The following is a 144179-nucleotide window of genomic DNA, read 5'->3' as shown; positions in this document are numbered from 1 at the left end:
GGCAGCTGCACAGCATTGCTTCTGCCATGCAGGCCTGGTCCTGACCCCACCAGTGCCCCTGTGACCCTCTCCAGGCCTTGGTTTCCCTGTCTGTAACATGGGAATAAGGCCACTTACCTCCTAGAGGTAACGAATGAATGAAGTAATTTGTAAAAAGCACGTAGCACAATGCCTGGGCCACAGTAAATGTTTGCTATTATTCCTGGAAGAAATGATTGTCCAAGAGGGGCTTTGAAGAATGAGCAGAAATGAAATGGGTAAAGCCATGTTTATTGCACAGCACAAGCAAAGACGGAAGGGAGAACCAGAGCTATCATTTGGTGGAGCCCAAACTGCAAAAAGACAAGGAGCCCTGGGAGAGGATGCCAGAGAATTTGGCCAGACTAGTTGTGAAGGGACAAGGATGTCAGGGTGACAGGGAGCCATGGAAGAGTTATGAGCTGGGGAGGGAGGGACAGATCTGACTCCTTCACCACAAAGAGCACTCAGGGCGGGGAGGGGAGCTGGGTCAAGTCTGCAGTCAGGATTAGCTTCCTGGGGCTGCCATAACATGGCACCACAGACCGGGTGGCTTAACACAACAGATACTTATTCTCACAGTTCTGGAGGCTGGAAGTCCAAAATCAAGGCATTGGCAGAGCCGTACTCCCTCTGAAGGTTCCAGGGGAGAGGCTTTCCTCCCCTCCTTCTAGCTTCTGGTGGTAGCCACAAATCCTGTGCCTTCCCTGGCTTACAGCTGTATCATTCCAATCTCTACTTCTGTCACATGGTGTTCTTCCCTGTGTCTGTGTGCCTTTCTTCTTCTAAGGCTCACATAATCCAGTGTGACCTCAACTTAACTAATTATAGCTGCAAAGACCCTATTTCCAAATAAGGTCTCATTCACAGGTACCTGGGGTTAGGACTTCAACACAATTCAACCCACAATAGGCCCCATACTCCCTCTGTCCTCAGTCACCAAGGAGCCCAGGGGCTCTGGATCCCAGGACCCATTCAATGAGGAATGTTCTCTGCTGTCGGTGGAAGCAGTGTGGGGAATCATGGTATTTGGGAGACAGAGCAAACCCCAGAGAATAAGGGCAGGGTGAATCTGTGACCAGGAAGGGAGGAGAGGACCCACAGTGCAGATGTGAGGCCGGAGCCTGGGCAGACCCCGGGCATGGAGAAGAGAGGTGACTTTGAAGCTCTTGGAGAGGGACGATCTCCTAGTCAGTCCCTGTGGATCAGCAGAGCCAGAGGTGGGGGAGTGAAGGCTGCCCACCCGAGAGCTTAGGCAAGCGGCAGACGCAGAATGAGTGAAAAGACAGCAGCTTTTTACCAGTTGGCCTGGCTACCAAGGGTCACAGAAATAGAAGGGGCTCTTTGGAAGGCTCGCCAACTCCTTTCTTCAGCCTTAAAAGCATAATCATTTGGAACTGACTTTTATCTGTGCCATAGCAGAGTCCCAGAGAGGACAGAGACTTCCCCAAGGTCGCACAGTGGGTTCACAGCAGAGAGGGGGGCTGGAGCCTGTGCCTCCTGCTCCGAACCCAATGGCTGTCCTGCTACCCCAGCTGTGCAGGTGGTCCCTGCCCTGGGTGTGCCCTGAGGCTGCCCATCTGGGACACAGGACAGGAAAGTGGTGACATCAGTGGGGAGGAAGTATGGGAGGACTGGCCAGTGCGGGAAGCCCCATGCATCAGAGGTGAGGACATAAAAATCCTGTGGAATTAGAAGAAGTCCTCCAACCCCAGGCCGGGCAGGTATCCTGTAAAACCAAGAATTTCAAGGGGTGATAGGATCTGGGGCTGGGAGTGGGAGGTGACAGAGTTGGGAGCACCGTGGAAGGGTGAGTAGCACCAGATCGGGTAGGAAAGAGTAAATTTGGGTGTCAGGCTAAGGACAGTGGGAACAGGTGTGAGTGTGTAGGGACGGGGGCACCAAGGGAAGGAGGAGGGTTTTATTTGTGGGGAGGACTGATCATGTCTCTCTGGAAAGGGGAGGTCACAGTAACTGGACAGAGATAAGGGTTGGCTGCGGCAGTGAATTCGGAGAGGAGGTCCAGCGTGATTCAGTGCTTCTTCCAGGTTTAAGTTGCAATCAACTGGCTGTTCTAAGACTCTCAGGTGAGCTTAGGCCAAAACAGTCATTCACCTTAAGAACACTGTGTGTTCCATGGAACCCTTGGACAGAGTGAGGGCCAGCCTCAGTATTTTGGGAGCTAGAAAAGCAGCCAGAAGCTGAGGTGGGCAGGGCCAGGGTGCATCTGATCACCGCCCTTCTCTGAAGCTGGCTTCTTAGACTCACAGGGGGTGACAGATGCCCCAGAGTCCTCCCTTCATCTGTCCCTCAATATCAGCTGCATCTGGAAACTTTCTGCAGGCCAGGGCAGACTCTGAACTCCAAATCCCAAATGCAGGAAGAGAACATGTGATCGGACCAGCCCAGGTCATGTGCCCACACTGACCCATCCAGGAATCAGGATCACAGGTGAGCAAACAGATGCCAGGCCCCTTCTCCTCAGTGTGGCAGGTGAGGACGGGTTCTGGGGGCTAAGCTCACCCAGAGGATATCTTCGTACCAGTAAACATCAAAGATCAATCAAATTAAAAGGGGAAAACAAGTTCACAATAACACAAAAGGAGGCACAGAGGGAATACAAACTAAAATAAAGAAAAAGCGACAGACACATTCCAGCCCCACCACAGGGGCCCTGAGGCCCACCACTAATGCCTCCCCAGGGCTGGCATTCACACTTACAGCCAACGGGACAGGAGCAGAGAGCTGAAGGCTCCCCTCATCCCCCTGCCCCCGGGTGTGACCCCTGCCTGCCACACCTGCTGTGCCTCTGGCAATCTGAGCCCCTGCCCCAGCCTCCATGTCCTCATCTGTCAAATGGGGATGCTAATCGGCCTCACCTCTCAGGGAGTGGTTAGCACTAAATGGGGGACACATTCTAATACGGGGCTGGCCCAGGATCTCACCAACAACAGGCACTCAGCATTTGCCAGTTCTCTCCATTTCCTCCTACACCAGGGTCCCACAGACTTTAAAGGACCTGTCCCTTGGCAAAGATTGACCCTAGGTGCATCTTGGCTCCCTCATCAATGTCAGGGCCTGGTTTGCCTTAAGCTGCTATTGCCCTTGGAAGCCAGAAGCACATCCAAATGTGAGCAGAGACCTGGCCAAGGGTCCGCAGCTGAGCATTACGTTGGCCTAAACCAGCGCCCTAGGAGGTGCTTAGGGCCCTGCTAACAACAGTTGGATGTGCCCACACCATTCATGCTGCTAGTCTAGAAGCGATGGTGCTGGCCCTGTCTCCTACCTGCCGTGCTCAGCCACAGGACAACAGCAAGCTCTGTGTGGATGTTTGTCTGACAGATGTAGACACAGGCCTGGAGCTGCTCTCCCCCAATGGCTGTTTGCTGGCTCTCAGGATAGAAATTCCATCCGCCTGGGTCTGCCAGAGAGGGCCACTCAGCATAGGCCTGGGAACCGCACCCCCCCTGGGGATCTAGGAGCCCTGAGTTCATTGTTTGACCCTCCCTGTCCCAGCCTAGCCTGGGGCTGCTTGGGACACCCAGTTCCTCCTGGAATCTCTATCTGGGTTTGGTTTGGGGTTGGAGTTTGTTTCCATTCAGGGCAACTTGATCCCAACCCAGCCTCTGCACCCCGCCCACCGTCCCGGCATCCCTGCCCCTCTGTAGGGGGCTTGACTTTGCTCAGAAGCTGACAGGGCAGGCTCCTCCAGACCTCCCACCAAGGGCACGGGGAGGTTCAATTGGCTTTGACGTCCTGAAAGGAGGCCCCCCAGCCTCAATCCCCTCTCCCTCAATACGTAAATAAGTCAGAGACTGTGAAGACCAAATGCTGCCCTGTGGAGTAAAACAGAAAGAAAAATAGGCTTAGGGAGACAGGGTAGCTGGGGTCTAGACACCTCCTGACCAATTTCTTACTATGTGACTAGAAGAAGACGCCCAACCTCTCGGGGAGGTGGCTGAATGGCAGCATTAATAGCTGTCCCGTGAAGAGGCACACATGACAGATGGACCAGGTGACCGCTATGGTCCCTTCCAACACGCAGTTGGAATGCACGTGGACCATTTGTATTCTTTGTTTTACAGTTTTTATTTTTAATGTGTATTGTGTGCCTCTGGCCCACACTGTGCTGTGGATACATTTTACCCCTACCCTCCGGGAAGCTGTAGGCCTGGGGACTAAACCCTGGATGAGTAAACTAAGCCTCAGAGGAAAAAGACGTGCCCAGGAGCTGGTGAGGCTGTATGCTGAACCAAGAGTGTTGCTCTGTACACTGTACAGATGGGGAAACTGAGGCTCTAGCAATTATATGAACACCCCAGATTCACTGTCAGGGAGGGCTTGAGGGTGGAGGTGGATCCCTGAGAAAGTCTTCTGGATGAACCAGAAGACTCATCTGTGCCTTTCCTGGTGGGCTGAGATCAGTGTCTTCAGCCCCAGCTTTGTCCTCAGACACCTGCTTTTCCTGCCGGCCACCTCTGAGTCCCCCCAGGCCACCAAAGCTTTTCAGAGAGCCTAGCACTGTTCAAGACTCTGCATGCCTCTTATCAGGAGGCAAGATAAAAACACTTGAACACAGACAAGATACAAGCTAACAGTTCACTGATCACCTAAACTTATTATGCCCTTGCTGTGAAGAACTGGAGGCCAGAGGGGGTAAGTGGTTTGTCCAGTATTGTACACTGAGGGATCAGCGAAGCTGGGATCAGACTCAGTCTGTCCATCACCAGAGCCTTCCTCCCAGAACTGAGGTAGGCAGGCTCTTGTGCAGGGTGGGAGCCCTGGCTGGGAGGGCCACAGCAGTCCCTGACTCTCACGTGCTATGTGACCCTGGACAGAGGGATTTCACAGGAGGGGGACTCTTGGGTGCAACCTGACATTTTTGGCACACACACACTGGGGATTCTAGGATTCCACATGCAAAGATTCCATGTTGTACATGGAATCTCTTGTTTTAACATAATATAATACTAAGATATCTTTATCGTGGCTTTCTATAATTCAATAATTGTAAGATTCTAGGATTACATGAGTCTAAGTTTCCATTATCCTGTGATTCCAAGATCTAGAATTCTAGGTTTCCCTGAGAGCTTGGGCTGTGAGGAATAGGAAAATCCAGCTGGGGTGGTAAGAAGGCAGCTCTTCCATCCTACAGACGTTTCTAACAAAGACAGAAGAATGTGTTGTTTGATTTTCATTGTGTACAAAGGAAAGCACCAGGCCTGGCCAAGCCACATCAGAGTGTGAGTTCAACCCCGGGCAGAACAGCCCACAGGGGTGGCGGAGGAGGGGAGGAGAGGAGAAAGAGAAGAAAAGGAGAGGAGGAGAGCAGCATGTGGGACCAAGAGGGGCAGACAGGTGTCCAGGGTAGGGGGACCATGAGGGGCTGGAAGGAGCGAGGCAGCGAGCAGAAAAGACCAGTGTGTGGCAGGGGTGGGTGTGACCAAGGGCTGGCATGAGAGTGATGTTGGTGGTGGTGCAATAGCTCTGCATCATGACTGCAGTGGTGGGTAGGTGATTAAATTAATCTACACAGTGATTAAATGTCACGGGACTATACACACACATCACACCAATGTCTATATCCTGGGTTCGACTTTGTACTGTAATCATCTAAGATGGAACTGCTGGTGGGAATTGGATGAGGGCTGCACAGGACCTATCTCTACTATCTTTACAACTTCCTGTGAATCCATAATTATTTCAAAGTAAAGAGTTTTTTAAAAGGATCAAATGGCCGTATTTGTGAGAGTCTCTTTGTAGACTCTCTGTTTGGTTCTGTCGAACTGTATGTCAGCCTCCTTCAGTAACGTGCAGCCTTGGTTACTGCAGCTGTACAAGAGAGTCTTCCGGTCAGGGAGTGCACCGGTCATTCCTATATAGGATCTGAACCGGCGGTGGGAGTGTCGCCGCGCTGCTAGCGCAGCACGCTACCGAGTGCGCCACGGGCTCAGCCCCTTCCCACCTTATTCTTTTTCAGAACAGTTTCACTCTAGCTTCTTTACCTTTCCATATAAATTTTAGAATAATCTTGCCTATACCTACAAAAAAATCTTGCTAAGATTTTGATGGGAATTGAATGGAACCTATAGATCGACTTCTGTGAATTTATAATTATTTAAAAATAAAGTTAAAAAATTTTTTTGAAAGACCCAGGGAGAACCTTGGGGTGGAGGCTAGAGGGAGCAGAAAGGCGGGAAATGTGGATGCTCACTCTGCGGCGCTCGGTCTGGATCAATAGACACGCAGGGCAGGGGGAAAGCGGGCATGTGAAGAACTGGTTTTGTACCATTTTTGAGATTGCAGTGTGTGGAGGTTCAATCATCTAATACTCAATATGTTTCCTGGTAACGTGGCCCTGGACGCTCAGTCCTACTCTCCCATTCTTTGGGGTAACATTAAAGAGTCCTGCCTTCGTACAGAGGTTGCAGGGCTGCTGGTGCAAGCTGGGTCAGAGATGCTTCAATGTGCGGCCACCTCGGCCTGCAGAGCCCTTCCCAGAGGCTGGTCCACCCTGGCCTTCCCAGGATGCAGTACGGAAAGCAGTTCCTGGAACAAACTGAGAGGTAGGTAGCAACTTCGACTGGCCGTCCTCCTGTGCTTGCTGCCTTGCTGCTCCAGCTGTCCCTGCCTCCCACCATTGTCCTCGCCTGTCTGGACACCTGGCTGCCCCTCAGTGTCTCACCCATGTTGCCAGATTTCTTCCCTCCCACCTGACTACTGACTGGGCTGTCTTGGAAAGAGAGGCTGTCATAGACCCTGAGCTTGTATCCTTACATACCCAGCTGCTCAATATGCTTTGGGTTATGGAAACAGCACCCCATAAGCTTAGCAAGGCTACCGAGGCTTCTCTAAGACAGGATGGAGCCAAACCTGAGCCCTCTGGCATACTGCGCCTTCAGGAAGGAGTGGCTGCCCCAGCCCTCAGTCCCTTGCCAAATGCCATGGCGCTGGAGGAGGTCATCCTTCCCCCAGACCCCTGGGATACCCAGGAAGTCCCGTGGGATTAGCTGAGGGCACAGCACTGGGAGTGTGTGGCACTGCTGACCATCATGGGTGATGGAGCTCAATGGGATGCTGCTGCTTCTCATCCCATAGCCAGGATGTGCCTAATAAAGGACAGGACCCAAGAAACATCACACTTGGCCAAACTTCAGACAGCTGTCTTGGCACTGGATGCCCTGCTCCCTTCTCCACATTTATAATAACCTATTGGGCCATTGCCTGAAATTTGCCCCCTTCAAGATAAAGAATGCTGGGAATCTCTTGCCTCACAGACACCAAAAATATAAATCAGAATCACACATGTCTCTACATATAGTAAGGCCACAGTACAAGGCCTTATTCGCTTCAGAGTTACAGACACTACTGGCAATAAGCAAGACATATATTTCACCTCTCAAGGTACACAATGCTGGGCTTTGGAAAAGGCATTCAACAGAACTTCACGTCCCTGATAGGTCCCAGATAACCAGTTTAATTGAGAGCCATCATGGTCTTCTCAAACTACTCCTTTTTAAATTCCAGTCTGGCAAATAAACCCCTAAGATGAGTCTCTATCTTGTCCCAGGCTTTAACCTATCTTTATAAATTTTCCATTTTATCCCCATCCCACGAGGGCCGGAGGCTGGATGGAGGGTGCACACTCTCCTGGGACCCATTAACCACAGATTGTCCCACAGGCCAGGCAGCTGCTCATCTGATATGGAACCCATATGAACCGAAACTTCCACCAAAAACACAAACAAAAACTTGTCGAGTGCAGCTGCACACCTCTCTGGTCACTCGTCTTATTACCACTGGTTTGGGCGCTTTTATTGATTTATAATCTGGAGGCCCAAACTCTCCAAGTGAGCCATTGTTTCAACCAAAGGTAGCCAGGCTGAAGCCCACATCAACCCGAGTGTGTACATACTTAGAAAGGATACCCCAGTCTCATATCCCAGATGACACTGCCCTGGCCCAGAAGCTCACTCCTGGAGAGGACATCGCCTCAGACAACATCACCCCAACCCAAGACCTCATCACTGGAGATGACCTCACCCCCTGCACCAAAGATAACTTCACCCCAGACACTCAGTCTCCTCTATAGACTAAAACTTCTCTGGTAATAATCGAGACATCTTGCCACCCCTATTCTGCTTCTAACTCCACTCTGCCTGTCTATCCTGGGTTGATCCGCGTTGGCTTCTGATCTCTGTACTGGCTACACCCACTCTGGGCAGCTTCTGGACACCCCAGTGGGGCTCTCAGTCTTCTCCAAATGCCTCCTGTCCATCTAGATTCCACATAGTTGAGCCTCCCAGAGCCCACCTCTCTGGCTCCCAGACCTGGGTCACCAGACCTGTTGGGGTCCAAAGCAGTTGTGGCTGTAGAATCTTTTAGCCAGTTCACCCCCCGTGGGAGGTGGTGTATGTGCCTATAAGAAGACAGAGTTGAGCTTATCAGACAGTATTAACCCAGGTCTAGAGGAAATGCTCATCTGTCCCAGACCAGCTGCCTTCCTGGAAATGACTCAATCCAACCATGTAATGATGCTGTAAAGGCACTAGTCTCAGAGGATGATGGGTAATCCTGGCCTAACCATGTCACTCTTCTAGGCAACTTACTGGGGACAAAGTCTGACCCAGAGGGAGCGGCTCTAATGATGGAATTTTAGGCACTGGAGCAGGCTGGAGGAGGTGATACTTTTAGGCTAAGGAGTCACCAATACCTCTGAAATCACATAATAGAAAAATGTCAGTCATGGGCAAAACTTCAAAGCACATCTTCATCCATGATCTCATTGAAATCTACCAACACTTTTTAACAAGAGAAGGAATGAATTCTCTCATTTCATGGAGACCAAGGCCTGGGGAGGTGTTGTGACTTGTGCAAAGTCCTGCAACAAATATGGATCCGCACTAGTGACAGTGAAAAACCATGGGCTGTGTGGACAGACCCAGGTCAAAATCATAGTCCTGTGTGACTTTGAACTAGTCACTTCACCTCTCTGAGCCTCAAAGATTATCTGTAAAATGAGACTAAGAATCCCCATGTCACAGGACTGTTTGGGGAATCAAATCAGCAAATGTCTGTAAAATACCTGGCTCGTTTCCTGGTGGCTTTGGGACTGCTGTCATTTTGAGAACCTAGCTCCCTTCACAGCATCCACACTTGCTACTCAGGTAGCTGAGTGGGTGGGGACTGGGAAACCTCTATGTCTTCCAGTTATGCCAGTGGGATCCCTTGACAGCCTCGTGACCAGTGATTTCACGATGGAGGTGGCCAAACACCCTTCTCCCAGACTCAGAGTGGCTGGGCCCCAAGCCTTGGCCGTGTGCCCAGGGTGCAGCATTCTCCTTTGTGGGGTGTTTCAGTCTCTCCATGATTGCACTTAAGATTCCTGCTCCAGCTGACGCCATACTCTTGTATAAAGTACCCTCAGAATGTGGCTCATCAGCCACTGGGTATGGATCCTGGATTTATTGCGGAATCCTGGACAAGTTTTTAAAACTCTCTGAGTCTCAGTTACTTTATCATTAAAACACGACATATAAAACCTAACTTTAAGGTTGTTGCAAGATTTTAAATAAGAAAATGCATGGAGGGTGACTTAGCTCAGTACGTGGAAAACGGTAAGCACTGAAATGTTAGCTTTGATGATTGGGCACTCAGCACAGTTTTGATGAATGAATGAGCATATATCTATGCCCATTTTACAGAAGAGAAAAACTGAGGCCCTGGCAAGGACAATGACTGACCCACACTAGTGGCTAGGATCTTGGGTGCTCAGAAGTCAAAGATTTGGCCACATCCTCACTAGTCTTTATTCCTTCCAAGGAGGCCCTTTCTTATTGGATTTTGGGAAAACCTCTGGTCTTTCTGGCCACTTCCCAAATTCCAGATAGTGTCTGGATCCACCCACACAGCTGTGAATGGATAGGCCTGGGACAGGGGAGAGGAGACATAAGTCCTGGTCTCTCTCCAGCTCGTCCCCAATTCTGGACATTCTGGAAGCCACACCCTGTCCCCAAGCCTCTCTGGAAGGCTTGGCAGCCTTATTTGCAAAGGGGAGGGAAGGGGTCTGGGGTCAGCCAGGGAATGTCAGAGGGAGGAGGAAAGCAGGTCAGAGGATGGAGAACACCCAAGTGACCCCAGCCATGGCTCGCAAGCCCTTGCTGTCCTCTGCAACTGTAGACAGCCAGCAAGAACTGGCTTCAAGCCCTGACTCTGTCCTGAACCTGCTGGGTGACCTTGGGTAAACTGTTTCTCCTTCCTGGGACTTGGTTTTTCTGCCTATGAAATGGGGAGGTGTCCTTGAGCAGGGATCCCCAGTCCAGCAGTAGGAAGCAGGGTTTCCAGAACAAGGCCCATAACCTCCCTGCCCTCCCATCACTCGTGCCCAAGAATTTGGCCATGGAATTGCATTTATCACCGTTGTGGCTCACAGGTACCATGGCCGGCAGGCTGATTACTCAACAGGCTTATTACACTCCTTGGTGAGTAATAGATCCTTTTTCTGTTTGTGTTTTAGAGCCATAGCAATAACATTGGCTCTCAATAACTCCACTGAAATCACCATTATTCAGCCTGACCCTACCTACATGATAAGCACACCAGCAGAAACATCCCGCCTTAGAAAAAGAGGGCCTCTGCTTCTCTTATGGTGGGACCAGTTTCTTTGATTATGAAGCTGGTGTGTGTCGGGGGGTGGGGTAGATTTATTAACTGTTGTGAATCATAGGATTAGGTCATTTCTCTGGTCCCTTCCAGCTCTGACCGACACACTGGACCTCATCAAAGGGAGGGGTTGACCAGATACCATCTTCCCTTTGAAAGTTTAAGTGTGGGGTTAAGAGCCTGCTGGGAATCAGGCAACCTGGCTTTTGGTCCTGACTCTACCACTTGCTGGCTGGGTGACCTTGGGCAAGTCCTGTCCTCTCTCTGAGCTTGTCTTCTTATCTGAAAAATGGGGAAAATAAGATGACTTCCCACAGAGGGGGAACAGAAGGAGGTAATGCATGAGGAGCACCTGGCACACTGTAGGGGCTCAAAAGTTCAGGTGAGATAGACGTCCTGGGCAGGCCGGGGTTCAACAGGACGGAGAAGGTGAGGACTGACCCCAAGCGGGAGTGCCCAGGAGGGCCAGCCAAGGGCTGCTCACGGACACAGCCGCCTGGCCTCTCTGCCTTTCTGACCAGCTTTATCTGTCAAAACTGCAAGGAACAAAATAGCCCAGCACAACCCAGCAGCACCAGTATCTACCATGCCAAATTGCTAATTACTAAATTCTTCAGAGGAGGGATCAAAGGCAGCCTCTGGTACAGCTCTCACCTCCCCAGGGAGGGGCGCAGGGGCAGGGGCAGAACAGAACCTTCTCTGGTTATTTGACTGCCCCCGTGAGGGTCCCCTGTCAATTCAAGGCTCCCTTAACTTCTTTAGGAGCCCACGTCTCCTTGTCTCACCCGTCACAGGCAGGAGGCCCTTGCTGCCTACTGTCTGCAGGCTCATTTCCCCCTCCATGCTTCTCCACCCAACTCTGCTGAAACAATCTTCATAGATAATACGGCTCACCTCCACACACAGTGAAAAAAGACAGTGCAGCCAGTGGTGAGCTGGTAGATGTTTAACAATTGTCTCTCTGAAGGAAAAAAACCCTTGATTTACCATTTCCGTGGTGTGAATGCTTCCATCATGGCTGATTTCCAACTACCAACTGATGATGCTGAATACAGAGCTGAGAAGAAATGCACACAATCTGCTCTCATGGGACTTGGCTCCAGCACACCACTGAATAAAAGTGCAATGAAACAAATGGAAAGTAACTTGTAATAAAAATACATATTTCACTATCTTCCTGCTAAGGGCCAACTACCCTAGAAGACATAACGGCAGGGTCTGTGCGCAGGCTCACAGTGATTGCACTGCTGTGCCAGCAGACCAGCCCGGCCATGCCACATTGGTCCTCGAGCATCACTAGACATATTGCTGTTGGTGACATAATTTTTGTAAAATGGTGAACCAGCCTCAATAATGCTCTGAACAAAGGACAATCTTCCCTCAATTTACAAGGTAAAATTAAGGGCATATCAGAATTATGCAAAAGATAATTGGTGCTTATATGTAAAACAGAGTTAGGTTCAAGCCACAGGTACGGTAATATCAACAGGCTTTCCATTCATCCAACAGTCCTATAGGACTTTCAAATGTTCCCACTTGCAAAATGCCAGTGGAGACCCCATTAGTGACATCTGAAACTCACTCACTCAAATTTCTGGTATAGCTCTTTGGTTTGGTACTTGGCACTTGTTGAGACCTACTGCCCCAAGTGCACACCCCTTCACCCCAGGCAGGCCCCTCTTCAAGACCCACCACACTATGAGCTTTGTTAACTCACTCATGCAGTTTCTTCTGCCTGGAATTCTATCTTTCAAATTCTGACCTAGTGTTTAGCCACCCATCTATCCTCCCATCCATCCATCCATCCATCCATCCATCCATCCATCCATCCATCCACCTTCCTTTCTTCCATCTCTTTTGTGCCAGGCCCAGCACTGGGACCTAAGGACCCAGGATGAAGCTACTCTGACTCCTACCCTCAGGGAGCTCCCAGGTAAGTGATCAGTCGGACCTACAGATAGACATCACAGACAGTGACAATGCAGGGTGGCAGGTTAGATGACAGAGGTGAGTGTGTTCGACCAGTGCAGCTTACAGGTAGAAGCACCAGCTTTGGTCTTGTACACCTGAGTTTGATCCCCACCTGGGCAGGTACTCACTGTGTGATCTCAGCAGAGCAGCCTCAATCTCTAGGCTTCAGTTTTCTCCACTATAAAATCAGAGGAGGTAAAAAAAAACCCAACCTTCCAGGGCTGCTGTGCCCATAGATTGGGATAAAGATCATGGTGGGCCCATGTGCCCTGGTGGGGGTCTCAGAGAATCAGAAATGGCCAGTCACAGGCTCCTTCCTGGTGGACCTGTGTAGCCAGCTGTTTACTCCTGATGGTAAAGAGGCTGCTCTGTGACAGCAAGATTGGGCAGATTTCTGCTGATGGGATGATTCATAGATTGTCCTGAGCCTCCCAGACCAACAGTCACAGTTAACTGAACTTCCAGAGCTGGCCTAGTGTCCTCCCTGTGTCCTAGACTGGCCGGAGTGATCCCACGCTGGGTGGGGGCTGGCTGGGCAAGGGCAAGTCATAGCCACCAGAGGCCCTTCTGGGGCCACTACTCAAGCTGAGCCTCTGCTCTGGGCCAGCCCTGGGTGTCGGATGACACTGGGGGATATCAAGATGGGCAGCCAGTCCTTGATCCCAGGGAGTTCCCAGTCTGGTGGAGGACATCATTGTCCTCCCCACCTTTTCTACTTGTCTGTATCACTCACCAGTGACTTCCATATTACTAGATGGCCAAAGGCCACGCTTCGGTCCCCATTGTCCACCACCTCTCGCTGCCTCTGTTTGCTGACCTCCTTCCTCCTCGGCCCCATGGCAGACCCCACACTCTCCCTCAGAGGAAGCCTCCTGATGCTGGCTCTAGTGCTGCTTGCTGCATTACACCACTGCAGGGAGGAGGAAATTGCCCACTCTCCCATCTTTCCCAGCCCCAGTATGCTCCCGGCCCCATGGCCCACAAAATAGCAAACAGCTGCTGCGACCATGGGCTGCCCAGACCCCAGGGGCCTGCGGGGAAGCGGGCCAAGGGGAACTTGGAGAAAGAGCTCTTAATAACATACCTTCCCCAAGCTGCTTCCAAAGAAACTTCTTCTCACAAATCATTCCATAAACACTTAGCAGGCTCTCAGGAAAGCGTGCACGGCTCTCACCCAGCTATTAAGAGGCTCCTCACAAGTAAATTGAGACCAGGCAGCAAGAGGCCTGTGCCAAATCCCCTTTCCTGCCCTCTTCCCATACGGTGTCCTCCTCCCCAATCCTGGGCCCGTTAGCTCCAAGGGCCAGGGTCCCCTCCCCTGCTCCTCTGAGCCCTTCCTCAGGCTGTGGCCATCTCTCCCTGCCAGGCTCAGGGTGCTGTTTCCCTGGAAACCGGCTCCCTCCCCAACACTGCGCTGGGCTTCCAGGGGGCTCTCCTGGGCAGCTGTGTAGACCTGAATCCTACTGAGACTTCTAAAGGCCACACCACCAGGCCGGGCACGGACAGACTGGGTTGGCCCACACCCCCACTCCCTCCCAGCCACCCCTCAACCTAGGCTGTTGGTGCCTCTCAGGCTGGGGCTGCTCAATAGGGAAATAATTCCAGGTTCATCCAAGTCACGAGCTGGAAAATCCCTCCCATCCAACAATCCCCCTCCAGGGAGAGCATTGTGCAACTCACTCAGCTGGCTAATATCCAGCCCTTGGCTAATATCCAACAAGGATCGGGGAATTACTCGATTGTTCATAAGTTGACACATTTGCTTAGAGCTTAGCAGCTTGCTCATGTAATGACTTTGATTAGGGTCTTTGAGAACAATAGTAGGGGCTGACACCCCAATATAGTTCTCCGTCATGACTGACTTTGGAAAACACTTCAAGAATAACCTCCCCTTTTCCTACGTTTGCCCAATATCATTTGGAAGAATAAAAAGTTCTATTGTAAATAGAAATCATTGGTGAAATAAGTAAAACATTCAGATGAAAATAAACATGCAGATTTGTGGGCACTGAAATTAGCAGTAGATGGGCTTTGAGAGACAGGCCTTGGGCACAGACAGATCTTGGCACAACTCACTGGAAGGCTGATCACTCACTGAGCAAGCCACTGTAAACCTCGGTTTCTTCAACTCTAAAATGGGGGTAAATCCTATCCATCTGAGACAGCTGCCAGGAAAAGTTCCTCTGGTCCTGCCACCCCTTCACATGTGGTCGTGGAGGCCTCTCAGGGAATTCAGAGGCTGGAGGCCTTGCCCATGGCACCAGGTGCTGCTGTCTGTGCACTCCAGGAGTTCAATCACAGGTCGCTCATTCAGTCTTTCTTTCAGCAAACATTTGGGGAGTCTCTCCTATACTCCAGGCACTAAGCAAGATGCTGGCCAAGACAGACACAGGCCTGCCCCATGAAGAGCAAACAGAGAAGCAGGGCAAGCATGAAAGGATAAGCAATAAATTATAGTTGTGGTAAGAGTTACAATGGCCCTGAGTCAAAGGACTGAATATTTCCTTCCACAGGGCAGTGATCAGACTCCAGGCTCAAGGCTGCAGGGAAACAAAAATCCAGGCCCAAAGGCACCAGTGAGAAGAATCAGGCTTCCAGTGTGTTGGCTGCAGTGGGAGAAAGAGTGGAAGGAGGAGTGTGTCCAGACGTGAGCCCACTATGATGATGTTGATGATGATGGCAGTGTTGGTGATGGTGATGATGGCAATGGTGATGGTGATAATGATGATGATGATGATGGTGGTGATGGTGATGATGGTGGTGATGGTGACGGTGATGATGGTTGCACAGGCACCTACTCAGTGCCAAGTGCTGTGCTTTACTTTCATTATTGAGAATCCTCATTACAACTCTGTAACTTACAGATGGGACCCTGAGGTGCAGAAGGTGAAGTGAGTTACCCAAGGTCACACATCAGGGGAGCAGAGGGCCAGAATGGAAGCCTAGGACTATCCGACTTTAAGACACATGACAGCAGACCCCTTCCCCAGACCCGAAGCGGAGAAGTTACCTCTAGAAACTGAGCTTGCAGCAGCTTCCTAAGCCTGTCTTCTCAGATGTCAGGGGCCTGAATCACCACCACTGGCGCCCTGCCCCCTGCACGCAGCATTGTTCTCTTCAGACATCTCAGTCCCCTATACATCCCTGGGGGCCAGGGCGCTTTCAAGTAGAAATTCCTCAACTTGACACATAAGGCTGTGGCAGCCTGTCCACCTACGTGCTTGTCCCCACATCGTAGCGCTCAGTGCCCCAGACCACCCATCGCCCTCCCTCACGCCCACACAGCCCCACCTCCTGCCTTTTGCTCATGCTGTTTCTTCCTGCTAAAAAAGCCCTTCTTGCCTTCCTCTGCTGGAATTCTCCCCATCTTCAACGCCCAGCTCAAACTCCACTTCTTCCCAGATCTTTTTCCTGATTCCTTACCTTTTGGAAAGGTGACATGAAAGGGGAGAGAAAGCACAAGTTCTTGCCTTAGAATACCTGGCCCTGGCACTTCCCTAAAGTGCAGCCATGAAAGAGTCACATTACCTCTGTCAGGCTCAGCTTTCTTATCTAAAAAATAGAGTTAATAATTCTTCTTTCATGAGCTTAGTGTGATGATTAAGCAAAGTAAATAACAGAATGCTATAAGGATATTATTTATAATCAACAATCCCTTTGCCATACAAAGTGACAAAAATTGGCTTAAGCAAAAAAAGAAAAGTATTGACTCATGTAACTGAAAAGTTCAAGGGTGCGAGAATTTCAGGCATGGCTGTATCCAGGGGCTCAAATTCTGTCTCCAGGATCCATTTGCCCCATCTCTAGGTTCCCTTGGTTTCCGTACTGGCTTCATTCTTAGCTCCACGTGGTGGAAAGATAACTGAAGTTATCTTCCAGGTTCAGGTCCAGCCAAAAAAAAAAAAAGAGGGGAGGGGTATCTCTTTCTCAGTAGTCCCAGAAAGTATTCAAGTATTTAACCTTATTGCTTCTGATGGGTCACGTGTCCACTCTTGAACAGATCCCTGTGGCCAGGAAGATATGATGCTCTGACTGGCTGGCCCTATGTCTCACCACCAGCTCTAGAGTTGGGGGACGGGGACAACACTATCTGAAAAATATGAACCAACATGTGGGGAAGAGTGGGTGAGAGGAATGATTACCCTAGGGCAAAATCAGAGTGCTGCTGCTACCAGAATAAAAGGGGAAAGGACATCCATGGCAAAAACAATAACTGCCCTACACAGTCCACCCCTTTGATAGACTAACAACCACACATATGCTATTTGCATACAAAATAATACCTTCTCATCTCCTCCCCTCAGATGGAAGACAAATCAAAGACTTGTGTAATTACTGAGTTCTGAATGGGTGACTGGGTGACTTTTTTTTTTTTTCCTTCAGAGTTAGGTGTGTTCTTGAGGTCCTGCAATCTGTGGCTGAATGACACATGCCACCACAATGGCAGAAAGAGAGAACAGGTTGATTACAATAACAATTCCTATTTGAAAGAGGGAAGAAAGGAAAATACCACACAGGGCTACCAGTCCATAGCATTGACCAGTTCCTGATGAATAGGGATATCAAAGTCTCCCAGTCTCCATGGAAGTCACTTGGATGGAATGGTAGGGAGAGTATACCCACCCACCCCCCTTACCCCTGCCCCAAAGATGTCCACATTTAAATCCCTGGAACCTGTGGATATGTTATGTTACATGGCAAAGGGATATTAAGATCATAGATGGAATTAGGATTGCTGATCAGCTGACCTTCAAATAGAGAGATAATCCTGGATTACCTGGACAAGCCCACTGTAACCACAAGGGTCCTTGAAAGTGGAAGAGGGAGGCAGAAGAGTCAATGTCAGAGTGAAGGGATGCAGGACAAACTCCATCGGCCATTGTTGGCTTTGGATAGGGAAGGGGCCATGAGCCAAGGACTGCAGGCAGCCTGTAGAAGCTGGAAAAGGCAAAGGAATAGATTCTCCCCAGATCCTCCAGAAGGAAATGCAGCCCTGCTGACACTTTGATTTCAGCCCATTGAGACCCATTTTGGACTTCTGGCCTACAGAACTGTAAGAATAAATTTGGGCTGTTTTAGCCACTAAGTTTGTGGTAATTTGTTACAGCAACCACAGAAAATTAAACAGCAAAGCAACAAATCCCACTACCACAGTACTCCTTTGGAAGCTATTTTATGCTTCTGGCTGGGTATTGAACAGATACTGCCACTTTTGATCCCCATAATAATCTTGGGAGATGGGAGTGATCATCCTTAGGTTACCAGTGAGGAAACTGCCAACTCCAAAGTCAACCAGCTAGTAGAAGAGAGAGCCACAACTATAGCTGCCCATCCTTCCCCCAGGCTCCTGCATTGCAGCCACACTGGCCTTGAACGTGCCCTACCTGCTGCCTTTGGCCTCAACCTCTGCAAGCCCTTCCCTTTGCTACAGACGGCGGCTGGAATTGCCCAGTGGGCAATAAATCCAGGACCCAGTGGCCTTGATAGCAGGGTTGAGGCTGAGCTTCCCCCACGCTCGGGGGAGCAGTTTCTTTTTATCAAAATTGGATTTCTGCTCCCCTCTCCTGTCTTCAGTCTCCTCACTCCAGTCAGCTGAACTGAGGAGGTATTGGAATGCGTGGCTTTGTATTAAATGGAGCAAATGTGGACCTTTGTTTTTCAGGATTTATTCTTCTCTCTGTTGTCACCTCCACTCTCTCTGATCCAGGAATGTCCCAGGAGTAGTTGAGGTGAGGAAGGGCAACTCTGGCTCCTCCAGTTTCTTCCTGACAAATGTGAAATGGACCAGGGGCCGCAGGGGAGGTAAACGGATCTCTGCCTTATATGGAATTTGGGGCTGAGACTAAGTTCACATAGAGATAGGGTTCTGCGGGTGCACTCCCAGGGCCTCTGGCCAGCTGATAGCCAAAAACAGCCCCCTCTCTCCTCCCCAACACACGCATCCCACAAAGAGGCCCAGGCCCACACCCCTTAACAGGGTGGGAACAGCCAAGGGTCCCAAAGCACAGACCACAGAACCTAAACACAGACTCCAGAGGTCAAATGAGGCCCAGGAAAACATCTAATCTGACCTTTTCATTGGCTGAGAGAAGGCAGGTGATTTTCCTAAGGTCACACAGCAAAACCAGGACTACTGCCTCATTACGCCTCAGTTTCCCAGGGGTGAAATGTGGGCCTGTTGAGAAGCTCAAATGAGGCAGAAATTGTTAAGTGCATGTGAAAGGGGAATAATAACAGCACACACTGTGTGCCAGGTGCTGTGCTACCTGCTTGACAAGCCGCATCTCGTTTCATCTCCACAACACTCTGTGAAGCTATTGTTTCCCCCATTTTACAGATGAAAAAACTGAGGCTCAACAAGGAAACTTTTTAGGGGGATAAAAATCTATATCTTAATGAGGGTAATGGTTGTGCAGGTCTGTACTCACGGAGAAAGTAATTGGGTTGTACACGTAAGATCAGGGTACTGTACTCTCTGTTGATTACACTTTTTTGTTTTAATGTTATGAAACTGAGTTTCAGAGAGATTACTTTTTGAAGATCACACAGCTGGCGAGTGGTAAAGCTGGGTCTTGAACTGGCTCTGTCTGACTGCACAGCCCACAGCCATTACCCCTCGCCACATTGTTGTGTCTCATGTCAGCATCACAGTGATTCTCCCCATGCCTCAAGTCTGTAGTACTGTTCCAATTTGCCAAACACAGACCCAAGGGAGTGACTGGGAGGCTCTGGAGAGAGGACTGAGTCTGGACAAAGGGCAGACACAGGCTGGACTGCAGCCCCCAAGCCCTCAGTTGGTTGCCTGTGCAGTGCACAACCTGAAAACCTGTAGATGACCTAGCAGGGAGCCTCAAGGTAAGCAGAGGGGAGGTTGCCCACACTGTAGGCTTTGGCCTGGGAGTAGACCTTTTCTAACCCACTGCACTCTCCTACCTGGACATTTCTGATGTCCTCCATCTGTGTGAGGCTTAAGGGGCTTCTTCTTAGGGTGCAGTCCCTGAACAGGGTCCTCAGCTGCAAGGCACCCTCAGTCACTCAGCAAAGTCTTGCAAGGGTCCTTCAGAGGCAGGTCGAGTCCTGGACTCTGGGGACACAGATAATGTCATGGGCTCTGAGGACAGAAAGGATGAGACCCAGTTCTGCCCTGGAGCAGTCCTCAGGCAAGTACAGAAGATACAGGAAGAGATAAATGACAAAAAGCAGAGGAGCTGGTGTCTTTATATATACACAAAAGCAGAAAATCATCTTAATAAGTATACAAATGCCCACTAACAATAATGCCAAGAGTGGCTCCTAGAGTGGTACAGGGCCAACCTGCACAGCCCCACAGCCCTCCTGCAAACCCGATCTCCAGGCCTCCACCTGAGCCGAGGTTTCTGACTGCAAGGCTGTGATCTGATGCGGCTGCACACGCCCACCTCCCTCCCTGCAGCCCCACTCAGGCAGGCAGCAGCCTCCGCCCAGGCTTCCTTGCCCCCATGGCATAGGCGGGGACTGGATGGAGATCCCCAAGGCCCCCGCCTGCCTGGGAAGGTCTGTTCTCTGCATGGGAGCCTGTGCAGACCTGGCCCTTGAACCAGGGCAATGGTCCTTGAAGCACGCGAGAACATTCCTTGTCAATGTGACGTGACCACAAGGGTCACTTGGAAAGGGCAAGAGAAATGGGTCACGGGAGAGAGCGGGAGCAGAGTGGGAGCCCCTCCCATCATCTGCACAACGGTTATCCTGCACAATGCTTATTTCCACGCCTTGGCTCTTTGAACCCACAAAAGAATGGGTGATGCAAGAAAGGCTCAGAAAGCTCAAGTAACTTGCCCAAGATCGCACAGCTACACTGCAGCCTGCTGAGCCTGAACGCCAGCCTGCCTCTCCAACCCAGGCTTTCTTCACCCCCAACAGCCTCTCTCTGGCTCACACAGGTGGGCTCTGAGAGGCAGGGGACTGGGTCCTGGGGCTGGGGCCCGCCAAGTGCACTGAGGCGTTGGAGTTGGCAGTGACGACGGAGCTGCCGTCTGCAGGGAAGAGGTCACGGTCTGCAGATGCCACGGTCTGTTGACTTTGCGAGCGGGATGAACTGGGGAGGCCCACCTGGGCTAGACAGGCCTGAGCCAGGGGCCCTTGCCCTAGGGTTGGGGGGCTCTGAGCAGAGCCAGGGGACAGCAGCACCACCTGGGCCTTCTTGCTCCCCCTTCCTGCTGGAGTGTGGGGGCAAATAGCTCATCAAAGTCTCTTTTGCAGGGCAGGCGGGTAGGTGGCAAGCTGGGTAAGAGGTGGACTGGAGGGGACCAGGGGGGCTTCAGGCCAAGGGTAGCAGCCCCCAGCCCCCTTGGAAGGCCAGCAACTAGCAAGAGCAAAATAGCTAAGCGTGGTTACTCTGGAGCCACACTCCTGGGTTCAAATCCCAGACACTTCTGCATGACCTTGGGCAAACTGCTTTACGTCTCTGTGTCTCAGCTGCCCCATCTCTAAGATGGGGCTAATATCAATGTTTACCTTATAGGATTGCTATGACAATTAAATATTAACCCTCACAACCAGCAAGTCTGGGCCAGGGCTGAGACAAGGATCTAGGTCTCCTTTCAACAAAGGCACAGCGTTTGCATTAGAAAGGCTGCCCTAGAATTGCTTCCAATATCCCTTCTCCTCTCCAGACCTCAGTCTTTCCATCTGCAAGGTGAGGGGATCAGCCTGCTAAGTCTGCAAGTCCCTGAGGGTTGACCACACCATTCCTCGCACCGCCCTCGAGCACTGATGGGGGAAGGAACGGCAGCAGGGTCACATGGTGACTAGCAGGTCCAGGGCCCTGGATGGGTCATGCTCCCCAGAGGGACAAAGGGAAAGATGGTCTCTTTAAGGAGATTGGGAGTGGTGGCAGAAGTGAAGGGGAGGACCTGTGTTACCTGCCCAACTGACTGGGGCCAGGCCCCTTGGGCAGTGCTAACTGCATCAAGATTGGGGTACCCCAAGCTGCTCTCCAAATCAACTTTCTTCTCAAAACCAAAAATATAGCAAAGTCTTTCCCTCTGGTGTGATTGACAAAGATTACAGGGTGGTTTGGGACCGGACAGACGTACATTCATTCCCAGCCGCGTGGAAGAGCTCCCTAACCAGAGTCAGTGCTCAGAAGATGCCGGTTCCTTCCCCACTTTTGGTGATTCAATCCAACCACCCTGATGCTAACTAAAATGGACGTGGCCCTGGTGTGGGCCGGAAACCTACATAGATCAGCCTCAGGACTGCTTTCGATGAGCTCAAGGGCCCCTGGAGAAGCCGACGCTGTGGCCCAAGTGTCGCGATAAGTGAAGGCTTCATGCTGGCGGAGGAGGTGCCTGATGTTTTTTCCTAATTGTCAGCAGTGGATGATCAGTACGTGAGGGTTCATTACACTGTTCTCTACGATTTCGATTTTGTATATGTTTTAAATTTTCCACAATTAAAGTTTTAAAAGTTTCTTATGAATCACCTAAAATCATCTCAAATACTATCATCTCTAGGTAACAGCCTCAACCAGACCTGACAGGACGCATCTGAGGATCTATCCAACCTCGTCTCTTCTGGACAAGTTCCACTTCATCCACAGAGCCTGCAGCAGGCACTGCTCCACAGCGGGACCTCCCCTCCATGGTCCTGGCCCCCCCACCTCTGGTGATGCAGCCAGAGATGATACTGGCATCCTCTGCAGCCCCCCACCGTTGGCTCTCCCCTCCGCTCCTATCCTGGGTGGCCTGCAGGTGGGCTGAACCACACGTGGCAAATATTTGCTGACTGAGGGAATGTATTGTCGCTGAAGACCACTCAGCAGGTGTCTGTGTGCGAGGGAGGTGAAACAAGGGCCAGTGGCCAGGGAAGGGATTGCCTGAAGCTTCACACCTGTGGGGAGGCCCAGACAGTGGGTGACCCAGCCCCAACCCTGATCAAGTTCAAAGGCTGAGTGGGAAAACTGGGGCCAGATTGGATACTTGAACAACAGGGCACAAGAACTGAAGATGTCATCACAGTCTGGGATGACAGGTCAGCCGCTGCATCTGAGCCAGAAAGAGCTGGGCATGAGAAGACAGGGCAGGTCTCCACAACAGAGTGAGGGAAGGGCACCAGCAGCCCTGGGAAAGCCCGTGTATCCAGAGAGACCGCGGCGGGGATGGGGCTGAACATGAGTGGTTGAGGGGAAAGTGGTATAGCAGAGTCTGGCCGGGGAAGGGGTTTGGCTGCGTGCTGTCCTCCCAAGTCTACCTCTGAGTCTGTGCAGGCTCAGCCAGGACACTCCCCCCTCTGAGGCCCCCTCCCATTCCTGCAAGTGGGGATAACAATCCCAAGGTTGAGAAGAGCAGGGTGGTTAGGGGTTGACACACAGGGGGTGCTCAGTAGAGAGGACCTCACCCTGCCTCCAAATCGGGCCCAGCCTTCAGCTCTGGGGCTGCTCCAACGTGAGGCTGGCCCTGTCCACCCCTTGCTTAAAACATTCATAATAACACTAGCTGCATTTTAGTAAGCATCTACTAAGTGCCAGACACTTGCTAAGTGCTTTACAAGCTCTGCTTTATGAAGTAGGTACTACCACTATCCTCCCCTTCCAGAGGAGGATACTGAGGCTGGGGACCTGCCAGACTTCCCAAGCTGCGACTCGAGCATGGGACAGAGGACCCTGGGCCTGCCGGCCACACTGCAGGCTGTTTGTCCTGTGGCCACTCCCTCCCTGCAGCTCACCACCAAGGCCACTCATCTGTCCCAGAACCACCTGCTGCCTTCTGTTGTCCGTGGAACAGTTAACAAGAGGGGGACCTGGGTTTCCCACTGGACCTGGTCACCCTCTCATGGCAGGAAGACACTGGGTGGCTTTGCACCCCTGTGGAAAGGTGAGGGCCTGGGTGAGGGGTCTTCAGAGCAGCCAACAATCCAAAACTCAAGGGGAACTCCCACAGCTTGCCATGCTGGGGCTGGTGAGCACTCGGGCCTCCTGCCCCTGGCTCGGCTCTGCCCAGGCTGTGGAGAAGGGAGGTGTGGGGAGCAGTAGCCAGGTCTTCAGCGAAAGGGCCAAGACATCAGCACCACCCCTGCTCACCGTCTGCGGTGAGGGCAGAAAAAAGGGTGCCAGAGCCCCGAAACCTTGGATCTGTGGGGTGGTCTTGAGCGAGCCCATTGCCCTCTCAGAGCCTAAGTTTCCACCCAGTTGACCCTGTGGTTGGTGGAAGTGTCCAGCAAGACAAAGCGTGTGAACGTCCTTGGTGGCGGGTCCCCCTGCATGACTGAGCTTTCTGCTCCTGTTGTTGATCCGTAACCTCGGGGCACCGGTGTGGCTGTCCTGGCAGGGCTCCAGGTGGCAGGCAGAGGTGTGGTCTGCTCTGATAAGGGGCCCCCTCACTCCCAAACAGGATGGCAGCGGCACCCCCGTGTGATGGTGGGGGCCATCATAACAGGCAGGCAGAGCAGGAAAATACTAATAAGGCAGTCAGCTCCTTCCTGCTGCCAGAGATCACAGACGGGAAAGTGCGGGGTGGTGGGGATGGGCACGTGGCCGGGGGTGCTGGTGAAGGCCACATGCCCTGTGCCTGCCTGCTCTGGGATCTGTGGATATTTACGGGGAAAGCCTGGGCAGGGGACTGGTCTCAGCTAATTATGTCCCCCATAGATGCCCCATAGGGATGGGAGCACCAGTACCCTGGAGGGGGCTTTCCTGGGCTGGACTGGGAAGGTGCCTGTCCCTGCCTCCATGTGGCCTTGGAGGTCCCCATCCTTCTGGACGGTAGGATTCTCATCTGCACATCAGAGGATTTCCTTCCAGCTCTAATATGATTCTGAGAAGGGTTGCGGGCTAACGTCTACAGGGCCCTGTGGCTGAAACAGGCCCAGGGGAGCGCTGGGCCACTCGTTCAGGCAGCTGGCCCCAGCCCCACATCCCCACGGCCTGTTCCTTCTCACCCCTCATCTGGACTGTGCCACATCCTCTCCTGGCGCCCTGCCACCATGTGTATGTCTCAGTTTTCCCAGACAGTGCAGACATCACCCCCACACAAACATACAGGCTCCTAAAGGGCAAATTTCTAGTGAGTGCCTGGCAGAGAGGACGCACTCAGAAAATGTCATTGTGGGGAGGAACTCCAGACAGAGAGAACAGCATGCAAAATGTCCAGGGGGCTGAGCAGATCTGGCCCATTTGGGCACCAGGGTGTCCCTGATGTGGCTCAAGGACTCAGATGGGGTGGGGACACAAGGGACAGGAGATGCAGCTGGAGAGGGCATTTGGGAGCAGATTATGAGGGCCTTGAGTGCTGGGTGAGGCCCATGATGGGGAGGTCACCATATAGGACACAATTGTTCAAGGAAGACACTCTGTCTGAAGCGTGCAGGGCACACAGCGTGGTCAAGAAAGGAGGCAGAGAGACCAGTGCCCTGGAGAGTTCTGCTGGGGGTGGGAGGTGGGAGAGGATTCCAGAGCCTTGCCACAAGTGTCAGGATGGCCCCAACTCTGCATAAGAGCCTTGCTGGGCCCCAGAGTCTCCCACCATAGGGAGGGCCATGGAGGGGCTCTGGCATTCAGTAGCCCCAACGTGTGATGCCCCTTGCAGCCTTGGGATGTGGACAGGGCTTTCCTGAAAGGATCTGGAGTATACAGACTACGACGGTCCACTTGGGTGGGACCTTGGGTAGGGCCAGTCACTGCCAACCCCAAGACAAGCTTGGCCAGAGCGTAGATGGGGAGCCCTCCCTCTCAGCTAACACAGCCTCCCCATCCCCCCCTGCGCTGGTCTGGGGGTTTCTGCCTGACACCCATCCCCTGCCCAGGCTCTCCTCTGACACCCAGTAAACTCCATCCCCTCTTCCCAGAATCCTCCTGCCCTCTGGCCCCTCCGCCTGTGTTCCCAGGACCCATCTCCATGCTTTGAGATTCAGACCAAGGACATCTCTTCCAGGCAGTCTCACTTAAGCCTTCCCCACGCTGGGCTCCCACAGTGCTTGGGCTTCCTAGCTCTGATCACGATGCGCTCTCAGTGTCTGAGTCTGTGCCCTTGGCCCGTGAGCCTGGGGACACCCTAAGGTCTGGGACTCTTGGCTGTGACTCCTCTCTATGTCCAGAGCCCCCAGCACTAGGCCTGGAGCTACTGGATGGTGGATGGACAGATGCGGGAGTGGTACAGAAGCATGTGTGTGTCTCTGTAAACATGCATGCTTGAGGGTGCGTGATAGTATTCGCTATGGTTTGAATGTGTCCCCCTAAAAGTGTGTGTTGGAAAGGAAACACCCATGTGGTGTTGACAAAACACTGAATTAGGGGTGCTTGTCCCTGATGTACTGAGTGACTAGGTAATTCATGCCTCTCTGCGCCTCAGTTTCCCAGTCTGAAATGGTGTGAGCCCACCCCTTGGGCCACTGGGGTCTGCCAAGCTTGTGAGGTGAGAGGGCCTAGGCGTTCAATGCGTCCCACTCTCGGAGGGATGTCCTGACAGCACCCTCCTGGGAGCAGGTGCTATGTATGCTTGGCACCGTGGGGGCAGGTGAGAGAGGAGGCCGCTCCCTGTCTGGTCTGTGGTTTCATCTGAGCCACCTGTGCCCCAGCATCCTGCCCCTCCCTGTCCTGCCCTGTCTGTCCCAGAAGCCCTGGCCCCCCAGGCCCCCATTGTTCTCAGAGCCCTTCCTGGGGATCGCCCTCCCAGCCTGGAGCTCAGGAGACAGCATGCATTCCATTCCAAGGATTCCGCAGCCCCCACCCCTGCCCTCAGCTCCCTTCAAAGAGGCCACTGGGGTTGGGGTCTGTCCTGGCAGCTGGCAAATGTGCCAGGCCACTTGCCCATCCCTTGCTGCTCCTGCCTCTACCAGCTTAGCTGTCCTTGAAATCCTTCCAGCAGCACCAAGGAGGGCCTGTGGCAGAGGCAGCAGCTAGGCGAGGCTTGAACTTGGCTGGGCGGGGCTTGGGACCAGGCTCTTTCTTGGGCACACTGGGCAGCCCCAGTTAAACCATTGCCCTCCTGACCTCAGTTTCCCCCTCTATAAAGTAGGACACAGACAGCAGTGGGTGGTGGTCATGAACACAGGCTTTGGTGTTAAAGCCCCCTGGGCCCCGCTCCCAGCCTTGACCTGAGCAGGCCATCAGGCCTCTCCAAGCCTCAGTTTCCTCTTCGGTCCAATGAGGATGATACCAGCACATACTCACAGGTGGCTGTGGGGTTTAGATGAACTATGTAGGTACCCTTTGTTACAGCCTCCATGTTTACCCCCTGCCCAAATTCATACATTGAAACCCTAACCCCCAATGTGATGTTATTAGGAGGTGGGGCCTTTAGGGGGGATTAGGTCATGAGGATGGGGCCCCATGGTGGGATTAGTGCCCTCATAAGAAGAGACTTGAGAGAACTCACTTCTCCTCTGTTCTTCGCCATGTGAGGACACAGCAAGAAGACGGCCATCTATGCACCAGGAAGCAGCTCTCACCAGACACTGGATCTGCTGGCACCTTGATCTTGGACTTCCAACTTCCAGAACTGTGAGAAGTAAATTTTTGTTGTTTATAATCTGCCCAGTTTATGGTGATTTGTTAGAGCAGTACAAGCAGACTAAGACGTCCACTGAGTTCAGGGCCTGGCTATGGCCAGGCTGAAGGGGTGCAGCCATTTCTAAGGGGACTTGCAAAAACACCGTCCTCAGCACTCTCGGCTTCTGTCACTCACTCTCCATGCCATCCTGCCCCTGCCTTTCCTCATGCTGTCCTTTGCCTAGCATGCTTCTCCTCTTGACCTATCCAATCCTCACTAGCATTTAAAGGCTGATGGCAAGGGCCTCTTCCCCTGAGACTTTCTGGGCCACCCCAGCCACACAGCTCTATCCCATCCCCAACCTCCCCATCCTCTCATTCTCTTTGTTGAGCCTACCATGTACTCCCCCAGGACAGGTTCCACTTTAGCACACCTTGTTCCACTAAGACACTATTTGCTTGACAATTTGGCTCCTGCCCTATGAGCTGCCCTCAGGTGCTCCCAGTCTGCCAGGGATGACATGCATGTGACACTCTGAGACCCAGTGATCTGAGCATGTGGGAGGCCAGGGGCTGCCCAGAGGAGGGGACTTAACTCTGTTGGGGAAGGGGTAGGCCAAAACAAGGAAGGTTTCTCAGAGAGGTCTGGCTGAGCTGAACTTTGAATGATGACATTCTTCAGACAGAATAGGGGGTTTGGGGCCCTGCCTCAGTGTGAAAACACACACAGCCCTAAAGACTGAAGCCGCTAGGACTGATGACACAACTCACAGCTCAGTGGGAGTACAGGGTGGAGGGGCTGGCAGAAGGGTGCAGGATCATATGGCGGGTCAGGGGGCTCAAGCACCGAGAGTCACTGGAGAGATGTGATCAGAGGGCGTTGCAGCAGGACATTCCTGGCTGCTGGCAGGATGGCTTGGAAAGGGCGAGACTGGAGGCCGGGAGGGGTAGGGGCCACAGCCTAAGCCGGACCATGGAGGTAACAAGGGGGCAAATTTGCTGGTGCTTCTCAGGCTCTGGACTGAGCTGCTTCTATGATCTCCTGGTGTTTCTCCTCTGGGGCAATCTTTATCTCTACCTGCTCGCTGACCTTGCCGATCTCAAGTGTGTATCTCGGGCCTCTTTCCAGTGCCACATGGGCCACCTGAAAGCTCTACTTCTGCATCTCACAGGCATGTCTACTTTCCCTGTCCTGCTCGTCACCTCTGGTCCCCCTCCCCACAATCTCCTCCTGCAGAGTGTCCCTTCAGACCAGGTCACTCTGTGCCCCCCTGGTGTCAAGCTGAACACCTAGGAGCCACCTTCAGCATCAACCCACTCCTCACCTGGACCTACAAAAGTTTCCTTACTCATCTCTCCACCACCCAGGAGCCACGGTGAATTGTTTAAAAATTCTTTTCTCCAAACCTCAGTGCCTTAGGGCAGGGCCAGGGCTTGCTCACCCATCACCCCCATGCCCAGCCCAGTCCTGGCATAGAGAACATGCTCGGTCATCTTCTCTGCTTCAGGGATCTCCGACCCTATTAGAATGGCTGCCTCACCTCCTGTCCTCTCCCCAGACTCCTGCGTTCCAGCCACACTGGCCTTGAACGTACCCTGCCTGCTCTCTCTGTCTCAGCCTCACAAGCCCTCCCCTCACTCCTGCTCTCACTAACTCATCTTGCCCTTCAGGTCCCTTTAAAGTCCATCCATCCATTCCCCAGAGCAGCTCTTCCTGACCCTCAGGATAAATTAGCTCCCTTCCATCCCTCCCTGAAGATCCATCTCTATAGTGGCCTTTTGTGAGGTTTAGGACTGTCTCCCCACCAGGCTGTAAGGCCCACGAGGGCAGGGTCCCTAGAGAGATTGCAGAGAATAGTACCTGCTCAGGTCCTGGAGCGAGTCAAGGCAGAGCCAGGAGCTGAGCCTCACAGGCCTATGGCCTTGCGTAGGGCTACAGAGCTCCTCACCACCTCCTGGGCTGACTTGGGCAGGGACCACTCCTAGTGGCCCTTCCATCAAGAATTAGGGGCCAAGGCAGAACTAGAATCCTGGCATGTGCCTCTTCTGCCAGCCCAGGCCTGTACCCCCAGTGCTCTCCTACTCCCTCACTTTGTCCTTAGAGTTCCCTTTGACCCAAGAACCCAGGGGGTTTCCACCCACAGTGCCCAGGAGGCTCAGGCCCCCCCTTCTTCTTTGATGAACTCCTACTCCCATCAAGAGCCAACTTGTATATTACCCTCTCCTGAACCTATTGTTGACCATCAGGCAGGATTGGTCACCTGCCTCAGGGCAGCTGTGTGTCATTAGCTACCTACCAGTCAGCCCCCCACCCCCCACACACATACTAGGTCTGGAGCCCCTTGGAGGCAGGGCCTGAGCCTGCTCCATCTGTGTGTCCCCCACTCTCATCATGGGCCCTCAGCAGGTTTGGTGTTGAACAGATGGAAGGTGGAAGGGAGAACGGATGAATAGCAGGATTGAGGGGCCCTCCAATCTCCAAACAGTCCCAGCCAGTCTCCTGGCCTCTCTGGTACCTCCTGCTCTGGCCTCCCAGGCAGGACAGCAGTGGGCCTTGTCCTCCCCTTGCTGGCTCTGATTTGTGGTGGCCCAAAGGTGGTGAAAGGAGTCTGGGCCCTTTCCCCTTCTTGCTTGGTCACGTGCTCCTCTTGGAGTCTCTGCACCAGAGGACCCCCCTTGGGGGGGAAGCATCTCTCAACAGCGTCAGGGAAGGGACACGGTCAGTTCGTTTGTCAGTTCTGCTGGTCAACACCTGCCTGCCTCACAGTGAGGCGCTGGCTCTGGCCTCCACTCCCGAGTCCTGTTTCCCTTGGAGCCCTTTCCCAGAGCTGTCTGCTCCCCATGAGTAAAACCCGCTCATTTCCTTCTGAAAATACAAACCACTTCCTGGCTTCGGAGAGAACTGCCTGGGTGAAATGGGCCATGGTCTGAGAGTAGTCTGCACCCCCCACCCCTGCCACCACCCAGCTGTCAGAGCTGTGCCCCCCTCTCCGACACACACCATCAGCCCATCCACAGTCTCCAGCAAAGGATTGGGGCAGGCACAGAATTCAACAGACTTCCACATCACGTGGTCTCTGTGCCACGGCCTAGGTTGGCCCCAGGGGTAAGAGGTGAGCATGACCTGCCACCTGCCCTGAGGTATGGAGAAGAGAAGCCAGATGCTGTAACCCCACACCTGAGTTTGTGTCCTGATTCGGCCACTCCCAAGGCCATGTGGTGCTGGGACCTTGCCCCTGAGGGCAGACAGCACAGGGCTGTGAATGGTGCTTCTCACTGTAAAGCCCTGAATAAGCCTCAATTAACGAGCAGGTGAAAGGCCACAAATACTGTGGGCCAGGTGAGCAATTCACTCTAGAAGTGCTGAAGAGCTTCACAAACCATAATACGGATGAGAGCAGGAGCCCAGAGCCCCCCAGGGCTGGAAGCTGGAGGTCCACCTCTCACTACCTCTGCTGGGGTCCCAGAGACCTAGCCTCTCATTGTACAGAAGGGAACACTGAGGTCCAGAGAGGAGCAGGACCTTGTAAGAGGAGGATGAGGCAGGAGGGAGAAGGTGTCGAGAGGGCAGGCACAGGGGTGAAGTCTGGGGCGAGGATGAAGGGGGCACAGGTGAATAGATTTGTAATGCACACTCGCCCTCGGGCGCCCAGACCCACCCCTGCTGCCGACACACAGGGCTAACACCCCTGGACGGCCCTCCAGCCCTGCAGATTCGACGCCCACCCACTCCCAAGCCCACTCTCCTGCTGCGTTCTCTCTCTCTCAGAGATGGCACGCCTGCCCTCCAGAAGCCCAGGCCCCCGGGATGGGCACCCCCCAGTCTCCCGCACCTGCCTCCCTCCCCAGAGTGAATCTGCCCACAACTCGTGGAAATCTCTTGACGGTGAAGATGTGGAGCAGCCGTAGCTCACACACTGCTGGGGGAGTGTGAGCTGGTAAAGACACTTTGGAAAACTGTGTTGCAGTTAAAGCTGAACATACCCTATGAGCCAGCAATCTATTCTTATGGGTATATCCAGTGGTGTACTGGTAAATGTTTAACAACTAGCCTGTAAAAAAAAAGAAAAAAGAAAGAAGTCCTGATTTGCAGCATTTGCCGCTTTCTATGGTGTAAATATTCCCTCCAGGGCCAATTTCAAAATGCCAGTGTGATGTCACTGAATGTAGAGATGCACAAAATGGACTCTTGCAAGCGGCTCCAGCATTCCACCAAATACATCCCATACAGATGTGTGCAGATGTACAGCAACAGACGTGTCCTAGGATATTCATAGCAGCACTATTCCTAATAGCCCCAAACTGAACACTGTCCAAGTGCCCACCAGTAGTAAAAAGGGTACATAAATTGTTGTCTCTTCACACACAGGAATACTACACAGCAATGGGCATGAACAGCCACTGCTGCTGCACGCAGCACCGTGACAAGTCTCACAGGCTAATGAAAAACAAAAGAAGCCAGACACAAATGATATAAATTGAACTAAAAAGCCCAAAAGCTGTGCATGAAAGGTGCAAGGACATTGTTCTGTTTCTGGACCTACTTATTGTTTACGCAGATGTGTTTGCCTGTGATGATTTATTGAGGTGTATATTTATGATTTGTGCACTTTCCTGTATGCATGTTATACTTCAAAATCAGGTTTTCATTAGAAAAAAACAAACCCCACCACCACCCTTCTCAGCTATCTCCTCCTCTCTTCCCGTGGGCCTGGGCCTGGGCCTGGCCAGGCCATCACCACTTCTCCCTGGAGCACTGCCCCAGCTTTCTCAGGAGTCTACCTCCCCACGCCTCCCACCTCCACTCCAAATCAGAGTTGCCAGAGTTGGTAACAAAAGCACCCTAATACCAAAAAAAGTATTCACTGTTTATGTGAAATACAAATTTAACTGGATGTCCTGTATTTGACCTGACAACTCTACTCCTAATACATGTCTAACCCCCGCCTCCTGAGAGGTCTTTCTCAAGGGCAATTCTGGCCACATCCCTAGCCAACCTAAACCCCTTTCTCAGCTCCCCTCTGGCCATACGACACACCCAAACTCTTCAAGACTTTCTCAATTTCCAGTCTCTTCCAGTCCCTATCTCCAAATCTCCCACACTCCAGCTACATCAAACTTCTTAACGTTCATTCATTCAAGAGATATTTATTCAATGCTTACTATGTGGCAGGCCCTGTTCCCCAGCCATCTGGTTCCCTCTAAAGCACTGTCATTTTGCATGTGCTATTCCCTCTGCCTTAGGTGCCTTCCCATTGCTTAGCTGCCCGATTAACTCATCTTCAAAGTTCAGGTCAGGACTCATCTCCCCCTCCCCCAGGGAACTCCCCAACCCTCCTGACTCCAGGCTGTGCTGGGGGCCCATCATAGGGGCTTCCCTTTGTCCCAGCATGAGCACACCAGTTTGTCACTGTCATTGCCTGTGTCCACACCTTTCTCCCCACGAGACTGTGACCTCATCCTGGACAAAGGCCAGGTCTGACTCATCTTAGGGTCCCCAGCCCCGGCTCTGGGCCTGGAGTAGAGCTGGCACTAGGAAAGGTGTGTGGAGTGAGTGGAGAAATCAGTGATAAACAGGAGCAGGGAGCAGAGCCCTGGAGTTTTCAAGTTGTTCCAGTTTCAGTTTCTTTCCAGTTACTCCCGTAAGAAGCCAACTATTATTAGACCACGTGTCTCACCTGCTGGTTTAGAAAGCACCATCCCCACCTCGGGGAGAGGCATGGGGCCTGGGGTGCTGGTGGTACACGGTGGCTGGGTGACCAGAGTCAGAGGTTCTAGCTCTGCCTCTGCCTCAGTGGGCCCCTGCTCCCTCCCTCCCTAAGCCGCAGCCCCAAATCTGTGAATGGACTGGGGAGATTGGAAAGTGTCCGAGGGTCCTTGTCATGTGGCTATTTCGGCCTCGGTTGTCTTCTCCAAGCATTCCCTGGTCCTCATGCTCCAGCGCCTGCGGCTCTGGGAGGTGAGACTGACAGCAGCAGAGGTGAAACCCTGGGTGCATTAGTGGGGCCCGTGTTTACCCAGGCTGAGCCCATAAAATGCCTCAAGCGGAACTGAGCTCTGCTTGGAGATCTCAGGCCTTGTCCGTTCCGGCTGTTGAACTTTGGAATGGACCACCCAGGTGGGCATCTTATTCCCTAGACACTTTGGAAACTCCAGAAGGAAGCTTGGGAATGCCCTGAAGCAGAGGAGTGGACAAGGATGAGTTGCAGGGCTTGGGGACCCGAGAGGTCAACTTGTCCAACCCCCTGCCCCATGTAAGGATCTGCTGCAGGCTGCACTATGGCCTGAGAGGAGAAGAACCTGGACTTTTCCTGCATGTTGCCTCTAAACAGAGCCCTGCACTGCTACCCAGTGGCCCGTTGTCTTTTTTCCCCACACTGTTGCTGAGCTCTGAGGGCGGGGCCCTGGGTCTCCTCATCTCTCTGTCCTCCAGCCTGTCTCTCTTCTGAGTTACACTTCTGTGTCCTGCCCTGTGCTTAGCTCTTGGGACCAGCAAAGCATCAGACTCAGTCCTGCTTTTGGGGAGTTTATGTCTAGTGGGTAAAACAGCTGGGTACTCAATAAATTAGAGGATAAGGCAAGAATCCATCCATCACATCCATCCTTCCATCTATCCATCTCTTGAGAACAGTCCCATCAGCTTCTGGGGAACAGAGTTACCAGTGCAGGTTCTGAGGTCACATTGTTCTGACTTCAAACCTGTCTTTATGCCATGTCTTTTGGCTCCCTCTCCATCTGGACTCAGTTTCTTCATTGATGAAAAACCTTCCTCATAGGGTAGTTATGGAGATTCTGAGATAATGCACCTAAACTGATTAGAACAGTGCCTGGCACTGAAGCAGGATTACCCAGAAGCTAATGATGTCTACATCTCAAGGCCCCCTGCTCGCATTTATCCTTTCTCTGGGAGAGATCCTAGCAATGTGTTCCCATGGTAATATGTTTTGTAAAATTCTGTAAAAAGTAATATATTTTAGCCACAAAGGGTTGACACCACTGTTTCTTTTCACTCTGACTTCCCCTCTGTCTTCTTTTCCTGTTAAGGGGTATTGAGTGGCTGAGGTTTTGGGGGATTTAGCTAAAGGGAAGCTGAGGTGAGGATCCACTTACAGTCATCTGGGATTAGTGGCGTATATTTATATGGTTCGTGGTCACTTATGGGTACAGTTATTACTAGACATCCTGTGTAGGGACAGCTTCCAGAACGCACACCCCTACTGCCCACTGTGCCGACTCATTTGGCGGTGTCACTGTGATGGGCTCTAGAAGTACATGGGTAGTGGATGTATTACTCCATTTTCTATTGCTTATAATAGAATACCTGAAACTGGGTAATTTATGAAGAAATGAAATTTATTTCCGAGGCTGGGAAGTCCAATGTCCAGAAAACATAAGTGGTGAAGGGCTTCTTCTCAAGGTGCCACATGGCAAGAGGGCAGGCTGAGCAAGAGTGAGTTGACCTCCTCATTCGTCCTCCTTATAAAGCCATTGTAACCATGCCCGTTACTCCATGAGTGGATCGATCCACTCACAAGGGCACAGCCCTCACAATCTAACCACCTCTTAAAGGCTCCATCTTTCAAATATCATAATTGGATCTCCCACCCTCTTAACACTGCTACAATGGGGATCAAGTTTCCGATATAGGAAGTTTGGGGGGACACATTTAACCCATATCAGTGGAAGAGAAACAAGGTTTGAAACGTATGGAGCGGGAAGCTAGTCTGTGGAATATTCTTTTAGACTTCAGATGTGCCAAACTGTAGGCAAAGCATTGGGACCTTATTAAAACAGAAATTGTGTTCCGTCAGGAATGCAGCCGATAATGCAGCCTGCCTAATTAAAAATTACAAATACTGGGCTGGCCAGTTTGCTCAGTTGGTAGAGCGTGGTGCTGATAACACCAAGGCCAAGGGTTCAGATCCCAGCACTGGTCAGATGCCAAAAAAAATAAATAAATACTTCCGCTTTCTTCTCAATGAGAATCATGCGAAGTAGATTTTACCAAAAGTTTTGTATTTGTAGAGCACAAACCTATGGCAGTACCACAAATACCAAGCATATTTATGTCTGAAGTTACATTTTTTATGTATCCCGACTATCAATAATAATAAACTAGTTCTAATCAATCATATGAGAGGAAAAGCTGAATTATCTTTTTATTTTTTCTATAGAAAATACTGCAAAAGTTGTTGTAATGTGAGAAGGCAAATAAAGAGTATATAGTCCAAAATTATAAGAAAAAAGTACTATAGAGATATTTCTGGCACTTGAGAAAAAATATAATATTTTTCTGAATTTGGTGATGTTTGTGGTATTCGCTGGCTTTTACAAATTTGCAACTGTGATATTTCTCATTCTAAATAAATATTCACTTTTATACTTAATTTTTTAATTTTTATTTTGTATTTTTTTTAAGAGGGCCCCCAAAATTATAAGCTTTGGGTCCCCCAAAACTAGACCCAACCCTGCCTAGCACATAGTAAGTGCTCAGTAAGTGCTGGAAATTTCTGACTGAATCCTCTTAACCTAGCCAGGACCCCAGTCAAGATCTTCCCCCTCCTCCCACCATGGAATCTGATGTCCCCTCCCCATTTTGCAATTCGTATAAACAGATACATGGAGGCAGATCCAGAGGCAAATACAAGGTCAGTGCTGGATGCTTCAGAGCCCAACTCAGCAAGCCAGCGTCTTGTCTCTCCTATCAGAGATGGAGGCTCCCAGGCTAGGACTATCTGGGTCCCCAGTCCCCATGAGAATCCTGGCGTGGAGTAGGTACACAAACCCACAGAAGGAATCAGGCTCAGTGTCAACAATATCTGAGTTTCTTCTTCACTTTTTATCCAATGGACAAGGAAGAGTGTAGCTTGGTGGTTTTAATCTAAGCCCTCAGGATCCTCAGAGGGGCCCCTGGAGCAGCCAAGACTGTTAAGGGAAGGCTGAGCAGGTGGGATTCTAAGCTCCCTTTACCTCCCTTTAACTAGAGCACCTGTCCTTTTATCTGATATGTGACTTAGTGTTCTGCATAAGAGTTCGCTTGGAAAACGTGATGCAATCCTAAAAACTAGATGGAAAACCACTGCTGTGCTTGTTGCCTTGCACGGGTTCTAGGAAGCTCAGAGCTATGTTGGAGGATAATGTTTGGTGAGTAGAGAGAACCTCCCAGCATGCGTTTTGTGAGCTTACCTCACCCTCTGCATCCTTGTATTTTTTTGTCCTGGTTGTCCCTTCTCTCTTTAAAAATTAGTTGTGCTCTATATATGTCTGTAGGCTGCCTCCCTTTTGGAATGAGGTGAGCTAGAAATAAATTAATCTAAGGGTTTAACAAAAGTTTGTTGAATGAGAGAAAGATTCTCCAAACACACATGCTCTTCCTTAGCCCAGCCCACCCCACAATTCTCTCTCATGTGCTCTCTCACAGAATAGTTACCAGCTCCCAGTCTGTTTTCCCCACCAGAAGATGAGCTCTTCCAGAGCAGGGCCTTACGTATGCAGCACCTCCCCAGATAATGCAAGTTCTTGCTACATGTTTACAGAAGAAGGGGAGAAAGGAAAAGAGGTGGGAGGAAAGAATGTCCTATGCGGTTTCTCATCACTTGTGGTGCAGGTGCAGGAGCACGCGTGGGCTCTGGAATCGCACACACTCAAGTGCAAATCTTGGCTCTGCTGCCTGCCAGCTGCATGACCTTGGGCAAGTCACTTCCCCTCTCTGAGCCTCATCTCTAAATAGGAATGATGATACCTACCTAGAAAATCAGTGAAAAGTCAGTGAGATAACATGTACAAAGCATCCAGCCAGCATGCTCAGGAAAGGGCCGGAGAATGAACTGAATGGGCTGGGAAGGGGAGGGGCCTCTGTGTGCAGAGCCTGTCCCAAGCTGGGGCCTCCTCTCCCCGACAAGTTCCTCAGCCCTGGGGCTCTGAGTCTAGTGGGGTGGAACCTTTTAATTGCGCCAGGCCGAGAGGGTGGGTGGGGGCAATCAAGCTTGCCCTACCTTGGCAGGCGGCCTGGTCCCCTGAGCCCGCCTGTGCCACTGCCAGGCCTCCAACAACAGGGTGTTCCAAGGCCTGTCTGCCACCACCAGCCACACAGCCTGCTCAGTTCCCACCCTGTGGAGTCCTCAAAGCCCGGCCTGTATGGTTAGGTGCCCAGTGTGACTGGCTGGGTGCATGGGTAAACTGAATACAATTACAATCTACGGGCATATTCCCATAGAACGCACAGATACCTCTGTAAAATGCAGAATCCCCTGGCCTTATATGGGCTAAATGAAATAATATAATATGAGCCATTTGCTGAGTGTCCACAATACATAAAACATATTTATATAATTTAACTCTCTCTGAGTATTATCCCCATTTTACAGGTGGGGCAGCTGAGGCTGGGGAGGTTTAAAAACTTGCTCAAAGTCACAGAGAAGGCATGTGCTGTAGTCAGGGTTTAGGCCCCACCCCTTACCCCTGAAGTGTGTGCTCTTGCCCTGCCTGATACCACCCACCTCTCAGTTCAGGCCCATGTTAACAAAGCCCTCCTGGTGCCCAGCCTGGTGTTGGGGCCAGGGTATGGGATAAACCTGCAGGGCTCTTTCAGGGCAGGTTTGACTCACACACAGACAATGCTAAGATGAGGTAGTCATTCCCAAAGAAGGAACTGGAAGAATCTAAGCTGAGGTCAGAGGGCTAGAGGTGGCCTTTCCACAGAGCCTTGAGCAGCAGAGAGAGATGACTCTCAAGAGCACTTGCTTCAAATCCCCAATTATACAAAAGAGAGGTATGCAGGGAGCAGAAGGAGGGACACAGGGAGCAGAAGCAGAGCTGGACCTGTAATGCATATAGGCCCTCATGCCCACCTGGGGCTCTGGCCCTCTATTCCGCCCTCGGCTTCCAGTGGGTCCTTGATAACTGCTCAAAGGGGCAGCCAGGTAGCAAGCAGGTGGGAGCAGGGAAAGAATTGACCATTAACCCCGGGGACAGCCTCAAGAGGACATAGTGGGAGTGCTCACAGCCCAGAGGGGCTGTCTGGGCAGAAAGAATGGCAGACACAGGCTCCATTTACACTGGGCTCACAAATACTCATATTTGGTGAATGAATGAATGAGCAGGTTCCCCGTGATCAAAGTGAGGACCAATAGAAAGAAGGCACAGGAAGCCAGATGTTTGAAACAGTGTCAAAGGGTTTTCTTCCAGGCAGACGGGTCCCCCGTGAAGGTGCTGCCCTGGGAGGAGGGAGCGCCCCATCAAGGGAGGGGTAGAAAACTCATTTTCTGGCAGCACTCAGCCAGGACTGCTCCAGCTAGGATTCTCTCCTGAGGATCTGGTGTCTCTGATTCTTAGATTCTTTCCGCAGAGCCGCCAGGCCCACGGCTGGTTCGCATTAGGGGAGGGAAGTGCTTGCAGGCCACAGATCCAGCCAGCTGAAAGGTGACCCCTCCGATGGCCCAGAGAGGCGGGGGCCTGCTGAGAGCTCCAGGTCAGTCTCCAGCCTCCACATCAGACGACAGCTCCCTCTGCCTCCCGGCTCCCATCAGCCCAGGCCGGCCTGCCACCAGCTAATCCTGTGCCTTTATGTAGGGAAGGTCCCCTCAGTGCCCTCACCTGCCCTGTGTGCAATCAGGGCCATTCTCAGGCAAAAATAATTCCTATTTTCCCCACTTTGCAGCTTAAAAACACGTTACCTTATTCCTTTTATATACAGCGATGCGGGGAGACCTCAGCCTTAGATACAATGTCTGAGGTACAAGAGCTTCCCTCTGTAGTCGGGGATGGGTGTGGTCCCCAGAGCAGCCTGGTCTAGGTCATTTGTTTTCCATCCCTTTTAGCTTCCCAGGGCCACCTCATTCTTCAAGTCCCTTCAGCTCTCTGAGTCTCAGTTTCATCCTCTGCAAAAGAAGAGTATAAGACTATTTTAAAAATCAAAACAAACCAAAAAAGTTATTAAAAAGAGAATGACCCTGGGCCGAGCCCGTGGCGCACTCGGGAGAGTGCAGCGCTGGGAGCGTGGCAATGCTCCCGCCGCGGGTTCGGATCCTATATGGGAATGGCCGGTGCACTCACTGGTTGAGTGCAGGTCACGAAAAAGACAAAAAAAAAAAAAAAAAAAAAAAAAAAAAAGAGAGAATGACCCCACCACTACCAGATTCGGGGGACCATGAGGACTAAGACGCCTGGCCTGAACGGCTCCCAGGATGCCCAGCTCTGCCCCGCGCCGGGCAGGCGTGAGTGTGCGGAGCCACCCCCAAGTGCTGCTGCTCTCAGGTTCTTCGCTCTTCTCACTTTGGCCCCCCGCCTGGGAGACATGGAAACTCTGAGAGCTTCAAACTCAGTGTGTTTTATGGGCCCCACAAACTCAGCAGCCCCATAAAGTCACTTTAGACAGTTAACAGGCCCTGAGACTGCCCGGGATCTCCTGACCCAGGGAACCCTGAGCTTACCAGAGAGACTCGGACCCAAAACCAAAGGACAAGCTGCCAGGCCCATAGGACTGGGCTGCCAAGATAAACCTGCCTGCCTGCCTTGATGCCACTGTAGCCCGAGACACATGGGGAATGGGTCTCATCACAGAGGCCCAGTGAGGGACTTTCTACCTGCAGTGATGGGCAGTGGCTTCCTACTTTCCAGGGACATAATGTGTCATCCCAGCTAGGACCCACCTCTGACCGAGGTGGTGCCGCAAGACGGCCTGCTGGTGCGCTGGGCGAGCTGAAGCAACGGCGTGCCCCAAACTGGGCTGGCCCCGCGTGGTTCTCACAGAGCTGTAGTAGGCAGGGGGCCGGGGAACTGCAGGGTCATCTTGTCCCTCCCTCTGCGTCCCTTCCATGGGACTGTGGCTGAAGGCAGAGGTTTAGAGGCAGCCCCCATTTGAATCTGCTTCTGCCAATTGCCCTGTGACCTTAAGCAAGCCAAGTCTCAATTTTCTCATCTCTACGATGAGAACAAGAGCAATTATTTCTTCCTCATGTGGCTGTTGTGGGGATCGAGCAAGACAAAGATGCCTGACAAATGCTATTATTTTGTCCCTGCTTTGTCCTCCAGGCAAGATGGCCTGGACCACTGACTCAGTGGATGGGCACTTCTTGTCATCACCAAGGTCTGATTCTGTCTGGAACTTGCTCCAACCCAGCTATGTTCCCTCTTGTTCCTGGATTGCCAAGGAACTTCCAACAGAAGCCTCTGCTCCAGTGTCTCCCACCCATACCCAGCAGCCCCCCGTAAGCTCCCTAACCCAATTTTTTTTTTTTTTTTTTTTTTTTCCGTGACCGGCGCTCAGCCAGGGAGTGCACCGGTCAGTCCTATATAGGATCTGAACCCGCGGCGGGAGCGTCGCCGCGCTGCTAGCGCAGCACGCTACCGAGTGCGCCACGGGCTCAGCCCCCTAACCCAATTTTTGATCTGGCCCATGGAGACCTATCACTTCCCTCCAGGTCCTCCAGCCCTGAGGGACCCGATGTGCTTCAGTCTCACAGGTAATACTGCTACAGATAATGGTCACCATAGTTACAACTAGCACTGATGGAGTGCTCGCTCCCCATATGTTCCACGCTACATGTTAATTGAGTCACTTTTACTAACTCAATTCATCCTCGCAACCACCTTATGAGGTAGATACCCAAATTATCCCATGTTATAGACAAAAGGACACTGAGGCACAGAGAGAAGAAACTTCCCCAAAAGTCACACAACTAAGCGATAGCAGGGCTGGGATTCAAACTTGTGAAGTCTGGCTCCAGAGCCTCAAAATGACCATTCTTGGCACAAGCTATGTGTTCATTCATGAGTTATGAATGGGAAATGGCGGGCACAGAGAACATGGGGACAGGAGGGGTGTCCTCTGGTCAGGACATCCACAAAGCCCAGTTGCAAGTGTGCTCCCAAACACCAAGTGCCTGCTGCTGTTCCATTTTCAGATGAGGTGGCTGGGCCCAGAGAGGTGAGGGAGAGGCAAACAGCCTCGGGGCTCCAGACTGAAGGAAAGGCAATCTGTAACTCGGGAATGAGAAAACTGATGGCTGTGAGATTCAATGAAATAATGTATGTGTGACTGTCATATGGAACAGGCTGGACTCAGTGGCATAGAATAAAACAAACAAAAAACCAAAAAACCATTTTTTCACCATTGTCTCACAACTCTGCCCTGTTGGATCTCCCTTCCCACCCCTGAAAGGTGGACCCCAGCTAGGGGCTAGGGTGGGCCTGGCTGTTCTATGTTCAGTATTAAGGGACAGTCTCATTTCCAGGTGATAACAGGTACACCCAATCTGACTCCAGTAGGCTAATGTCACACCCAATTCAAAGTTCCTCTTCCCCCATCCCCAGATTTGGCTGCTGGGAGGGGAAAGGGCTTGGTTGGCTTCCCCTGGCTCCTCACCTCCTCTTTCCATTCCTCTATGCTGCTCTCTGCCTGGAGTCAGGTCTAGGATGGGAGGAGAGGGGACAGCTGGACAACAATAGGGCCTCGCCTGGGGCTGCTGAGTTGGCGTGGGGCCACTCTAGGGTGGCAATGTCTGCAGTCCAGCTTTCTCTCTTTGGGGTGTACTATGGGTGTCTCAGTGACGCCGTCCTTGCTGAGAACCCCCGACCTGCAATTCATTGACATGGGGGTTGCCGCCTCCTCCTGCTGCGATGTCTTCAACTCTCCCCTAACCCCCATGCAGACACTTTATATTGGGGTCACCTAACCCCACAGGCAGCAGACCCTTGGACTGGTCCTGGCTGAATGATTGGAACCTCACTCCATTCCAGAGTGCCCACTTTGACTCACAGGACATTCGTTTCTTTGCCTGCCAGACTCTGGCATGGTAGGGTTCATCCCTGCAGCCCCCTCCTCTCCTGCCAGCCTCATGCCTTCAAATGGTGTGTCGGGCACAAATCGGACACAAACCCCTCTATCCCCAAACTCCAGGACTTGCTGGGGAGGGAACAGTCCTTGTATGCCAGGCCTGTCCTTCCAGTCCCTGCCTCACTTCATACCTGGGCTGGAAGTGGGTCCTAGTACAGAACTGGTTTGGGGCCATCCCTTTTTCTTGTCCTGCAAAAATACCTTAAAACGTGAGGTGCTGGGCATGTGTGCTGTGCAATTTGCGGCCTCAGCACCTAACGCACAGAAGGTGACTATAAATTATTCCAGACCCTTCTCTTCCTAAAACAAGGGGAGGTGGGGATTCAAGAGAGGAAACAAAAGAACAGAAACCAGGGCTTCACAAAGCATCAGGCAGAGCGGGAGCCTCCGCAGGCTCCCGGAGACAGACATAAAACCAGGGATTGGGAGGGATTCGTTTTTAATTAAAAAGCAATCGAGGCCCAGATATAAAGTATCACGACACTCACGGTCCAGGAAATCTGGAACCTTAAATCACAGCAATTTCTCCCAAGAGGGCAGGACTGGGACCCCGGGATTAGATAGGGGCTTGGCGTGTGCCAAGGCAGGAAGTGCTGAAGGTGAGTGCAGAGTCCTCCCTGCTAAAGCATTCAGATAAACAGCGTGGTGAGAGCTCAGAGGCCTCTGAATCCAGTTTGGCATCATCATTTCACGAATGGGGAAATTGAGGCCTAGAGAGGGGTAGGACCTGCCCAGGGTCACACAAATTTCAGGGAAAAAGCCGGAACCAGAACCTGAGCTGGAGGCCCTCTCCCTGTACTGGCCTTATGATCATACCCCAGGATGGAGGCCTTTCCCACAGTCCTCTGTCAGGGTCCTCCTGTGGGGTCTGGGATAGAGAAACTCTACCAGGGTTGCTAAGTCCAGAGATTTGGGTTTCTGCAGGTCTGCTGGGTGGTGCTGGTATATGTGGCTAACCTAGAGACCTTGCAAATAGGGTATACCAGCTGTCCCCCCAGGGCAGAGGCCACCGGCACTCACACAATCCAACACGGTCCTCACCATCTGCCTGCACCACCTTCTACCAGGGACTCTCTGGGTGACTCCAGGAAACTTTGCCAGCCTCTCTCTAGTCCAGCCTTGGTTTCACCATCCGTATGCTGAGAAGGTTGAACTGGACCCTCTGTAGAGGCCCTTCCAGTGCTGACAACCTGTGATCCTATGAGTCTATATCCTGCTGTTCCATCCCCCAAAGTGGTGTATTGTGAAGGCAGAAGGCAACTAGCAGGGTGGGGAGATGATGAATAGGGAGACAGGAAGTATTTTGAGCTCCCAAGGAAAAACTATAACACTACGCCCAGCCTCGAGGATCCCTCTGTGCCCCCTAATTCTCTGGACTTCCCTCCTCAGGGCTGCCCTGAGCCAAAAGTCAGACACTTCATTCATTCATCCCACAAAGATTTATTGCTTCCCTGGAATGCTCTACGTTTCTTCTACAAATCTTAAGATGTCTGAGAGCATCTAGCTGAAGTGGGTGGGTCTTTCTGCTGCAGCTGAGTGAAAGACAGACAGCCTGCCAAACAACCACTGACCTCTTTGACCACAACAATAGAGATACTGTACCCAAATCCAGGGAGGTGATTTCCTCAATCTACTTCATACTGACTAGATTCCTAGAGAGTGGTGACCAGTGTGGCTGCAGAACTTTGAGTGTAGCCAGAGTAGGTGACCAGGGAGGTGGTAGTTATGGAACCCAGAACATGTGGAGAATGTTGAATGTTCTCTCAGGCCAGGTCAGCCTGGAGAGAAGGAAATTCAGGGGACAGGGTGCTAGTTCCAAACCTCTAAGAATGTCTTGGGACGGATGGCCATATGTGCTTGGGGAAATTATAGACATGAGAGCTAGAAGACCTCAGAGATTTCTGGCTCAAGTTCTCCACCCATAGTCCTCCTGACTGATGAACTGCAGTCCAGCTCCCACGTCTCCTGTAACAGGGAGCTTACTCCCACTTGGTAGTTGCTTCCACAGGAAGATTGTGCCTGATAGGAAGTCCTGCTTATTTGTGGTGCCCACACTGGTTACATCTGTGCTGACCCCTTCCTGACACCGGGCTGGGTGCTTTACCAACCTTTTTTTCATTTAATTCTCACAACCCTGAGAAGTTAAAAAAAAATTTTTTTTTAAAAAAAGGTTTTTTTTTTTGAGAGGACTTATATCCATTTTCTACAAATTCTGAGTCTTGGACAAGTCAAGCAACTCCCTCAAAGTCTCACAGCTAATAAGAGCAGAGCTGGGATTCAATTTCGTATCTCTCTGGTTCCAAAGCTGTTTACACCAGAAAGCGTTCGCCTCTTTCCTGTCTCAGCCACACAGAGCTCCTTGTCCTTCTCTGAACCCATGATATTCTTTCATGAGTCACTGCCTCTGCCTGGGAGCTCCTTTTGCCTGGAATGTCCTCCATCTATGTCCAGAAGAGAAAAACTTCTCTTCTCAGGGTCCAGTCTTTCTTCCTCACTGTTTCTCACACACAGTATGTGCCGACTGTATGCTTCCTGACATACAGCAGGCACTCTGTGATTGTCTAATCAACACATGAATGCATCAGTAATGTCAGCCCTCAACTCAACTCTCACCCACTTTGGGAAGTCTTCCCTGCCTGCTGCCCACAGCCCCACTCCCAGCACCGCCGCACCTACCCCACAGCACTCACCAGCCAGCCCCTGGCAGCTCTCCTGACTCCGACACTGGCACGTTAGATCCCCAGTGACACTTAAAGATGAGAAACTGGGGCCCGAAGAGATAGAGCTGAGAAGACAGGACTCCAAGCTGGGAAGATGGGAATCCAAGCTCTAAGTCTCCATCCCATTAGATGTCCTGACCTGAGGAGGCCAACTGGACGAAGAGGAGGCCTGTGGAGGCCCAAGGGCTTGAGCTGGCCCTGGGCTTCCCCATCAAGTCAGCTGTCCCTGCAGTGGAGCTCACAAGACCTGCCTCTGGGGCCCTGGAGGGGTGAGCCAGGGGTCAGGGGGAGTTGCCCAGGCTCCTGCTTCCCCACAGAGGCCTTTTATTTTCCAGGCCAAGGGCCTGCTCCTTGTGCTGGCTGGAGGAAAGGCCCCCGGTGGGTGCTGAGTGTAAGGCTGAGGTTCAAAGGCTGCCTGCAGCAGGCGCCAGCCCTCAGCTTCCGCCATAAATTTACAACCCCCCAAAAGCCCTGCTTCCTTGGGGGAGAGAAAAGGGGGAGGGAGGCGGGTTTTTCCATGGCTGGCCCCACTGCCCTGCAGAGTCAATGACTTGTTGGAAAGTCTGAGTGAGACAAAGTGGTTTATCCATGCTGGGGGAAGGGACTGGCCTGGCCTGGGGACACAGGGCCTGGCACAGGGGCCCCACATTGGGGGCATCTCAGGACTAGTGGCCTACCCAATCTGACCATGCCATTTCCTGCTTAGCATGAGCTTCCTCACCTCTTCAGACGAAGTTCAAGTCCCTTGATCTGGAGTCAAAATACAAGGGTCAGTGAAGTGGGGGTAGAAGGCTGACTCCTTATCCCCGATCCCTGCTGGGCTCTCTGGGCCCAAAGCCATGCAGGCCTCACAGAAGCTCCAGTCCTGCAGATGGCAGCCAGAACCCCAAAGTGGAGTGTCTGAAGCAACGGTGGAGGCGGATCAGAGCACCGTGAACACTTAATCAGTCATGGGACAGGCCCTGGGAGACAACAGCAAGAGGAGCCCAGCCCCAGGGAACATCCCTGCTGCAGTGTGCAGGCTGGGGCCACTCCAGAGGCCCTCCTGACTTCCTCAGCTTCACAGCTCTCAGAAGCTGCCATCAACACGGGCCTCTACTTGGTGGGGCAAGACTTATATTCCAGAAACTGCTGGCATCCTCAAGCACCAGAAGCAAGAGGGGTTATGGGCATCCCTGACACCAAGTCGCATATTTTGCAGAATGGGAAACTGAAACTGAAGGAAAGGAAGTAACTTGTCCCAGGCCAGTAATGAGGTGCCTGGTTCTTCATCCAGTGTAGCCTGTGTAGCCGAGTGATCACCAGGCCTGGGCTAGGGACTGTGGCAGATTCGCAGCCTGAGAGCTGCAGGCAACACTCAAGATTACCTAACCTCTCCTGATGCCACCTCTGTGCCAGACCCTGGGGCCAGAGGATGATCCGATCTGCTCCTGCCCTCCTTCTAGTCATTTCCTGGCTGGACAGACCCTGAGACAGACCACCATGTTCAGAGTGTTAAGTGCGGGAATGGAGAGAGGATCAGGTGCTCTCTAGGCAACGTGGGGCAAAGGAGATCCTGGGTAGATAAAGAGCAGGTGCAAAGGCCCAGAGGGGAAAGAGCAAAACACACTCCTATCTAGAGTGCAGGGTGGGAGTCGGGGGGGATGGAAGGAAAAGAACCAGGAGATGACGCTGCATTCAGGAGGTGGGCTTTATCCTGAGGGTTCAGCTACATCCCTCACACAGCTAGTTGCAGCAGAGCTGAGTCCAGGTGCCCAGTGCTCTCTGGCACTCACCACAAAGAGCTACATGTCCCTTTGCCTGGGATGGTGAGGCACAAAGGTCTGGCCATAGGCCAAGGCCACCCCAAAGAATCTCTTCAAGGTTCCCCCCAGGACCTTGGGAAATCTCATCCTTAGCCAAACCTGCCAGTCCTCACCTTCTCTAACCAGGAATTAGCTTCCTGAAGTCTTTATTTAATTACGGTCATTTTCTTCCAACCTGCACAGCAGACTGAAAACAAAAACAAAACAACAATCCTGGGCTTTCCCTCCTCTGCTCCTGGACTGGTTTTTCCACCAGGGAGGGAGCAGCCCCCACACATATCTTCCTGGGGGCCGGGCCTGGGGGCCAAGTTGCGGTGGGTCAGGCCTGCCCCCCACAGGCTGAGGGAGGGGCCGGAGCATAGCGTCCACATAAATTAATTTAATTGAGTCCTATTATCACTTTGCTCCAAACCTACAAGTCTAATCTAGCGTTGAAGTAATTCATTGGGTGTGAAGTGTCCTGGAGCCAAGACTTCCCTCTGCTCACGGAACAAACTTCTCCATGCTTGGCCCAGGCCCTGGGCCACTGCAGCCTGGCTCGGCAGAGGGGCTGTGTGGGGAGCAGGGCAGGCAGGAGAGGCCTTAAAATAGCTCTTTGCCTTGGCTGCATCCCCTGACTTTCCCAGAATGAGGCCCCAGCCCATGCCTCACCCCTCAATACACATGCTCTCAGCCACATGTCAGGGTGATGCTGGGGCCCTTGCAGACCCAGAAGGTGGCTGAAGAGGCCCCAGGAGACCTCGGTGAACCCCAAATTACTAAGAGATTTTGGACAAGTCTTTTTTCTCTGTTCTGTGCCTCAGTTTTCCTTCCTGAAAAATTTCCTGGCTTCTCACTTTAGTAGCTACATGACCTTAGTTAGGCAAGTTATTAAACTGAGACTCAATTTACTTATCCATGAAACAGAGAATCCAATATTGCCTATCTCATAGTGTTACTGGAAGGATTAAAAGGGTTACTATGTATAAAATGATTAGAACTGTGCCTGGCATACAGTAAGCACCCTATAAATGTTGACTCCTTATTACTCTGAGACTCAGATGGGATGGGGGCAGGGAGCCCTCTGCACAACTGTAATCACTGAGGCCAAGGTACACATTGTAGTTATAATTTCAGAAAAGTAGGAGGGAGCAGGATGGTGTGGTTCCCACGGAAGTTTTGTCCCAGGATTAGAGCACCTGAGAGCTGAGAGAATGCAAGTTGCCCAGCACAGTGTTGTTATGATTAGATTTGCATAATTTGTGGTGCAATTATTCATACCCTGATGTCAAGCATAATTAAGCAATCAGGCACCATGAATCCACTGGTTGAGCCCCAATCTGAAGGGGAAGCCTGGCCTTGGGGGACCTTGGGGCCCTGGGCTGAGGGCAGAAGCAGGACACTCACGTGTGCATGCAAGCATGCACGCCAACACACACAGGGGCCCAGGCACTGCAGGAGACTCCTTGGGAAGAGGTAAGGGCCACAGGCCCTAAAGTGGTTGGGGAGGCTGAGGATTTATTGGTATGCCCAACCCTTCCCTTTCCCATCCCGAAACATCAACCCACCTTTGCAGGGCTCCTCCTGTGTTCCAGGCCCTGGGCCTGTGCTAACCACTGCTCTGTGAGCCGCATGGCATCCTGAAAAGCAGCATTTATTAGCACTACTCCGAGTATTAATACCCATTTAACAGATGGGGCAAGTGAGGGTTGGCAGGTCCAACCAAAATCTCTCCCTTAGAAGCACAAAAGTGAAACCAAAGGCTTCTGCCCACTGATATTTGCTCTCTAATGCAGGAATTGTAGGATATGGGTCTTATCTTTTGGGGAAGTACCTGGAAAAAAATCAAGAGAACCCTGGGCTAGGCATTAGGAAATCTGAGTGAGTCCCTTCGTCTGTCTGGGCCTCAATCTCCCCATCAGGGCAACAGGAGTGACAATCTCTCTCCCATTGGGTCTCTGTACAAACTGGATGAGCCCAGCCACTTACAAACTGCCACATGGGCCTTGACACACACTACGTGCACACAAGATTAAACAGCATCTGAATTCAGCTCCCGAGATGCTAAGCCAGGAGGAGGACTCGAATGGCTTCTTACAAGTCCCAATCTCTGTAAGAAGAGGCTTCTGGATAATAAACCCTGCCTTCTGTGTGAAACCTAGAAGGAGACTCTCCACAGGGGCCGGTGGTAGAAAAATCAGGATCCCAGTCTTGTTACTCAAGATGAACCTTCCTTGTTCTATAGTCAATGGCTGTTCTGGATGGCTAGGAGGTGGCGGATGGCTCTACTCCCCCGTTATTCACTTCCCTCAACACCCAGGGCTCAGTAGAGTACAGGCTGAAAGGCTCAGACAAGATTCACCTAGAGCTCTGTGAACTCCGACCCTCCACCTTGAATTCTTTCCCTCCTGTTTAGGTTCCTGCCATCTACCATCCATTATCCCTGCACAAGTCAAGCCTCAATGTCCTCATCTGTAAATGGGCTAGTATATTGTACCTCCTCACAGAGTTGTGAGAAATACCTGCAGTGTACATAAAGCACACAGTAAAGCACTTGGTAAATAGTGATAGAGGGCTGGGGAGTTGGGTGGTTTGTTGTGTTGTAGTGTTTGGCCTGTCTAACCCACGATCCTGGGAATGGCAGGGCCCTGCTCTGGCTCACCCTTCTTCCCCCTAAAACGTACCACTTACATCACCTGCCAGCTCTCAACCAGTACCCAGCCTGTGCCTCTGAAGGGCATAGGGGCCAGAGATGCCACTAGGGGCCAAGTGAGGACAGTTCTGATGTTGTGAAACACCAGCAGAAGGCCTGAGAGCTCCTCCCACCATGTTATGCCCCTCAGAGGCAGCTCTTGCAATGCCCCTCACAGCACCCGACAGAGGGACCAGCCCCTCCCTGCTTCTCCAGTCCCCTACACGGTGCTCAATTCTTGAATTATCTGGAGTATGCTCAGACTCTCTGGTGCTCAGCTGCCTCCATGGCTCCCCAAGGGTAAAGCAGGTGCCAAAGGAGGAGAGGAAGCTTGGGAGCAGATAGACAAGCTGAGTCACCTAATCACAGGCAATGCTCGTAGCCTCTATGCACCTCAGTTTCCCCACATGTCCTGTATGGGTGATGACACATACCTCACATGTGCTGTGCTAGGCTTTCCAGTCCCTCTTTAAAAACAAAGTGCTGAGAGTGCAGCAGGAAGACAGGCCTCAGCTGTCAACCCATGTGGTGGATTAACTCCCTCTTTTAGGGGCAACCTTCACCCAATGACTGATCAACTTGCAGGGAGAGAAGGCCCAGCCCCCTGGCCCCAGATTGGGACAACTCTGAGAGTTGTTCCAGTTCCAGAGCTCCCCAAGGGACCAGCTGAGGCCTTCATGAGACTGTATCACAGCCTAGTTTCTCCTTTGGCCCAATCCTGCTTCCTCCCCTTCCCTTTCATAGGGATGATTCCAAGAGCACTCTTAATAAACATCTTGCGTGCTAATCTCCATCTCAGAGGTGGCTTCTCAGGGAAGCCAACCTATGACAGATGCTGTGTGAGAAGCGGTAAATGCTTGTCCCAAATCGTAGTTATTTACTTGTTGTTTCTTTGTTTAATATAAGTCTGTCCCATTAGACTCCAAGCTCTATGAGGACAAGGACCATATTTCTCTGTTCATCACTGTATTTCTTTGCCTGGTATAGAGCAGGTACTAAATAAATACAGACAGAAAGGAGAAAGGAAGGAGATGAAGAAGTTAGGATGGTCTTAAGGGAAGGAGGAAGGCAGTCATGGAGTACACAGGAGAACCTAACTGGATTTAGGGTCCGGTGAGACAGCTCAAGGACAGTGATGTTTCAACTGAGAGTTGATGGAAGGCAAAACCTAGCCAGGAGTGTGTGCCAGGAGGCAGGGATGGAGGGGCAGAAAGACATGTTCCTCCAGACAAAGACAAGAGCGCAGGCAAAGGCTCTGAGGTGGGAGTTAGAGGAGCTGAAAGAAGGCTGGACAAAAGCCCAGAGGGGCACAGATGAGGCTAGACAGGTGGGCACAGTTGGACGCTGACCCAGAGAACATGGCCTTAGCCTAATGGCAATGGGGAGCCTGGGAGAGTTTTAAACAGAAAGTGACATGGTTAGGTCTGCATTTTGGAAAGACTTCCACTGCCACGTGGAGGATGGGTGGGAGGAGACCAGCTGGGCAAGAGTCATGATCCAGGTGAGACTGTGGCTTTGATGAGTAGTGATGGTGGAGATGGAGAGAACTGGGAAGGGCAGAAACTTATTTGAAGGTAGCATCCTCAGATTTTACCGCTTGCTTGTCTGGGCGTCATGGGTGAGTGAGGGGAGAGAGGAGTCTGGGAAAATGCCTAAATTTTAGGCTGAGCCCCTGGATGGATGGTGGGGTCATTTATGGACCTGAAGAAATCTGGAAGAGAAGCAGGGGTGGGGGGCAGGGGGCAGATCAAGTGTTCCAGTTTGAGGAGCCTGGGGGACACCCAAGGGATAAAGTCCAGGCATTTGTGAATTATAAGAACGTGGACCTGGGATGAAATGTCCAAGTTGGGGACAGAGACGTGGGGGCAGCTTTGAGATGAATTGTGTGAGTCTCTGAGGGAAGATTCTGTGGGGGTCTGCTCTGCAATCCCACATAGTTGAGGCCTGGACTGAGACCATTCCGAGTGAATGTTTGCTGGCTGGATGGATGGATGGATGGATGGATGGATGGATGGATGGATGGATGGATGGATGGATGGATGGGTGGGTGGGTGGGTGGATGGATGGGCAGACTGACAAATAGATGTGTTCTTTCCTGTACAACCTCAGGCTCCTGGAGGGCCCTCTCTTGATGCCCACATCCCAACTCAGGACTCAAGAGTAGCCAGTACACAGGATGCTACTATAGCCACCACACTCACTGCAAAGATGACAGAGAGTGAGGAGGAAGTGGGGAGAAACTGGGGCTAGTAATGCCCCTCACTTTACAGACAGGGAGCTGAGGCCCAGAAAGAGGAAGAGCCTGGGCCTGGCTCCCAGCCTAGTGCTTTTCCACAGGGCAAGCTGCCCCTTCATCCCCAGAGGCATCTCCAGGAATACTGGAGCAACAGTCATCTCCCTGAAACAGAGAAAGAAACTGAGGCCCACAGGAAATCTCCCACTTGCCCAAATTCACACCTTCAGGCAGCACTAGGCATTAAAATAAATCAGTTTGGAGTTTAAAACCTGATTTTAGACTCGCAGATGGGGCAGTGGTCATTGAGCACTCAGGGCCAGTCCGGCCCTTCTCTCTGTGGGCCCTGCTTTCCTTAGTGACAAATGAAGATGAAGGCCAGGTCCCTGGGGTGTGCGGAGGCTGGGCTGGGGTGGCACAGGCATGGTAACCTGCAGAGCACTGCAGATGCTTTCTGACCCTGTGGGTGGATTGCAGGGCCCTGCCCCCCGCCCCAGCCCCCAGCAAGCCCTGGGTGATGTCAGCGGGTCTGCCGGCCAAGCAGGCTTGCTCAGGGCAGAGAGATCTGAGCTGAGATGGAGTGTTTCTGAGATGAGGCCATGTGAAGCAGCGTGGCGGCTAATGCAATTTGATGGGCCCTTCCTCCACCCTCTACAGTGCCGGAAGGGACAGGGGGCAGGGAGGCCGCTTCACGCTGAGCGTCTGCCAGTGTGCACTAGCCTCGCCCTCATGGAGGGTGGAGGAAGGGCCCATTACCCCAGTGTATCAGAGTGGAGCTGGGCTTTACCCAATGTCACCCAGCCAACTGATGGCAGAACTGAGGCCCAAGGCTTGAGACTGGGAGTATTTGTACTGCCTGTTTCTTTCATTCGTTTATTCATTTGTTCTTTCATTCAACAACCTTCGTTCCTGGCCCTGTCATGGGAGCTGTAGACTCAGAGAGGAATCAGACAAGTGCCTGCCCCCAGGGAACTCCTGGTCCAATGGTGAAGCAACCGCGTAACTAGTCAATGACAACATGGAACTTGTGTGACATCAATTCAAAAGGACTGGGGGAGCCCTAAGCAAGGTCCAATCCAGGCTCGGGTGCAAGGAAGCTTCCCAGAGGAGGTCGAGTCTGCAGGACAAGGGGTCCCAGGGCTCTCTTCCCAGTGTGCAGGGAGCACAGAGGTATGAGAGCCACATGGGAGGGCAAGGCATAACAGCCGACAGAGGGGACACCCCCTGCTAATTCAGCCCCCCACCCAAATACTGGGTTCTCGTCCCCTCCTCACATTTGCCTTGCCTACCTCTCTCAATGGTAAGGGGCGAGAGAGAGGAAATGACAACTCAGCAAGTTGTGAAGGATGAGTGTGGCTCTGCCCTCAGGTTCCCAAGGGGCTCCTTCTCTCTGGCCTCAGCAGCCACCTCTGCATAGACGGTGTGGTTTCTGATAGGGCTGGTCCCAAATTCCAAGAAGGGCCAGCCATCTCATCCAGCCCCCAGTCCCAGAGAACTAGCTCATTCACTCATTCATTAAACAAATTTTTATTAAGCCCCTACTACCTGCTAGTTGCTCCCACCCATTGCAATCATTTTAAGAAAGAACAATGAATGAATGGTCTTTCCCTATACATGATGGGGATGGTCCAGGAAAAGGAGTTAAGTTGGATTCTGAGAGACTTGGTCCTGGTTCCCCCACCTAGTGGTTTGGCAAGTTGAGTCTCAACTGGTCATTGGAGATGATGACACCCACACCACAGACAGTGGCTATGAGGACTGGTGCGGGAGGTACCAAGCAGGGCTCAGTCAATGTGTATCCCCTTTCCTCCTAACTAGCAGGAGAGCACCCTCCACACACCTTCCCTGGGCAGGGAGGGGACGTTTCAGGGAAGAGGCAGGAGGAGAGGCTCTAGGGCACATCAAGACTTGCCTGATTTCCACACTTGGGTGGGATGATGCTTTACCACTCATGTCCCCAGAAGAGCATTAGTGGTACCGTCCCAGGGACTGATCTGACTTTTCTCACCAGGAAACCTGCATGGACCTCTCCCGGCAGCCCACAGCAGGGGACCAATGACGAGAGGCTCCACATCTGGATGGTGGTTGGAAGAGGTGCCCCACTCTGAGATTGATGACCCAGGGAAAAGTCACCTTCCAGAAGGGGCTGGACCCCTTGGCTGAATCAAGGAGCCCTGACCAGGCCACCACGGGAGCCCCTGGGAGGAAGCCTCCCAGAGAAAGGATGACCTCAGCAAGTGGCATGCCACTGGCTGTGGGCAGGTGTGGTGATGGGCAGGCGAGAGTCAGGCTACACTGGGTGTCATCATCAAGCAGACACCCCTCTCCTCCCCAGCAGCTCCCCACAATGCCTTGCCCCAAACACACCCCCAAGTGGGACGGCTGCAGCTAGCGGGAGTGGCAGTGGACTCAAGGACGTTCCCCAGCACTGTCTAGAGTAGGTTTAGACCAGGAAGGCATTCTGAACACTCCCTCCTAGGGGGTAAGAATTAAGTTGCTGCTGCCCAGCCACAGGGCTTGCATCAGTTACCACTAACGGCCCCCTGAAAAGATGTGAGCACTAGTCTTAGAGGAACAGGAGGAGGTACTTCATGTAATCACCAAGTCAGACTGGGAATCAGGAGACCTGGGTTCTGGGCCTGGCTTGCTGTGGGACCCGGGTGGGTGCAGTCCCTCCTCTCTGGGCCTTTTTCTCCTTCATATGATGCAGGGTCTGGGCACAGACAAAGAGGACCTTTCTATCTTCGTAGCTTCGAGACTGGGCATCCAGACACAGAGAGGCCTCTTCAGGGACTCCAGGCTAAAAGTTCTCTTATTGGTCCCTAGAGAGGGGCTGGAACCAGGCCAAAGTCATACAGCAAGAGGAGGACACTCCCATCATTTAGACTGTGACCCAGAAGCCTGAAACCATTCTGCCATCCCCTCATCTTACCCTTCTCCTCCCTGGGTTTCTCTGCAACAAATATTTGTAGCTCCTCACCACGTCCCGTCTTCTGTGACCAGCCCTGCCCCTGCTTACCTCTTGCTTTGTGGCATCCAGCCTGCTGACCACACGGCTCCTTGGAAAGTCTTGGCATTTTGGCCCGGCTTGATCCCAGACCATGAGCTGTCCACCCCGCCAGGCCTTGTGTCTCCCTGGATCACCAGATCAGTCTCTTTGCTGTCCTCCAGCTGCTGGTCTCTGCCTCACAGCTGCCACACGAATGCTTCTGGCATTCAAGTCTGCCTGACTCAGAACAAGTGGGGACTCTCCATTCCCAAGGCAAGGAGAGAACCTCACTTCTTGGAGGCCTCTGCTCCAGACACCCCAAGTGTCCACCCGATCTCCCACACTAGCCTTGCTCAGACCCTCTGGGAGATGTGGCCTCCTTCACTGCCCTGAAGCTCCTTGGAGTGGCCCTACCAAGCTGAGCAATCTCTTCAGTTGTGGTCTGGGGCCTTGCTGTGCCGGGCGGCCTGTTGAGCCTTGCTGTGTGACCTTAGGCAAGTCACCTCTCCTCTCTGTGCTTCATTCTCCTCTTCCGCAAAACAGTAATAATCCAATCTGACCTCTCCAGGCTGTCGTGAGGATTGAGAGGCTGTGCATGAAAGCACCCAGCACAATGTCTACCCCACAGCAGGCATACAGTGAACTGGTAATGATCCTCCCAGAGTGTACCTATCATTAGGTCACTTATGCATGTACTAAGCTCCAACTGGGGGCCAAGCCCTATGCCAGGAGGAGTGATGGTGAGCAAGGGTGCCAGGGACTCTGCCCCGGAGGCACTCCAGGGGATCCAGCAGAGGAGATGGGCACAGGGACCCTTAGTCCCACAGCGGTGGGAGCCCAGGAGGGGCACCTAAACCCCCACACCTTGGAGGCCCCCACTGAGTCATGTAGGAGTCTGATAGTAGGACAGGGCAGGGAGGGTCCACGTGGATAAAGGCATGAGGGCTGGAGTGAGCAGGGGTCCGGGGGTCCCAGAGCAGCACTGCATGGCTGAGGTCCGTTAGAGGAGGGGAGCGGAGGGGAGGTGGGGAGGTGGGAGGAGTCTGTCCAGAGGCACTGGACGGCCAAGCTAAGCAACCCCCTGGGTGATGGGAAGAGGAAAGGGTGATAGCTGCATCTGTGTGAGAGAAAAATCCCTGGGCTGGCTTGGTGGGTGGGTAGGGGGTAAATGGGGCAGGGAGAGGCACAGGCAGCCACGGAAGAGACCCACAGTGCAGGGACCAGTAAGGAGGCTGGGACAATGGTCCTCACCAGGCAGATGGTGAGAACTGAGTGGGGAAAGGGCAGTGGGAATGGCAAGGAGGATGTGACTGGTGAGGGATTTGGGAGGAGGAAGGGACAGGATGACCTCCCACATCTGGCACACTGGAACCACCCCTGAGCTACTAAGCCATTCAGTGACTCAGGCAAGCTCCTCTCTCTCTGGGCCTTGGTTTCCCCACACCTGAAACAGGGGTATGGGGGCCCTAGAGAAGAGCCCTGGAGGCCCTCCCTGCTCACACTTCCTGTGGCTCTGTAAAGCAAGTGGCCTTCCCTGCTTCAGGAGGGGGTGACCAAAGTCCATTCTCACCCCACCCCAGCCCTTCTCCAAGCCTCATCACTGGAGATAGGGCCCAAGTGCCAGGGCCAAGCAGGACAAAGGGTCCTATCGCCCAGGTGAGGGCAGGTAGCCCTGCCCGGGAGGCTGGATGCACAGAACTGCAGCGCCACCTACTGTCTATGTGGGAAGAGGCCACCAGTCCCAGGAGCCTGGCCCTGATCTAACTCCCAGTGGACTGAAACATAGCAAGGGGTTCCTAACGGGGCCCACTGTCCCAGTTCCCCCACCCCCAGGCCTCTCCAGGTGGCTCACTGAACATGGAAAGTTTCCTTCTCTAGTGAATCCTGACGACATCACTCTCAGAAACATTTCAGGGCTACTCACTGCCCTTGGATTCCATGCTTGCTCTTTAGGCTAGCATTCAAGGCCTTTCCCTTTCTGGACTCTGCTGACCTCTGCAACCCCATTTCCTATACAGCAAAATACTCACCAGCTCCCTAAATGCTCCATATTTTCTCCACTCTCATGGCTTTGCATAAGTTCTTGCCTCTGCTTGAAATACCCTTCTCTGTCTTTTTGGCTCTGCCTTCTTGCATGGCCATCAAAGGCCAGTGTAAACGTTACCTCCTCCATGAAGTCTTCCTTAACTTACCTTTCTCCCCAAGTTCATCATCAAGCACTGAGTCGGCTCTGCAGTAAAGGTTCAATCCCACCTTCCTCTGGGTCCCCACAGTCCCTGCAGTCTTTTATTCCTGCATAGGCCAGGAATGTTTCTGAGCCCATCTCTTGCTTTCCCAAGTCCTGAGATTCTCAAGGGAAGAGACTGTGTGTGACCCACTGCTTCTCAGCATAGGGCCTAGTGTTGAATAAAGTAGCATTTATTAAGCATCTACCATGTGCCATCAGACTAGGTGCTTTCTCATGCTTTACCACATTATGGTGACTCAGTTTACATGTGTTGAACATGGGAGTCTTTACTACTTTGTTCCTGCTCTTTCTGTCAGCCAAAATGCCCCGCCATGAACATGTGTCATGGCCATTCATCTGGGCAAAGAGAAGGGTGTAATGACACCATTGTTATGGTTCCTTCATCTGTGACCTTCCCAAACCCCATTGTTCTGCTCACAATGTCTCATCCTGTTGTCCCCAAGATGCCCACCTCCCATGCCCCGATCCCTGCTGCAGCTGCTCCAAGCCAGGGCCTTGCCAGCCTATTATCTTAGATCTGCAGGTCTGGGTTGCCCTTCCAGGTGGCCCTGCCTGCCTTGGAAACCAAAGCCCAATCCCACCAGACTCCAAGCCCTGCTGGAGGACAGGTCCCACGTCTGGTCTCTGGAGGTCTGCAGGAAGGCGATACTCTTGGTCCCTGCTGGGGTGGCCCAGGAGGAAGCCAGACTCACAGGCCAGATGGAAGAAGTCATGACAGGCTGGGAAGGACAATGCTATCCCACAGTGCTCAGGGCTCTCTGAAAGCCATGGAACGCCACCAGAAACTGAATGCCTGAGGAGTGGGGGAGTCCCCAATCAGTGGGGACTCTAGGGGTCATGCTGCCCACCCCCTTGTTGTCCAGGGTGCACAGAGGGGGGCTTGACTTGCCTGAAGTCCACCGCAGGAGCCCAATCCCTGGCCTTAAAGTCTTTCTGTAACTCCACTCTGTTACTTCTATCCAAAAGCCCTAGAGAAGAAATTACAAGACATACTCAAGGGGCCCTTGTTTGGTTTCCAGGCTGACAAACTCTAGTGGAAAAAAAAGGTCATTTCTTGAGCATACACCATATGCTAGGCATATAGAGCCTGCAAGGCAGGGATCATTATTCCATTTTACAGAGGAGGAAGGTGAGGCTCAGAGTGAATGTGTGACTTTCCCAGGTCACAAGTCTTCAGTAGAACTGGGGTTCTCATGTGGTCTTAACCACCATGACGGGCTGCCTTGAAGACTGATGTACACCAATTAATTCTAGAACAAGATAACACAGCAAATAACCAAATACAAGCTTGAAGTTCTGAGACTCACGAGGTAGAAGGGAAGGCTTCCTGGATTCGGTGGGGTGGGGCATTGGGTGAGGCCTTGGAAGAAAGATCCAAGCTGGACAGACAGGTAAGGAGGAGGGTCTTCCAGGCGGGACACACTGTGGGAGGAGGCACCATCCTCCCCCTTGCTTCCTACTCGGAAAGGCCCCACTTCCACCATCGTCCCCTTCCTGACTCCACATCCAGTCTATCTCCAATCCTAACCATTCTACCTCAGAAATTCCCTTTAGTTCATCCCCTTTCTCTCATTCCCACTGCCACTACCTTGGCCCAGGCACCGCGACCTCTGTCCCATGCCCCTGCCACCCCTCTGTTCCTCCTCCCATACTGAGCCAGAGTGGTCTTCCTCAGAAGCAAATAACCAGCAAGTCGTGCGTCCTGCTTAGAATCCTTCAGTGCCCATCCTGACCCCTCCAGAATGATTTTACAAGGCCCTGCTTGGCACTGGCCCTTGCCACTCTCTGCAGCCCCATCAAAGACACTTCCCCTTGAACTTGGTATTTCAGTGACACACAACAGGAACTTCCCTAAATGCCACCCTACCTGAATGCCACCACATTCTCTCATCTTTTAGGGCTTAGCTTAAAGTCTCCAGGAAGCTTTCCCTAAGCGCTGGGTTGAGATGGCTCCGGACCCTCCTCCACATTCCCGCAGGGGGCTGCGCACGCCTCCCCCGCCCCCGCCCCCTCCCCTGGGTGGGGCGTCCAGGATTCTCCCGAGGCTTCTACGCAGGGGTAGGTGGGCCGGGCCAGAGGCGCACTGCAAAGTCACTCTCCGCCCCCACCGGCCCGGGGAATATTTATGGGCCGCTGGAGGAGGAGGAGGGTCACCTGCGGTCGCCGGCGGGGTGTCGGCGCGTGCAGAAAGCTTCCCCGAGCTCCGAACCTCTGGGCCTGTCCGCAGCCTGGAAGCGAAGAGCCCCCAGCTGTGTCCTTCCACCCGGGAGGGGCGGGGGACGACGGAACGCGGGGCAGCTGCAGCGCTCGCCTGTCGACTGTGCCGTCGGGGCTGGTAGCCAGGGGCGCTTCTCTCTCTCTCTGGGTAATTTATAAAGGAAAGAGATTTATTTGGCGTACGATTCTGGAACAGCTGCATCTAGCACGGGCCTCAGGCTGCTTCTACTCGTGGTGGAAAGTGGCATACAGCCGGCGGGTACAAGCAGATCACATGGTGAGACCAAGCAAGAAAGAGAGAGAGGGGAGGTGCCAGGATCTTTTAAGCAACCAGCTCTTGCGGGAACTAATAGAGAGAGAACTCACTCATTGCTCCTCCCACTTAGGGAGAGCATTAATCTATTCGTGAGGGATCTACTCCCGTGACTCAAACTGTCATACCGGGGATCAGAGTTCCACATGAGTTTTTGTGGGGACAACACGTCCAAACTCTGTCAGTACTCCTCCCTGTGCGGGGCTTACTGGTGGAAACAGACCAGAGTTCAAATCTCAGTTCTGTCACTTATTAACCGTGGGATCTTGGTCTATGAATCCACCTCTCTGAGCCCATATAACTGTAAAGCGTAAAGGTTTGGAATAATGTCTGTAAGTTACTGTCATGTCTATCACTCAGTTGGCCCAATGTGAGTAAAACAAGATAAAGCTTGGGAGACTGAGGAAGGCCTCACAAGGGATGGCTTTGACCTGGGCTTTTTGAGCCAGGAAAGGTCTTAACAGGTAAAGAACCCGCAGAGAAGGGCCCCTCTTGGCCCTCCTGCATGTTCTGGTTACACTCTGTTTATGTTGTAGAAATTGGCAGCAGAGAATTCCTGCTCTGAAATGTGTTGTTGCTGTTCATTTAAAAATTGAACTAGGACAAAGATAGCAAGTTGAACTCACACTGTGGTCTTTCCTGAAATCAACTAAAATGACAGTAAAGGGATTTATCAAAATATTGGAAACCAGACACAGCCAACGAAGAATGGTAACTGACTGAATCCTAAATAGACAATAAAAAAGTGGAAAAGCAGCCCAGTTTACACTGTGAAATCCCCAAATGGTTCAGGAATTGCTGTACCAGGTACTTCTGGAAGTTGGGTGGGTGGGAAGGCTAAAAACAGGAAGACTGCTTGGAAATCGACTTAAGAAGCAATCAGACTCCCAGATACCTTCCCCTGGCAGAATATTAATGCTCCAGCAGGAGACTGGAGGAACTTTCCTCTTGACCAGTTCAAGAGACAAGACATGGAATGGCCCAGCCAGATCCCTGCACACAGCCCCAATCATGTTCACAGGGTATCAAATCTGTGTTTTAGTGTCCCATTCTTTTTTTCTTTTTTTTTTTCCAGTGCTGGCCGCCATGAGGATCTGAATCTTTGACCTTGGTGTTATAACACCACACTGTAACAATTCTTAAATATGAGCAGACAGCAAAGGATGTATAAATATTTGAGGAAAATTTCTAAAAGACAGAAGTCAAAACAAAGTACAGGGGGGGAGAAAGGAACTTAGAAGTTAGCAAATATGGAAAAAGCAGAAGACTTAAAAAAGAAAATTATAATTAATGTCCTAAGAAATAAGATATTGCATCTCTAAACAAGAATGAGAGGCTACAAAAAAGAACTCTTGGAAATTAAAAATACAATAGTAGAAGATGAAAAACTCAAAAGAATGGTTGGAAGATAAATGTCAGAAAATAGAGCAAATAGGCAAAGAGATGGAAAACAAGAGAAAAGACAAGCTACTTAGGTGGCTAGTCAAAGGGATTCAACATCTGAATGATAGGAATTCTAGAAAGAGAGATTAGAGAAGGGGCTGCCCAGTTAGCTCAGTTGGTTAGAACATGGTGCTGACAACACCAAGGTTCAGGGTTTGATCCCTGTACTGGCCAGCTGCAAAAAAAAAAAAAAAAAGAGAGGGATTAGAGAAAATGTCCCCAGAACTGAAATACGTGACTTTCAGTGTGAAATGACCCACTGAGCACTCAGCTCAATGCATGAAAATAGATTCACATCAAGACATCAAAATTTCAGGACCATGAGAACACAGAGAGGATCACAAAAGCTTCCAGACAGAAGAAAAAATAAGCAGGCTTCATACAAAGGATTAAGAATCAGAATGTCATCAGTTTCTTAATAACTAGATGGGAACTAGGAGACAATGGAAAAGTGCCTCCAAAATTCTGAGGGGCATTATTTCCATCCAGAATTCTGCAATCAGCTCAATGACTATCAGGGGTGAAGAAAGAATACACTTTCAGTCACGTAAGGTCTCTGCACACTTTCTCAGGAAGCTGCTGGAGGATGTGCCTCAGCAGAAATGAGTGAGTAAATCAAGCAAGAGGAAGACATGGCATCATGGAAGAGAAGATGCAGCAAAGGAGAGCGGAAGAGGAATCCCCAGGCCAATGGTTGTGCAGTAGAAAGCAGCTGTCCTGACTGGGAGAAATTCCTTCAGGAATATGAAATTTGTAGAATATCCAATGCATTGAAACATACTGAGAGGAGATTTACATAACTGTAATTGTTATGCAGGGAAGAAAAGTAATCATAGAATACTACATGGCTCAGTTGTCAACAGCATTTACATGGTCTGATAATATAAGCAGTGAATACTCTTCCAACCAAATTTGTGATGTAATTATGCTAGAAGTAGGTAGGGAGACACAAAATGTACATGTGGGTGTGCAGAGGGCAAGGAAAAAGAGACAGAGAGAGAGAGAGAGAAAGGAACTGAAAAATCAAGAAATAGCAATATAAGCAAATAATTTAGAGTTGAAAGCAGTGGCCTCTGTAAAGCAGGAAATGGGGTGTGTGAGCGTTGAGGGAAAGGTGAGAGGCTGCTGCTTTCCATTACAAGCCTTTTAGACTTTCTAAGCTACATGAATGTACAACTAAATGTTTTTTTTAATTGAGTGACAACAAGCCACTAAGTCAGGGCTACTAGTGGCAGGATGGCAGTCATTTTCAGCAGAAGGCCTAGCCTTCTTCAATGCTGACCACTCTGCAATGCTAGCAGAAGGGGAACGTTCTGGGGTTCTCTGGAGAACCAAGCTCATTAGGTGAACCGAAATTCATCTATTGAGGGCAAATTCAAATGCCACGCCTTCATGAAGCCTTCCATGGTCTCTGCAACCTCATGAGATGCTTCCTTCCCCTCTCCCTTTATTGCACTCTCATTATTGTAATCACTGTCCAGCCTCAACTGCACATATTTCGTCTGGTCTCATCTCTCCCACCAGATGATGAACTGCCCAAGCACAGTGACTCCAGCCTAGTGACTCAGAGAAGCTGCTCAACAAACGTTTGCTGAATGTGTGAATGGTCAGCACCTAGTGAGAGTCAGGAACGTCCTTACTGAACATAAAAATACTTCATACTTATTGAATAGAAAGGATCTTCTTTCTTAGAATCACTTTAACCTATGATTTTGGTACATAGCAAGTCCTTGATAAATGTGCAGTGCCTTGGTTGAGTGGATGTGGCCTCCCAGACTCCCAGCCTGCAGTCTGATTTGAACAAATCTTATAACCTTTCAGAAAGGTGCCAGGATTTCCCCATACATTATCAATGAAGGAAAAAAGGTAGAGAATGGCCTTCTGGATCTGGGAGGCATGACCTGGAAGCTGAGTGGGGGAAGAGGTTGGTGTTGATGGTGCACAAAGTGCATCTGAGGATTCGTAGGTGTCCAGAAGGCCTGCCTTGGGGTGGGCAGGTGGAAGAGAAGCGTAATGGATAATGAAAAGGGGCTGCAGAGAGGCCTGGAAGGGAGGAATGATTCATGCCCCAGTGTCTCCTGCCCAAAGTCACTCCTCCTCACTATACCTTGGCCCTGGTTTCCAGCAGTCAGCCATGCTGAGTGAGTCCTACATCTGGAGGGACGTTTGGGCCAGATTCTCCCTATCCCCTGAGGTTGGGTGGGCAGAGTCCTGGGCCCACGCCTGCATCCCTGTGGTCGGTGTGTCACAGAAGATGCCGGCTCCAAGGGCTCCAGCAGAACTGCAGAGTGCTCACACTGCACAGGACATTAGTAGATCATCTAGCTCGAAGGTCCCCAGATTTTAGATTTTATGGACTGGTAAAATTTAAATAAAGAGGGGGTGACCAACATAAAATTACCAATTTTTTAATCTGCTAAGAAAAGAACATTAAAAAAGAACTATCACGATGTTCTGTTTCTCTATCTGGATGGTGGTTACATGGTATGTTCACTTAATGGAAATGCATCAAGCTATGCAACTTACGAGTGTGATTATTCTGTATATGTGTTAGGCTCTATAAAAAGTTAACTATCATGTACCATCACACCATTATTTCATCTTAAAAAAAGCCAAACAGTTTAATGCCAAAAAATGGGAAAGACATAATCTCAATAAAAGACAGTTGGCTCTTCTAAAAAAGGGCAGTGGTATATTTACAATAGCATACTTCATATGTGTGATAGTAAACAAAGTTCCAGGGAAGAAACAGTCAAAAGTTTTATTTCACAATATTACCCACACATTGGTTTTGTTAATTTAGGGACTCAGGAGTGAAGAGGGGTCCTATATCCAGTTTCTTAAGCTTTATCACAGTTGTGGAGAAAAATCCAGTTTCACTTGGTTATCTTGAAGGAAATGGAAACCACACCCAATGCAGTTTCACTGAGTTTGGAATGCTCTCTGACTGCTGAGACAGACTGAGAGCAGACTGCTGAGACAGACTGCTTGAAGGGCCAGAAGGCCAGGTAGAGGGGACTCACAGATATCAGGCACCCTGATCACCAGCACAGAGAGTAGACAGACCTTTTTCTGGAAGGGATGCTGCAGACCAAAGAGACCCTAGTCAGTCAGTCCATCTGCAAGCATTTGGGGACCATGTGTCAGATTCCCTTATGTGAAAACTGAGGCCTAGAGAAAGGAGGTGATATACTCAAATTCACAAAGCAAGTTAGTGAAGAGCTGGGGCTAGAACCCAGGTCCCTGGCCCATCAACCCCGTATTCTCCTCACCCACCCCAGCTCTGGAGCTCCTGGTGGCCACCCTCTCCTGACCCTGAAAACTGCTCACAGGTCCTGTCATGTTGCTGTAAACTCTTCAGAGCTCCAGCTCTGGTGGCCAGAGCTGGGCTGGTGCTGGGCTGCAGGGAATCAAGTTACCTGCTTGGAGAGGGGCCCTCAGGAGCCAGCTACTCCCCAGCTTGGCAAGAGAACAACTTGGCAAGGCTGGGCAATGGAAGATGCCAGAGCTGCTACAATGGAGGGCTTCAGCCATCCTTCAGGGCTGCTGTCACCAAACCCAAGCTGACACCCTGGCTCTGCACAGAGGATGGTGGGGGCGGGTGGAGGAGGGAGGTTGTTAGGACTCTGCCAGGCAGGGGAGGGGGTTGCAAAAAGCCTCTTTCCCGTCCTGAGGGCTTTGCTCAGTTGTGTCTCCTCCCTGCTCCTCGCTGCTCATAGACATGTCCAGTCTGCACCGATTACACAAAGCCTCTTTGATTAATGATGCTACGAAGCGGTTGCTTCAGGGGAACCAGGGCCTGGTCCACTCTTTGGGACTGTTGCCACCCAATCTGTGAAATGGCTGATTGTGAATATGTTTATATCGTTAAGGTTCCTGTCAGCGCTGACCCTGAGCCTTTCAGCTCAGCACTGTGGTGGTAGGCTCCCAGATGAGGGCATCAGTCCATGGCAGTCCAGGTGGCCCCTTCCTACCCTGAGAAGAGAGGAGTCACCCTTAATTTCTCCAACACATGTCAGAGAGACTCAAAGCAGGAAGAAAATCCGGCCAACCGTATGCTCCAGGTATCTTGAATATCTCAATATTTGTTGAATGGATGAAAGAATAATAAAGTTAAGCTTAAGATTATTTTAAAGAAAGGTGCCACTGCTTAAACAAAATCAAAGACCTCATCCAGCAGCCCTCATCTGACAGAAGAGGAGGGCCTTCTTGCTGAAGGTCACAGGGAACACATGGGTGCCAGGCAGGAGTCCTGAACCCAGCCGTCTGACCATTACTCTTCTGATGGGGAAAGCCCACCTGAGGGGCAGGGCTGCAAATACTCCGTGAGCAGTGGGCTGCAAATCTGCAGCTTCCATGGGCACTCCCAGCTTTCTGTTTCTTAAAAATTCCTGTCATTCCTTGGGCAATCCTCCTCCACACCACCTTTCTTTGATCTTACCCCAACTTTCCTGACCCTCTGCAGCTAGCTGTGTGACCTTGGTCAAATTGCTAAGCTTCTCTGAGCCTGAGCCTCCTCATTATTAAAGTGAGAGGAACATTATTGACCCTCAAGGGTTGCTGTGGGGCTCACAGTTCTAGTGAGAAAATGCATGATGAAGTCAACATTTTATGGAACCCCCAGTCTGTGCTAGACACATGCAAAACACAGGGTTATTTCCTGCACAAAGCAGTGTAGGGGTGAAGTAGAGATTAGATTCACAGAAGGGGTCAACCCAATTTAGAATTCTAGCCCTATCATTGACTTACTACCTGGGAAAGTCACTTAGCTTTTCTAGGACTCTTTTTCTCACCTGTAAAATGAAGATCATAATACCTACTGTGCTGGGTTGCTGGGAGGATAAAATGTGAACCCAACAAATAAAGTGCCCTGTCTGTTGTCCGGCAAATAGCAGGTGCTCAGTGAGGACAGTCTCTGTGCATTTTCTTCTCCTTGAAGTGCCCACTGGACCAATCCTGCAGGTTGTCCAGGGCCTCAGGTGAGCACTGGCCTCTGGTACTTAGTAAGTCCTCAGTTCAAGGCTGTGGAGTCCTGCTTGAGTCTAACTAGGAGCACCAAAGTAAAGAGGAATGAAGAGGCCCTGGGATGGAGAGCTTGAAGTGGGGGTGCTGAGTGGGCAGCAGCCAGCAGGCCTGGCCCTGAGCCCTGGGGCAGCCGCCTTTCTAAATCAGATCCTTCCTTCCAAGCAAGTAAGCAGGCTCTGGAGGAGGCCCTGGCCTAGCACAGCAGACCCTTTGTGAGCTCTTGGCTCTCCCCACAACTCCCCCCCTAATCCTCACCGTCGCCTGGAGGGAGCCCTGGGGTTGGGGCTCCAGGCAGGGGAGCATCTAGCTCCCAGGCTGCTTAGCTCCCACCACCTCCAGAAATCTCTGTCTTAGCCTGGCATTCAAGGCCTGAGGGTCTGGTCTCAGCCACTCTCTCCAGTCACATCTTCCTCCCCTCCCAGGCTGCCCCTTGGTCTTTGCACAAGAAGTTCTCTCTCCCTTTGATTCTCTGGAGAGATGTGAACCGAAGTGGAGGCCAGGGCTGCGGAAGGACAGGGAGAAGCCTTCACTCCAGGAGAAGTCACCATTGTCCTCACATCCTCCACTGCTTCCAGAGCAATGCTTCACCTTTGGTGCACCAGCCAGTCCTAATGCCTCAGACCCCAGTTTAAGTCTCACTGGCAGAGTAGCTTCAGCCCTGAGAGTCACTTTCCTCTTCCATACAAAGAGATGAAACTCTCTACACCTAGCAGGGCAGCTTTCTATCTACCTCAGAGACTTGAGGAGGAGACTTCTTGGATTCCTGTCCTTCCCTCACACCTAGGCATGGCTCTATCAGATGCTTCATCAGCTTAGGCTCCAGGAACCTGAACTCCATTTCTTTGAGGTCTAACCTTGTACTAATACCTGCTCAGAACTCTCTCCCTGCCTCCTGGACCCCTGGGTAGTCCCTCCTCATTCCTCAGGTCTGACTGGGTGCGGTGTCTCTGTGACATTCTCTCTGGACACTGCCCCACTCGTCCATCACTGCCACGATGGCAGAGCCTCTGCCTACCTCGCTCCCCACTGAATCCCCAGTGCTTGGTCCAGTGCCTGGAACAAGGTAGTGGCTCCAGAAACAAGTGCTGCCTGCCTAGCCCAGTTCCCCCACCTTCACTGTCAGCACCTGAACCCACTTTCGGTTCACTGAGAAGTGAACATTTCTGCATGAAACAAACAAACAAACAAAAAACCCCATAAAGTCAGTCAAATAACAAATGGAGACAACATCTGCACAAAAGACAGACAAAATGCTAATTCCCTTAATAATTTTATAAAGCAGTAAGAAAAATACCTTTGCTCATATTCTTTATCCAATTGGGAAAAAATAAAATTTACAGAAAAGAGGAAACTAAACATTTTTGTATCTGCAAAAAGATGCTTAACCTCACTCATAATAAAAGAAAAAGCAGCTAAAATAACAGTGAAGTGTACTTTTTGAGCTATGTCTCTCAGGTTGGCTTAGATCAAATAGGATGGTATTTATGAGAGATCTCCTTGCATGTATTTGTAATAATGGGTAAGAATATTCTTTGCAGCATTGTTTAGAGCAAGCATCACTGGCAGACTTTTTCTGTAAAGAACCAGATAGTAACTATTTTAGGCTTGAGGAATCATACAGTCTCTTCACAGGTACCCAACAACACCGCTGCAGCACAAAAGCAGGCATAGACAAACATAAACAAATGGGCATGGCTATGTTCCAATAAAATCTTATTTTACATTGAAAAATAAGAAACTTTGAAAGAAATTTTATCACTTTTCGTGTATCACAAAATATTATTCTTTTAAAAAATCATTTAAAAACATTTTTCAAAATTCATAGATTGAGGTCCATACAAAAAACAGGTGCCAGGCTAGATTTGGCCAGCAGGCCATAGTTTGCCAACCCTGCTTTAGACTGATGAAAGACTAGACACTATCTTGATGCCCCTCACAGAGGAATGGCTAAATTCATTATGATATATCCTTAGGATGGAATACACCTGTATCCCTCAAAACATCTGCAGTAGAGATGTGTTTATCAGTTGCCTCTGTCTACATTTTGAAAAGAACACATACACATACATTCTTGTGTAGCCTAGAACTCCCCTGGGAGGATAGAAAAGAGACAATGGCTACCTGTGCAGAAGGAAACAGGGAGGCTGAGGGAGTCAAGGGTGGGAGGAAAACTTTTCAAAGCATACCTTATTGCTCTGTTTGAAATGTATTAACGTCATAAGCACGTTAACTTTAAAAAAAAAAAAACAACAATTAATCCCCTACTCCCCTGACACAAAGGGATTTGTGGTAAAATAAATTTGGTATATGCAGGGTTAAGCAAAGTTAAAGTGTCTTTGTTGCAGGATTTGGGGTGGGGTGGCATTTAACATGCTGCTGTGGCTTGTGAGTCCACCGGAGGACTGGTGGTACCCACACTTATTGCTGGGACCATTTTTCCACAGATCATCTCTGGGGACTAGTATTCTGTGGAATAGACGATGGGGATCTCCACCTCCAGGAGCAAGTAGAAATGCCTTCACTCTCACTGTTCTCCACCACACACGCACATACGCACACTCCATACCACGGCATTTCCTGAAGTGCATTCCTCAGGCCACTGGCCTCGTGAGATGAAACACTACTCTGCCACAGTGGATGACAAATTATTGCTCATGCTTCCAGATTTCACTACTTCTTTGACCTTGCGCCCACCATTCCTTCCCTCTGGACCGCTCTTGGTTTTAACCCATTTCTCTCTGCCAAAGTTCTATCTCATCTGTCAAAAGCTTGGATCTCATGCTTTCTGCACCATGACGAAGGCTTCTTGGATCCTAGCAAAATACTAGAGGTGCCTGACAGGTGTCCCCACTCGCTGAAAGAAAGAAATTACTGAGTGCAATAGAGGAATGACTGAAAGGAGGAAAGAGAAAGGGATAGGTGGATGGAAGGGTGGAGGATTAAATTAATGAGAGTGATTGTGATTGGGTTAAGGAGTGCAGACATGCAGCAGTCTGTTATACCTGTGTCCACAGTTCTATTCATTGCAGGCGGTGCAGGCAGAAACTTCAGCTCTGCAGATCTGACTGAGGATCTCAAAGCAGCTTGTTGACCAGCTCTTCGCAGTCCCCAGGGAAAGCTGAAAGGTCCTGCTCTCCTAAGCCTCCCCCTGGGGCTCTCATCAGTCAGAAGCTCCACCAAGAACACTGCCTACCTCTGGATGCGGATCTTGGGGTGCCTTGCCACATTACTCATTCTTGCCCTTTAGACTGTCCCCACAGGCACTCCAGGTGAGGGGGGCACCTCAGTTGGTTTGACCAGAGAACCTGATGGGGCTTTGTGGAAACTGGGCTGCCCTCACTCTCCACCCACACCCTACAGGTCACTGGATACCCCAACACTGTCCCTCCCAGGGGCTGTATGACAGCTGACCTCCACAGGGACCCAAAATGGAAAGAGGCCAATTGATCTGCTTATCCTTATATATAAGCGAGTCTCTTTATAAGCAATTTCCTCTGGAACCTTTGACAAATTGCCTAACCTCTTTGAACCTCATTTTCCCTAACTCTACAATTGGTATCTACCTCATTGACCACTTATGAGTATTAAGTTAAATAAAGTAGATGAAAGTGCCTGGCACACAGTAGGTACTTAGCAGCAGTTGCTTTCCTCCCAGTGCTGATTCTGAGCTGTTAGAGAGACATTATTTCTTAGTTTTCCTTTGTGTGGTGTCAGGACACTGAATGAAGGATACATTGGGATGGATGGGAGAGGGCAGCTGTGGCCCAGTCCATGCCAAATACAGGTATGCAAATTTCAAAAGCAGCCTCACTCCCCCAGGGAAGTTTTCCCTGAGCCTTTCCCCTTCAAGGATTGCTGTTATCATTCTGTCTTGTAACTAGTTGATTTTCTTGTCAGTCTCCTCGACACCTCCACCCACCTCCCATGGCTGTGGACTCCCCTTGATCAAATGCTGGGGATGATTCAGCTCTGTGTCCCTAAGCCCCATCAGGGCTTGGCACAGAGCAGGCTCACTACATAGAATTGTGGGAAATGTTCTCTACAGTTGTCGCTGTAGGTCCCTTAAAGAACAGTTATACTTGCTGCTGAGAGGGTGCCTAGCTCTCAGCAAGAGTGAGCAGGCACCGAGACCCCAGGCAAGGAAAGGGGATGAGGTGGAAAGAGGCAGGGGTGGACAGAGCTCAATGAGGAACAAAGACTTTGTGATTTGCCCTTGGGCATTCACTCATTAAACTCAATTAACAAGTATTAAGTGCCTAGCGTTTGCCAAAATCTTTGCACATTCTGGTTTGAGGTACTGCAGCATGTTGGTTGAGAGTAATGTGTATCTGGCTCTATGCTTTCTTGGGCAAGTTAATTAATATCTTTGAGCCTTGGTGATATCATCAGCAGTATGGCAATAATACCCAATGTTCCAACAAGGTGGTTCTGAGAATTATATGAGTTTACTCATGTGAACTGCTTGACACAATCCCTGCTAGATAACTGTTTGCCAATATAATTGTTAAAGATAATAATAATCCTTACTCAGTCCTGTGTGGTTCGTGTGAGGGCTCTAGTGGGCCTTAAAGTCCAGGTCAGCAATCCAGTTCCTTCATCTGAGAGCTCAGAAAACTGGGGCTCGAGAAGACAGAAGTGGGGCAGGAACAGATCCCTGGCCAAGGATTTCCAGGCCACTCTCTTTCTACTATGCCTTTGTTTTTCCCTGAGTTTAGAAACTGCAGAGGAGGCGTGTATGCTGGCTCGCCAAGCACTCCTTTGGGGAAAGTGGTATGTAAAGCTGGGGCACAGTCTGCACATAACAGTGCAATAAAGGCGACTTCCTGGATTCACAGCTGAGGATGTACTTAAGGAGCAATCCAGTGCTGGGCCTGCTACATGCTGCTCTGAGCACCTCCTCCCTCTGGCTGTCCCTTCTGCTGAGTTACAGCCTGGCCCAGGAGAGTTTATTGCTTCATCCCAGAACATTCTCTTACTGGACGGAGTTTGAGGTAATAATAATGACACAAGGTATTTGTAAGATTTTCCGCTATTTCCATAGGGCTATCATATCTTTGATTTCATTTGATCCCCACTACATTTTTCTTAACAGATGGAGAACCTTTGGCTAAAGGAGATAAGTAATTTGTCTGAGGTCTTGGTACTAGTCACTAGGTTTTTCACTAGGTCCAGTACTCATTCAATACTTGAAATAAAAGGTGACACTTACTAAGTGCCTCCTGGAAGCTAGTCTCTGTTTGAAATGCTCTTCCTGCATCAACTCCTAGTAATCCTCACAACTGCCCTATGTGAAAGACACTGCTATTACTCTTCTGACAGACAAAGACATTGAGGGACAGAAGTCAAGTAACTGGCCCAAGGATATACACAGCTAGTAGATGCCAGAGCTAGGGTGCAAATCCAGGCAGTTGGTTTCCACAGTCTACGTTCTTAACCTCTGTGTCAGAGTTTCTTAATCTTAATAAAATTTTGGTCCAGATGACCCTTTTTAGTGGGGGCCGTCCTGTGCATTGTAGGATGTTTAGTAGCATACCTGGCCTCTAGTCACTAGATGTCAGTAGCACTTCCCCACCAGTTGTGACAACCAAAAATGTCTCTAGACATTGCCAAATGTCACTTGGGGGGGGCAAAACTGCCCCCAGTTGAGAACCACTGCTCTGTGTTATACTATCCTAAATGACAACATATAGTTGTTGTTTTTTTCAATATGGTAAACCCTAATTTTAGCAAAATATGTTCCTGTAGACCTCTTTCCAAAATGAATTAACATTCAGATTCAAAGAACCTTAACTTCTCACTTCCTATGCCCAGGCAATTTATAGGCCATTTTAAAAATGAATTGATGCTTAGAGAAACCAAGTGACTTGCCCAGAATAACAAAGCTAGTATGTGGCAGAACAGGAATGTCAGTCTCAAAGTCCACATGACTAATTTTTTTTTTTCAGTAGTATTTATTCTGAAGTGACATAACTGTATTTTCTCAACTCAAATACACTTTCTCCCCACAATTAAATGGCTTTGAAATTGGGGTGCAACTTAAAACCAGTGTATGTTTATAGTAGAAATATTTTTAATCCCCCTAAAAGCTATTATTTAATTAAAAGTATATCTCTTAATAGCCTGTTAGAATTGAGAATTGAGGGCTAGAGTTGTGAGTATGGAAGATACTGATGGAGTCAGATGGGAAGGAGAGAGACAAAGTAGTAGCCCTCCCTGTTCTAAGAGGATGCCTGCTTGGTCCTCTGCCCCAGTTGTCCACTCCAGCTCTGCATCCTTCCCTGCTGGCCTCCCATCCAGCCTTTGTGACCTAGCTCATACCACACTCCTCCAAGAAGTCTTTCCAGATCCTTTGTTGTGAATCTCGCCCTTTTCTAATTTCATATTGAAGCTTTTTTTACGATCAGAGAATTTTGATAACATGATACAGTAGACAGCTGATTACACACTTTCTCCTTCACCATGGGAGGTTTTAGAATCCTTACTTTACAGATGAGGGGACTGAAGCCCGGAGATAGGTAGCAACTTGCTCAACACCTCTCTCAAGATCGGTGGAAGGGTAGGGAAGAGAAGTGAGTCTCTAGTTTCTTCATGTCTTTACTTCATGCTTGTTCTGGGATAGTTAACCACAACCAGCTAGTTAGCAGTCAGGTTAGCCACACTTTTCCTTGGAGAAAGTGGCATTCCAGGATGTGGTGAGGTTTGCCCATATTCCACAATAAAAACTGTGATATCTGAGCTCAGTGAAGTGAGATGGTTTACCCAAAGCCTCACAGCTCCCAAGCGGCAGCACTCAGATTGGGTCTCCTCACACCAAGCCCCCGCTTTCTCCTGCTCCTTGCTGCTGGTCTGCCCAACCCTGACTCTTCTCTCACTCTGATGCTTCCAGGTCCCAGCCTGCCTGCCTCCACTCTCATCAGCAGGAAAGAGACTGCAGCCTCTTCCAGCCCTCCTCAAGAGAATGAAAACCCACATCTCTGCTTTTCTGATGCCAAAGGGTTTTAATCTTGACTCTCCAGCATATCCTACTAATGCTCTAACTCTTCAAGAGCTGGGCTCAAATCCCTCCATCTAACACAGTGACATGCACAGGACCCTGTGCACCAGACCCAGAATCAGAGAGCCAGAGCTGGAGGAAAGGAGACGTGAAGTCAAGTCCCAGTGGTACTGAATTTAGGCAAGTCACCTGGGGATGACACCACCATCTCACAGGTTGTTAAGAGGACTGAAATGACAAAACATCTGTGAAGAGCCCTGGTGCACTTTCAAGCACTGTGGTAAGGCTGAGGCTGGCTGTATGGTGCAGTGCAAGAGCATGGCCTCTAGCTTTGGAGAGAAGTGGACTGTGTAACTGCAGGCATATCAACCTCATCAAATTGTGTCTTAAATGAGATAATACACATAAAGCATCTAATACAGTACCTGGCATACAGGAGGCACTCAATAAATATTATATTCCTTCCTAAGTTTACACTAAGTCATATGAAGCACAGCAGAAATCAATCCCTTAATTCTATTATTTAAGCACACTGATAAAGGTCATGCTATGGGTAAGGAACTTAACCTCAAATGAGCACTGAGATTGCTAATGATTTTAAAGCTCCAGCAGCCGCCTCTGCATTTAGTCATCTATCTTCCAGGGAGACAGCAAATCTGGAAAAGGAATTGCAGTTCAGAAGAAAACACCATTATGTAATGGGAGTAATTTAAAAGTGCCCATCTCTTCCTCCATACTGTTTCAGTTCTGCTCCCCTTCTCTATAAAAAGCCAGGAGCCAAGACACAAGCAGATTCTAAGGAGAGCAATGAAAATTATATGGGTTGTGGTTTGAGAAGGGAAGGAAGAGAAGGAAAAAACAAGGCAGGAATTATTTGGCTTGGAAAGGAAAGGGTAAGACAGATGATAAATAGGAGGGTATTATATGGCAGGGGAGGGTAGTGAGTCACATGCCAAGGTCATTATTGTGGCAGGGGCCTGTGGGACCAAAGGGATCATGTCTCAAGACTTGGAACACTTTGGAAGTAAGACTATATAAATCACAGACATTATTAATTATCATTAACAGTGACCAATGTGGGATTTGCTTTTTAGTTTGTCTATGTTCTCTCATTATCTAAACATACCCAGAAACTGTGGAATGGATTTTGCCATACACATCTCACCTACAAAGGGCACTGTTTCTATGACCAGTTCACATATGCAGAAGCTCGAGGCTCAGCATGTCTTGGAGCAATACTTAACCAGAGATGGCCAACTCCTGAGCAGGACTTCTAAGGGTTTTCATGGATTGGCCCCTAAATCCCTTTCTATCCTCATCTCTGATTGCTTTCCTCTCCCCCAATCTTCCAACCACTCTGAATTCCTCATTGGTCCTAGAACACATCATTTGTTCATTCATTCAAAAAGTATGGAGCAACTATTACATGACAGGCACTGTTTCACGTGGTGGGGATACAGCCACAGTGAACAAGACAAGGTGCCAGAATTTATAGAACCTACAGACTAGTGTGAGAGGACAAATCATTTCTAGAAAAGGTAGGCTAGTTTTAAAAGGGTAGTCAGAGAAAGTGTGGAGATAATATTTAATCAAAGACCTAAATGATGCAAAAAGTGAGCTAAGAGCTAACTCGATCAATAGCTTTCAAGGCACACCAAGCATAAAGGCCATGAATAAGCTACCCTGAATGAGGTTGGTGAGTGGGAGAAACCAAAAGAAGACCATTAATAGCTAGACAGAGTGAATAAGAATCAGAGACTAGGAGATAAGGCCAGAGGTTGGCATGGAGCCACTCATGTAGGGCTTTAGAGCCACAGTCAGCTTGTATTCCAGTCTAAGTGTGGGAGAACAGCAATGGAAGGGTCTGAGAAGAGGAGGTCCCCATGATCACTCTGCCGGTTGGATGGAAAATAAACTTGGAGGGAAAGAGAAAGTGAGAGACAATGGTGATTTGGACTAAGGTGGTTACAGCAGAGGTGGTGAGAAGTGAGTTGGGCAAGAGATAGAGGTACATTCATGATAGATACTTGAGCTGGGCCTTGAAGAATTAGCAGCCTAACAGTTTGTCACCAGGGTCAATGTCTTATCTTTGTAGCCAAAATACCTAGCATAATGTTGGCATGTTGTGTGTTAAGTGGAACTGGAAAAGCAGTAACAAATATTCTGGAAGAAAAATGTTTTCATATAAGTAATCTTGAATTTTCCATTTCAGAAGGCTATTTACTCCTTTCCAAGATGAGGGAAATATATGTTATAGACAATATGGAAAATATCAATGCTAAAGAAGGAAAATTTATAATTCTTCGTATTCCCACCACCTGGAGACAAACATTTGTATTACGGTATACTTTCCCCCAGTCTTTTCATACTAATTTTTAAAAAGGTAAGTATTTGACCAAAGCCTTACTAATAACATAAGCAGTTGATTAACACATATTTTGTATGTCATATGTATTATATAGTGTATTTTTACAATAAAGTAAGCTAGAGAAAAAAATAAAATAAAAAGGTAGGTATTTCCACTATAAGGAGCAGCCTGGTCTACCAGAAGCAGTTGGTCAGGGTTTGAATCCCACTCCACCGAGTGGCATTGGTCAAGTTACTTGCTCTCTGATCCATAATATGGGAATAGCAACACCTACTGCATCAGGTTATTGTGAGCATAAATGAAATGATTCATACAAAGTACCTAATATAATGCTTGGTACATACTAAGTGCTCAATATGGAGTAGCTGCTATTAATAAAAGGAAGTCCAAATCCCACAAAACACAATTACAAGGAAAGCTTTCAACATCTCATTTTTTAGGAAAAAGGCTTTGCAAATCTGCAATCTAATCACACGTACTCTTCTAAACAAAAATAATCATACCAAGAATAGGAGTTTGCCAAATAAGACATAAGCAATACCAAACATTTTTAAAACCAAAGTTTTATGGTAACACAAAACAGAAATGTGTCAGGAACCTAATAACCCCAGACCCTGGCCTGTTTAATAAATCTCTCTCCTATAAAGCTGACATATTTATGGGATTACTGTTTACATTAATAACAATTTAAAGGGCAGACACTGCTCCCCTATCAAGAAATGATTCTTTCAGGTTTCCATCTTCAGTCATGTCTGTGGTATGACAGAGCGTGTGGCATTGAGTTAGGACACTTCTGTTTGCCCTTGGGCTCTGTTACCAGTGAGTGGTGTGATCCTGAGCAAGCTGTCCTCTCCAGTCCTCTGGAAAGTGAGGGGTTGTGTATGTAATCTCCAAGACTCCTTCCAGCTCTAAAACTCTACCACTATGCAGAATTTACAGTTTAACATATGTAATACTGGTGTGAGGAAGAAGTATTGCATGTTAATCTGGTACCATAAAAACCTAAAATAACGTACCAAGTATCATAATTATCAACCGTCTTTTGGGGGGAAAATAAATTACACATTATAGGATATACTTCTAACACCAAGATAACAGCAGCCACATTTTCACTGAAAAGGAAATGAGATTAATTTTAAAATATTTGGGGTCATGAAGTCCCACAGCACACACCATTTTCAAAGGTCCGCCTACTCTCAGCAAATGCCAATTCAGTGGCTTCAAACCTATTACAACTTGATCTATATTGGCAATGATGGAGGTGAATTTGGCTTAGTTTTATATACCATCATCACTCATTAATTTAATGAGGTAATATATGGGGAAACAAATATTACTGTTTTTTATAGGTTTCTGCAAAGGCTGTTGCCTACCCTTTTGACCTCCTATATTCAATGCTGTCTACTACTCTGAGCTGCAAACTGGGAGACACGTCAAGAACCACAGTTTCTCACAGGGCTTCCATCCAGTGGAAGAGCCAGGTAAACCTGGGAGCACATGTAAGAGCCACTTGACCCAGATTTCAGGGATGTGGACACCCCAGAGGAAGTGACATCTTAGCCAAAGTCTGTGACAGTGATGATATGCTAAACACTCTGCACTCTGGGTTTCCCTAGGGCCTTCTCCTCTGTGCTCCCCTCATACCCCGAGTTCTCCTCTAGCTACAGTGACCATAAGTCCTGGTTTGCTCTGGACAGTCCCAGTTTATCTGCTGTTCTGGCATAACTATTAATAGTGTCCCCTTACACAATTACCCTTCCTTTAGCCCTGCTCCTGGCAGTCCCTGGCTTGCAAGTCTGGCTCCCCCATGTGACTCCGCTCACTGAGGGCTAGAGCTCAATGTTATTCACCTTCGTATCCATAACATGGGCTCTATTTCATTGACCATTGTATCCATGATACTTAGCCTGGTGACTGATGCTAAATAGATGGAGTACCACAGCTGTTCAATACAATATTTGAAATTCGAATGAAAAGTAAATATGAGACAACAAACTAGATTTATGAATCTTACATTGTATTAGATTCCTGGTTCCACTTTCACTAGCTGTGTGACCTTGAGTCTTAGGTTTTCACCTGAAAAATGGGGGTAACAGTACCTTCTCATAGGGTAGAGAAACTTAAATGAGATAGTACAGGTAAAGTGTTTTAGCACATACCTGGCATATATTGAGCATTGTTAGCAGCAGCTGCTACCATAGAAAATAACTAGTCCTCCTGCTGCTGCAACCCTGCTTTGCTGTAAGAAAATTAAACCAACACCTAACAAACATCCAGTAGGGACTCAGTAAGTGTGCACTAAATGAATACTTAATCTCATACTGGGTGCTGGCTGCAGACCAGATTCTTGGATTACAAGATGCATTAATCAAAATTACTATTTAGAAGTCACAAGTTTTGACTCCTCTATGTTCAGTTTTAATAACAAGTTTTAAAAACCTCCACCTCATATACATAAGCACAGAATACACAACACAGCAGCACTACGGCTGTATCATAGATGTGTTAATTAATAGCATTTAAGGCTCACCCTTGTTATAACTATACCCTCTTTTAAAAGTTACTCTTATATAGCATGCCAACTTGGATATTTGGGCCCATCTCTTCTTTTTTTCAACTATCAGCTTCTCAAGTTTTATGTGATTAATGTATATAAAGTAGAAAGGCCTAAGATTGAGTCAACAGTAGTTTTCTTGATCCCCCAATTACAATATCCTCGTTGCAGTATATCCTTGTTGAACATTTGGAATGAATTAAGACTTTAAACTTCCAGATGTTTAAACTACTACTGTAAATTCAAACTCATTAAAAAGGGGCAGATTTACTACCTCTACTTAGTTTTGAAGTCTGTTGTTCACCCTATCCAAATAATTTATGAAACCAAATACAGTGGTAGGTAAGTGTACTCTATTTATACAGTATTCATGGTGAGAAATAAGGGGTATAAAAAAAGGTCTGGAAATTAACTGCCATTTTAGTTAACCTATAGATCACACTTATTGCTGTTTCTAAACTAGTAATTGTTTCCTGAAACTGATCTAGTAGATATTTTATGCTAATCTATACTAAAAATTACTTTGCTTTTTCTGGCCACAGAAAGCTGGCTAGAGGAGCATTTGATTATGGCGAGAATACAGCTGCACCCACTCTTGTGAAGTAAATGGACCTCGATCTACAGTTCTTTGTTGTAGTGTCTTGGCAGGCAAATAAATGTGGCAGCACTTCTACATCCAGTTTGTAAAGTCTCAGAAGTTTCAGCCTCCAATGTGGGTTTTTTTTTTTTTTTTTTTTTTTTGCAAGGAACCCATGTCGACTATAATGAGTGCATTTTAGAGATGTTGTGCTGAAAGTTGGCAGTGAATAAAGCAAGAACATAAAAGGAGCCTATTCCTAAAGCAAATATTTATTTTACAAACCTTAAGAATGAAATGGCTTCACAATCAATTTTAAGATTGAAGGACTGGATTGAAGTACCTGACTCTGGCATTTATTAGGTATATAATTTGGGGCAATTAATTTACCTCTGTGAGCTTGATTCCTCAACTGAAAAATGGGGTTAGTACCTGCCTGAGATTTTCTGAGAACTTGAATAATTCAAGGTGCTTTGTAAGCTCTCAAGTATCATATAAATATTAATAAATACTGGGAGCACAATATTCCTGTGTTTTATGAATTGCTCATTTTAAATAGCACTTAAAAAGTGGCTGCCTCTAATATGAAACAAAAATAAACTAGATCTAACTAAGTTACTGCAGAGGAACTGGCCTCAAGAGGAGGGCTCTTTCAACTCAGCCAACTACTACTTACCTAACAGGAATTATTCTGAGTTAAATGAAAATTACATAAAATTATTAATAAAGCATTTGTTCTCATTTCTAGATAATATCCTACATTAGGCTTCAACTGCATAACTTTTTTCCCCCCAAAATGAAAGTAGATATGTCAAAAGCAAAAATTTCTCTGATTCAATATACTAAATCTTTAATGTATTTCCTAGTACATTTTGCAAACTGTTTAGATATGATACGGAACTTAATTTCTTTAAATAACTGCACAACACTTTCATAGATATATTATTTTCCTTTAATTTCAATAAATCTGATTTAATGAAGTCTATAAAGTTTGTGTGTGTGTGCATAATTATAAATTAGTAGTCCTGTGGGCCGACTCTAAGCTGTAAGCTGAGTCAGAAAGTGCACCTGGTATTGCCAGATTTGTGGAATAAATAGCCATTATACCTACCACTTTCTAATTATTTCATCTGTGAGACTACAATTGTCTCAACTTATTATCAAAGATCATAGTTTGTGAAAATGCCTTTTAACAAATTAGGGTTTTTAAGCTTTCAATAGATTCCCGAATTAGAGAATATACATAGATTATAAAAAATAAAACAAAAAACCAAATGATGGGCACCTTAAAAGCTTAACTAATGCTTGCTGCATGAATGTTTTGAATATATTATTGCAGTAGACTGAAAACCGCACCCAATTTTGCAGCTCCTCCCACCAAGAGGAGTCTATTTCCTCATCTCACAAATCTAGGCTGGCCAAGTGGCTTGCTTTGACCAAAAGAATGTGGTGAAAAGTGGTATTCTGTGAGTTCTTGAGCCCAGGCTTTGAAGATACTGACTTTGTCTTCTTGGTATTCAGACCACCATGCCATAAGCCCAAGATAAAAGACCACAGAGAGAGGACCAGCCATCCCACCCAGCCCCCAGCCAACCTACCGGCTGAATGCAGAGAGGCCAGATGAGACTGGCAAAAGAACCATGAGAAATGATAAATTGTTTCTTCAAGACACTAAATTTTGGGATTTTAAGCAGCAATAGGTCATGGGTGATAAATTATCTAACCTTCATAGCACCACCTCAAGGTAAGTTTTATTGCTGAGGAAGAGACCCAGGTTAAGTAATCTGCCAAGGTCACACCACTCTTAAGTGCCCTCAGAACTGGATGAAGGTACTGAGAGGTCAGCTCTGTCTCCCTCACTGTCTTCCTGCCATCACGAACTTGATCAGTTCTTTCTACCAAGGACAGAGGCATCTCTTAGAGATCTGGATATAAGATAAACTCTTGCTATCTTTTTTATAACCTGCATGGGTAATGTGTCCTGATTTGACACATCTGCTGGCCTTGCCCATAACAGGAAAATGCACTGCTACTGCCAAGACTTGGCACTCTAGCAAATGCACCTCATTCTGCTTTCTGCAGCTCAAATAACACTAACTTGTCCTGACATAAAATTCAGTGACAAATCTGCAATTAAATTAATTCATTTACATTTTAGCCAGCATGATAATACAAACCCTGACAATTTATACAGGGTCCACAGAGTATATAATTAAAAAAAACCATCAATTAGGTAAACCTTACATTTAGTAATTTCTTACTTAAAATGTCTTTCTATACCCCAAGTAGCAAACCACATACAATAAAATATAAGAACTCATCTTAAATTATGTTGATTATCAAATACTTTTGAAGAGAATTTACCATAAGAATGTTTTGACTCAAACTTTAAACAAAATTCACATTTTATTTAGATTGAAATAAACTATATAAAATTGATTTTCCTCACCAAAAATAACAGCAATATTTTCTGTATTATTTCTAGATAAACCACAAAACACTTTAGGCTTTTCAGGTTTTGCTTGTAAATCAAGATGAGGCAGTAGATATAGTCATGGAAAAAGACAGAAGAAAACAGACAAATCAGTTGTCAGTATCCATGGCCTCTGATTCTGTCTTGACCATGAAGCACAAGTGTTCAACATATACCTGCTAAAAAGCATATGGAGATGTAGGCTCAACAAAGGAATGTAAACAGTAACCACCAGATGAGGAACAATGGCAGGCTCTTCCATTCAAACTTTAACTGTAACTTGTTCCTCTAAGTTTATTTGATACAGACAAAATCTACACTGAAATCCTTATTTGGCGAGTTCACAAGTTTCTCTCTCTGTTAATTCCCTTAACTGTCCATTACAGATTTTCAACAACATACTTAAAACTCCCACTAGTCAAAGGTCAATTGTGGGTTTCAATGTAACATTTTATCAAACGTATTCCTTCCTCCCACACCTCCTTAAAATTTATTTCTTCAAAGAATTTATAACTCAATACCCGACAAATGGATCCATGGTGATAATAAATGTTATGTCTAAAATGACTTATCTAAAACAATTCCAGAGTACCACTAGCAGAGATCACACAGAAGTGAAACGTGGCACTTTCAATGCTATCTTCTGGAAGAACAGATAGGTTTTCAAAGCATGAGAGTTCAAACAGGGGCCATTTAAATAGGAAGATTATCAATGGCTAATGTACTCAATAGGAGGCCCACAGGCAAAGATATTCAGTGGTTAAGTGGCCTACATACACCTTACAGATATTCTTCCAAATATCAAACGTAAGAGAAAGCTTATTTTTAAAGTCTCTTAGGTATTTTCAATGGTTTCTGAATTATCTGTAGGAAGTTCTGACTTAGTTGTGTAGAGTTTGATATATGTGTCCACCATTAAATCCAGATCATGTTTTATATCAAAATTTATGTTAAGCAAAGCCAAGTTACTTGACCTTTGGTCTGTCAAAGTGTTCCTCAAGTATGCTTTGAGACGCTTTCGTCCATTTTCATAGCGCTCATTCTCAACCTTCATCACAGGAAGAATACATAGGACCTTCAGCAATGCATACACATTAGGGAAAAACTTGATGTCAGGCAGATGGAGGGCTTCATAAATGGTGGATGGAAGTTCTATATCTTTCCCTCTGTGTTTCCATTTGATTCTCCAACAGTGAAGCTCGGCAGAGAGTGTGTCAGGATTGGGTAAGTCACTTCTGTACATGTCAGCATGGTGTTCTTCTGACGTATTGAATTTCAGCTGTCCCATGACTGAGGGTACCAGAGATAAGCATTTAAGAGCTTTGAGGTGCTGTTCTGAGAATATATCTTTAAGTTCCTGAATAATATGCTCCACTGTTGGAACACTTAGGGTTTCTTTATAGTAACTCTCAGAGGTTAGGTGAGATTCCAAGTTACCTTGCTGAGCTCTGCGGAATTTCCCAGGGAGTTTCATTTGAATATCAAGTTTGGTTGCCAAATTTGTGGCTTCCTCAAACCAAAACTCATGATAAACTTCAATATTTTCCATCACTTCATTGAGTGAATGCAGTACTGCAGTTAAGCTACTGGCTGCAAAAAAGACATCAGAGGTTTGCCCCTGGAGATTTTTCCCAAAGGCTCTTGTAAAAGATAGGACATTTTTAAGAACAACAATGGTAACAACAAAATCAAAATCTGTTATTGCACTACACAGTACAAATGCTCGGCCAGCTATACAATTATTCCATCTAATACTTGTGTCACTATTTATACCATCTAAACATAAAACAAGTGCTTGCAGGAGGTCCACTAAAATTTCAAAAGCATCATGCCTGCCTGTCCACTGAGAATGGCAAATTTCCTTCAGTTCTCTACTCCTTTCTTCACTGTTCTGAAAAAGAACAGAAATCACATTGTCAAGTTCTAAAAGCAGTTGTGGTGATTGATGGAAAAAAGAACAAACTTCCTCAATTGTTCCCAGTGCAACAGATACTCCCATAACAGGGACTGATTTTGCCAACCACATATTTAAGGCACAGGAAGAGCAAAGTGTGTAGATAGCTTGGGGATATTTCTCTAAAAGTCTAGAAGCAACAACTTTCATTTTGGAAGAAAATCCACTGGACACAATGTAAGCTTGGCCACGACAATACTCCATGTTTAGGCCCCACTTCTCAGTTATTGTAGTGTGAAATTTCACAGCCAAAATTTCTGCATCAGCTTCATAAGGCAGGAAGCCCACAAATTCCTCTCTCAGATTATGAGATTCATCGACAAACCTCACCAACACAGGTAGGTGCTCCTCTCCTGCTATGTCCACTACATCATCAGTGATAATAGAAAAGAAATGTGAGTCTCTTACTTCCCTGAGAGTTTCTTCCCGAATACAGCTCTCACAGATCTCCAGCATCTGTTTCTGCTGTGTTTTCGAACAGAACAACGTGTTAACTGCTGTTGTCTCAAAGCGCTTTCTCAGGACCTCTTCACCAGAATTTATCCGGCACTCCAGCAGTGCTTGAAAGTTATCAGGAGTAAAGAGACCTTCTGGGATTTCATCAGCCTCATGTCCATCCAGAGGTATGTTTTGTTTTCCCATAAGAATCAAAATTTCAAACAGAGATTTTAAGTATTCTTTGTTTTCCTTCTCTTCAAGGGTTAGAGGTAAGATATCTTCATCGTGTTCTTCACCCCCTTCTTCTGCACTGGGGTTCTGAGCATTACTGTTGTTGGTTTCTTTATGTTTTTGTTCCTGTTCAGAAGTTTCATCAACTGGAAAACAAAGAATTAATTTTAGATACAGGCTCACAAGAAAATCATACAAAACAAACAAAAAAATACATTTTTGATCAGTTAAATACTTAAAATCCAGAAACTCAATTCATTCAACATTCACAGGGCATCTACTGGACTACAGACTAGGATATAGAGATTAAAATAAGACGCACTCTAGTTGGAGAGACAAACGCTGTAAACAGATATATTTTAATCTTACACATAAATGCTGTTACAAAATAGGAACAATGTTTTATAAACTTAACAACAAGGCATTTCCCATATTATACAGAGTAATGAAAAACATTTCATGCCCTCAAAAAAAGGAAGGGGAAGAGAACTAATATCTACTGAGGCACTGTGCTTGGCATTTTACATGTATCACATTACTCTTTCTTCAGGCAGGTGGTAGCAATCCCATTTGACAATGAGTACAGTAAAAACTGTGCCCAAGATCATGGATACAGTTAGAAGGGTGGAAATGAAATTCAAATCCAAGCTTGTCTGGATCTAAGGTCCATACTAATGCTGTTGCTATCAAACCATTAAGTCACACTTTTATACAGGAGATGAGAAGCAAAACAATATAAAGTAGATTCATTTAATTTTTAGGACTAATATTAGAGTATTAGAAATCTTAGCCTAATCTCTTCATGTTTAGATGGGAAAACTGAGGCCCTACAGGTTAAGTATCCTGCCCAGGAAAAGAGCCAAATCTGAGGAATCACAGAACCTAGTTCTTAGAACATAAGAGTATGAAAGGGCCACCAAGAGTTGTACAGTATCATGGGATAGAGGGGAGAGGGAGAAAAACAGAAAAATTCAGAACAAAGATGATGCACTGATAATGGCAAGGATAAGGAGGATATGAACAGGGAGGGCACTTCAGTTGGCAGGAAGTACTCCAGTAAAAGCACTAAGGTGGAAGAGGGAAGAGGTTGTCCAATTAAAGACGGAGTATCCCTAATCCAAAAATCTGATATCCAAAACCCAAAACTTTTTGAGTACTAACATGATACCACAAGTAGAAAATTCTACACCTGACATCATTTTTTTCGCTGTGTTAATGGAATCTCATATTTTTTACTGTTAAGTATTATTAAGTGTGAACAAGTATAAGAAAATGATTGTTTTCGGTAGCATATAAATTCAGAGTCAGGAATGATGGTGATGCCAAACAACCACAGATTGTTCACATGGGTGGCTGAGATAGTGGATACCTTTGCTTTCTGATGGTTCAATGTACACAAACTTTGTTTCATGCACAAAATTATTTAAAATATTGTATAAAATTACCTTTAGGCTATGTGTATAAGAAACATAAGTGAATCTTGTGTTTAGACTTGGGTCGCATCCCCAAAATATCTATTATGTATATGCAAATATTCCAAAATCCAAAACACTTCTAGTCCCAAGCATTTTGGAAAAGGGATTTTAGCCTATACAAAGTGAAATTTAGTCTGGCTGGAGCCTGTGTAAGTCATGTTTCTAGGCATCCTCAGCCCTTCAGAGCTTTGTCAGGGATCAGCAAGGGCAGGGAACATCCTTCCCTCACCCCTCCTCAACTCAGACGACACTGCTATTCATCATATATTACAGAGCAGTGGTTCTATGCTACATAAGTTTTCCCAAGTCAGAAAGTAAGAGGTCATCCAGATTGTCTGCTTGCCTGCCTCCCTCCCTCCCTCCTCCATTACTTCTCTTTACTTCTAAACAAGTACTAATTCTGTTGCTTGTTTTTTGGGGTTCCCCCCACAAAAATGCTCATAAAGAGCAAAGAGTACAGAATAAAAAGTACATCCCTCTCCTTTTAGGCATCTTTCCATATGCAAGTAATAGGTATCAAGTTTCTTGAGTTACTTGAATCCATTCCCTTTTCTCCACCCTCTCTACCAATGCTTTGAATTCAAGGCCTTTCAACTTTTATTTGGTCTGCTGACAGCCTAACTGGCTTCTCTGCCTCCTGTGTTACCTTTTCTTTTTTTTTTTAAGTTTATTTACTAATATTATTATTATTATTTTTTTTAATTTTAATTTTATTTTTTGTGACCGGTAAGGGGATCTCAACCCTTGGCTTGGTGTCACCCACACTGCGTTCAGCCAGTGAACGCACCGGCCATCCCTATATAGGATCTGAATCCGCGGCGGGAGTGCCGCTGCGCTCCCAGAGGCGCACTCTCCCGAGTGAGCCACGGGGTCGGCCCAATATTATTATTTTTTTACATTCTAAGATGTTGTTGCAAAGCAGTTGGGGGTAGGGGGAGTCAAGGAGAGGGAAGGAAATAGGAGAAGGAAGAAGAGGAGGCATGGTTGAGGCCCATGGCACGCCCCTCATTCCTGCAGTGGAGACAAGGGGGCTTCCAGTGGTGGCTTGGTTGTCGCTGGGCTGGTGGCAGATGTTGGGGCACATGGCTGAGGCCCTTAGCCCCCCACTGCCCTGGCTTGGGAGCCCAGGGCATTTACTGTGGCGGCTCGGTGGTCATCGCTCGGCTGGTTGTAGGTGTCGGGGGACATGGTTGAGACATGTCCCCAGCCCTCCATGCTCCCTGGCTTGGGAGCCTAGGGGCTCCAAGTCCTTTTAAGGTTTTATAGGTATTCTTTGGTGATGTGAGACCTTTACTATTTAATATCAAACTTTGTCTCCAATCTGTGGGTATTGTGTTTTTTCTTTCAGCTCCATGTTGGATTATTTGCTGTTCCCACCACTTAAACTCTGCACTGGAACTAATTTGTTGTCCTTTGGTTACTTCTAAAATGGAGAAACTTCCTGTGGGGACAAGCACTTGAGCCCTGTAGTTGAGCTAAATTGCTGCTTTGCCGCTGATTCCCTGGGAAAGGCTTTTTGTGCAGCTCAGGTTTTAATAGTTGACCTTGTATGTACTTCTGGGTCTTGTGAGTTCCAGAACACCTAGGCTGTGTGGAAACTCTTGTGTGGGCCTGAGACTTTTCAGCAGACTGCACTCCCTGCAGATCTGTATTCCTGACAAGCCTCTACTGAGTGGTCCTGCGCTGATTTGGGGGACAGATCAGCTGTCCATGCTGTGCCCCAGTGTTCCCCCAGTGGATCCATCTCCCCCACTACCCATACTCCAAACACTTCCCATGGGACGGGCCGTGCGCCAGTCCCTTGTGATGACTCACCGGCCTCTGAGTGGCTCCTTTTTTCAGTTGTTGTGGCTCCTCGCTCCTATGTGGGTCCAAGGGAACCCTGTTAGTGGTCTTGTTGGCCTGAGGGCCACCAAGGCCCTCCTCTCCCCTGCCGCCTCCAAGCAACTTCATGTGAACGGCACAGCTGCAGCTTTTGCCAGCTCTTGCTCCGTGTGCTCACCAGCCCCAGCCTTGAAGTGGACAGGATTCGAAATGGTGGGAGTGATCCTTTCTTTATCTCATCGTGGCTTCTCCCACCTTCATAAACTCTGTAGGTCTCTCCTCCTCTTCCCTTGAGCTCTAGTGGCCCCAACTTGGCTGTCGTTGATTTTTAATAGTTGTAAATTGGTTGATTTGTGGGAGAGAGTGATGCTAGGGACCATCTATTCCACCATCTTGACTGGAAGCCCAGTATTACCTTTTCTAATCCATCAGAGTGCTCTATGTAACATGGAAATCAGGTCCATGACATCACCTACATACAAATCCCTCAATGGTTCCCTATTGCCAATAGTCTGCAACCCTGCAAGTTCTGCCATCTGTGGTCCCCTTCGGGTCCATTTTCTAACCATCATGGGTTATCAGAAACTCCAACACCACCAAAATGAGTGTAGTTCCCAATCTAGCACCCTGTTTTATGCCACTCTACTTCTGCATAGAATACCTTTCCCTCCTTTCTTTGCCTGAGTCCACGTCTCCTCATCTATAAAGGGGGAAAATAGTACTTACCTCAGAACTACTGTGAGAATTAAATGAATGAATGTAAGTAAAGCACTTAGAATAAGGACTTGGTATCAGTAAACACTTAATAAAAGGTTATGTTAATAATAATAAGAGCAATAGGAGGAAGAATAATAGTAATAACTGACAAGAACAAAAAACAACTTCTAGGCCTCATCCTTTGGTGACACAGGTCAGGCATCACCACCTGCAGAAAGACTTTTGGAACCACTACCCTCAGGGGCATTAAGTGTCCCCATAGCATTTATTCCTTAAACATTTACCAAGAACTTATTATGCACCACAAATTGGGTGGACAGAGATTCAGTGCCTGTCCATACTACTGCCCTTCCTTCTCTATACTGGGACATTCTGCCTGTGTGCCTGACACTCCTACCACACTGAGAGCACCTTGAGAGGAAAAAGGGTCACCTCTGTGAGGCCTGAACATGGCAATATGTGTGGCACTCAATAAAGACAAACTGAACTAAGACTTGAATCTCACAGACAATTCCAGACTACAGAACACAACCACACTCTTACACCCATTCTCAAGGCAGGTTTTGGACATAAAACATATTTATTTGTCCTTACCAGGTCAAGGCCTTTTAAAAAGGCATTCAGAAGTTGAGTCATTAACACTATCACTTACTTTTTTTCTGTTTCAGTGTCCTGATTTCATCTTCACTCTAAATGACAAGGAAAAAAGAAAAGAAAAACCATCTTTAAGAAAACTGACCTCTAGTATATCATCTTAGACTCATAAATAAGAAAGCCTATTTTGAGCCAAATTTAATTCTTTCAAGGGCATAAATTCTTTATATGAAATACATTCAACAAACAGACAGATGACGGGAAAACCAGAATAATTTGCTAAGGACTCCAAGCTTATAACAATACTAGAGGGGAAAGAATACATCATTTAACTTACTTTCTACCTAAATCATCATAACTTTGGGTTACAAGGGTTTATCGGCTAATAAAAGGGATGAAAATACACCATGGCCCTTGGGGTCAAATTCTAGAGAATGAAAATCATCTCCCTTGCCAACCTAACCCTGGAGATGCCACTTTAAGGGGGAGGTTGCTGAATGCCAGAAACTAACACAAAAGTGATTAGAAATCCCTGAGAAGCAGAAGGACATAAAGTACCAGCAATGAAGAGAAATGGATGCACAGAACAAAGTGGACAAGTGGCACAGACAGGATTAGAATGAGGAAGAACTTCCCAGCTGTGTCCTTCACTCTCCCTCCAAACCTCTACAATGTTTAGATCACAACCTCCCATTACTATCTGTGGCAGGAAAGCAGAAGTACCAATGACAGCTTGAGACAGCAGGATACCTGCTGGGCAGTATTTGGCAGCACTGGACATGGTGCTGATAACAAGAAACGTCAGCAGGCTGGTCAACCTGGAACACTCCCTCCTTATTCTGTGAGCTGCAATTACAAGGAGGGCAGATCTGGAAGACTGTGAGGTATCTGCCTCCTGTGAGGTATCTGAAGTTCCCTGAGGGGCAGAGTACAGTGAAATGATAGCTACAGGGCAGGAAGTGGTTGAGCTTCTCATCCCTGCCTGGTACATATTACTAAAAAGAAAGCTGATATGGAGGACAATTGTGTAAGTGTCAGTATTCATCTGTGAGAAGTCCTAGAAAAACAGAATTAAGGAGAAGAAATGCATGAAGAAATAAAAACTAAGGATATCTCAGAACTTAAGATGTAAGTCCTCGGATGTAAAATGGTAAGCAAGCTGGATAAGAAAAAAACTCACATCTAAATACAGTTTAGCAAAGTTTAAAATGTCAAAAATAAAGAAAATATTCTAAAAGCTCTGAGGAAAAAAAAGCAGACCACTTAGAAAGGAACAAGAATCAGACTGGCATCAGACTTCAATAGCAATAATGGATGCAAAAACACTGGAAAAAATCAACATCACATAGATTATGTATATCCTCTATGCAACACTTAATATTTGAAATACAAAATACAAAATGGCTCTAAAAAACAAACCCATGTCTGGAAACTAAAAAGAAAAATACTTTGTTAATGAAATAGGGGAAATTACAAAATATTTATAGCTAAATAATGAAAACACAACATGTCTAAAATTGTGGGATACAAATGAAACAGACTTAGAGAGACATTTATAGCTTTGAATACACATAAATATGACCTAAACATTCAAGAAGCTAGAAAAAAATGGCAGAAAGTAAATCCCCCAAATCAAGAAGAAACTAATAAAATAGTTCACAAGTATGGCAATTATTGACAAAACTAATTCCTGGTTCTTTGAAAAGACTATTAAAATGATTTTAAGAGCAGAGAAAAGCAAACATTCAAAAATCCCAGAAAGGGGGCTGGCTGTTTAGCTCAGTTGGTTAGAACACAGTGTTATAACACCAAGGTCTAGGGGTTCAGATCCCCAAACCATCTAGCTGTCAAAAAAAAAAAATCTTAGATGAAGTTTGTAAATTTTAGGAAAACATATACTAAAACACAAGAAGAAAGAGAAAACCAATAAAGAAATTGGAATGGCAATCAAAACCTTCCCTCACTGAGCCCATGCCCTCTGATGGTTTACTGAGTTCTGTCAAGTGTATAAAGAGTCTACCTTATACAAGTTTTTCTAGAAAAATTTGGGGGGAAAAAAAAAGGAAAAGTAACCAACTGATTTTATTAGGCTAACAGAACCTTGATATCATAACTGGATAAGGTGAGTACATGAAAGGAAAATTATAGGCCAACACTTACACATGCAAAATCCTAAAAAAATATTGACCAACTGAATCCAATAGCATATAAAAGCAAATATATACATTGCCTATTAGGTTCGCCTATTAGGTTCACCACATGAATGCAAAGATGACTCAACATCAGAAATCGATCAATGTTATTCACTGCATTAAAGAATGAAAAAAACCCCTGAACTTTTCTACTTAATAGATGCAATGAAAGCATTTGACAAGTTCAATAAGTTGTGATAAAACTCTGAATGTAGGACTAGAAGAGAATTTCCTTGACTTGATAAAAACGATTTAACAATACCAACAGTAAATATCATACTTAATGGAACAATGCAAGTGTGTCAGCTGCAACATTACTGGAATTGTTCAATGCATTACTAGGGATGATCTTGACTGAACAATAAGACAGGCAATAGAAAAAATTAAAATGATAAAAACTGGAAGAAGAGATAAATTTCTCTTTATTTGTAGATGATATAATCAGTTACACAGAAAACTCAGTACACTAGAAGGATTAATTAAAAAAAAAGTTCTTCAAAATTTCTGGAAATTATCTGAACCAGAATACATAATCTATACCAACAAGAATCACAATGTATTTAGGAAATAATCTAAAAAAGAAGGTACCTGTTCTCTTTTAAAGAACTGTAACAAATACCCAAAAATATTTTCAAATTTTTTACTTTCTGTGCTCTTGAAGTATTTTACTAGTCCTTTCAAAGAACCAATATTTAATTTTGTCAATGACTGCTATTACTTGAAAGCTATTTTATTTTTTCTATTCATGGATGGGACTAATTGATATTGTAAAGATGTCAATTCAAAGCAATTATAATAAAAATCCCAACAGAATTCCTAGGAGAACTTCACAAAAGGATTCTCAAATTCATATAGAGAAATAATGGTCCACAAATAATTAAATAAATAAATAGTTAAGACAGTTTTGAGAAAGAAGAGTTAAAAAATCACCCTATTTGAAAGTAAAGATATATTACAAAGCCAAAGTAATAACAGTATGATACAAATGCAAACAGCCCCGTGGAATGGAACAGAGCTCCCAGAAACAGCCTTTTGTATATGAAAACTTGGTATAAGACAAAGGGGGCATTTTATATGTAGAGGAAAGGATGAATAAATTAATAGACCATGATGGGAAAACTGGTTTTCCACAAGGAGAAAAATAAAGTTAGATCCCTACTAGACACCATACATATAAACTCCAAAAGGATCAAGGATTTAAATATGAAAGATAAACAGAAGAAAGTAAGGAAAATTAGATAAATGTTATCTTTAAAAAGCACATAGTAGGTGGATCGATATGACATATATTAAATACACTAGAATGGATACCACAGGTAGGCGAGAATGGGAATAGTAATAGTGGATGAAAAAGGAGAAATGAAACAAAATAAGGTCCTCACTAGTGGCAATGATGGCAGAAAGCCATGGACTGAGGAGTCTGAGTAATTTAATTTTGTTCACCTAAGGTCAAAAGAAAAGCAGGTAGGTTTCAATCATCAGAACTGAAGAGTATCGAAGGAATATAAAAACATGTTTAAATTATGCCATATACAAAGATTTAAAAGCTTTTTCTAAACCCTGTTAGTATTTAATAGTTATAGAATCCTTATCTCTAAAACTATCCATGTCTCAACTTCTACACTTTCCCTTTCTTCATCCCTTTGTGCTGAATTCTGAAAACACACCTCAGGCTCCATTTTCCTTACTACAAAAAAGGTAGCTTTTCCTTCTTCCCAGGAAGGGAACGAGCTAGTGGCTTGTAATCAACAGTACACACGGGCCCAAATCAACAAGTATCAACTGGTTAAATGTCAGAAATACTAAAACAAACTAATCATGTTATATCCAAACTACTTTAATATTAATCATAACATTCATTTCCCAATACACTACCTTTGATATAAAGAGTAACTTGGACTAATTTTAACATAACTGCATCTATATTTGATTTCATAGGATTATAGAGGAGGAGGCTGAAAGCATAAAGACATACCAATTCTTTTATTCGTTTTCTGTGTCTACTATGTGGATTGTTCAAATGACTGGTAAGATCAAATATTGTTGGTATTGCATTATCTCGAAGAACTGTCCTATAAGGACTCTGAAAAAAAAAAATGTGTTAATTCAGAGATGGTCTTTAAGAATGTATTACACATAAATTCTATGTTAATGATTTCCCCAGTACTCTTTCAACTCCATTTCTGAAGTATAGAGACTTACAGAATTTAATGTCAGTTCAGGTCTACTATTTCTAACTGTTTTTGCATTTGCCCTTTTGGCAACCTATTATCAATTAAGGAACTGAATTGATGTCTGGCATAAAAAAATGTATTTGCATTTTTGTATACATATTTCTAATTCAGCTTCCTGACTACTTTATGTGCATCCATGAGCCCACCAAATCTACAGGAAGTACATGTCTCCAAATAATCTGCCCTCTTGTAATGTTCTACAATAATGATTTCCTCCTTTACTTGCTGTCCACTCCACTTTTGGTAATATTACTCAGAAGCATCAAGGCACGGTGAAAATAATATTGGACTGGGATCCAGGTGACCTAGAAACTAGTCCAAACTCTACCTGTAACACACTAAGAGACCTTGGCTAAATTACTTTCCCTTTTTAGATCCCAGTTTCCTCTTCTGAATAAAATTCAGGTATTGAACTAGCTCCACATTTCCCAAAATGAAATTATTCACATACTAATGATCTTAATGCATGCCATTTCAGTTATACCATCATCTGCACTTTTACACAATCTACTCACTTTCTTAGTTAACACTGTCTTAAGCAACAAAAATTGTAAGAATAATGATTTGATGGGCTGGTTATATTTTTAATACATATTACTAAACTTCTAAAATAAAAATTGATTCATGTGCCACCTGAAACCATCTCACACCACAAGTGATATACATAATCACAATTTTGCAAACACTAAGTATTTCTAAATTTCCTTCTAGTTCTAATATCATATCATTGAAGGGAGATCATTCTCTGTTCTACTTCCTGTTAACCTAACCCAACCTGGCTAGAAGCTGGATGCATACTTAGATGAAGATGGTCTTCCTAGCCAGACCAGAGGAGGCTGGGTAGGAACAAGAAGTTTATTAAGAAGAAAAGTAACAGATAAATAACTGCTATTGCATTCCCCCCAGCTAGTCCAAGGAAACAGTGCCTTTAATTTCTTCCTGAATTTGCAATGTTAAAGACAAAACACACTGCGTGCCAAATAAAATAAAATTAACTTCTAAATTTTTTCACCTAGAGAAGGGAGGTTGGGAAGATATAAGGGAAAACATATATCTAAATGGAACATGCTATCTTGGGTTTTATCCAAAGAGCTGCTAAACACATTTGTAAAGAATTTCTACTCAGAGTCAATATTTTCTCATGCCTCATAGAAAACACAGAAAAGAAAATCAATCTGATTTCCCAATGACACGTGGCTTCTAGTGCTGGGCTAGTGATCCTGAGCCTGCAGGGACTTTATATCAGGATTGATTAGAAACACAATTATTGAAGAAAGCAAGAACTACTATACCCAAAGCTTTTCATCTTTCCCACTAAGCAAATGTCTCAAAAATAAGCAAACATACCCATGTACATAGTCAACTCTTGATATCTTACCAATTACTTAATAAGGAAGAGAGGGATAAAACATTTTAATGAATTGTAAAAATTCAAATCAAATTAATTTGCTATTTGCCAATAAAGCAAAGACATTACAGACTAGGAAACAGAAAATACGAATGAAAAACATGCAATATTTTATAAGTATTTATTTGTAAATACACATGCCGAAAAAAGCTATATTCAATTCATACACATGATAATTTTAACTCCGTATCAAGACAAACTTTAACTGCTGAATTAAGGTTTGAACATAAGCAATGTCATTACTTTAGCATCAAAGATAATGAAATATTTGGCAGGGACTGAACTAGTTAGTCATGAATGTTTACTGATGAGATCTTAAATGCCAAACTAATGAAGCCAAAACTATTAAACATTTGGATATAGATATCAGATAATCCAGCTTTCAATAGTATCATCTTCTACATGTATATAGAAAGAATATTTTCTCACGTTTGGATTAATTTATTTAAGATTGAAGAATCATTTGGAAATTAAAAAAGCAAATCTACTCATCTTTCTGTTCTATGCTCTGACTAAACTAATAAAAGAATGAACTATATTTTAAATTTCTCACATTAATCTGGTTTGAATTATCTAATTATGAGACCATATTATTACTACATCAAAAATGCAAAAATGTATATGTATTTAAACTAATAATTTGGGATATTTTTACTTAATGTTGAGAATATAAAAGTAGTTTGCCTTTTAAAACATATGATACCTCCTATTTTGGTTGATCATTATTACCCTCTTAACAAAGTAAGGCAAAAATATCCCTCAAATATTTGTGATTAAACTGTTGAACCGGAATTGGCTCACCTCCCAATGACTTCACAAGTATCTGCTTCAATTAATTTTGAGAAATAAAATAACCCAATCATTCTTTAGTTTTCTGATGCTTCTGCAAAATGTATCTGAAAAAAATATCAAAATTGCTGCATAACAATATATAGTGTACCTTCAAATCAAGTTTATGTCTATCCCAGTATCTGAGATGATACATCAGTTATACCTAAACAAGAATATATTATTTATTTAACAAAACTGTCTTCCTAACTAGTTATTGAAGTGTTTCAAGTCTGCTTCATTTCAATCAAATCGGCCCTATTTGTGCCTTTTAAGAAACACAGCAATAGAATCAAAGAGGGTTAAAAATCTTAGCCCTCGGGAACTATCTGGTCTAATCTCTTCACTAGAAACTGGAGCCCAGAGAGGGGAAGTGACTTGGCCAAGTTCACACAGTTAACAGGAAGGTCTTGATATGAAATTACAAATTACTGATAGAAATGTTTTTTCACATTATCTATATGATTTGTTTCCTGTTGTAGCTAGCACATATAAACTAAGGGTTGATTCTAACAGTATACAGAAAAATATAAAAACAAAGAGTTCCATCCCTAGATGAAGATTTCACTCATAAAAAAGCTCTAGAGAAACTGCTCCAAATAAAAACACCAACTTTACCTTAAATAAATACTTAAAATAAATATATACTTTTATGATCACCTAAAATTTTCTGAAGGCTAAAGAAGTTTAAAAGTGATTACTTCAGGTGAGTGGGAATGGGGCATCAGGAACAGGGGAGTAAAAAAAAAGTCAGGTTTTTAAGAACAAAATAGATATTCAGCTGCAAATGTGTCTTCATCTTAAAGTAGTGAGGCATAGGGAAACCTTTCAACATTGATAGAGGGTACTTCAAAAAGTTCATGAAAAAACAGAATTAAAAGATAATACAAATCTTTCCATGATTTTTTTAAAGACCCCTTGTATTTACATTTCCAACGAGACAGAGCGATAGAGAGAAAAAGAGAAATAAACCAAACCTTTCTATTACTTACAGTTCTACAGATCATAGAAGTCTCAAAGTGTTTGGCACATAATCGATAATGTTTATTGAGTTGATCAGGTGTTTTATCTTCTAAATCTGCTCTCCTACAATTTTCCACCCACTTCTGGCATCTATAAATAAAACCAAAATACAATTATGAAATATGAGCTCAACATTTAAATTTCAGCATTTGGTTTTAAGGCAATATATATATTATGAACAATGGATTCCTGCTCCTTTCCCCCAGAACATAATTTAGGGAAGTTTGTTACTTACAAAATGAGAGATGGAAGAGACCTTAGAAATCATTTAAAACAAACCCTCCAATTACAAAGTTAAGAAGTAATTAGCCTGGAGTCATGAGCAAAATCAGCAGCAAAACTAGAACTTAAACCTGGATCTTCCAGCTCCTAGAACATCCTAGCATCAGAGAGGACTCAATCATTAGCAGTACAAGCAAAAAGTTGCACAACCGAGAAGCCAACAGCCTAACATTCCCCTCAGGATTTCAACTTAAACAAGCAAATGAAACAACACTGTCACTGTAGAAAATTAGCAAGTAGATATTCTATATGTAGAATTTCTGAGGAAAGCATGAAGGCTGTATTTGTTTGCCTTATTATGAACATAATTTATTATCTACGATGACATATACAGACTAGATTGCAAGCTCCATGAATGCAGGGACTGTGCTGTACAATCTAGTCCATACCCACTTGGTGCTTAAATATTTGCGGAAAAACAAATAATAACAATAATAATAGATAATGCTTGCTAAGCACTAATTTTGAGCCAGGCACTGTTCTAAGTCCTTTCCAAAGGTGGATGCTATTATTATTCCCCCATTCAGATGAAGAAACCAAGGTGCAGGAATGTTAAATAATTTGCTAAAATCACAACTAGATCTTTCTGGCACTCTTCAAGTTTCTAAGAATAAAAGTTCCACCATGGATAAACAGTGTCACAAATCTGAAAATGCATGCATTTTATAATTGCAACACAGTATATTTTTTTAATGTCTTAACACTATGGTCCACCTCCCACCCCACCTACTCCCCTACACATTGAGACTTAATTCTCTCCACTCTAAAAATGTAAAACCATGGTGAAATGTCATGATTTTCAAACCTAAAGTCAACCTGAATTATATAGCATTTTATTCAACCAAGAAATATTACTGCGCAATGATACTGAAGATGTCCATATTTTAGCCATATTTTTACACAGTTGTGCAGTATGATTACAAACACTTCATGTTTCAAAATCCAACTATTAAGTATTAAAACTGTCTCTCTATAAAAGAATGTGCCCTCTTGCTGCAGTTAAATTGGTTTTTTAATTCTTATATCTCTGGAGAACTACACAGGATGCTACTGTACATATTATCTCTGAACTAAGTTGAAACAGCTTTGTGATAGCAACTCAGTCTCAAACAATCAAGAACAGAGATTGGTCATCAGGCAGACAGCCCAATTAATTACACCTATCTCCTTCCATATCAGATACCTAAGATTAAACCTAGTAAAAGATGTGTAAGAGCTCTAATAATTTTTTTTAAAAGAGATAAATAAATGGAGGGTTGCACAAATTCATGGACTGGGACACTGAATTCTAACGATATCAATTCTTGCCAAATTGATTTACTAACTTAATACAATCCCAATAAGTTTGTGTGTGTTTGTGTGTGTGTGTTTGTGTGTGTGTGGGTGGGTGTGTGTGTGTGAGAGAGAGAGAGAGAGAGAGAGAGAGAGAGAGAGAGAGTGATGACAAGACTATCTAAAACTTTTTATACAGAAATTCAAAGGACCAAGAATAGTCAAAACAATCTTGAGGGAAAAAAAGAGGTTGAAAGACTTTTACACTACCAGATATTAAGAGATACTGTAAAGCTTATTAAGACTGTGGTACTGGACAAGAACAATGGAACAAAATACCTTAAAACAAAGGCAGCTTTGAATGGCAGTGAAGATGGATTTTTTTTCAATAAATGGTGCTAAGTCAGCTGGATATCTATACAAAAAAAATTGAATTTTGATCCCTAATTTCACACCATACACATGCAAAAAAATTCCAAGTGACTGTGTATCTAAATATGAAAGAAAACAATAAAGCTTCTAAGAGATAACATAGGAGACTATTTTCACTACCTTGGAGTAGACATAGATCTCTTAAAGAAGATAACAGAAAGCACAAACTCTAGAGGAAAAATGAATAAATTAGCCTACTTTAAAGTTAATAACTTTTCTTCATTAAAAAAAACCATTAAAGAGTGAAATGGCAACCTACAAAATGGAAGAAGACATGCAATATATACATATCCAACAATGGACTCATATCCAAAACATATGAAGGTACTTCAAAAAGTTCATGGAAAGATTCATATTATCTTTTAATTCTATTTTTCCCAAACTTGTTGAAGTATTCTAATATATAAAGAACTGCTACAAGTAAATCAGGCAATCCAATGTAAAAATGGGCAAGGGACTTGAACATGCACTTTACAAATAGGTTATCAAAACGGTTAATACACAGATGAACAAAAATGCTCAATCTCATTAGTCACCAGGGAAATAATGATTAAAACCAAAACAAAATATTACTAAATACCCACAAGAATAACTACAATGTAAAAGAAATAATACCAAATGTTGGAGAAAAGGTGAAAAAACTTTGCTCATCAACAGCAGAAAGGATAAATTGTGATATATTCATTCAGTGGAATACTATTTGGCTATGGAATAAACAAACTACCCACAATCTCACAAACATGTTCAGCAGAAGCAGCCAGGAGTACATAGGAAGATACTTCAAAAAGTTTGTGGAAAAATGGAATTAAATATGTATCTTTCCATTAACTTTCTGAAGACCCCTTATACTGTGTGATTCCTTTTATATGAAATTCAAGAATTTGCCTATTCTTCTCATCTATCTTATCTATGGTAACTAATCAGAAAAAGAGTTAACATAGCAGACCTGAGATTACTATCCTTATAAAGGCCCATTTAAGGGTCTTGGGCTGCTGTCTGGGAACTTGGCTGGTAAACAGTTCCCTACACGGACATAAAACTTTTCCTAACTAATAAGGTGCCTCATTGTGCCTAGTATTTGTGCAAACAATATGATTTATACTGAACACCTGCCATCATTCTGGGAGTTTGGACTTTTACTTTATGCCAGGCAGAGGCTGCCTTATGTGACCAGGCCCCAATAAAAACCTCGGGCACTGGGTCTCTAATGGGCTTCTCCTGACAGAAACATGGCACATGTGTTGCTGCATTTTAATTACTGGGGAAAAGTAGGCTGTGTGTGACCCCTCATGGGAGGGAGGGAACATAAGGAAGAATACACATGGATTCCTCCAGATTCTGCCTGTTGTCTTTTTCCCTTATGGTCCAGATGTGCATCCTTACTACATTGCTGTAATAATCTTAGCACAATTAGTACAATTATATGCCAAGTCCTATGAGTCCTCCTAGTCAATCTCTGAATATGGGGTGATCTGGAGCCCTCCAACATGGTGACAGTCCGAACGGTAGATGTATTTGGGGAGGAGTAACAACTAGGAATGGGCACAAAGGAGGCTTCTGAGGTGTTGGTAATGTTCTATATCTTGAATAATAAAAACCTTCCCCTTACTCTTCCCGTTCCCTCTAATCTAAGGTATATGAAGTCACAGTGGCCACCACTGTGGAGAGTATGATAATGAATGGGAGGGCCATAGAGAAGAGAGAGTTTGGGATGCTAATAACACTGTATTTTTCAAAAATCTGGGTGAAATTTTCATGGACATGGCACTCTGAAAATTCAACATGCTATACACTTATGATTGGTGATCTTCTGTATATATGTCCTACATCAATAAAATTATAAAAATTACATATGACCACAATAAGTCTTTTTACATATGAGGGTACTTCAAAAAGGTCATGAAAAAATGGAATTGAAAGACAATATGAATCTTTCCACTAACTTTTTTTTGTACTCGCCACTATACTAATGAGGATCCATAAACTTTTTGAAGATCCCTAGTAAATATATGTATGCAGTATTATGTGCTTGTATATATACTTATATACATACTTACATAATTCTCTCTCAAATTTTTACCAATGTCTTCCCTTTCCCAGCTCTCCCCGTCATTGTTCTGTTTCCTGTACTCCAGACTCTGTGGTCTTTCCCTTAGCAGAGCAGAATGACTCCCCCAATCCATCCACTTTACTTCATCACTAACATCCTGGTCAAAGCTATCATTATTTTTCACCTGGCCTACTAGTAATCTCTTCCAAACTGCTCTTTTGCTCTTCTCTAACTCCTTTCCCATGATGCAGAGTGAATGTTCTAAAAAGCCAATGTAAGAATGTCTCTCCCCTGCTTAAGAACTTTTACTGGCTTCTCATAACTCTTAGAATAAAGGACCAACTCTTCATGTCTCATGAAATCCTACACAATCTGGACCTTGTCTACCTTTCCATTTTCATATCACACCACCCTTCCACTCCATCTTTACCCCCTCACATGCCTTACATAAACATTGTGCTCTGTGCTCACTTCTATCCTAGGTTTTTCCCCCATGCTGTTTATTCAGACTAATATACTCTTCTTGCTGTTTTTTTAAAAATCTACTTCCTTTGCATAATTAACTCTGACTCAGCCTTGAGATCTTAGCTCAAATGCCATTTCTTGAGGGAAGCTTTTCCTGATTCATATGTGTGTATATGTATAAGTGTATGAATATGTACACACACTCACACATATCCAAGTAGGTAAGACTCTCCTCCACCTCTCTGTATACGGTCTCTGAACACCCTATATTTATCCTTCAATATTATTCCCATCAGTATAAACATGCCGTAGCATCTCCCATCTTAAAACCTCCCTTAACCCTGATCCTCTACATAGCAAAACTGGTTAAGAGTCCATTTTCACCATATCGAGTTCCTTATCTTACATTGTCTCCTTAATCAATTTCAAGGAGGTTTCTGCTATATCCCTTTCCCTATGAAACCACTCAAGAAAATTACTAATGATTCCCATCCTGCCAAATACAATGGTCACTTTCTGTTCTCATGTTAGTCACCCTTTCAGCACTATTCAACCATCACTGACCACTCCTTTTTAACTTTGTCTTTAACGTTTTCCTTCAATGATCTGCTACTAATGCAGCATTTCTAAAAGTGTACTCCAAAAATAATAGCCAAAGAATTGTTCCATTTACAAAGAAAAGAAAAGAAAAGGTTCCATGGTTTAATAAGTTTGGGTAATACATATTTTATTTTACTTTTGGGGTTTTAGACATTGCTGTCACCTTGAACAAGTTAGCTAATATTTCTGTGCCTACTTTGGTCATCTGTAAAGCAGAGATTATTTCAAAATTTATTGCAAAGGTTACATGAAATAACGTACATTAAACTATCAGAACAGTGCTTGGCATTAAGAATATGCTATATAAGAAGTATTACTACTATTACAACTCATAGCATTATTTGGGAGATCAAATGAAGGTATTTCATATTTTAGAGCAGAAATTTTCAAACTTCATAGTCTCAGGACTCTTTTACACTCTTAAATTATTGAGGACCCCGAAGAGCTTCTATTTATAGGGGTTATATCTATCAATATTTCTCATTATAGAATTAAAACTGAAAAAATTTTGAAATATTAATTCATTAAAAATAGCAACCCTAATACAGTTAACATAAATAACATTTTAATAAAAAATAACTATATTTTCCAAAACAAAAAAAAGGGTTGTGAGAAAAATGACATTGTTTTCCATCTCTGCAACTCTCTCTAACTTCTTGCTTAACAGAAGACACCTAGAATCTCACATCTGCTTCTGTATTTAACCTACCGCTGGCATGTTGTTTTGGTTTAAGTATATAAAGAAAATCTAACCTCACACTGACATGTAGTTAAAAAGGCTATTAAAATACTCCTAGGGCCAGCCCATGGCTCACTTGGGAGAGTGTGGTGGTGACACCACCAAGTCAAAGGTTAACATCCCCTTACCGGTCACCTTTAAAAAAAAAAAAAAAAAAATCCATTGGTCTGTCTTGCACTTCAAATAGATCTTTTACTTGTGCATGTCTCTGTAAGATCATAAACTGGTCATTTGGAAAATGAGTCCAGTGAGTTATACAGAACATCTAAATGTTAATGCACTTCACTATAAAATATATACAAAAAAATCACACATTGATGTCATCAGAAAAGTCTTTAAGTATTAACAGCTGTTAAGCTCATGGTAGCACATATAAATTTTCCAAAATTTTAATTTTCGCTTAAACAATTGAATGTCAGTTGTTTTCCTTGAAGTAGCTTATTTCATTCATTTCCAACAAAATATCTACCACATGTTTGGATCTGAATCATCATATTTAGAAAATTCTAGAAGACAATACACAACTTATCAAAGCAATGATGCTATCACATGTTATGTAGCCCCCACCAAAACGTCACTCCCAAGAATAAGCATGAAAAAGGCAAATAGTATCATAGTGTTATTATGAAAACAGTTATGACACTGCGGACTCCCTGAAGGGTCTTGGGGACTGCTATAGTCTGAGCCTCTGCCCCCACCGCCCTCAAATTCATATGTTGAAACTTAATCCTGAGTGTAGTGGTGTTGGGAAATAGGGTTTCTGGAGGGTGATTAGGTCATGAGGGCTCTACCCTCATGAATGGGATTAGTGTCCTTATAAAAGAGGCTTGAGAGCTTGTTTGCCCCTTCCACCATGCAAGGACAAAGCAACAAGGTGCCATCTATGAAGCTGAGAGCAAGCCCTCACCAGACACCAAATGTGCTGGTGCCTTGATCTTGGACTTCCCAGCCTCCAGAACTGTGAGAAATAAATTTCTGTTATTTATAAATTAACCAGTCTAAGGTATTTCATTATAGCAGCCCAAAAGGATTAAAACAGGGACCCTCATAAGTCCCCAGAAAATGACCCTTTTACATTTTACAAGGTAGAGTACATTAAATCTCAACCTCGATTAAATCGCCAAAACAACCTTGGAAGACCTCACAAGCCTCTTGGGTGAGTTAGTACTAATCGCCTGAGAGGGAAGATTTGCCCAACTCACTCTAACTGGAGTAACTCATTAGCTCCACCTGTACCTTCACCTGGTTTGGGAATGGGGTCCACTATAAACTGTCTGCAGGTTCCTGAGAAGCCCTGGCATTAGGCAAGTCACACTGGGGCAATCAAGATTTAGGCAGTAATTTTTTTTACTTTAATTTTAGGTAACCAGTGACCTCCCTGCCACTGCCCCAAACTGAGCTGATTATATTATTCCACTTAAAAAAACAAAACAAAACATATTAATACCACTTTCTCTAAACCAGTAAGAACTATTATGGTATGTAAATTCTACATTGTGCCCTTTATCAATTATACTCAAGAATTTTAAATTATTTCTAAATAGCTGTTTCAAAAAGTGTGAAGGAATTTATTTTTTTTTTAAATTATTTTTTATTTTTTTATTTTTAAAAGATGACCGGTAAGGGGATCTTAACCCTTGACTTGGTGTTGTCAGCACCACGCTCAGCCAGTGAGCGAACCGGCCATCCGTATATGGGATCCGAACCCGGGGCCTTGGTGTTATCAGCACCGCACTCTCCCGAGTGAGCCACGGGCCGGCCCAGTGTGAAGGAATTTATAAATATGATAAATGGGAAATGTACTATTTAACAGCACTAAATACATTTATCTTTATTGTTAGTTAGCAATGTTAGTTAACTTTTAAAGAATAGGTAGGCAATGTCACCTTTTTATCAAGCTTCCCTACAACCCATTTACAGAAAAAAAAAGTGGGATATAACTAACAACCCTAAAAATACTGTTATTAATTTAATTAACACATCTGGAAACTACTTCTTTGTTATAATTAACTCTGGGCACAGTGAAAAGGAAAACTGTCAAAACAGTCGAACTCAAAATAATGTAGTATGGGATTTGGATTGAATAAAAAGACTTTGAAGACATTATATTAAGTAAAATAAGCCATACATCAAAAAGACAAATGTTGTATGACTACACTTATATGAGGTACCTAGAACAAGCAAACTTACAAAAACTAAAAGTGGATTAGAGATTATTAGAGGTGGGGCGGCAGGGAAATGGGAAGCTATTGCTTAGTGGTTACAGTGTGTTTGGGTTAATGAAAAAATCTTGGTATAAGATAGTGGTGATGGTTGCATAACGTTGTGAATGTAATTACTACTACTGAACCGTACACTTAAAACTGGTCAAAATAGAAAATTTTGTTACATATTTTACAAAAAATTTTTAAAATAATGTAATACACCAAAAATGATTGAATTGTACACTTTAAATGGGTGAATTGCATGGTAATGTGAATTGTATCTCAATAAAGATGTTTAATAAAAGAGTTAAGAAAAGTTCATATCTTGGTTTTAAAATATTCAAAAAGCTCTTTCATGGAAAAGGGCGCAGACCTGCTCGGTGTGACCCTAGAGACAAAACTAGAACCTCCAAAGCATAAAATATAGGAGGCAGATTTCCACTCAACACAAGGAAGAAAAAACAGTCAAAGTTGTCCAGAATCTTCAGGTGTACCCTCACAAAGCAGAGAATCATCATTTGAGGTGTTTTAGCAAAGGCAGAAAACCTGCCAGGAATGCACAGGGCCCATAAAGTGTTCACAAATACACCTTGATGGAGGAATGCAAAATTGTGTTTAATGTTTTTTCTCAGGTGGTGGTCCTTATCTTATGGTTCTCAAAGGGGACAATGATCCAAAATACAGTTAAAAGCCACTATTATTGAGGAAATTCCAATATTTCAAGGGAGATTTCACTAGATCTAAAAACTCTTTCCAAATCTGTCACTGTAAACCCCTATAGGCCACACTGCCTTAAGGAATGTAGTGAAAAGAGAATTCACTAGATATGGACACAAATGACCTGTAGTCCAGAACTGTCTAGTAGTGCCCTCATTATGCAAATGAAATATACTTCTAAGAACACCCTTGAGCTAAAATTTGGGTAAAAGGAAGATAATGCTTAATGGAATAAGGCCAGGTCAGACTAAAATGCTCCTCTTCCCTGCTCCAGTGGAACCCGAGAGCTGCTCCTCACTCTTCTGAGCGAGTTCCTCCTCATTTCCCTGAACTTTAAACTCTGGGAACGCCCCAGGGCTCAGACCTACTTTGCTCCCTCCATATGTAACCTTACCCAGTACCATGACTTTAAATACCTTCTATAAACTGAGAACACCCATGTTTACAATCTCCAGTCTGGAAGTCTCCAAATTTCAGACTTTTATATCCTACTGTCTATTCAAGGCTTTTTTTTTTTTTTTTTTTTTTTTGAGGTGAAATTCACATAACACAAAATGAACCATGGTAAAGTGAAAAACTGAGTGGCAATTAGTACATTCACAATGTTGTACATACAACCCTCACTACTGTCTAATTCCAAAACATTTTCAGCACCCCAAAAGGAAACCCTGTACCCATCAATCAGCTGCTCCCCATCCTCCTTACCCCCAGCCCCTGACAACCACCAATATGTTCTCTGTCTCTATGGATGTACCTATTCTGGATATTTCACATAAATAGAATCATCCAACAGTATGATCTTTTGTATCTGTCTTCTTTCACTTACCATAATGTTTTCGAGGTTCACCCATGTTATAGCATATATTGGTACTTCATTCCTTTTTATGGCTGAATAATATTTCATTATATTGATATACATTTTGTCGATCCATTCATACGATGATAGACATTTGTGATGTTTCTACCTTTTGACTATTGTGAACAGTGCTGCTATCAACGTGTGTACATTTATTTTTTTGAGTATCAATTTGCAGTTCTTTTGGATATATACCTAGGAATGGAATTGCTGGGTCATTGGTAATTCTATGTCTAACTGCCACTCACTTGTGGTTTTGATTTGAACTTCCCTAATGATTAGTAATGTTGAGCATTTTTTCATGTGCTTGTTAGCCATCTGTATCTCTGCTTTGGAGAAATATCTAATTAAGTCCTTTGCCCATTTTTAAATAGGGTTGTTTATCTTTTTGTCGTTGAATTGTAAGAGTTCTTTATATATACTAGACCCCTATCAGTTGTATTATCTGCAAATATTTTCTCCCATTCTTTTCACTTTCTTGGTAATGTCCTCTGATACACAAAATCTAATTTTGATGAAGTTCAATTCATCGATTTTTCCTTTTATTGCCCATATATTTGGTACCATATTTAAGAATCTGCTGCCAAATTTAAGGTCATGAAGATTTATCCCTATGTTTTCTTTTAAGAGTTTAATGGTTTTAGATCTTCTATTTAGGTCACTGATCTAAATAAGTAGAGACCATTTTTAGTTCATTTCTGTATATGGTATGAAGAAGGACATATATTCTTGAACGTCTTTCAGGCCTCTCAAACTTCACATGTCTGAAATCAAATTTTTAATATTCTTTCACCAAACCTGCTCTTCCCAGTCTTTCCTATCTCAGAAAATACTCAGGTCAAAAATCTTGAAGTCACCCTTGACTCCTCTTTTACTCTTAACAATCTACATCCAAACCATTAGCAAATCCTTTGGCTTCACCTTCAAACCATATCTCAAATGCAACAATTTACCACCTCACCCTCTACTAATTTGGATTATTACAATAGCCTTTAACTGGTCTTTCCATTCTCACCTTTGCTTCCCTACAATCTACTTAACAAGCAGCCAGTGACCCTCTTAAAGTATGTGTCTCCACTCTAAACCCTTAAACGACTCCCTATCTCACTCAGAATAAATGCCATAGTGCTTTCCATGGCCTACAATAGCCTACACAATTTGCCCTTACCATACACACACCTTTCTGGTCTCATCTTTTCCCTCTCCTTCCTTCCCTAAACCAGCTCTAGCAGTCCCTAGACTCCTGGAAGCCCTGCCTTTGCATTTACTGTTTCCACAGTCTAGAATGCTCTTCCTAAAAATATCTTCACGGCTGGCCCCCTCACCTACTTCTGGGGTCTTTGTTCAAATTCACCTTCTTAGTGATGCCTTCTCCGATCACCCTATTTAAAATAGTAATTGTGCCAGCCCTGCTACTACTTACCCTCCAACCTTTGCTTTATTTTTCTCCATAGTATTTATTATCTGACACCTGTGTATTTTACTTGTCTATTCCACCCCATTAGAATGTAATCTCCATAAGAGCAAAGATTTTGATTTTTTCATCTGTAACCCCCACTGCTCAGAACAATGCATAGCACACAGTAGGTGCTATGGGTTAAATGTGTCCCCCAAAAGTTTGTGTTGTGGAAACTTAATCTCCATTGTAACAGTGTTAAGAGGGTGGGAAATGCTATTATGGTAACTGACAGGTGGGGCCTTTAAGAGGTGATTAGACTGTGAGGATTGTACCCTCCTGAAGTAGTTATGATGGCTTTATAAGGAGAGCTAATGAGAAGCTTAGTTCTCTCTCTTCCTCAGCCCATTCTTGCCATGTGACACCCTGCGTTACTATAGAGTCACCACCAAGAAAAAAGGCACTCACCAGATGTGTTTCCCGGGCTTTGGACTTCCTAGCCTCTGAAACTGTATGAAATAAATTTCTTTATAAATTACCGAGTTTCAGGCATTCTGTCATAAGCAACAGAAATGGACCAATAGCACGCCTTCGATAAGTATCTATTGAACTAATAAACAGCATGCTATATTATAATCGCCAGTTGCTTTATCTGTACCCCTAAAGGACTGTGAGCTTTCCGCAGGGAGCGACACTGTCTCATTCACCTCTGAATTCCCAGCACCTAATATTAGTGTTTGGCATACAATAGGCATTGATTTTAAATCAATGAACCAACAAAACATTCTCAGCCTTTTAAACACAGTCTCTAGGCTATCACTCCCTAAATATAAGTCAGAGCGTGTGTGTTACCTCAAGGAAGAGGTTTCAATACCAATTCCCATGCCCTCTCGCGTACCTCACCGTTATCCCCACTATAACCAAGTGACATGACTAACGGTCAGAACCAGAATTTGAACCCTACAATGACAAGACCAAAGGAGGGAGTAGTCGTGACTTGAAATCAAAGGTGCCCGGCCTCCAAACAGATACACTGTTCCGGGGGCAGTGGCAGGGCGAGGGAAGGGCCCCGGTGAATACAACGGTAGAGTCCAAGTCCGTCTTTTGACAGCTAAGGAAACGAAAGCCCACAGAAGAAAGCGACTTGCCCGAGGTCACACAGCAAGTTAACGAGCTCGAGAACCCATCTTACCCGGCCTCCACGCGCTGCCCCAGTTGCCTCGTATTACGGGTGGTGCCCTCTGAGCCGAGCCCCTGCCGGTGCACGTGCCCCGAAGTCCCCGGGCGCCCGCGTGCTCACTCACGGCTCGCGGCCCATTCCCACCCCGGTCCAAGGCCTGGGTCCAAGACAGTGCGCTGTGCCTCCCCCCACGCCCCTCTCAGCCCCGGGGCCGGCGGTTGGCAGCGAGCACCGCGGAGGTGGGCCCCGGCTGCCAGCTCCGTGCCGCCGCTTACCTGGCCGGATCCCGCGGGAACCTGAAGAAGGCCAAGTCGGACTGCGTGCTCTTCCGCGTGCAGTTGGGGGCAGCGCAGAAGTTCGGCATCGTCGCCCGCCCGCCGGCCGGCCCAGCCTTCCCCTCCCCGCCTCCTCAGGGCAGCCCGCCCGCCCGTCGGGGCCGGGGAGGGGAGCCGGGCCGGCCGGCCGGCTCCGCAAGGCCGGCGCGCGGAGGGAGGGGCGGGCGGGCGAGAAGCCGCGAGGGGCAGGAGGGGCGCCGCGGTCCGAGGCCGGGCTGGGGACGCGGCTCCACAGTGCTGTGAGCGGCCGGGAGGATTTACCGCCGCCGCCACCGCTGGTGCACCTCCCGCCCGCCCGGGACGCTGCCGCCTCCTTCCCACAATGCACCCTGGCGCCCGGGGGTGCCCTCTCTTCCCTCAGCCTTCCTTCGTCGCCCCTCCTTTCCACCGCCTCCTCCGCAGACGGGCACGCGCAAGGAAGCGCGCCTGCCGGGGTGTGACGAAGCGGAGGCGGAGCCTAGCGCGGACTGCTGCAGTGCGCCTGCGCACAGCCTACCCGGCAAGGGGAGGGGATTGCGCATGCGGGCCTGTCTCTCGGAACTCTAGAGCCGGTGAACACAGGGCTGCTCCGGTAGGTTTGGCGTGCGTGAGTGTCTGCGGATGTAGGGCAAGCTTCCACGCTACACCACCAATGCATCTCTCCTTGCTTGCTTAAGTTACTGTCACTTAGACCTCTATTGCAGAAATCGCCGTAGGCTCTTAAGGGCCGCGGAATCGGGACGACCTTGGTGACTGATTTGCAAACTCCGCAGGTCTGCGTGCATGAATTGGACGCAGACGTGGGTGGTAGGAGATTTCATTTTTCCCAGCTTTGCAGCTACTCTTTAGCCCCACTAGGTTTTTCAGAACGGGCCTCCCAGCTTCGACTGGAAGCTGAGCGATGAATACTCAGAAAAGATTAATCTTTAATGGTGAGACGTTCAGAGGAGCAAGATTAGCTACATGATTACGCCTACAGCCCTATAGAGATTGGTTCCTCTGTCTTCCCCTCACAGTCGTGGCCTGTTAACTTTCCTGTGGTGTTTAGTGCCAAAATGAGTGACCGCTATTTAGAACAAAGGATTAGTATCAAATTTTGTGTGAAATTGAACAAGTCTGCAAGTGAGACCCATCATCTTTTAAAAGAAGCTTATGGAGATGAAGTCATGTCAAGAGCTAGAGTTTTTGACTGGCACAAAAGGTTTAAAGAAGGGCGGGAAGATGTTCGAGATGATGCCCGAAGTGGTCGTCCAGTCACTCACCGGACGGATGAGAATATCCGGAAGGTCAAGGACTTGGTTTGTTCAAACAGGCAGTTAACAGTGAGAATGATGGCTGAAGAATTAAATTTAGATAAAGAAACTGTTAGACGAATTCTGAAAGAAAACTTGAACATGAGGAAAGTTTCCGGAAAAGTTACATCAGGCGTTTTGAAAGATGAATCTAAACCTCAAAAACTTGACTTTCGGTCTGTTCTTTCAAAAGAAACTAGGAAAAATAGCTTATGTGTGAGGAAGAAAGTACCAACTTCTGAAACATGGAGTCATCTCCAGGGTGAAGCTGGTGGGGAAATGCCTCTGCCTGTGTCCCATCCCAGAATCCACTGCCCTGCCAGCCAGCTTCTGCAGGCTTCATCTTCAACAAGCCCTCCCACCAGGGTAGCCCAGGACTGGGTCACACCCTGGTGAAAGGAAAGTGAGATAGCTGAACCTGAACTAGGAAGCTGCCTCACTGTTAGACACCATCTTTTGCTGCTCATCTATCTTCCGTCTTCACCAACACTCCTACCTATGGGTCATGGCCCTCCCAGTTATTCTTTGCTGGACTATTGGGCCATCTTCCTTGCTGTCCTCCACACCTTTGAAGAACTTTTGGCTGTTGACTTCTCATACTTGCTTGTTCTTGATTTCTTTTGCTTAACAAGTTTGGATGACTTTCACTGCCCAGACCTTAGCTTGTTGTGGCTGTCCTGTTCCTTTTTCTCAACACTCTGCCTCAGGGGATCATGCCAGTGAGAAGTGGGAACAGGAGGAGTCTGTGTCTCTGAGCCCAGGGAGGCATGCTTTTCTGGGAGGACCCCAAAAGGCTTATAGTTTCAGCGTGCTTTGCAGTCAGGGCCTGAATTATGGTACAGAAAGCAGTGGTGTGCTGACGTATTGAGCAAAGCTGGGCCTAAGGGTTGATCTGGCCCAAATGACTCAGTGGGAGCCCCTCAGAACTTAGGAGTTGGCCACCAATACTAATCTTCTCACAGACCTACCCTCACAGAAGAGCTAGGTTTGTTTCATTCAAGTCCTGTGCTTTGGATTCCCACTCTTTTGGGTATCCCCTATGCTGGAAGATGAGGATCTGAGCCTAGAAAGTAGAAACCAGGGACACGGGCCTAGTCTATCATGTGTGAGCAAGACTAGGTAGCGTTCTAGACCCTGGATTAAGGGCGGCTGCTGTCTACGTGCTGATTCCCACACAGCAGCCTGTTTTTAGTAACTGATGCCAATATTGTCAGCTGTGTTTTGAGCACCTGCTGTTTTTAGAACACTATTGGGCATTGACAGTGTGAAATTATGAAACAAGATCACTAAGGGCTGATGGGCTTCATGGATGAGGTGGTTCTTGAACTGGATCCATGAGGAAGGGTGAGACAAAGGCTATGAAATTAGGAAGAGCTTCCCAGGCAAGTGGAACAACATAAGGCCTCGAACCTGTATCAATAGAAAATGATGACACTGTTGGCTAAAATAGCAAAGTCTAAAGGGGAAGATAACAGTGTTACAGAAGATGAACAACTTGGGATAATTTGCTTTCTTTCTTTTGCCCCCAATTTTATACTGGTAGTTTATAAATTGCTTCCCCTGAGTCTTATGTGTAGGTTTATAATAACCCACTTATTTGATTATGTAATTTTCCAACTGGACCCCCAAAAGCAGTGTCTACAAGTTCAAATTCTGTCAGTTCTATTCCTGCCTCTCTGCTAGTATTTATGGAATGGAACTTTTCCCAGTGTGTTCCAAGTAATACCACATAGACTGGAAACATCTCAGAAGGTCTGGTGGGGATGCAGGGAATTGGGGAGGTGGTAACAACATTTCACAGTATTGGTCAGTATCTGTGTGTTTTACCCAAAATTTTTACATATAACTGCTCCTCTTATTTAACTAGTAAGGAAGTAAATGATACTGGTTGATAGTAGAGGCCCAACACTTATTTATTCAACAACTTCTTTTAGTTTTGTTCTTTCACTGTCTCTACCCCTTCAAAAAATTACAGGTTCCCCAATAACACCTTTCAGTTTTGAAGCAGCTTATAAGCTAGACCTTGTCCCACAAAGAAAAGATATTGTACAGGAAAACTCTTAAACCAAGCAACAGCTTCTAGACTTCTACCTACTTAGCAATTTCTAGACATTCCATTTCAGAACTATTAAATCTTCCTACATCAGACGGGGCCCTGGGCTGCCCACAAACACTTGCCAATAGGAACACAGCACTTCAGGAATAAAGCCTGAAATGCTAGCTAGCTATTGCAACTTTATTGCTGAACCTCATATTAATCCTTGTTCAGGCCCAGTGGTAATTGCAGCAGATTTGTATGCTACTGGGCCCAGGTTGGGATCCCACAACAATACCTACAGACTTTATCTCCAACCCATTATAACACAGAGGTCCTGAGAGAACTTATTTCTGGATTTTATTTCAGTCTTGTAAACAGGGCTTGAGTGACCCTGCCAATGATGCTGGACCAAGACCCATGCCATGTAGGGTGCCAGAAGCAGTGCTGGCCCAGACAGGGTTTGGACACAGAGCAACCAGAAGCAGATAATCAGGAGTGTGAATTCAAATTGTTCCAGGTGGTTATAAAGAAAAGGACTTAATTTATTACCTTAGATCATAGTAGTTTGAGTAAGTAGGTTAGACTTCCATCTGAACCCATTGCCTGTTAGCAAGGCTTCCCAGGAAATATTCAATGATGATAGGATGCCTCAGATTTGGGGGAAGTAAAATTACTACCCTAACACTCATCCAGAGCAAGCCATTCACTCAGAATCACTAAACCCAAGGCTAGAGCATAATCTAGGAATATCCCCAAACAGGAGAGTTCTTACATAACAGTATTTCTTATCTGCCCATCCACCAAATCTGTTTTATTGCCAATGTGAGTTTTTCCCTGGCTTGGACCTTGCTGCCCAGGCCTCTTGAGCTCAAGGACCTATAGTCACAGATCCAGCCATGAGTCACACCCCAGGCTCTTGTCCTTGGCTCTTCCCAGACACCTCTCCATTTATTCTCCACCAGTTTGCTCTTGCTCCTCTGTTTCCCTGCTGCTTTGTTTTCTGGTTCTGCATCATACTTCCAATAGCTGCTTTTCACCACTTTGATGTGCTGATCCTCTAATTGCCCTTTTGGTTATGGTTTTCCACTCAACTCACAACTTTTCTCTCCTTTGATTTGTGGATGCCTCTTCCAGCTCTCCACTTCAGACATTGAGTAAGGAAATGATCTATTCCAGCCCAGGCCCCAGGTTGCCTTCCTATCCTCAAGATGTGGAGTGAGGTGACATGAGGAATAATTTGTTTGTGTTTTTTATAAGGAACATACAGGGAGGGGAAAAAGTTCTCTCCCACCCTTGGCCACCATCAGTTGCACTCCCCAGAGTCAACCAGTGTTACCAGTTTCTCAGTGAGTCAGTTTGGTTACCTCGGGTACCAAGAGTCATGAAACATTTTCAGAGCTATAACATTCAAATCCCATTCTCCCAGCAACTTATTTCCCTAACAGGAGAAGCTCCACCTAACCACAGCAGATCAAGTCTGGCTGTGGTACGTCAGGAGGAGAGCTGGCCATCTGCAAAACTTGACCATAATTCTTAAGCTTAACACAATCAATCAATGAATCTCTGACTTTCAGGCTGTTCTTCCCCCCATCCCCCCACCCCACATTGCTGTCCCACTAGTAATGATCAAAAAGAGAAAGAATAAAATGTTCACCAAAAATTTTACTTAGAGAAACATGTGGATGGTTCTACAGTCTTCTGAATTCAGCCCTAGGCTTTGAGATGTTACCATTTTTTGAAATGTTTGAAATGTTATCATTTGGAAAGAATGTGTACCTGGAGCATACTTTCCAGAGCCTTCTTTTCAGATCCATTTCTTAGTCAAGTCCAGACTTGCCATTGGAGATGCCTGGATAAATCCCAATGCTAAATGACTTGAGAGCACCTAGTAAAAGAATGGGGTACTACTGGAGACCTATCACTGCATCACCTACACTACTCAGCTTGCCTGCTATTTGCAGACATCATCTCCAGCAAGTTTCACCAGGCTTCTTGGGATTGGGTCTCACCAGGGTCCCATATGGCTTAATTGGTATGAACCTGCCTTTGCTGCTGAACTGTATATGTTACCCTGTGTTCTCAAACTTCTGCTTCAATTGGATCAGACCTCCCAGGTTTTACCAGGTGTTTTACATCCCATCTGAGGGATGTAAAAAATACGCTTGTGTATTTATGTTCTCTAGTCTCTGTCTTATCAGATCCATGCAAACACTGACCTGCTTGCATCACTCTTCTCCCAGTATTAATGTCCAGAAATGAAAAATCTGTAGTGGAGAGCTTCAGTACCTCCAAGGACCCACTTGGGTCTAGTGCAAGGGTCAGCAGACTTCTGTAAATGAAATGTGTTAGGCTATGTGGGCCATATGGTCTCTGTTGCAACTCCTCAACATTTTAGTGCAAAAGCAGACGTAGCTAATATGGGAACATGAGCATGGCTGTGTTCCAACAAAACTTTATAAATAGATACTGGAATTTGAATTTCATATGGTTTTCACAAAATATTATTTTGATTTTTTTTTCAACCACTTAAAAATGTATTCAGATCCCCATACTGGCCAGCCGGCAAAAAAAAAAGAAAGTAAAAGAACATTTTAAGCTTGCAGACCATAGAAAAACAGGTGGTAGGCCAGATTTGGCCTATAGGCCATAGGTTGCCAACCCCTGGTCTAGAGTATATAAAAATGATAGATGATTGATTGTTCTTCATCAATAATATTACTAATGCCAAATTGATCTGGCAGTGTCTGGCAACTTACTATATAGAAATTGTGGAATACTGGAGGGAATCTTCATGGGGACTGAAGAGTAACTAGAGCTGAGTGATTGGCTATTTTACCTTGACCATATTCCAGTTGGCAAAATGAATTTTGTGCTATTTTTGACTAAAAAAAGGTATTATACAAACTATCACCTATATTATTCCTATGTAAAATCACTGAAAAATGCTGCCAAGTTGCAACCAGCAATCATAGAATGAACCAAAGGTAGTTCCAAAAATGCTTTGACCATGGGCAGCATTTGAATAAGTTTATGTTATCACTTCTTAAAAGTGTGTACTACAGAGGCGACAATTCACTGAAGTTTTTTTTTTTTTTTTTTTGCATGCTTATAAAATATATGAGGGTACTTCAAAAATTCATGGAAAATAGAATTAAAAGATAATAGGAATCTTTCCAGGTACATTTTGAAGATCCCTTGTGTGTGTGTGTGTGTACCTTGCAAATGGTGCTGAGGTATGTCTCTTTAGGTAGATAAATATATTGTTATTCCCCTAAAGAGAGCTTTATTGTGTCACCTTCATTTAAGTTGATTTTCCAAAGTTGTAATAGAATCTCAGGATTGAACAGACTTTTACAAGAGTGTCTGATCTAGCCAGTCATGTTTCCCTTGAATCTAGGAATGACTAAACCCTACAGCTGCTGAAAGACTGCATCTGAAAGAAAATTCCGTCTTAATTCACTTAACCAATTTTTATTGAGTGACTGTATGTGCCAGGCACTGTCCTGTGTGCTGGGATACAGACAGCAGTGGACAAATAGATACAGGCTTTGGATTTGACAGTCTGAAATCTAATTATGTTACTCTTGACTCTTGTGAAACTTCTATTCCATGTGCTCACATTAACTTGTTGTTAATTGCATACCTGGAAATAGGTATGACCCTTACCACATGCCTTGTCTTATGGTCTTGATGCCTCTCCAACTGAATTAACAATTTGTGGACTGTATGTTCCTCTTAAATTTTATTATTCTTTAGACAGATCTATATTGGTAAAAAAAAACACACACTGGCAATGTTGGAAGTGTAAATTGGCAACAACTTTCTGAAAAGCAATTTGGCAATATCTGTCAGGAGCTTTAAAAATGTTTATGTCCTCTGATCCTCTAATTCCACTTCTGGGAATCTGTCCTAAAAATATAGTCTAAAATGTGAGCAAATTTTATGCTTAACAATCTAAAACTCCAACAGTAGAAAATTGGATAAATAAATTAGAGTATGGCTATAACATAGACTTATACATTCATTACAATTAATGTTTATGAAGAGTATTGTTCATTGTTTATGAACAGCATGGCAAAATGCTTATAACATCAAGTGAAAAGAGTGATATACAGAATCGTATATATAAACCCAAAAATGTTTTTTAAATGACTAGAAAAGATATCTTGGGATGGCTGGGTAGAGTGTGGTACTGATAACACTAAGGTCTGGTGTTTGATCCCTATACCTACCCGCAGAAAATAAAGAAGAGAAAAAAAGAAAAAATGTGCCAACTCTAGATGTCTGGATTATGGATGTTTCTAAGTTTTTTTCTGGTTTTTTATTTCTCCAAAATATTATTACTTTTATTATCAATAAAAAACAATAGCACCAAAAGTTGGTAGTGGAAAGATTGAGACCAAATCACTAATTTGGTCTATGAACAATTAACTTATTGAGTCACCATGGAGGTTGCATGATATTGTGTTGGCAGCAGGAGTGGGACAGAGAAAAGGACCTGCACCAGGAGAGAAGGGGATGTGACCAGAATCCCTGCAAAAAACCAAAGCGGTTTTGAGAAGACACACTACGAGTGGCATGCTGCTGTTATGTAGTCCCAGGTAGATAAAAGAGCACTTATGAATCAAGTATATCCTGATAAATGGAAAAGGATATGAGATACTCTCCTGGGTAAAATTAGCCTCCTTTGGATTTCACTCTCACGTTCTCTCCTACAAAGTGATTTCTTGAGACAGATTTTATTATAGCTGATTCTCTCTGAAGAATCCTTGAGCCTTCCATATAATTTCTTTATTATAGCAATGGCTTTCATTGTGCCAAGTCTACCTCCCCATACTGGGACACTCAAGTAACATGGATATACACTGGAATATTTGGTAGTCTGCACTGAGAATACTACACACGTATCATTAGTCATCTTAATGTTGTAACTTTAAAAGCTCTTAAGGTTTGCAAATGTAATTTTGTTGGTGTCCAGTATTATCGTACTTTTTGTGTATATCTGAAGAGTAATCATGTTGTGAGATTTTAAAGTGAGAAGTTATGTAGGTAAATGCCTATCCATAGATGTAATTGTTAATGCATACTTAATTGTTGCTTCTGTAAAATGACCATCAATTGTTAAATATGTCTCCTTGGTAAAATGTCAAACCTTCAAATGAGTATGCAAGGTGAATACATGTTTTGTAGGCATGTAGATTATATATTCATCAAGCTGGAAGAGTTCTTCAAGATCTAAGTGTGAGTCACTTGGTCTATAGAAAGAACAAAAGAAGGAGGCTTGGATTTTAGTTCTGGCTCCTTAACAAGCTGTGTGACTTTGGGCAGTTCATTTGCATCCTCTGAGTGCTTCCATTTACTCATCTATAAAAGGAAAATAATACCATCTGTCTCATGGAGTTGTTCATTTTGTTTATTCAACAAATATTTATTGAGTGCTTATATGTGTCTGACGGTGTTCTAGACACAGGATATAGCAATAAACAAGACAAAAAATGTTCCTTCTTATGAGCATACATTTAAGTGAGGGAAACAGACAAGAAATAAGATAAATAAGTAAAAATATAGTATGTTAGATAGTGATTATTAGATGTGAGGTTTACATTAAATAATGTCTGTGAGGTGCACAGCGCAAGCCCTGGCATGTAGTAAGTGCTCAATAGATAGTTATTTCCTTTGCTTCTTTAGTTTTCTCTACAGCCCTGAATTACTCTACAAAATGGTAGTAATCAGCAAAAAGCCTGAACCATTGCCTTCTATCTCTTGCCAGTTAATAAGGCCTAGACCTGTTTTTGCTTAAGAAAACAAAAGAATTCTTACACTTTTGATATGTACTTCCTGAATGGCAGATTAATCCAGGTGGTGGCTAAACACTGTTGATGAATGGCCTTTTCTACCGCCAGTTGGCAGGAGTCCTTGCTTGGGGCTGGATGGCGGGTGTTATGTCCACAAAGACAAATGCACAGTGTCATTGCTGTTTAAGCAAAACAGACTAGAAGACTGTAATGGCTGTTTCCCTTAAAGAAAAGATGTGTGCTCTTTGTCCTGTGCCAAACATTGGAGAACTGAGCAAAGTTGGCACTACTAGGAGACTGGCTAGTGAGTTATTTATGGGAGACCAGGGCATTGACAAAAAGCCAGGAAAAGGAGGGTTTAACACTTGTGGTTTGTTGATATTTCTGCCCATTGTAGAAAATTTGGAAAGTTCAGAAATGTGCAGCCAAAAGTTTACCCCAGGGTCTGGGACTTTCACCAGACCCATCTCCCTGCCTCAGCTTCCTCCTTCAAAAAACATTCAGTGAACAATCGTTTACTGAATTCATTCTTGGGGCCTGTACTAGGCACATAGGTACAGCCCTTTCTCTTAGGCAGTGCCCAGCTTTGTGGGATAGGGGAAGGGCCTGAGATGGAGAGATGCACCAAGGATAGGCTCCTACCTTAGACTGTTCAGTCTTTCCCAGAGGACAACTCTAAGAAACAAGACTTTGTAAAGAATTTGGAGCAAAATTTGGAATCATCACACTTAGGGTGCTTGTGGAAATGAGAAAGTGGAGTATGAAGAAGCAAAATGCACAGAAACATAGTAACTGTGGCCAGCTGGCCCTGCCATCCCTAGCTGCTCTTATGTAAAAGGGCCCTGAGCTCTGTCTATAAGGGTTCAGCATGGAATATTACCTCTCAGAAGAAACTGGACGTTGGGCTGTGGGCCAGTAGCCCTGAACCTTGCATTAAGAACCTAGTAAGTGAAAATTCAGAATTACAACCCAGATTAGATGAGGAAATTGGCCCAGGGAGGGTGACTGACTTTTCTTGAATCACACATCTAGTGGGTGGAAGAGCCAGGATAATAATGAAGGACGTTAAACCTCTTTCAGTCCAGTGAGTTTTTTCTATTACTCCATTGGTAATAATTTCCTTTACTAAAATGTACATTCTTAAGATATCTTTAAAAAAAATGCTAACCCTTGCATTTAACAAATGATTTACCAAGAGTTGACTTATATACAATATTTAAGGAACATATTCAGAGTATAGAAAGTGATGTGAGGGTTTTTCCAAATTTCCCTGGGGTGTCCAAGTCCCCTGGTCCTTCTTCCAAAGGTGTGTATTCATAAGTAAATGTTGGCATTCAGTCATTAGTTTTTTTCCAGATGTTCTTTCCAAGCAGTGTGTTACATTTTGTGTTTTTAATATTTCTCATATGCATTTTTAAAAATATGGGCACATAAATCCTAATAAAGCTCTCAACTATCTCCTCTGTGCTGTTTCAAATTTCTGACTGTTTATATTTATGATACAATGTCTGAAGTCATGAATGCTATCACATAATTAGAGCTTATATCCCTAAACCCCAGTCTTGTGTTTCTATATGTTCTGAAAATTCTTTACACTTCACTTGTAAATGCCACTATACTGTGCCATGACATTTCCATGGTAACAATATTTCAAACAGGAAAACAGAGGAAGCCCAAAGAAAAGGGAAGCAGGTTTCAAATGCAAAAAAAAAAAAAAATTCATTGAAAGTAGTAGAATCCATAAGATGGAGTGAGGGAGGTCGTGTAAGGGGGTTGTATCTTCTATTCTAGATTGATGTCTCCTGAAAACAATGTCATGCAGGCACACCTGAGGAATTGGCAGTGTTCACCACCCACCAAGTGGCCCAATCTTGGACTTATACCTTCTTGCACCTCACATCCTGGCAGGTCCACATCATTCCCCTAACATTTCTTACTATCACTGCTATCACGTATAGCAACTGGACGGTGTGATCCCCCACCTCTTACCTCACTGTCCTGAAGTCCATCTCCTTCACTGCACATGTTATTTGGCTTGGAGTTTGCTGAAAACTGGAGCCTTTTTGACACCAACTTTTTGAGCTTGCTCAGTCAAGTCACTCCCTCTGTCTGGAAGCCCTTCCTGCTGCCATCACCTGGCAAACTCCTATTCAGCACTCTCGCCTCAGCCTTACATTGCTGCTCTCATCTCCCTGCCTGCTACCCCACTCAGTAAAGCAGGCACCCCAGTGTATAATGCATATTCTTATGTCAAGGAAACTATAACACTTAATTGTTTGCAGAATGTTTTTACCCCCTGTGAGCCTGTGAACTCCTCATAGCCAAGACCACAGCTGATTCTTCTCTGTATTCCCTGCATCTAGAATAAATCTTGCCTGGAATTGCTCAGAAAATGATGAATGAATGAAAGAAGGGGCTTTTATGATCATTTCTTTTTTATGATAAAATTTTTATTCCCAACCTGAAATTATGCACAGGTACATGGTTATTAAAAAAATTCTTGAAAATCAGTACTCCCAGGAACGTTAAAAAAAAGATTTGGAGGGGAAGATGATGACTTCAGTTTTGTGTACGTTGTGTTTGAGGCGTACAAGTGAATATGAGCTGACACACTACACTGACCACACAGTTTAAAGCACTAGTCTGGGTGTTTTATATAGATTTCTTCAATTTTCACTACCACCCTGTGGTACCATTACTATCCCCACTTTATAAACAGGGAAACTGAGGCATGGAGAAGTTAGGGAGGCTCACCCAATGCCACGCAGCTCTCCCAGGTGGTACAGTGTGATTTAAACTCAGACAGTCTGGATCCAGAGACTATTCTTTACAGAGAATAATGCCCCTTGAGATGTCTGTATTTGAGATATTAATTTGAGGGTCCTTAGTCTTTAGATAGTGATTTAAATCATGGAGCAGATGGGATTGACCAGGCAGAGTAATACATATCTATCAGCAGGAAAATGAGAGCTTCAGTGCTGCAGGGCCCTATAAAGATGCTTCTGGCATCACCTTCCAGGCCCCTGCACTCTTGGGAAAGCCACCAGCCATAGTTTTTTTTTCCTAGGGTTTTTTCCAGGTACCTTTTATTGGGTGTTGTCAGTCCTCCCAGGCTGCTGCGCTGCTTACAGTGCTCTTCATAAAGTCCAGGGGCTACCTGAGAGGACCTTTCTGCTTTTTGATCTTTGCCCTCTGTTCTTCCACCAGATGCTTGAAGATGAGTGAAGCACCAGGAGCACCAGATGCTTGAAAATGCCTCAGAGAGTAAAAGTTTTGATTTGTAATAATCCAGCATGACAATCTTCCTTTCTTTGTATCAGGACTCACATTATCACTTATATACATTATATCACTCATTATAGGTGTGTGCCAGAACATAACATCACAGAAAGTAAAATCTCATACACATCTCAAAATGCAATATCAGGATGCTGGGAAAGTACCATTACTCGTGGCAGAAAGTATAGTGTTGAGCCTGCCTCCTGGTGCTCTATGGACGAGTAGCAATACTCAGAGCACTCGGGAGTGATGGGGAGAATACAAATGTATGCACAGTTTATTTTATTTATTTTTATTTTTTTCAAATTCATTTTTTAATATTTTATTTTGTTTATTTTTGTATTTAGCAGATATTTATTTCCTATTAGTCAAGTAACTAAATTTCTAGCTGTCGTATTTCTGCTATTTACTACTTGGGCAACCTTAGGCAGGTCATTTAAACTCTCTAAGCACTAAAGAGCTAGAGATAGAATATTGAATCCAAGGTCTAGTTTAGGACGGCACTTCTCTTTTTTTCTTGCATTTTAAAAATTAATAATAATTCCTTAATATAATCAAACATTAAACATGTTTAAATTTCTCCAATTCTCTCTCCCTTGCTCGCTCTTTCTTACAATTGATTTGTTTACATCAGGATCCAAACAAGTTCTGCTGGTTGCATTGGATGCTATGTCAGCTATCTCTTAAGTTTCTTTTAATCTATAGTTCTCTCTTCACCTAATTTTTTCCTTTTTACCCCATAAAGTTTCCCAAGGTCTGGATTTGCTGGCTCCATCCTAGTAGTGTCATTTAACATGTTCCACCATCCCCTGCATTTCCTGATGATTGGTTGCTGGATCCTGAGGCTTGGTCTCACTCAGGTTAGATTTGGCTTCAAAGGTGTATGTTCTTACTGCAGGAGGCCCATTGCATCTGAACATCTCTCTATGACGTTAGCAGTCATTGATGATCATTTGCTAGATCCATTATTTCAATAGGAATTTGTAAAATATCATATTCTAATTATTTTATCCCGTCTTTATTTACTAGCTTGGATACTTCACTACATAGAAATGCTCCCTCTTCAGCTATTTATGGTTACCCCAAGGAACAATTCATGTAGGGAAGACAGGATAAATGCTCGACTCTTTCCTTTTACTTACTAGTTTTAGAAAAATGAATTGTTTCCCTATCATCTTCCAAAGAGTCTGAGAGTTTGTTTGCTTTCATTTCATTGTCATTATGGTTTTTTGTGGTGGTAAGATTTAGTTTCTTTCTCTTTCTCATTTGCATTTTTGTTCTATCAATGGGATTTGTTCTTTCTTGTGTATTCGTGGTAGTGATTATTGTTTTTCAGATTCCAGATGCAGGACTCCTTGAGGATTTCTTGCAGGGCAGGTTGTGTGGTGGTGAAGTCCCACAGTTTATGTTTGTCTGGAAAATACACTATTTCTTGCTCATTTCTGAAGGATAGACTTTCTGGGTATAGTATTCTTCTTTGCAGAAATATCTGTTCCAGTCTTTTGTCCATTTTTTATTGGGGTTGTTTGGCTTTTGTGGTTGAGTCGTAGGAGTAGTTTATATATTCTGGATATGAGACCCTTATCAGATATATTATTTGCAAATATTTTCTCCCATTCTGTAGATTGTCTTTTCACTTTCTTGATAGTGTCCTTTGCACAAAAGTTTTAATTTTGATAAAAAGTCCAAAAGTTCTATTGTTTTAACTCTTATATTTAGGGCTTTGATCCATTTTGAGTTTGTTTTTGTATATGGTGTGAGGTAATTGTCCAGCTTTATTCTTTTGCATGTGGATATGCAGTTGTCCAAGCACCAATTGTTGAAAAGACTATTCTTTCCCCATTGCCACACTTGTTTTTGAAAGCTATTTTCAAATTATAAATTGACAGTTATTTATTTATTTATTTATTTTCCCTCTGTACCTTAAAGATTTTGCTCCGCTGCTTTCTGGCTTGCGTTTTTTCTGATGAAAAGACTGTATAATTCTTATCTTTGTTCCTCTGTGCATACTGTTTCTTTCTTTTCTTGCCACTCTTAAGACTTTTTTTTATTGCTAACTTTAAGCAATTTGATTATGATATGCCCTGGGGTAGTTTTCTTCACGTTTCTTGTGCTTGGGGTACATTTGGCTTCTCAGATTTGTGGGCCTAAAGTTTTCTCAAGTTTGGAAGATTTATGGCCATTATTTTTTAAAATATATTTTTTCTGCTGCCTCCCTCATGCTTAGGGACTCCAATTACATGTATATTAGGCCACTTGAAGTTGTCCTACAACACATTGATCTTCTGTTCCATTTTTTCTTTTTTTTTCTTCTCTCTTTGTGTCTTTTTGTATGGTTTCTATTGCTGTTTCCAAGTTCACTAATCTTTTATTTTGAAATGTCTATTTTATCCCACTTTGTGTATTTTTCATCTCAAATATTATAGTTTTCATCTCTAAAAGCTTGGTTTGGGTTTTTAAATAGATTTTTTAAAATTTTGGAATAATTTTAGATTTACAGAAAATTACAAAGTTAGTACAGAGCATTCCTAAATACCCCTCATCTAGTTTCAGTTTTTTCTAATGTTATTATCTTACATTACTGTAATATACTTATCAAAACTAAGATACCAACATTGGTACATTACTATTAACTAAACTCTATACTTTATTCACATTTCAACGGTTTTTCCATTAATGTCCTTTTTCTGTTCCAGGAACCCATTAAGGACACCACATTTCATTTATTTGTTATGTCTCCCTGCTCTCCTCTGATCCATAACAGTTTCTCAGTCTTTTCTCATTTTTCATGACCTTGAAAGTTTGGAGATGCACTGGTCATATATTTTGTAGACTAACCCTTAATTTGGGTTTGTCTGAAGTTTTCTCATGATTAGGCTGGGATTATAGGTTTTGGGAAAGAATAACATAAAGGTGAAGGACCCTTCTTAGTACATCATAGTACAGGGTATAAAATTGGTGATTGTCTTAGTCCGTATTCTGTTGCTGTAACAGAATACCTGAGACTAGCTAATTTATAAAGAAAAGAGGTTTATTTTGGCTCATAATTCCGCAGCTTAGTAAATTCAAGATCAGGCACCACATCTGGGGAGGGCCTTGTACTATGTCGTAACAAGAGAAGGGGGAAGTGGGTGTGTGCGAAAAGGGGACAAAGGAGACTGACCCACTTTATAACAACCTATTTTTCTGAGAACTAACCCAATTTCAAGAGAAAGACCTTAATCCACCTTAACAACCTAATCACCTCTTAAAGGCCCCACCTCCCAACACCATTACGTTGGCAATTAAATTTCAACACGAGTTTGGCGGGGACAAGCCACATCCAACCCATAGCAGTGATGTTAACTTCGATTACTTGGTTAAGGTAGTTTTTGCCAGATTTTTTCTGTGAAGCTAATCTTTTTCCCTTTACATGCTCTGGAGGTTAAGTCATTAAGTTCAGCCCACATTCAAGGGGAGGGGAGTAATTAAGTTCCATCTCCTGGAGGGGAAGTATCTAAGTATACATTTTGGAATTCTTCTTTTTTTTTTTTTTTTAAAAAAAAAAAGATGACCAGTAAGGGGATCTCAACCCTTGGCTTGGTGTTGTCAGCACCACGTCAGCCAGTGAGCTACCCGGCCATCCTTATATAGGATCCGAACCCGTGGCCTTGGTGTTATCAGCACCGCACTATCCCGAGTAAGCCACGGGCCGGCCCTTATATGGAATTCTTCTGTAAGGAAGAGTTTTCTCCCTAGTCTTTTGTCTTCAGTTTATATTACTTATTTAGTCAATTACTTATATCAGTTTGGACTAATGTATATTTATTTTTGTATTTGGGGTAATAATCCAATACTACATTACTTATTTTGTTGCTTAAATTTTTCCAGCTTTTACCATTGGATGCTCTTTCAGGTTGGCTTCTCTGTTGCTTTGACTTGCTCCCAGGCTTTTGCTTTGTTTTGTTTTGTATTGTATTTTAGCACTTCCTTACTTTCTACCATATGCTCCAGGGTCATCTTGTGTTTTCCCTGCACAAGACATATGATCAATCCTTTCTCTAAAAAGCCCTGGTTCCTTTTATTGGAGAATGGTGTTTAGAAACCAAGATAAGGACACTGAGTGTATTTTTTGCTGCTGGGGTTTGGGTCTTTTTGATAACTTCCTTGTGTCTACTTAGCAAGCTCAGTCTTTTCTCTGGTTATTGATCACACGGAATACAGTTGTAACTGTTACAATGTCCTTACGTGTCTATTCTGCCTATCTCCCTCAGTTTCAATTGACTGATTTTTCCGTTCAATATAGGTCCTTTTGCTTTTAGCTATACTTTTAAGCTTTGTTAAATGGGATCAGAGTAACATTAGTCTGGGGCTAATTTTGCCTCACTGTTGTGGCAAAACCCAGTTGATGTCTGTGTGATCTCCAAGAATGGCTCCTTCTAATCCTCTTGGGTGTTTCTTTCTCTGGCATCAGGTAGTTTCCTCATGTGCATGCTTTCTTTTTGTGTAGCTCTCTTCTTTTTGATATTCTTCCCTGTAAACTTTAGCTACCTTGACCTCCCCAGACTCCTAGCTCCGTCTCCTCAACTCAGGGAAACTTTCAAGCTCAGCTTGGATTTATTCTCAATACCATGGCCTAGAAACCCTCTCCAGGAGGTAAGCAGGGGCAATCTTAGGGCTTACCTCACTTGTTTCCTGTCTCTTGGGGAATCACTGTCTTTAGTTGCCCGACATCCAATGTCTTAGAAATCATTATTTTATATATTCTGTCCAGATTTTTAGCTGCTTCAAGTGGGGAGGTAAATCCAGTCCCTATTACTACATCTTGGCCAAAAGTGAAAGTATATAACTATAGGAAATTAATAGAACCAGAGGTTATGATTAGCACACAGGTATTCATATCACAAGACCTAAAGAGGTAATTTTCTGTAATGATTAACTGTGGACTCTGGAACCAGTTTGCCTGGGTTCAAATTCTAGCTGTCCATCTTACTAGCGGTATAGTGTGGGCCAGTTATGTAATCTTTCTGGGCCTGAACTTCCTGATCTTAAAATGGGAATAATAATAATCCTATCTCATTGGAACGAGATGAGGGTTAAATACATGTAAAGTTTGGAACAGTGCTTGGTTCAGAATAAGCATTCAATAAATTTTAGGTATTAATATTTTGTATACTTGTCAAAGAAAGCCAGCAAATTTGGCTGTGAGTTTCCTAGTAATCCTAGCAAAGTGGAAATATCAGTTACATGGTTTAGTGTTCATAAAATATATTCAAACTGGTTGAACATTAGAAATACAGATTTCAGAATATTTTCCTCCAAGATTCCTCATAAAGAGGCTATTGTATAATGCCTGAATAATGTACCAGCCTGAATGAGTTTTCCAGGACTTTTTCTGTACCATCCTTCCAAGTATCCAATAGCTTCACACCAGAGATCAGTTTGGTAAAAGTGATTCCTCTGTGGCTGAAATATTGCAGTACCTTTCACCTGGCTTAATCCAAAGAGAAAGTTCATAATGTCAAAATGAAACTACTGAACCACATGCAATTTGGGCAATTCTCCATAAATATAAGGGGGTCAATTAGGAAACAATTACAGTGGTTCAAGCAAGAGGCCACTAAAGCCTGAGCCAAAGAACTAGCTATAGGATAAAAGGGTGTTGGCATAGAACCAACCCACTGTACAGCCAGAATCCACAAAGTTAGGACAATAGGGAAAAAGTCCAAAGTTCACAGTCCCATCTGTGAAATCAAAACTAAGTTATTTACTTCCAAGATACGATGGTCGGACAGGCATAGGGTACATATTCCCGTTCATAAAGAAATAGGCCAAAAGAAAGGGGTAACAGGTCCTAAACAAATCTGAAACTCAGCAGGGCAGGCATTAAATATCAAAGTTGGAGAATCAGGTACCTTGACTCCATGTTTGATGTCCAACAGGGAGGAGGAATTTTCAAGACCTAGGAATTTAAGTATGGAAAGATGGAAATAAAGAAGCTTGATGATTGTGTTGTTCAAATCTTCTATAAACTTACTAACATTTTGTCTATCAGTAACTAATGGAAGTGTGTTAAAATCTCTCACTATGTGGATTTGTCCATTTCTTTTTGAAATTCTGTCAGTTTTTGCTTTACATATTTGGAGGCAATGTTGCCAGCAGGTACAAAAGGTTTTGGGACATTATGTCTTCCTGACAGACTGTTCCTTTTGTCATTAAAATATATGACTCTTTATTCCTAGCAATTTTTTTTTGCCTTCAAATCTATTAATATTGCATTATTTCACTTCATATCTGCCTAGTATATTTTCCCCATCCTTTTAACATTTCTGTGTCATTATCTTTTCAGTGTATTTTTGTAACCAACATACAGCTGGATTTTTCAAAAATCCAATATAAGAATCTTTGTCTTTTCTTAGCTAAGTTTATATTTCTTATTGTTATGATATATTGGGAATATTTTCCCCCTTGTTTTGTTTTGTCTATATGCCATGTGTTTTCTTTGCTTCTTTTATTCTCTTATCCTGCCTTTTTAAAATTTGGTTGTCTTCTTTACTCCCTTTTTATTCTCTCTAGTGGTTTGGAAGTCATACATTCTAATTCTCTTTCGGTGGGTGTTCTTACATTTTTAATGTACTTGACTTAACATTATTAAGCTAATCACTATCTCTAGCTCACTGTGAAGATTTCAAGAGCCTTAGAATTCTTTAATTCTGATTTTCACCCCCTTCTATCTTTGAAGCAATTTGGTTTTTAGTATTTTAGTCCCAACTTACTTTTAACCACTCCTCCTCCTTCTCTTAGATGTTTTAACAGCCAGTTAATTTAGATTTACAAAATTGCATACCAGTTTCTTTGCCTACCTTTCTTTCTTCCATGCTTTTTATTAAAATATAATTTATATACAATAAAACTTATCCTTTTAAAGTAAGCAATTCTATAGTTTTGATTATGTTCACAAAGTTGTGCAACCATTGCCACTATCTAAAATTAGAACATTTTCAACTTTCCAAAAAGAAACACACACGCATTACCAGTAATTATCATTTCACCTACCCCCAGCCCTTGGCAACCACTAATCTACTTTCTGTCTTTATGGATTTGCCTATTCAGGACATTTCATATAAATGAAATGATAAAATATGTGGGTTTTTATATCTAGCTTCTTTCACTTAGCATATTTTCAAGATTCATCTATGTTGTAGCATGTATCAGTACTTCATATCTTTTTAAAGCCGAATAATATTCCACTGTATGGATATAGCACATTTTATTTATTTATTTGTCAGTTTATGAACATTTGAGTTGTTTCCACCTTTTGACTATTGTACATAATACTTTCTCAAACATTCATGTACAAGATTTTTTTGTGAACATATCTTTAATTCTCTTCGGCATATACCTAGGAGTGGAATTAGTAAATAATACACTATTTTCCTATATTCTTTTTATTTTATTTTATTATTTTATTTTTTTTCTTAATTTTATTTTATCGATATACAATGTGGTTGATTATTGTGGCCCATTACCGATACCTCCCTCCCTCTTCCCTCTCCCCACTCCTTCCCAACAATGTCCTTTCTGTTTGCTTGTCGTATCAACTTCAAGGAATTGTAGTTGTTATGTCTTCTTCCCCCCCCCCCAGTTTCTGTGTGTGTGTGTGTGTGTCTGTGTGTGTGTGTGTCTGTGTGAATTTATTTATTTATTTTTAGCTCCCACCAGTAAGTGAGAACATGTGGTATTTCTCTTTCTGTGCCTGACTTGTTTCACTTAATATAATTCTCTCAAGGTCCATCCATGTTGTTGCAAATGGCAGTATTTCATTCGTTTTTATAGCTGAGTAGTATTCCATTGTGTAGATGTACCACATTTTCCGTGTCCACTCATCTGATGATGGGCATTTGGGCTGGTTCCAACTCTTGGCTATTGTAAAGAGGGCTGCGATGAACATTGGGAAACAGGTATACCTTTGACTTGATGATTTCCATTCCTCTGGGTATATTCCCAACAGTGGGATAGCTGGGTCATATGGTAGATCTATCTGCAATTGTTTGAGGAACCTCCATACCATTTTTCATAGAGGCTGCACCATTTTGCAGTCCCACCAACAATGTATGAGAGTTCCTTTTTCTCCGCAGCCTCGCCAGCATTTATCGTTCAGAGTCTTTTGGATTTTAGCCATCCTAACTGGGGTTAGATGGTATCTCAATGTGGTTTTGATTTGCATTTCCCGGATGCTGAGTGATGTTGAGCATTTTTTCATATGTCTGTTGGCCATTTGTATATCTTCCTTAGAGAAATGCCTACTTAGCTCTTTTGCCCATTTTTTAATTGGGTTGCTTGTTTTCTTCTTGTACAGTTGTTTGAGTTCCTTATATATTCTGGATATTAATCCTTTGTCAGATATATATTTTGCAAATATTTTCTCCCACTCTGTTGGTTGTCTTTTAACTCTGTTAATTGTTTCTTTTGCTGTGCAGAAGCTTTTTAGTTTGATATAATCCCATTTGTTTATTTTTCCTTTGGTTGCCCGTGCTTTTGGGGTCGTATTCATGAAGTCTGTGCCCAATCCTATTTCCTGAAGTGTTTCTCCTATGTTTTCTTTAAGAAGTTTTATTGTTTCAGGGTGTATATTTAAATCCTTAATCCATTTTGAGTTGATTTTAGTATACGGCAAGAGGTATGGATCTAGTTTCATTCTCCTGCATATGGATATCCAGTTATCCCAGCACCATTTGCTGAAGAGGCAGTCCCTTCGCCACTGAATAGGCTTGGTGCCTTTGTCAAAGATCAGCTGACAGGAAGTGTGTGGTTTGATTTCTGGATTCTCTATTCTATTCCATTGGTCAGTGTGTCTGTTTTTATGCCAGTACCATACTGTTTTGGTTATTATAGCTTTGTAGTATAGCTTAAAGTCAGGTAGTGTTATGCCTCCAGCTTTATTTTTTTTGCTCAGCATTGCTTTGGCTATGCGTGGTCTTTTATTGTTCCATATAAATGTCAGGATAGTTTTTTCCATTTCTGAGAAAAATGTCTTTGGAATTTTGATGGGGATTGCATTGAATTTGTATATCACTTTGGGTAGTATGGACATTTTCACTATGTTGATTCTTCCAATCCAAGAGCATGGGATATCTTTCCATCTTCTTGTATCCTCTCTAATTTCTCTCAGCAGTGGTTTGTAGTTCTCATTATAGAGATTTTTCACCTCCTTGGTTAACTCAATTCCTAAGTATTTTATTTTTTTGGTGGCTATTGTAAATGGGCAGGCTTTCTTGATTTCTCGTTCTGCATGTTCACTATTGGAGAAAAGAAATGCTACTGATTTTTGTGTGTTGATTTTGTATCCTGCTACTGTGCTGAAATCATTTATCAATTCCAGCAGTTTTTTTGTAGAGGTTTTAGGCTGTTCAATATATAGGATCATGTCATCTGCAAACAGGGACAGTTTGACTTCATCTTTTCCAATCTGGATGCCCTTTATTTCCTTCTCTTCTCTGATTGCTCTGGCTAGTACTTCCAACACTATGTTGAATAGGAGTGGTGAGAGTGGGCATCCTTGTCTAGTTCCTGTTCTTAAAGGAAAAGCTTTCAGCTTTTCCCCATTCAGGATGATATTGGCTGTGGGTTTGGCATATATGGCTTTAATTATGTTGAGATACTTTCCCTCTATACCTAACTTATAGAGGGTCTTTGTCATGAATGAGTGCTGAACTTTATCAAATGCTTTTTCAGCATCTATAGATATGATCATATGGTCCTTGTGTTTGAGTTTATTAATATGGTGTATCACATTTATTGATTTGCGTATGTTGAACCAACTTTGCATCCCTGGAATGAATCTCACTTGATCATGGTGAATAATTTTATGTATGTGTTGCTGTATTCTGTTTGCTAGTATTTTAGTGAGGATTTTTGCATCTATATTCATCAAGGATATCAACCTGTAGTTTTCTTTTTTGGTTATATCTTTACCTGGTTTTGGTATCAGGATGATGTTTGCTTCATAGAAAGAGTTCGGGAGATTTACGTCTGTTTCAATCTTTTGGAATAGTTTGTAAAGAATCAGTGTCAATTCTTCTTTGAATGTTTGGTATAATTCTGCTGTGAATCCATCTTGTCCTGGGCTTTTCTTTGTTGGGAGCCTTCTGATAACAGCTTCAATCTCCTTTATTGTTCTTGGTCTGTTCAAATTTTCTACGTCTTCATGGCTCAGTTTTGGTAGCCTGTGTGTGTCCAGAAATTTATCCATTTCCTCCAGATTTTCAAACTTGTTGGCGTATAGTTGTTTATAGTAGTCTCGAATGATTCCTTGTATTTCAGATGAATCAGTTGTAATATCACCTTTTTCATTTCTAATTTTTGTTATTTGAATCCTCTCTCTTCTTTTTTTTTTGTTAGCCATGCTAATGGTTTGTCAATTTTATTTATCTTTTCAAAAAACCAACTTTTTGATTCGTTGATCTTTTGTATTGTTCTTAGGGTTTCAATTTCATTAAGTTCTGCTCTGATCTTAATAATTTCTTTCTGTCTGCTAACTTTAGGTTTGGATTGTTCTTGTTTTTCTAGTTCTTTAAGGTGAAGTGTTAGGTTGTTCACTTGCCATCTTTCCATTCTTCTGAGGTGAGCATTTAATGCAATAAATTTCCCCCTTAGTACTGCTTTTGCAGTATCCCACAGGTTTTGGTATGATGTATCATTATTTTCATTAGTTTCAATAAATTTTTTGATTTCCTGCTTGATTTCTTCTTGGACCCATATGTCATTAAGTAGAATGCTGTTTAATTTCCATGTGTTTGTATAGTTTCCAGAATTTCGTTTGTTATTGATTTCTAGTTTTAATCCATTATGGTCTGAGAAAATACATGTGATAATTCCAATTTTTTTGAATTTGTTGAGACTTGATTTGTGACCTAATATGTGATCTATCCTGGAGAATGATCCATGTGCTGCTGAGAAGAATGAATATTCTGAGGTTGTTGGATGGAACGTTCTGTAGATATCTGCCAATTCCAATTGGTCTAGAGTATTGTTTAGATCTTGTGTTTCTCTGCTGATTCTTTGCCTAGATGATCTGTCCAATATTGACAGTGGGGTGTTCAGGTCCCCTGCTATTATGGTATTAGTGTCTATTTCCTTCTTTAGGTCTAATAGAGTTTGTTTTATAAATCTGGCTGCTCCAACATTGGGTGCGTATATATTTATGATTGTTATGTCTTCTTGATGGATCAGTCCTTTTATCATTAAGTAGTGTCCCTCATTGTCTCTTTCTATGGTTTTTAGTTTAAAGTCTACTTTGTCAGATATAAGAATAGCTACTCCAGCTCATTTTTCTTTTCTGTTTGCATGGTAAATCTTTTTCCATCCTTTCACTCTTAGTCTATGTGAGTCTTTATGGGTGAGGTGGGTCTCTTGAAGGCAGCATATAGTTGGGTCCTCCTTTTTAATCCAGTCAGCCAGTCTGTGTCTTTTGATTGGAGAATTTAAGCCTTTTACATTAAGAGTTGTCATTGAATAGTGTTGATATATTCCTAGCATTTTGTTGATTGTTGTTTGGTTGTCTTAGGTGTCTTTTGTTCCTAGCTTTCTGATATACTGTTTGTTTTCTGTGTTTGTTGGTTCCGTGGGTTGTAGATAGCATTTTTGTTTGTTTGTTTTCTCTTCATGAATGCCATTTTTATTATACTACTGGGTATTGATTTTTCTTGGGTTTTTATGGCAGTGGTAGTATTTTTCAGGAACCAAACCCAGTACTCCCTTGAGAATTTCTTGTAAGGGTGGTCGTGTGGTGGTGAACTCCCACAGTTTTTGTTTGTCTGAGAAATATACTATTTGCCCTTCCTTTCAGAAGGATAGCCTTGCAGGGTAGAGTATTCTTGGCTGACAATCTGTCTTTTAGTATTTTGAATACATCATCCCATTCCTTTCTGGCTTTTAGGGTTTGTTATGAAAAGTCTGATTGGGACTCCCTTATAGGTGATTTGACACTTCTCTCTTGCAGCTTTTAAGATTCTCTCTTTGTCTTTGAGTTTTGCCAATTTGAGTATAACATGTGTTGGAGAAGACCTCTTTGGTTTGAATACGTTTGGAGATCATTGAGCTTCCTGGATCTGAAGATCTGTGATTTTTCCTATACCTGGGAAGTTTTCTGCCACTATTTTGTTGAATATGTTTTCAATGCAATCTCCTTTTTCCTCCCCTTCTGGAATACCCATGACTTGGATATTTGAGCGCTTAAGGTTGTGTGATATCTCTCTCAGATTTTCTTCAATGCCTTTGATTCTTTTTTTTTTTTTTTTGTCTGCTTGTGTTATTTCAAACAGCCCATCTTCAAGTTCAGAGGTTCTCTCTTCAACTTCCACAAGCCTGTTGGTTAAAATCTCCGTTGTGTTTTTTATTTCACTGAATAACTTCTTCAGTTCGACAAGTTCTGCTACATTTTTTTTCAGGGCATTGATTTCCTTGTACATTTCCTCTTTCAGGTCCTGTATACTTTTCCTCTTTTCATCATGATGTCTAGCTGAGTTTTCTTGTATCTCATTCAGTTTCCTTAGAATTATCACTCGAAATTCCTTGTCAGTCATTTCAAGGGCTTCTTGTTCTGTAGGATCTAGAGCTTGAGATTTATTATCTTTTGGTGGTGTACTTTCTTGATTTTTCGTATTTCTGGTATCTTTTCTTTGATGCTTATTCATTGTGGCAGGGGGTTTCACAGTCCACAGGTTTGACACTATTGACTGACTAAGATGTTACTGTGGTTGCCAATTTGGTATGGCTACCTCAGTGACTCCCTGTTCCCTGCACTCTGGCCCGGGCTGCTGGGATGTGCCGAGGCACCGCAGAGCGTGTGGTCTCTGCAGAGCTGCCCCTTCCCCTGCAGGATGTCTCGCTGCTCTGTGTGCACTAGGCCGGGCTTGGGATGGAGCTGGGTGGCAGCGGTGAAGCCTACCTGTTGGATCAGGCAGTGGTGGCCCGCAGGGTGTGTGGTCTCTGCGGATCTTCTGCCTCTCCCGCTGGATGTCTCCCTGTCTCGGCTGCTCGTTGATTCGCTTCCAGCTCCAAGGACGGCAGGTGGGGGCGGGGGGTCAGAAGCCGTGGTCACCGTTGCAGCCCGGGGTGACACACGCAGGCTCAGGCCTCCATGTTTCCACGTCTGCAGCTGCGGCTGGGACGCGGGCAGTGGCGCACCGGCGGGTCACGCGCGCGCGGGTTGGGGGAAGATTCCCGGTTCTCAGCAGGGTAAAGACACCCTTTCGAAGCCGTTCCTTTATGCTGATTCTGCTACAGCTGCATCTCGCACGGGCCTCAGGCTGCTTCTACTCGAGGCGGAAAAGCGGCAGGCAGCTCTCCTCTTCTGCCATCTTGACCTGCCTGCATTGACACCATGATCCTATTTCCTATGTTCAGTGGTGTGCTGGTAAATATTTAACAACCAGCTCTGATATGGTAGGGGTTAGGGAAGCCCTAATTTGTAGCATTTGTTGGTTTCTAGGATGTAAATACTCAAGTTACCAATGTGACATCACTTAATGTGGTTGGGAAGAGATGCACAGTAGCACACCATTCTATAGTATTTCTCCCATCTAAATACAGGACATACAAATAAACAACTTCAAGAACATAGAAAATTGCACAATGTAGTAAAATAATGAAGAAGCGATGCATTGTGAGGATTTTTTACCTATATACTTATAAATAATTCATTTAATTGTATGTTTGTATAATTTAATTTTTAATTATGATTGTCTAACAATCAGTACTTGAAATTCCTGAAATTTTAATAGTCTGCTCTCTGGGCTAATGTGAGCTGGCCCCAGTTCTTCACCTGTATCCCAGTCCTTACATCTCATGTCTTCTTTCTGGATTCAATTTTCTTCATACTGAATTATATCCATTACTATACTGTCAACAAGAGTTTGTGTGAGGTAAAGACTAACAAGAGTTTGTCTTTACTTGTCTGAAAATGTCTGAAAGTTTAGTTCCCACCTATTAATTTAACTGTGTATAAAATTCTAGTTTGAAATTTATTTTCTTTCCACACTTTGGTGATATTATCCTACTGTCTTCTGATTTTCATTGTTGCTGATGAGAAAGCTGCTGTCATTGTAGTTAATATACCTTTTGGTAATTTGTCTCTAGTTACTGAGGACTTTTATTCTTTTCTCTCTGCCTTGTGGTTTTGCAGTTTTGTCAGGGTGTGACTAGTTATGTAACTGTTTATTCACTGTCTTGGTACGTTTCTTCAATTTTGGGAAATTATCAGTCATTTGTGATGGTTAATTTTATGTGTCAACTTGACTGGGCCATGGGGTGCCCATATCAAATATGTTGACATTTGGTGAAACATTATTCTGGTTGTGTCTGTGAAGGTGTTTTTGGATGAGATTAACATTTGAATCAGACTGAGTAAGGCAGGTTACCCTCCTTAATGTGGGTGGGCCTGATCCCATCAGTTAAAGGCATGATGGAACAAAAATGCTGACTCCCTGCAAGTAAGAAGAAACTCCTTCTGCCTGGTTTCTTGAGCTGGGACATCAGTCTTTTCCTGCCTTCACACTCAAACTGAAACATCAGCTGTTCATGGGTCTCAAGACTGCTGGCTTTTTAACTGGGACTTAGAACACCAGCTCTTCTAGTTCTCAGGCCTTTGACTCAGACTGGAACAACACCATTGGCTTAACACCTAGGTCTCAGCCTCCATAATCATGTAAGCCAATTCCTTATAACAAATCTCCACCCCACAACCCGACACATATCCTGATGGTTCTGTTTTCTGGAGAATGCTGAGTAATATAACCATAAGTCTTAATGATATTCTGCCATTCCCTCTATTAAATCTTTCTGGAACTCCTATCAGACATATGCTTGACTTAGTCGTTTTAATCCTTCATATATTTTAAACTCTTATTCAGGTTTTCTATCTATTTACTCCATTTTGGGTGATTTCCTCAAATATATCTTCTAATTCCCTGTTCAGGTAGACTTAATATATGTAGTTGAATTCACCCTTTTTATCCTTTGAGTTTTTAATTTCAGGGACTATATTTTTTTTCTGGGAGTTCTACACTGTTCTTTTAAAAATTTCCCAAGTCTTTTTCCACCATACTGTTTTGTTCCTTTATTATGCCTTCTATTCCTTCTCTTATATCTCTAATTTAATTATCCTTATTTCACAGTCTTTCAAATGGTTCTGTTTTTAGTCTTTTTCTCTCTATTTTGTTTGTTGACTCTCCATTTTGGTCATTTCTTTCCTCATGTGGTTTGTTACTTTTTGTTGGCATCTTCATTAGAACTGTTTTTTCTAGAGGATTTGTTAAGCATCCCTACAGAGCTATTTTCAATTTGCTTCAGCTTAAACCTAAGAATTTTAATGGGTCTTGCTTCAGCCTGATCTATGAATTTTAATGGTCCAGAACAAATTTTATATTAATTTATCTCAATAGGATCCTGCACATACAAGGTAGAGTAAATCCAAATCCCCCTTCTGCATGTGGCAGAGACTGGAGTTTATGTTTCTTGCGAGTACCATTTATTTCCCTACCAAAGTCTTCTTCAGACATCAAGCTTCCTTGCAGCTTCTCTAACCTGTGGTACAGTTTTTCCAGTCTCCTTCTCAGGACAGAAGCAGAGCTTCCAATCTCAGGGCTTCATCCCATTTCCAACTTTCTCACCTGGCAGGGACCAGAGGACCATCTCCTCATCTTTGTGTGCAGTGGAACCCTAACCCACAGCTTCCAGGATCTACATTTGAGTCTGAAATCCCCGTGTGTTGCTGAGGCACATCACCTGTACCCTGTTCTGTTTTTAAGTTCCTGTTTTATTTCTAACATCTTGAGATTTTGCTTTATATTTTTCAAATTTGTCAATAAAAATATAATATTTATGTTATAGTTTACCCAGCATCTTCATGTGTCTGTAGGAGGGGGTGGGATGGGAGACCCATCTTCATTAGTACAGTTTGTCATGTTTCTGGAAGTTGCCAGATAAGAAATAATTCCATCAAGTAGACATTTATTATCTCATGTATTAGTCAGGGTTCTCAAGAGAAACAGAAGCAATAGGATATATGTATATATAGAGAGAGATATAAAGAGATTTATTATGAGGGATTGGCTCACATAATTATGGAAGCTGAGAAGTCCCGTGATCTGCCATGTAGAAGCTGGAGGCCAGGAAAGCTGATGGTGTAGTTCCAGTCCAAGCCCAAAAGCCCAAGCACCAGGAGCACTGATGTACGAGAGCAGGAGAAGATAGATGTCCCAGCTCAAGAAAAAAGAACAAATTTGCCTTTCCTCCACTGTATCAATCTACTCAGGCCCTCAATGAATTGGATGAAGCCCAACCACATTGGTGAGGATGATCTTCTTTACTCAATCTACCAATTCAAATGCTAATCCTTTCTGAAAACATTTTTAGAAATACTCCCAGAAATAATGTTTTACAAGCAATCTGGGCATGCTGTGGCCCAGTTAAGTGAACACATAAAATTAGCCATCACATCTCCATTTTATAGATGAGAAAACTGAAGCTCAGAAAGGTTGTCTAGTGCTGGCCAGCCACACACACACACACACACACACACACACACACACACACACACACACACACACACACACACACACACACACAAGAATGAAAGAAAAAGAAGAAAGGTTGTCTAAATTACCCAAACCATAAAACTTTAAGTGGGGATATAGTTTTTGTGTTTAGACTGTTTGTCTATACAACATCATGCAAGACATCCGGGCATCTTAAAGGTATCTTGGTACCTCTGGCTTTCCTCTGTTGTTAGCCTTTAGGGACAATTTTTGCTGGCATTTTGCTGAAGCAAATATTCCTTCTGTTTCCTTGATAATGCTGTTTGGGATAAAAGGGGAAAGTACAGAAAGCAAGCAGGGGAAGCCAAGCTCACCTGAGTCTGAGAGCCCCTAGTAGGAACCCCTGGTAGGATGGGAAGACATGGAGGCCCACAGGCATTTCCTCCACCATCCAGAAGAATCCCAAAGCTTGCTTGTGAGGTGGACAACAATGGGGGCATCCCAAGGGTCCTGCACATTGTCTTTAGCCTGCCTCTGATAGAAGAAGGAGGCCCAGGCCATGACAGGACTTACCTTTAAGTTCTGCTGGGTTTGGGAGATGTGTATTGGTTAAGGCAATTGTCAGAATCCTGCCGACGTAGCCAATTGTATTGCTAGGGCTAGGGCTCACAGACCCTTCAAATCCGTTGTACAGACTCGGTTACAGACTTCTCATATGCTGGGTCACCAGACCCCTTATATGCCTGACTAGGTCACCAGACCCCTTATATGCCTGGGTCACCACACATGTCTGGCTGGATCATCAGACCCCTCATACGCAGTTCCACAAGCTAGGTAGTTGGGAAAGATCCCAGAAGCCACTGGCAGATGACACAAGCTCAGTCCTCAGCTTCCTCAGCAGTAGCAGCAGCTTACAGCAGCCTCCAGCAGCAGTGGCGGTGGCCTCCCAGAGATCCTGGGAGCCCTGGCAGCAACAGCCTGCAGCAACAGCCTCCAGCAGCAGTAGTGGCCTCCCCATGCCCCCATCCTGGGGACAGGGAGCACTGTGGATCAGAGCCATTCGTCCTTAATTCTCAAGTCTGATAACCCAAGACACCTGGTTGCAAGTCAGACAACCCAGGAACACCTATGTGCACATGTGCAATTACGTTAGACAATAACCAAGGAATACCTGGGCATACATACATATTTACATATTTACATCAAATGCTCAGCAAGATTCCAAACATCCAAGGGAGTCCTGACCATTTTTCTGTATCTTCCCTATAGGATGTCATACTCTAATGCCTTTCATTTCCCTCTTTGGTATCATCTCTTGCTCTGTGCATCTAGAGCAGAAACTGGTCCTGAGTTTCTGGTCCTGGGTGCCCTACAGAGGTGAGGTGGCCCAATGGGAATAACTGAGGTCTAACTGAGGAAAAAGAAGGCACTTCAAGTATTTTCAGCAGAGGGACTTTGATGAGGTAGATTGGTTACACAGGTGATGGGATAGGGGAAAGAGAGGCATCCCAGACCTTAAGAGCAGGAAACCACTGCCACCCATAAGCCAAAGGGCAGAGGGATGAAGGCAGCATCACCTAGGCCCATGAGCTAGGTCACTGATCAGATGCATGAACTCTAACAGGCCTGAGAGTGGAAGCAGGAGCCACAGAGGACATGTAGTTGGAGACACAACCCAAAGCAGATAGGGAGAAGAAGAAACACCTGGCCTCTTCCTCCCCCATCCACCCACCCCCAGTCTCCCTCTAGTAACTCCCTTTGGCCAAACTCAGCCGGAAGTTAGATGTCTTAGAGCCTGGATTTTCAGTCTGAATTAATCAACCTCCCTGTGTTACAGAGCAGAGCACAGTGCAGAAGGCTGAGGGATGGGTCTGAGAAAAACAGTCCCAGGACTGGCACAGAAGTAAAGCAAGAAGGAAGAAAGGGAGGGAAAAAAGAAGGAGATAAGGCTATGTACAACATGTAAGAACTCTAAACTACTTCTTAAACATCCCTTTGCAATTAAAAGGTTTGATTAAAAAATTGCCTTCCTTGCAAAGTTGTGAGGATCAAATGATAAAACAGATGTGAAAATCTTTTGAAAATTGTCAAGTGCTGCATAAATATGAGGGGTGACCACCATTAATATCATTGGTTCTCTGGATGGAAGAGTTGCATTTGAATGTGAGTGTAAACAGCTACACTTTATTGAGCATCTATTATATGTGGACACTTTTTATGCATGTGTGTTGGAATATTTTTAGCTGTAAGTAGTGATAAATAACAGTGACATAAATAGATAGGTAGTAACTTTCTGGCATAACAAGAATTCTAGAGGTGCTCCTTTGACCTTTTCATCTGGGTTACGAGATAGCTGTGAGAGCCAGCCATCTACAAGTTCAAGGCGGGAAGGGGTGGGGGTGGGCAGGCAGTTCGGACTCAGCAGTCCTCTTTCATCAGGAAAGCAAACACTCTCCCAATAACTCCCAGCAGAGTTCTACCTAAATCTCATCAGCTGGAACTGGGCCACACAATCACCCTAGCTACAAGGGACCTGGGGTAAGAGGTGGCAAGAGATAAATGGCTTCTGGGTGGCCAACAAACAGGGTCTGCCACATGCATGGAAAGCGTACTTGGCACAGTGTTGGTACTCAATAAGCATTAGCTATTTTGCAGGCCTGTGTGTGTTCATGTGTCTGTGTGTGCTTATATACACTCTCCATTTCTCCTAACAATCCTGTGAAGTAGCATCCTCCTTTATAAATGAGGCCTCACACAGCTGCTGAAAGGCAGAGACAGGTGTCAGACTCATTCCTCTTGACTGCAGTCCAAGGGCTCTTTCCATTGCCATGCCACATCCCACCCTCCCCCTAACTGCCCCTCTAAGGTACTAGTCTTGGAGTCAGCAGGGCCGAGTAGCTTGATGAAAAAAGAAGAGGCAAAGAGATCAGCTTTGAAATAATCGACACTTGTCCCTAGGGCTACACATGGAGTAGAGATGAAGTCACAAGAAAAGCTTCCATAACTACACTCGCCAGACTCGTTCCTCCACCTGAGCATAGCTCCACCTGAGCGTAGCCACTTTGGAATGGCCACACTGGGAGGCTCAGCCCTTGTTCTGATGATGCCACTGCTACCCAGAACTCATGTGGGACTCTCCTTTACAAGTCACGAAAAGACCTCAATCTCATTACTGTAAAATTACACCTCATTTCAGACTTCCAAACCCAGCTGCAGCTCCTCATCTCATTTGTCATGAGTTCCAAGTGGCTTTTGACTGTTGCCAAAAATCAAAAATCTTTCCCCAAAGATAGAAATGTATTGCAATTTAGATGTAAAAGAATGTGTTGTCTGCTTTTCAGGCGATTTTCAAATAAAACTTATAGAAATGTTTAAAGCAGCAGAAACACTGTTCAAATAAATATATCCTCCCAGGTTGATGTCTTGGAAGAAGACAACTCTAAATTTGTTTGTATAATTTCTGCTGTGTTTAAGAAAAATTACTCATTGTGAAAAGAGCCTGGACTTGGTAAAGATACAAGTGGGATAATACTTAATGTCGGCCAGGGTACTGTGAGATGGGCACACTCTTGCACTGGTGAAATTGTAAATTGGTATTGCTTTCTCAGAGTAATTTGGCAGTGAGCATCAAGAAGCTTTAAAGAGTTTAAGCCAATGGACCTAGGAATTCCATTTCTAGGAATCATTTTTAGGGAAATAGTCAGATGTCGACAAAGATTTATGTACACAGCTATTCATCACATCATTATTTGTAAAATAGTAAAAAGAAGGAAATAGCCCAAATGTCCCCAAATGAGGACATTTTTAGGTAAATTATGATATACTTATTAAATGAAATAATGCAACCATTTATAATGATGTTTTTAAAGAATTGTCAATGATGTTTGAAGATGCTCACAATAGAATAGGTGATCAAATCAGACTGTAAAACCACATTTATGGTATATTTCCATTTTTACTTTCTACATGCTAAAAAAAACCTCAAGATATACCCAAAATATTCACAATGGTTTTATTTGGGTGATGAAATTATAGGTGATTTAAAATTTTCTTCATTACACTTATATACATAAAATTGTGATCATTGTAACTGTAAATATCACTTTTATAATTATAAGAATATGTATTATGAACATTAAAATGTTCATACTTTCTACTTTTTAAGAAAGTAAAAATGACTTTTTAGGAAAGTACTTTTTAAGAAAGCAAAAAGCATGTTTTACTGGGAGAGAAGAGATCTGCCTCCCAGGAACGTGTGGTTAATGGAGGCTATGAGACACGTACACAAATAAATTTATTACAGGGCAATAAGGGCTATAGTGGAAGTTTTACAAAGTGCAGAGGGAAGGATTAGCTCTGCTTGGGAGAACTGAAGGTTGGTGAAAACAGGTAACATTTGTGCTGGGTCTTGAAGGAGGAATAGAAGTTCTCTAGGGCTTTGTAAAATGTTAAGCACTGTGTAAGTGTAAGTTAGTCTTTGGCCTTCAGTATTACTGTCAAGGCTTGCCTCATATAAAGCTCTCTTTCTTGTCTCTCTCCCATGCTCCCTGAAGCCCAGGATCCCTGGGACAGGAAGCAGTGGCAGTTAAACAGTCACACATCAGTGCTCCAGCAAGTGAACTGAGGTGCAACCAACTAAGGAACAGATCCAGGACCAAAGGACATAAAATTATCCGGGAGCAGGGCCAGAAAGGTGCTAGTGGGCAAACAGTTCCTGCTTATTTGCCACCCTGTGGAAAGGCTGGCTTTGCTTGGGGCCTCCACCCTGAGTTATGGGGCCATCTCCTCCTGAGGGATGGTAAAAACTGAGAGTGAGCATCACACATCACTCTGTGATTTACATTGGCAGGAAATGGTGTGTCAGATGTCCTTACAGCCTCCAGACAGGGTGGAGTAGAAAGGAGGGCTGTGAGTGAGGGGATCAGGAAGGTGGCAAGAGATGATTTGTTTGGGAGAAATTCTTAGAAGGATTTAAAAGTTATCTGATTTAATTCTCTTCCCAATATCCCCATCACATTGTCATCCTTCTCTGAGCCTTTGGGTGCAGCTCAGAGGCCGTGCCACCTCTTCTCTTACCTCCTACCTCAATCCCTCTGGCCTATGCTCCAGGCATTCTTTATTGTTTATGAAAGAAAAACAATTCAGTGCCCACTGTGTGCCAGGCACTGCGCTTATAATAGTTCCTCAATTGCAGTATGCCCTCTTGTGCCTCCTGTTGTTTATTTATTTATTTCTACAATATGCCAGGCAATGTTCTGGATGTTGTAACAGAGTGGAGGAATAGTCAGCCAGGGTCTCAGGTCCTCATGGACCTGTCATTTTAGTGGGGAAGACATATAATAAACAAAGGAAAAAATAAGAAAATATCAGGTTTTAAATGTCAAGAAGAAGCCCCTTTGGGAAAATCCAGGGGAAGAACTTTCTATGCAAAGAGAACAGCTGATTCCAAGATCCTGGGGGTAACCTTTGCTTGCTCTAGAACAAAAAGAAGGAAACCATGTCATTGTGTGTGGATACTCTTTCCTCATTATCTGCAAATGAAAATCTTCTCATGTTTCAGGATTTAGCTCAAGCATCGCCTCTTCAGGCAAATCTATCTTGATTTCCCCAGGTAGAAGTGACCACTGTCTCCTCTCTTCCCCATGTGCCCTGAGTAGACTTCTGTCAGCACACCTGTAATGCTTTTTCTTTCTTACCATGTCAAATCACTGCTACTCCTTAGTGGACCTCAGTCTCATCCAAGGGCAGGACTGAGTTTCCTATCTGAATCCTGAATGCCCAGCACAGAGCCAGGCACAGAGTCTGTGAACACTAATCACTTGTTCTGGGAATATATGAACTCTCACATAGCACTCTATCAGAATCTTGATGGTGATGCTTACTCAGAAGTGGTAACCATTTATCGATCAGTTCCAGGCCCTGTACTGGATACTTTCCACCCTGCTAATTCTTAAAAGCCACACAACCTCCATGTGCAGTATTATTATTCTACTCAGTAGCTTAAGACTCAAAGAATCAAAGTGACTATCCAAGGCAGCTCAGTAATAAGACTCAGAGCTGAGATTTGAACCCAAGTCCTCTTAATGCCAAATCCCAGTGCTTCATCATCTAGGTGATTCCACCGTCATGCATTATTAGTTCATCCATGGACCTGTCCTCTCTTTCTCCTACATGACCATCCCCCTGCAGGAAGAGTCTGTTCTTGACTCTATTCTGTATTCCTTATGATACCATAATAGTGGTACCATAATAGCTTTGTATTTAGTACACCCTCATCACATGTGTCTTAAATCTCCAAGAGGTAGAAAAGAAAGAATGATTGTGTGAATGGGTGCTTCACCCAAAGTGAATCAGCCTCTGATATCAGCTCATAGGATGGTGATACGCTGGAGGGAGAGAAGTTTCTGAGGGGAAGAGTCTTCCCAGATACCTGTAGGTGTCTTCTCCAGGGTTGCTGGGGAAAGCTGAGGATGCTGTCTCAGTGCTAAAGGACTCGTTTCTTAGAAATCACACCTTTTGCTCAGCTGCAGCAGGCAGGCGGGGCAGAGGGGAACATGCCTGGCTTCCAGTGAGTTGAGAAAATGAGGTTAAGTTTCGATTCAGATAGTTATTTGTGTTTTCTGGGTCTGCATGGTCGATAAACTTTCAATGAGCAGTGATTCTGTTCCTCATCTTTCATTGCTTTATGGGACTTCAGGGAAAGAAAGCATAACATCCTGCTTTCCCATAAGTTCTCTGGCCGCTACCCTGGCACCAGTTAAAGACATGTCTATGTATGCAATTAATCAAAACCAATTTGGAAGCACTCTGGCGCTGCTCCTCTGATGTACTGCCTGCTCTACATACAGTAGTTCCTCAGCACAGCAATGGAGCCAGGTACACAGGAGCTTTTGATGAACTGGCTGTGCCGGCCCCAAGTGTTAACTATGTCATCCAACATGACTAATGAGGCTCTGGACTTGATCTGCATGAGAAGAGAAGCCCTGCTGTCTGGAGGGGGCTCAGTTTTCCACAGCCAGCCTGGCGACGTGCAGGATACGCACTCCATCATGTCAGCTGAAGTCCTGGAGGCCTCTAGTGTTGGAGCTGGGAGTCATCCAGGGGAAGAGTGATAGAAACTGTGGGCCAGGCTCTGTGCTGGCCACTGGTATGAATGTGACCCAATTTCAACTTCTAGCTCAGCCTCCTCCATTTACAGACAGGAAAACCAAGACCCAGCAAAAGTGTGCGGCTTGCCCAAGGCCCGAGATTT

General features: G+C 45.1%; 2 protein-coding genes across 3 annotated transcripts; one reads left to right on the top strand and one right to left on the bottom strand.

The window, feature by feature from the left end:
- Positions 1-83262: 83262 nt before the first annotated feature.
- Positions 83263-108146, bottom strand: THAP12 (THAP domain containing 12). Its single transcript, XM_063095602.1, has 6 exons — positions 107968-108146; positions 95469-95589; positions 91982-92089; positions 87873-87909; positions 86495-86540; positions 83263-83350 (listed from the first exon to the last, which is right to left on the bottom strand). Exons 1-5 carry the CDS (start codon positions 108054-108056, stop codon positions 86518-86520), a joined length of 378 nt encoding a protein of 125 aa, XP_062951672.1. The 5' UTR covers positions 108057-108146; the 3' UTR covers positions 83263-83350; positions 86495-86517.
- Positions 108147-108587: 441 nt separating this feature from the next.
- On the top strand, positions 108588-143752 carry GVQW3 (GVQW motif containing 3). Of its 2 annotated transcripts, XM_063094046.1 has the most exons (2): positions 108588-109526; positions 143531-143752. In XM_063094046.1, the coding sequence occupies exons 1-2, from the start codon at positions 109062-109064 to the stop codon at positions 143750-143752; spliced, it is 687 nt and encodes a 228-aa protein (XP_062950116.1). In that variant the 5' UTR covers positions 108588-109061. The 2 variants fall into 2 exon arrangements, with proteins under 2 accessions (XP_062950116.1, XP_062950117.1); XM_063094047.1 differs by lacking the exon at positions 143531-143752 and having other exon boundaries at positions 108588-109876.
- Positions 143753-144179: the final 427 nt, after the last annotated feature.

Source organism: Cynocephalus volans, chromosome 4, assembly GCF_027409185.1.
Source record: "Cynocephalus volans isolate mCynVol1 chromosome 4, mCynVol1.pri, whole genome shotgun sequence".
In the NCBI taxonomy this organism is placed as follows: Eukaryota; Metazoa; Chordata; class Mammalia; order Dermoptera; family Cynocephalidae; genus Cynocephalus; species Cynocephalus volans.
This window is presented reverse-complemented; position numbering and strand designations above follow the sequence as displayed.

Coding starts and splice junctions, on each gene's coding strand:
- THAP12 (XM_063095602.1), bottom strand. CDS start 108,056: ATGCCGAACTTCTGCGCTGCCCCCAACTGCACGCGGAAGAGCACGCAG. Junction 87,910..91,981: donor GAAAACGAATAAAAGAATTG/GTATGTCTTTAT, acceptor CTTGTCATTTAG/AGTGAAGATGAAATCAGGAC. Junction 86,541..87,872: donor GACACTGAAACAGAAAAAAA/GTAAGTGATAGT, acceptor GGACCCACATAG/GAGCGAGGAGCCACAACAAC.
- GVQW3 (XM_063094046.1), top strand. CDS start 109,062: ATGAGTGACCGCTATTTAGAACAAAGGATTAGTATCAAATTTTGTGTG. Junction 109,527..143,530: donor GCTTATGTGTGAGGAAGAAA/GTACCAACTTCT, acceptor GTTTCGATTCAG/ATAGTTATTTGTGTTTTCTG.